Source organism: Thamnophis elegans, chromosome 10, assembly GCF_009769535.1.
Source record: "Thamnophis elegans isolate rThaEle1 chromosome 10, rThaEle1.pri, whole genome shotgun sequence".
In the NCBI taxonomy this organism is placed as follows: domain Eukaryota; kingdom Metazoa; phylum Chordata; class Lepidosauria; order Squamata; family Colubridae; genus Thamnophis; species Thamnophis elegans.
Window position 1 is genome coordinate 65,940,971 of NC_045550.1, and position 114,834 is coordinate 66,055,804.

Sequence of the window (114,834 nt, forward strand, 5' to 3'; positions counted from 1 at the left end):
CCGGTGGCGTCCTTGTGCATGCGCGCAGTTCACGCATGTGTCTTAGCGCCTGCGCGATGCTCCAGCTGCTTGCGGAGACTCGTGCAGGCGCTGTATGTGCCATCCAGCTGCTCGCGGAGACTCACGCAGGCGCTGTATGTGCCATGCACCTGCGTGGAAGCGCAGAAGCCTTCAAAAACCGGTAAGGAGCGCGGGCGGGCGGGTGGGCCGTTCGCTGTTCCCAGAAGTTACTTCCTTTCGGGTTCGCCGACCAACCGGTTTGCGGGGACCGCCGCGAACCGGTTGAAACCCACCCCTGATACATACATACATACATACATACATACACATATACATATACATATACATATACATACACACACACACACACACACACACACACACACACACACATATATATATATATATATATATATATATATATATATACACACACACACACACACACACACACATATACGTTATTATCATTATCAATCATTTATTTGATTATGGCCATTATCATAACATTTTTTTGACCTAATACTCAAAGTTTAACTATATATAATTTAATTTTTTATTATTAGCTTTTATGTGATAACAAAATTTCTAATCATCCTTTCATACTCACCATTTACCATTCATATCCAATTAATTCCTATCAAACCACTACATATGTAATTTATGATGAATTCTACGCAGCTTTTCTTTGGTTATTTTTGCTTCTGTGTCGCAAATCATGAGAATAAATATGTTCTTGGTAGTTGTATAGGAAAACCAATGTAAGAGAGTAATAATTATAGTGGTAGATTTATACTTAGTAAGACTCTGTGTTAAAGTAAGCCAGATCAAAGAGAGGTTTGGCTTTGGAAGCTAGGTGTGTCTTATACTTTGGAGCGTCTTACAGGTGAAACTCGGAAAATTAGAATATCATGCAAAAGTTCATTTATTTCAGTAATGCAACTTAAAAGGTGAAACTAATATGTGAGATAGACATATTGCATGCAAAGCAAGACAGTTCTAGCTGTGATTTGCCATAATTACATACTGAAATAAATGAATTTTTGCATGATATTCTAATTTTTTGAGTTTCATCTGTATGCTCCGAAAAATATGGTAGCTCTCTTGTTTTCTTGCCCATGTATTGAACTACAGTAAACCCCTACCTTCTCCATCTCAAGAAGATAGTAATCAATGAAATCTTGTGGTTCATGGGGTGAGCCGGATTCCTTGTGTTTCTGTATTTCTTGCTTTGCAAAGGAAAGGGTAAAGGCTGTAGCAGCAAGGGCTTTCTTGTGAGGCCCTGGGAGGTAGTTCATTAATGGGGTGAACAAATCATAGACCTACCAGAAAAAGAAGAGGAAAAGTTATTTATTTCCCACCACAATTACAGAAGACTCTCAGCAGCTGATAGAACAGAAGTAATCTAATCAAACAAAAATATATATTATAAACAGATTAAAACATGGTAAGCAATAAATAGTAGCGTCAAATCTTAAAAGCCCTCAAGACTTTCTTGAGGGCATTTACACATATTTGGGAGAAGAGTACGTTAGATGATTTGCAAGACTTCTTCCAAGTCTTATATGACCATGAAAATACTGATGGAAATATAGGTTTGGGGTGGGGTAGGGGGGAGTTTTGTCTCTCTTGTAGGGAAATGACTCACCATATGAAAAAAGCCGCCAGTGAATTGCACAATAATACCAAGGGATTGAATTAACTTCTGGAAGTTTTCATCATCAGGAGCAAACTGGCGTCCAAAACTCAATGCGCATATGACGTTAGAAACCGCATTTAGTACTGGAAATGAAGGGTCAAATGGCTCTCCTGCAAATGAAGACATTTTATACTGAATGTTTAGGGAACAGGACTTCTAAGGGGATGAAGGAAAAGAATTTGGAACTAATTGTTTGAAAAATAGAAAAATCAAATCAAATATACAGGTTTTTTTTAAATGCTCAGAATCAGAGGTAATGGTCAGCAGGTTCTTTTTAAAAAAAAGTTTTATTGTTTTAATTAAAGAAAAACACACAAAAAAAGAATAATCTTTCGTTACATCTTGTAGAAAGCGTGTGGATTGGTTACAAATACATTTCGTGCGTTTCTTCCACAATCCTTACATATACTTCATTCAAATTGAATTGTACATTTTTAATCAAAAAAGAAAATTTATGTATTTTACTATCACTGTACCACAATTCTCAGGTTCTGACCAGTTCTGGAGAACCGGTAGAGGAAATTTTGAGTAGTTCAGACAACCGGTAAATATTACCTCTGACTGGCCCCGCCCCCATCTATTTTCTGCCTCCTAAGTCCCAGCTGATCGGGAGGAAATGGGGATTTTGCAGTATCCTTCCCCTGCCACGCCCACCAAGCCACACCCACCAAGCCATGTCATTCCCACCAAACCACGCCCACAGAACTGGCAGTAAAAAAATTTGAATCCCACCACTGCTCAGAATGGAAATGATTTCTGAAGATAGGGGACTTGAGCCATTGTCATTACCCCAAATGACTTACCATTTGTTTCTCTAAAGACATCTACCAATGACTGAGCAACATCTTCTATTCTATGCTCAATGCTTTTCTTCCCCAGGCCCAGCTTCCGCAGAGAAGTGAGGCCAATGTGTCGCTGCTGTTTCCAGGTGTGGCCATTGGAGAGAATAATTCCTGTGAGCATCAGCAGACAGTTATAAGTTATTCCTGGTAATATTCATGTTAAAATATGCTTAGCTCTAGTTGTTGCCAAACCTCTCTCTGGATTTCAGGTGGAAATATCTAATCACAAGCAATGGTTATTTTCTCTAGTCAATAATAACTTTATTAGAATAGGTTCCGGGGGAGGTGCTTGCCACCGTCGGCAGCTTAATGAAGCTGCCCTCAGAGTTCTGGTTCGTATATCTATTTAAGATCTTAGATATCTCTTTTTCCAGTAAGGAAAAAGTAAGGAGGGACCCTCAGCCAGTTAGAATCCTCTTTGGAGTTCGCAGCCTTTTTTTCTTTTTGGCTGCGAACGAAAGAGAGTGAATCAACGAAAGCTGAGTCATTTACTCCGGCCAGATCTTCTCAGCTGTTTTTTTTTTCAGCTCTAGGCGAGTTACTTCCCCCCCCAGAACAAGCCTTTGTAATGAACCCATTTAAGATTAATCCGGGCAGTGACCATACCTGTGAATTTTTCCTTTTTCTCTATTTAAAATACCAGCTTCAATTTTATAAAAGACTCCTTTTGTTTAACCTTTTTTTTCTTAAACTTTTATAACTTCCGCATTTGCTATAACAATATATCTTCAACTTCCTGGACAGATTTAAGGGATTACAAACTAATTAGCCCTGTTCCCTCGAAGATTTCTTTTTATTAATTGCCAGGGGTTTGTTGAAACTACCTTATCTCAAATTAACGTGAGTAGAGACTCTGTTTGCTTCCCTTTTTATCATGGCACCGAAATCGAAACCCAGACGCTCTTCTACATCAGCATTTGTTACGAAGCCGCTGTCCTTGCCTTCTACGCCCTCTACTGGAGATTTGCTAACGAAAGAATTTCTTTTTGAAATCCTTAAAGAGTTCAGAGAGGAAATGCAAAAATTTATTTCAGACTTTTATGACAGACTTGATGCCAAGATTGCTCAAACAAAGGAGGATATGATCGAGGTTATAAATGTTATGACAGATTATATTGCTGGAATGGAGGATAAATTGGAACTTTTGGAAGAAGCTAATTCCAACCTGACATCTAAAATTGAAATATTACAACAGGAAATCCAAATTGCGCAAAAACAACTTGTCATGATAAATTATAAGAAGACTGAGTCTGCAATAAGAGTTAGGGGATTGCGTGAAAATGAGCAGGAGAATTTGAAACAGACCTTTTTTGAGGCTTTTAGTCGCTCGGTGGGAAGTCCGGGACTTAACTTTGATTGGCAGATCCAAAAAATCTATCGCCATAATTCGTACGTAGCAAAACAGCGACAACTTCCGAGGGACATAATTATATATTTCGCCACAAGAGAATCCAGAAACGCGATAATACAGGAGTTCTACAATAATAGGCTGCGAATTGATGGACAGGATTTGATTGTTTTCAAAGAAATACCACCTCAAATATTAAGAGCCAGAAGAGACTATGCCTTCTTAACTAAGGAACTCAGGAACTCTCAGATACAATACAGATGGGAAGTGCCGTTTGGTATTACAGTTACATTTGATAACCAAAAATATTGTCTTAACTCTGTTTGGGAAGCCCGAGATTTCTATTACAAGATTCTGAAGGCGGGACTTCCTGAATCACCCGGACATGGAGAAAGACAAGGAGAAGGAGAAGAGAAACAGCGGAACACGTGGCTACAAGGCGAGAGGCATTGCTTTCCCCCTCCGAAAGGGCAGAAGAGTAGAGAATAAAGACTTAGTTATGCTTCTAAAACATTTGCTTAATTTTTAATCTGAATAATACTTTGTGATTTCTGTCTTGGGTAAAACGGTATAGCTGCATACTGACAAAGAGACATTGAGACTGAAAGAGACTGAAAGAAGTGGCGATGATTTTGGAATATATATTGTATGGGATTTAAACAGGATTCGATGGATAACTTTGAATTTCTACTTTAATTGTTCATGATTTATTCTTTAGGGTGAGGAGAGCGGAGATCGTGATCTTCTTGGATTGTGGTTTGGGTTGAATGGAGCTGGGAAGTGTGGGGTAGATGGGAGGGTAGTGAAGGTTTAAGTAGAGTTTATTTTGAGCCAGAAAGTAAGCTGATCTTTGTATAAATTGTTATTTGAATATAATGTTTGGAAAGATATACCCATAGAGTCAGCAGGAAGGTGAAGCAAATATAAGAGGAGTACGGATGAAAATAAAATATATATATGGACACGGGTAAAGGCAGGATAGGAGGAGTTGGAAAAGGAAACCGAGAGAAGTATTTGAATGTTTAAATGGTTTAATAGAGAAGGAGGTAAAAGAGATAAATCAAAGGTTTGGATATTTAGATAAAGAGATAAGGCCCTTAGCTGGAATTCCATTTAATTAACTTACTTGGTTTCAATATAGTTTGAAATCCTGCAAGTAATAAAATAACTGAAATTAGGAATGAGGTACATTGTTTAAGATTTAAAAATGATGGGAAGCTGAGTTTAATGTAGAGAATTTGTTGATTTTCCCCGTTTTTCCTTTTGTGTGTGTGTGTGTGGTTTTTTTTCTTTTTTTACTATTTCCTTTTTTTTTGTTTTTCCTTTATCTTTTATCTTTTATTTCTAAAGTTATTTGATTTTAATATACTCCAGACTGTGCTTGATAAAGAGTTATGCCGGGTATGGGACCTGGGAAGTCGAAAGGGGGTTAGGGAGGGGGGTTTATGGGGGGGAGGGGGGAGGGTGGAAATACAGTCTCAATTTTCAGAACAATAAGAATGCACTTGTATACTGTTGCTCTCTTTTATTTTTTTTATTTTTTTCTTTTATTTTCTCTTTTTTTTCATTTTTCTTAATTTTAGAGTAAAATATAAACTGAATAGATTAATGAATTGTAGAGATACACCAAAGTGAGGAGTAGAGGGAAAGAAGAGGGAGAAGTAAAGAGGGAGTGAGAGGGGAATGTAAGGAGGGTGAGATGGAGGGAAGGGGAGAAAGGAATGTTTGAGGGGGAAGGGAAGTAGAAGAGGGGAATGTTGGAGGGGAGAAATGAAAGTTGGAGGGGGAGAAGAAAGGGTGTATGGGGGATTGAAGTGCTATGTTGGTTTTCTATGGTGGAAGATGAGTTGTGTTCATTGATTTTCCCTTTTTCTTTTTAAATGCACAGTATATAAGTGATTGTATAAAATGAAAATGAAAATGAAATAAACAGTTTTAAAAGATAAAAAAAAATATAAAAGAAAGAGAAAAAAAAGACAAGAAAATAATAACTTTATTAGAATAGACTAGAATAACAGAGTTGGAAGGGACCTTGGAGGTATTCTAGTCCAACCCCCTGTTTAGGCAGGAAACCCTATATCACTTCAAACAAATGGTTATCCAACATCATCTTAATAGCTTCCAATGTTGGAGCATTCACAATTTCTGGAGGCAAGATATTCAACAGCTGTTAATTGTTCTAACTGTCAGGAAACTTCTCCTTAGATCTAAGTTGCTTCTCTCCTTGATTAGTTTCCGCCCATTGCTTCTTGTTCTTCCCTCAGGTGCTTTGGAGAATAGCATGACTCCCTCTTCTTTCTGGCAGCCCCTGAGAAATGGAAACACTGCTATCATGTCTCCCCTAGTCCTGTCTTTCATTTCGTGGATTTACTTTTCATAAAGCAAATGAAATAAGAGATTATTTTCCCCCTTAAAATATTTTTTTGAATGTTTAGTTGTGTGGGATTATTTCAAGCCATACACATATGAGTGAATTTGTAAAACAAATGGAGGTAATCTTCAGGATGGATAGGTCAGAGGTGGGTTGCTCCCGGTTTGGCCCAGTTTGCTGAATTGATAGTGGTGATCTGGCCTGGGTCACAGAACATGCAGCGACACAGGCTGGCCACGCCCCTGAATCAGTTCCTCAGTCTCTTCTGCCATTGCTGGTATGTTTCTGTGCATGTGTTTGTTATGTCTTACTCTTTTTTCCCTCTGTTATGAATAATATTATCACAAATTATAATAGTGTGATGGTTTTTGAGATACAATTCCTTGGAATTTGCACCTACCCTTTCCTTTTCCTAAAGCAGTCAGGAAAGGATCATCTGGCCGATCAGAGAATTCTTCAGAGAACTTGGTCATTTCTTCTTTTACAGCTTTGAATCCAGACAGCACTACCACAAGGTAAGGTCCGAGCCACATGGAATATATATTTCCATATCGTTTTACATGCTGCCAAGTGAATCAAAGATGAGAAATATTCCAATCAAACAAAACTGGGCATGTGCAACTGATATGCTACTAAAGTTTTCTTAAACCCTGAATTATGCAATTCTCTGCTCTTCAGAATTCTTCTCTCTCTCCCTCCCTCTCTCTCTCTCTCCTGCCAAGCCCTTCTCTATCTACTTTTAATACACACCATCTCCTATCTCTTGGCTCCATATATATATATATATATATATATATATATATATATATATATATATATATATAATTTATACATACATACATACATACATACATACATACATACATACATACATCTCTCTCCCTCTCCCTCTCCCTCTCCCTCTCCCTCCCCCCCCCCCTCTCTCTCTCTCTCTCTCTCTCTCTCTCTCTCTATATATATATATATATATATATATATATATATATATATGTATATATATATATATATATATATATTATATATATATTTAGTATTACAACCCCTGGTAAGCCCCAATTATGGGAGGAAGCTAACTGCTTCCATCATCTGTCAATTGGCTCGTCACAAGAGTCCATCACGACAGAAACCCAATATTTTTACTGTTGCCTTTGTTATATTTGTGTTTTTTATTTGTGCTGATAAATAAATAAAGGGAGACTAGTATAGATCTATTTCAAGCTATTTTAGCTCTCATCAGCTAGCTCATCAGCTATATATATATGCTGGTCTTGTATTCGGGTCTTTTCCCATGTAAGATTGAGATTGTATTGGCAACGTTTCTTGTCTTGGCAATGTTTCGGCGAGGTCTCACTCACCATCCTCAGGGTGGTGTTTTTGGCTTAAAGCTCCAACCACCAGCCTGAGGATGTTGAGTGAGACCTTGCCGAAATGTTGCCAAGACAATCTCAATCTAGCGAAATTGGATACATTATCAATTTTTTATTGGTAAGTTTGAACCAGAATCTGCCTGCCAAAAATTCACCTCCTGCCCTGTGAAACGATGGAAAGCAGGTCGCCGCTTGAATATTCTGGCATGATGAGGAAAACAATCAAGTATCATCACTATCACTTCATTAAATTCCTCATCATGCAAGAATATTGCCTTAAGATAATATAAATGAGGTTAATAAAACCCATAATTATAGTACAAAGAAAATAATTAAAATTATGGTTGATTATTTAGAATGAAATACCTTGAGCAGAACATCTTCTTGAAGCCCAATCCCGTTGGCCAACAAGGTCCCAATGAAAGGTAGAGCCAAAGGACCAGGAGGCAAATGTCTTCGGGTCCAAAATTGTCTCAGGAAGAAGAGAATCAGCAGAGCAAGCAGCAAAACGAACAAAATTATCCCTACTGTCACCATTGTCCTTCTAGAACTTTCTCTCTGATGCTTCCAAGTTGATCCTGAGGTGATTGTTTCCTTTTATCTAACACTTTTTGCTTTTCTTCCTGGTTTCTGTACTTCATTGATTGGAAAATAATAGCAACGTGTCTTTCTTTCGATGACCTGTGTAATTAGCGATGGAATTTGATCAACAAGAGATTGCCACATTCATTCTCATGCTTCTGACCATGTGCCACTTAAATAGCAGAGGAAGAGAGGTGGTTTTTTTTAAAAAAAATCAAGGACCTGGAGGGAGTGTGAGAGTAAAAGCAGTTAGGGAAACAAAGCCATGTATTGTATACCAGTGGTCTCCAACCTTGGCAACTTTAAGACCTCTGGACGTCAACTCCCAGAGTTGAACTCTGGGAGTTGAAGTCCACAAGACTTAAAGTTACCAAGGTTGGAGACCACTGTTGTATACCACCTACAATCACTTTGGTGAATGAGAAAATTTCTACATGAAGTAAACGATTACATTAATAAGAAGCAAGAGGGTGATTCAAGGGGAGAATTGGGGAAATTCCTATCCTGCGGGCATGGGCCTGGCACCCAGTGAGACATATCAAGGCAATCAGTAGTTTGGTGATAAGGAATAAAAAATAAAAAAATAAAAGTATTGGGCCATAAGGCAAAGCAAAATATCACAAAGGGTGGGGCTTGGTGCTACTCAACCACCTGACCTCTCTTGGGTTTAATGATGCTTCAGAGTTGGGAAATTATTCCTAATAGAGCTTTAGCATAGATCATTTCCAGATGTGGTCATGGGTTAGGCAGCTGGATTGGTGATGTAATTCTTAAATAGGTATTTCTAAACACCCACACCTCTCTACCTATAATTTACTGCTTGGATTCAGGACACCATTCTATTGAGAACAGCTGATGAGGAATCTGTTACAACAGCCCTTCCTTATAGTAGTTACACTTGCTTTAGTTGCAAAAGACTGCACAGCAGCAGAGACGGGGCTCACCAGTATGAGACCTTCATGAAGATATTCCCTTATTAGTCAGTAAAGTTGAGAGAGTATTTTTAAAAAATCATGATAATGTCCTGATGCTGGGCTTGCAAGGGTAATTATGAGACATTATCTTGGACTAGATCAGTGTTTCTCAACCTTGGCAACTTGAAGACGTCTGGACTTCAACTCCCAGAATTCCCCAGCCAGCGCTGGCTGGGGAATTCTGGGAGTTGAAGTCCAGACGTCTTCAAGTTGCCAAGGTTGAGAAACACTGGACTAGATAATATCTTGTGGCCAGGGGTGGGTTTCTCGCCCCGTTCCAACTGGTTCGGTTGGAACGGGGCTGGCGGCATCCTCGTGCACGCGCGCAGTGCACGCATCCGTACTAGCGTCTGCGCGATGCTCCAGCTGCTCCTGGAGGATCGTGCAGGTGCTGTATGCATCCTGCGCATGCGTGGAAGCGCAGAACTCGTCAAAACCAGGTAAGGACCGCGGGCGGGTGGGCGGGCCCTTCGCCGTTCCCGGAAGTTACTTACTTCCGGGTTCGCTGACCAACCGGTTCGCAGGGACCGCCGCGAACCGGTTGAAACCCACCCCTGCTTGTGGCCCAACAAGATTTTTCTGTATATTTCATCGATATATGAAACACCATGATTTCATCATGATTTTCAAATGATGCTGGCATAGTATCATATTAAGGATATTTTGGGTTATATAGTCCTAGTTTTCTTAAAGAAATCTCTATTATTTGAGTGATGCAGATCAGAGGGAACCTCATTCATGTGGATTAATATAATAACTTGTTGACAAAATACCAATGGTAATTAGAGAGCTAATCTAAAGATGTCTTGCTATTCGATGAATGCGTAAAACAGCCGGAAGGGCAAAAAGCATCAGACAAAAGGATAAAACCACCTCCAGATCAGTGGAGGGTTTCAAAATTTTTGGATACATCCATCTCCAAATCTACTAGTGATCATCAAAGAAAAGGAACTAGCAGGACAATGATGATAATAGGGACAATGTTGGGTTTTTTTCTGCTTGCTCTGTTGCTTATCTTCTTCCTGAAACAACTTTGGATCCGAAGACATTTGCCTCCTGGTCCTTTGGCTCTGCCACTCATTGGGACCTTCTTGTCAGTTGGACTTTGGCTCCGTGAAGATTACTTCAGTAAGGTATTTAATTCTAACCAGTCTAACTGATCATGATAATTCTCAATTCTCAAGCTTCTAACTGCTTCACTGAGAAAAATGTGAAATAATGGGACTGAATTTTTAGAAGGCAGTTTCCATCTTACCCATAGTTGTTTGATAATGGAACCAATTCTTCAGCGAGAGGTTGGATTCCCCTTCATTTTGTTCCAATGATACTAGATGTTCTTCTATTGAAGATGCTTTATTCTATGTTCCTATGGTTGACAATAAGTAGAACATTATAATCTAAATGGCCCCTCTAATTCTGCAATTGTGAAATAATTTTAAAAATGTTTTGCATTTGAGTTCCAAAGAGTAATTTCTATTTTAGATAATGACTCAAGTAGCTGATTGGAGAAGACAGGAATAGAACAGTTTTCTCCTAAGAGACACTTATATCTGCTTTGTATGTGGTAGAGTATGGCCTAGATATCAGTACTTATAAAGTCTAATTTATAAGTTCTCCAGTTCCATGTTCTCTTAGCAATGTAACATACGTTTGCCAAGGGAAGAAAGTTATATAGTGGGTTCCACTATTTTGTTGGAGCACCCACAAACTCTGGAGGCAAATTGTTCCACTGGTTGATTGTTCTCATTGTTAGGAAGTTTGTCTTTAGTTCTTGTTGTTTCTCTCCTTGGTTAAAAAAAATAAAAAAAAAATAAAAGGCTTTGATTTTTTTTAGAAAAATAATTCAGAAAATCAGAAAGAAATTCTTGGCAAGAATCTTAGAGAGAGAGAGAAAAGAATTCTAAAGAGGGAGAATTGCATATGGTGACAATCTTAGAATTCAGGATCTAAGAACACCTGTAGATGGTGTATATATTAAATAGGAATTATCAATAGTCAACACTTCTCATCTTTGATTCAACTGACAGCCTGCAAAACGATATGGAAATATTTACTCCTTATGGTATGGGCAACAACTTGCGATAATGCTGTTTGGGTTCAAAGCTGTGAAGGAAGGAATGACCAACTTTCCAGAAGAATTTTCAGTTCGGGCAGAGACTGCGTTCTTGAATGATTTTGGAAAAGGAAGGGGTAAGTGCAAATTGTAAGAAATTGTACCTTATTAACCACCAAACTCTTCCCATTTTTGGTAACAATATGCATAGCACAGTAAAAAAAAAGATTAAGTCAAAGTAAATCAAATGATTTACCGGCACGAGACAAGCAAAAGAAAAAATGCTTAATCCACTTTGTACCAAAATATTGTACACATCCATAATTTTCTATCCGAGCTATTACATTCAGATATCGATTTAGACATTGCCATTTTCAGATACAGATATAGGTGTAGATTAATAAAGTTGGAAGGGACCGTTTAGGTCTTCTAGTCTAATCCTGCCAAGCAGACCCTACACCGTTTCCCACAGATGGCAGCCCACTCTCTTCTTTTTTTTTAATAAAGTAATCTTTATTAGTTATACATTTTTTTAAGGGTAAAACATACAAATACAAATACAATTTTAAACATACAACTCCCCCCCCCCCCCGCGGTGACAGTCATTCACAGCCCAACTTTTCTTTCCTTCCTCATTGTTAGGTCTCTAAGCCACATCTTCTCATTACAAAATTCAGGGATCTATTACAATACCCATGTTCACTTTTAACTTTCCCCGTTTTAAGTCCCTGCTGTTCTCCTTGTCGCCCACATATACCATAAGTTCCAGCTAAGGTAATGTTCCGTTTCTCCTTTGTCCCTCAGCCAACCCGTCATTCTGTCCATTTCTGCACATTCATAAATCTTTTTAATTATAGCATCTTCCGACGGTATGGTAGTGGATTTCCAAAATTGTGCATAAGTTATTCTTGCGGCCACAATTATATGTAGGCTCAAATGCCATATTGAATTGCTCATGTTTTCTGGTTTAATGCTTAGTAGAAGGTTCTCGGGTCTCCATTCCATGCTTGCCCCGGTAACCTCTTTTAGCCATTTTTTAATCCTTTTCCAGTATTTCGTGGCCTCAGTACAGGACCACCAAATATGGTAGAATGTGCCATCCTTTCTTCCACATTTCCAACACAGTGGAGATAACCCAGGAAACATTTTGGCTAACCTCGTTGGGGGGAAGTGCCACCTATAAACCATCTTGTATATGTTTTATTTGAATGCTGTAGATATTGTAAGTTTAATGGTCTTACTCCATAGATCCCACCATTTGCCCATTTCAATCTCATAGCCAAAGTTTCTCTCCCATGCTATTAGAAGGCTTTTATCCATCTCTTCATTAGCATCTTGGCAGGTCAAAAATTGATAAATCTTCGATAACATTTTCTTGTCTCCGCCAAACAAAATCTTATCTAGCCCCTGAGCCCACTCTCTTCTTGAACGCTTCCAGTGTTGAAGCTCCCACAACTTCTGAAGACAAGCTGTTGGTTGATTGCTCTCACTGTTGGAGAATTGCTCCTTATTTCTAGGTTGAATCTCTCCTTGATCAGTTTCCATCCAATATTCCTTGTCTGGCCTACTGATCCTTTGGAAAATAGCATGACTCCCTCCTCTCTGTGGCAGCCCCTCAAATATTGGGGAACTGTGATCATGTCTTCTCTGGTCCTTGTCTTTTTTTTTTTGTTGTTGTTTTTTTTGTTCTGCTGATGCCCTCAGGAATTATATTCTGCAATGGCCACACCTGGAAACAGCAGCGCCGCATTGCCATCACTTCTCTGAGGAAGCTGGGCCTGGGGAAGAAAAGCATTGAGCATCAGATAGAAGATGCGGCTCAGACTTTGGTGGAGATCTTTAGACAAACAAAAGGTATGTCCTTAGGGTAATGACTCAAATCCCCATCTGCCAAAAATGTTTTCCATTCTGAGAATTTTAAATAAAAATAGTTGTATTTGATTTGTTTTTTTTTTGGGGGGGGGGGGGGACAGTTCCAAAAATGGACAGTTCCAATTTCTCTCCTTCACCCTCTGCCAGTCTCCCAAATTGATTAGGCAAGGATATGACAAGGAGAACTAATTTCACTTTATTGTAAGGCTACATTAACAGAGTCTTGCAAATTTGAAAGTACGAGCCTCTTGCAGTTTGTTTTTGCTTACTGATAATTTAGCTGAGGTCTTCATGGTATTGGATCTGGGTACTTGAGAGACCGCCTACTGCCAATTACCTCCACTAGACCAATTAGATCCCACAGACTAGGCCTCCTCCGAATTCCATCAACCGGCCAGTGTCGACTGGCGACTACCCGGAGGAGAGCCTTCTCTGTGGCTGCTCCGACCCTCTGGAACGAACTCCCCGTGGAGATTCGTACCCTCACCACCCTCCAGGCCTTCCGCATAGCCCTTAAAACCTGGCTGTTCCGACAGGCCTGGGGCTAAAGACTCGCTGCCCCACTTCGAATGGTATGATTGTTATGCTTTTTAACTATGTATGGTTTTTTATGTTTTTGTTACTCTGTTTGTATTTCCCCTCCCTTTTGAGTTGTGAGCCACCCTGAGTCCCTTCAGGGAAAAGGGCGGCATACAAATAAAATTAAACCTTAAACCTTAAACCTTTGGAAGTTTATTTTGTTGTTCTTTACAGATTACTCCGTTTGGGCTCCTCTCTATCTAATTTATTATGAAATGTTTTCATTTGCAGGGCAGCCATTTGACCCTTCATTTTCGGTACTAAATGCAATTTCTAATGTCATATGTGTTTTGAGCTTTGGACATCAGTTTGATCTTGAAGATGAAAACTTCCAGAAGCTGGTTCAAGCCCTTAAAATTTTTCTGAATTTCATTGGTGACAGTTTTCAGGTGGTGAGTCATGTTTTCTACTATGGAAACAAAGTCTCCTCCCCAAACAAACTACATTACCACCAGAATGTGCTACCACTAGAATGGGAATCACGGAGGAAGTTTTGGAAATCCTCTAATCTATTCTTCTTTCTGATGTATTTGTGTGTGTTTGTGTTTGCGTGTGTGTGTGTGTGTGTGTGTGTGTGTGTGTTTGTGTGTGTTGACTCTTGGTGAGAACCTGGACTCATATATGTGATAAGTCATGTTTTCCACTAAGGCAGGGGTGTCAAACTCAATTTGATTGAGGGCCACATCAGGATTGACCTTGGAGGGCTGGGGTGGGCATGGCCATGGTGGGTGTGGCTGGAGTGGGTGTGACCATGGTTGGCATAGCTGGGATGGGCATGGCCATGGTGGGCATTTGACACAGGCTCAAGATGCTTTTTTCCCTTTTGCATTCAAAACAGCCATTTCAGACAAAGGCAGATTTACTTTCTGGCACAAATATGAATATGTGCATAATATTGTCAGAATAGTAGCAGTTAGACTTATATACCGCTTCATAGGGCTTTCAGCCCTCTCTAAGCGGTTTACAGAGTCAGCATATTGCCCCCAACAACAATCTGGGTCCTCATTTCACCCACCTCAGAAGGATGGAAGGCTGAGTCAACCCTGAGCCGGTGAGATTTGAACCACCGAACTGCAGATAACAGTCAGCTGAAGTGGCCTGCAGTACTGCACCCTAACCACTGTGCCACCTCGGCGCAGAATAGAGATGTTCAAAAGCCTAATGTGAGTTAAGACAACTGTTCTGTCCCCACTGCATGTTAGACTGTGTGCAGCTCGACAGGCAGCTAAACCCACCTATTCTCCAATGAAACAGACCGTGTGTATGAATCTGAAAGCTTTATTGGGAGAACAGGGTATGGTGAAACTAGGAAGATAAGGATGCACACAGTGAGATATAAGATACAAATACAAGATAGACAGCATTACAATTCAATTCAAACTTCAATTCAATTCAATCCAATCCTTTATTGTCAGAGTACAACATGTGTACAATGGGTTTGGCTGAGCTTCCCTTCATGCACTCTCGCAACACAATACAGACAAAAAAATCCCTAGCCCATCAAATCTGGAAGAGCCAAGGTGGCGCAGTGGTTAGAGTGCAGTACTGCAGCCACTTCAGCTGACTGTTAGCTGCAGTTCAGTGGTTCAAATCTCACCGGCTCAGGGTTGACTCAGCCTTCCATCCTTCCGAGGTGGGTTAAATGAGGACCCGGATTGTTGTTGGGGGCGATATGCTGACTCTGTAAACGGCTTAGAGAGGGCTGAAAGCCCTATGAAGCGGTATATAAGTTTAACTGCTATTGCTATTGCTATTGCTATTGCTAAATCCTACTAACAAACACCCGGTCCTATTGCACCATGTGAACTTATTGCAAATCACGCCACAAGTCAATCGTAGTATGTTGTTGCAGGGTTATTTTTCATTCAGGAGTCTGACAGCCCACAGATAAAAACTGTTCTTCAGACTGTTTGTCCGGTTGACTTTTCTCCTATATCTCCTTCCAGATGGTAGGACAATAAAGAAGGGCTGACTAGGGTGTGAGTTGTCCCTGAGGATTTTCCTCACTTCTCCTAAGGCAGCGAGCCCTAGCGATGTCATCTAGTGGTGTCAGGGGACAGCCCACAATGTTTGGGGCTGCGCTCACCATCCTCTGTGTTAGGAATATAATTCTAACGGTTGGGTTGGCAATATATAAATCATGTAACAATGCTGTACCTGTTTCTTTAAATCATACTGTAAAATGTGATTGGTTGCTGTTTTCTTCAATCGGCCACAAGAGGGAGCCAGAATGATCTGATCTGCGTGCTGTGAGCTATGGTAAGTTTTACAACTGCTAGCAAATGGAGAGCTAACAGTCATTCTGTTACATTCACATAATATCTATCTGCAGCTGTCAAGCCAGGATACCACACTGTAATGCAATGAGTGAGGACGCTTTCTATTGTGGACTGGTAAAAGGAAGTCATCAGTTGTTGTTCAACTTTATTTTTTCGCAAAACCCTGAGGAAGTGGCGTCTCTGTTGGGCCTTTCTGGCCACTTGTTTAGCAGTAGTTAAGCGACTGCTAAACATAACAACCAACAAACACAAGTAGCTTAAACCTCACCAGTGATGCTCTGTGTGAGGGATGTAGGCCCGTCTCCAGATGACTATGTGCCACAGATCAAAATGGCTGTATCTGTCTTCTCCAAATGCTGAAGGAAAATGGGAGTCCGACTTTCCAGCATACACCCAGCCTGAGTGTGAGTTGATGGGCAGAACCAACTTCAGACAATGTAGTTGGGCCTATCTGTCTCTCCTATCACTAAGTGGGGGTAGAGAGCAACAACAGCACGATAGTTACTGTATTTTTCGGAATATAAGACGCTCTGAAGTATAAGATGCACCTAGCTTTTGGGAAAGAAAAGAAGAAAAAAAAATCTTCCTCTGCCTCCCAGCAATTTGCCTCCTTGCAGCAAACAGCGTGCTTCAGCTGCGAGCAGGTGCCTGAAGCTGCTGCTTGCAGGCGTTCGTGGCTGCCAGGTAGACAGCACCTGTAGCGGGAAGCTCTTTGCCCCATGACAGCTCTTTTATGTCTCAAAGTTACAAACAACAAAATGTTTCACTTCTCATCGAAGAAGCTTCATCAGTTGTGATGGCTCTGTGTGTGTGTGTGTGTGCGTGATGGGGAGAAAGGATATGTACTGGTTGAGGCTGGTTGGTAGGGGGAAGATAGGTTCTGACCAGATTTTGGGGGGAAGGGGAGAATGGAAGGATTGTATTTTTTGCAGCTATCTGGTCATTCACTAACTGTCTCTGAGAGCTATTGAAGCCACTTGGGGGTTGATCTGTGCCCTCAGGATCTCCTGAATCAAATTGTGGGATCTTCTTGGAACTGCTACAAGGGGTACATTGTAAACTAGACATAGGTAGTGTCTTATTCCTCCCCCTCTGTTGAGAGAGGGCTGGAGAGACCTGGTCTTTCCCGAACTTTTGAAGCTGGTGGGGTGGGCTCTGGATAAAAGTCAAAAACTGAGTTTGATGCTGACCAAGAGTTTTTGTTGGAATCCTGGTTTAAGTTTTGGAGAAAGACTTAATTCACCCTAAACGTGACTGCTTTCATCAAACCTTAGAGTGAGTGAGTGAGTGAGTGAGTGAGAGAGAGAGAGAGAGAGAGAGAGAGAGAGAGAGAGAGAGAGAGAGAAAGAAACAGAGAAAGAGAGAAAGAAAAGGAAAGAAAGAAGGAAGGAAGGAAGGAAGGAAAGAGGGAAGTGAGAAAGAAAGTGGGAAGGATATACACAAGAAAGAAAGGAAGGAATGGAGGGAGAGTAAGAGAAAAAAAGAGAGACAAAGATAGAAAGGAAAAGAGAGAGAAAGGAAGAAAGAAAGAAAGAAAGAAAGAAAGAGAACTTATGGTACTGGTACACACACACAGAGTTGTTTTTTCTCATGAATCTATAATTTAACTATTTCAGTCTAATAGCTTGGACTGTCCCTCTCAAGCTTCCAACAGCTTGAGCCCATAAGTCATTGCTACCCTGCTGTCAAGTGTCAAGGAAGTCAGGAGATTCAGGCAGTTCAAATGAGTGTACAGTTTTATTGCAAGCTTAAGCCCTCTACAAGAATCTGAGCTACTAACAGTCTTGGGAAATTTGTGGGAGTTAAGAAAGGCATTCAAGGCATTCTCTTGTGGCATGCAGTGATTCAAGACTTACGATGTATTTGACCCTTCCCTGCTTTACTTATGGTGGGAAATCAATAACCTTTCCTCTTCTTTTTCTGTTAGATGTATGATTTGTTCCCACAATTAATGAAGTTCCTCCCAGGCCCTCACAAGAAAGCCCTGGCTTCTGTGGACATTGTCCTTGCATTTGCAAAGCAGGAAATAGAGAAACACAAGGAATCTCATTCTCTGCATGAACCGCAAGATTTCATTGATTACTATCTTCTTCAGATGGAGAAGGTTTGGGTTTATTGTGGTTGTATTGACACAGGCAAAGGATTACTCATTTTTTAGAAGTAACTTGTCGATTATTGCACATGGTCTTAGTTTCTCTACAGCTTTGCCCAGCATAGAGCTGCAGGATGGTGTCCATCCTGTCTCTCCCCACTCCAGCCAGGCCGTGGAGGACAACTACAGTGCTGATCTATCCAGTGGTGGGATTCAAATAATTTAAGAACCGGTTCTCTGCTCTAATGATTTCTTCCAACAATTAGTTCACCAAATTGCTCAGAAACATAACAAGCAGTTCTCCCGACGTGGTGTGAACTCGCTCAACCCCACCACTAGATCTGGCCCGCCAAGAAATCCAGTTTGATACCTCTGCCCCAGGCCAACCAACAAAGCCACATTTTTTCTTAAGAAATCAGGAGACTGACCTCACCTCCAGGGGGAAAATATTTGATAGGTCAGGGACCACAGTAGGAAAAGCTCTTCCTCTGAAACTTGTCAGCTGAACTTCTTTGGTAGATGAGATCTGAAGTGGGCTTCTTCTGCTGGATTGAGTGGGATAGGGAAATCCCATTGGGGTGAGTTGTCTCCTTAGATACCTTGAACCCATACCATAAAGGGCTTTATAGAAAAATAACCAACACCTTGAATTGAACCTGGAATCAAACTGGCAATCAGTGCAGCTCATACAATGGTGGTGTTATATGGGCCACCATGAACTGTCTACACTGCTGCATTCTACAACAGTTATCACTTCCAAATACTCTTCAAGGGTAGCCCCATGTAGAGCATGTTCCAATAGGCCAACAAAGAGATGATGAGGCCACGAGTGACTGCATTGGCCTCATGAGCCACGAAAAGGCACCATGAGAAGTTGCACAAAGATTTTTTTCAGCCATGGCTTCAAGCAGGAGTTGTGAGTCTAGGAGAACCCTGTCAGCTTTTTGGCAGCGTGACTAATATTTTGTGATACACCCAGGAGCTATAACACAGCACACAGAGCTTTAAGACAATTAAGTGGTTTATTTACAAATACATGCAGGCAAACACATGCAGAAAATAAAGTCCCTTACCATTCACTACAGACACAAGGAGAGAACTGAATACACACTGAGAAGAAGAAAAAACACCCTCTGATAGCCACCTATATATAGACATGTGGACTTCCCATCAGAGTCTTAAAAGGGCTATACCATAGCTACAGTGAATCAACCTTGTTTCATCAGCCTAGCCTTCAGCTTACAAATTACATCTTACAATCTTACATCAGCTGGCAGCTATTAAATCGGTTCCACCACAAAACCGCGTTCGACTAAAGCGCGCTCGACGAAACCGCGTAGCTGACGTCATCACAGCGCAACAACAGCGCGGAGAAAAAAGCACGCTGTAAACGCTAAAGCTAAAATTAACCCCTAAACCTAACCCCCCTAAACCTTATCCTAAACCTAACCCTAAACCTAACCCTTAACTTAACCCTAAACCTAACCCTAAACCTAACCCTTAACCTAACGCTAAACCTAATCCTAACCCTTAACCTAACCCTAAACCTAACCCTAACCCTTAACCTAACCCTAACCCTAACCCTTAACCTAACCCTAAACCTAACCCTAAACCTAACCCTAAACCTAACCCTTACCTTAACTTGAATCGGCTTGCTTTCAAAGCGCTATTTAAAGCACCCTTTTTTCTCTGCGGTCGCTGTTGTCGCCCTGCTGATGATGTCAGCGACGCGGTTTAATCAGGTGCGCTTTAGTGGAGCGCAGTTTTGTCGTGCCATGATTAAATCATCAGGGCCTTGACAAACCCCCAGAAACAAAAGTAACCACAGGAAACTTGCATAGAATTCATTGTAATTTCCATTTTCCATTTTGACATCAGAGCAGGAATGACCCCAACTCTACCTACAATGAAGAGAACCTGGCTCAGTGTATTTTTGATTTTTTTGGTGCTGGAACAGATACAACCTTCGCTACTCTGAAGTGGGCACTGCTCCTCTTGACCAATCATCCAGACATTCAAGGTGAGCGAAAACTGGGCTGTGGGAACAAGGGCTAGTCTCAGGTTCTAAATTATTATGTACCACTGAGTATTACCATTAGAAAATGAATACATTAATGAAAAACAATATTGAAAACTAAGTTTATAGCAGGATTCAATCTGGGGTGATCAACAGGACCACTTTCCGTCAGAGTTTGTTGCATAAATTCAGTCAAACACAAGCAGTTAGCTTCATTTCAGCAGACAAGCCCAGATAGACTGTTAGTTTACCTCTCAGAGCAGCAGACTGCTTTCTTCTTAAGTTTCTGTTTCAATTCTCTGCACAAGGACTCAGATCTGTTTAAGCTCCCATTGGCTGACTGTCTCTCCCAGTCATGAATATTTTCATACTTTCATTGCCCAGCTAGGACCTTATTGCTCCTTGACCTCTCTCGAATGGCTTCAGTTCAAATTTCTAAGGCATATGTTTCAGGTAGCCCTTTGTGTTTCAACCACTGAACTAAGGAGGGATAAAGGACTGTCTAAAGTTGAAACCGATGCATGGACTGACATCATTGCACACTGGCTGAATTTACTGTTCTTTCCCACAGCGTTGAGCTCTTTTCTTACAGAGGATAACAATAAACCAATAAGGGTTAGAACTATTTAATAAAAACTCCCTCATCTTGGCCTCTCCAAGGAGTTGTTTCAACTGATGGGCTACCAGCATGCATTCAGTACATTTGAACAATGTATTAAGGACAGTAAGTGGAATAAGACCTGTCTGCTCTATCCCAGAACATTTTCTTAAGCAGATAGTCTGCCCTTTGTAAACCAACAAGATACCTATTTTATAGAACGGTTTCCTAATGTCTAACGGCACTAAATCTAGCATGCTGTAGGGCTCCCCCTCAAAGTAGTTCTGGAGGGCTGATATAAAATAATCCCCTGTGAGCTGACACGGTCATGAAGGCTCAGAGGTTAAAGATGCTCAACTTATCAGCTGGAAAGTGAACAACCTAGGTTCGAGACCCGAGCCCTCCACGACAAGGTGAGATCCCATTTACCTGCTCCAGCTCCTTCCCACCTAGAAGTTTGAAAGCAAGCAAAGGAGAGTAGATAAATAGGTACCACTTCGGTGGGAATATAATAGGATTCTGTGAGCCTCAGTGTAGAGTCATGCTGGCGACATAACCATGGAAATGCCTTCAGAAAATATTGGGTACCTTGACTAAGAAACGGAGATGAGCACTGCCCCCTAGAGTGAGACATGACTGGAGTGGAGAATACTTGATCTTTATATCCAGACATTCAAGGGCTGTGGGAATAAGGCAGTGGTGGGTTTCAAAATTTTTTGGAACCTCTTCTGTAGGTGTGGCCTACTTTCCGGGTCCACTGGTAGAACCTCTTCTAACCTGTTCGGTAGATTTGACGAACCGGTTCTACCAAATAGGTGTGAACTAGTAGGAACCCACCTCTGGAATAAGGCCAGTCTCAGGTTCTAGAACACTGAAGAATTATTTGAAGGTATTTGAAATATTAAGGCCTGTTGAATGATGAACTGAATCTACATAGTAATTTTCCAACATGAAATGTCTTAAACAACACTGGCTCCCTTGACTAAGAAACAGAGATGAGCACTGCCCCCTAGAGGCAGACATGACTGGAGAGGAGAAACCTTGATCTTTAGACTTTATGAGCTGATGGTGTACCCCTATGGACAAGGGGCCACTGAAACTACAGTTCAGGTCCTGTTAGATTATTCCCTGTAGTCTGCAAGGATTCTGCACTCCTTTTTTAACCCCTTACATGGAAATATATACTGGGAAATGCTCATCTCTATTACTATTGGATCAGTATGACAGAGTTTATTTGGATGTAGCTGTATTATTCTATAAACAGGTAAAATCAGGCCACCTCTTGATGATCTCACCATAAGCTGTCATGTGATATTATGTCTTGTTCTGTTTTAATTGTTTTAAAAAATTTAATTTTTAACTCTGGTCTATAATCATAATAAAGAATTGATTTGTATTTCTGAGGATTAAAATTGGAAAATGGATAAATAAATGAACAAAAGAATTAAAAAAAAACACACAATACGGAACGTGAAATTTCTGCTTCTATCATTGTTTTCTAGAGAAAGTCCAGAAGGAGATTGAACACGTGTTCAGCTTCTCGGGGTCGATTTCCTATCAGGATCGGAAGAAGCTGCCCTACACCAATGCTGTGATTCATGAAATGCAACGTGTAAAGTATGCCTTGCTATATGGAGTTCCCAGGAAAAGCACAAAGGATGTGAAGATGAGGGGCTACCACATCCCAAAGGTGAGGAACATGTTCAGAATGCATTACAGTAGCCCCACATGGATGGAAAAAGAGAATAGGGCCCTTGGGCAGAAGTTGCTTGTTTAGGAAGTGCCAATTAGTCATGCGAAATTAAATAAGCAAGAATAGCAAACATTTTGAGGGATGAATTATGGGTTTAAAACAAAACACCTCTCATATTTTAAAGCTATAACCTTAAATGTTTAATATTCTAGGATCCTAGGAAGTTGAAAAGAGTTAAGAGCTGAACTTGAGATCAAAACTGTAGTCATCTATAGCCATGTTCCTTCTTCAAGAGACAGGGTGACTTTAGTTAAGAGAAAGGAAGCTAAGCTGTTGAGCAGCCCCTGCTCTCAGAAACAGAGAAGGAAGGAGAGAAGGAGAGAAGAAAGGAGGGAAGGAAGGAGGGGAGGAAGGAGAGAAGAAAGGGGGGAAGGAAGGAGGGAAGGAAGGAGGAAAGGAGAGGAGAGAAGAAAGGAGGGAAGGAAGGAGGGAAGGAAGGAGGGAAGGAGAGAAGGAGAGAAGAAAGGAGGGAGTGAAGGGGGAAGGAGGGAGGGAAGGAAGGAGGGAAGGAAGAAGAGAAGGAGAGAAGAAAGGAGGGAAGGAAGGAAGAAGAAGGAGGATTGTTGTAAAATAAGATGGGTTTATGGGATGGTAAGAAAGCAATTTCAATTATATTGTCAACTGTAGGGGAGAAAAATTGTTACAAATACATATTAATAACAGTTATGAGATCATATAATTGTGAATGAGCAATACAATTTAATAAATCTTAAAAAAAAAGAAACAGAGAAATGAACAAACAGATCCATCAAGGCAATTGTATTTATACAATACTATATATATTTGTAGATATTATTATAATCCAAATGACTGTATAATATAAAAGTAAAAAGTATAGAGATAGAGCTTATGTAAATACGAATGATATTAATGATACTGATACAGACATGCTGTAATGAGTAGAATTTTTGGGTTTTTTTTTTAATGTTTAAATATGTTTAATAAAAATTATTTTTTTAAAAAAAAAGAGTTTAGGGGCTGAACTTGAGATCAGAATTGTAGTCATCTATAGCCATGTTTTTTTGTCCCCTTCTTCAAGAGACAAGGTGACTTTAATTAAGAGAAAGGAAGTTAAGCTGTTGAGCAGCTTTCGGAAACTGCTCTGAGAAACGAACAAACATGGATCGGTAGAGACAAGCTGTGTGCAAAGCTTTCATCAATATTGTTTGAACTTCTTTGCCTGTTTCCTTTATGAAAGTGTTCTGTTTAATTATCTTTTTTTTAAAAAAAAAAAAACCAGGGGTCCGTTATTGTCCCAGACCTGCGTTCTGTTCTTCTTGATCCTGAGCAATGGGAGACGCCTGAAAAATTCAATCCTGATCATTTTTTAGATAAGGATGGGAAATTCATTGATCGAGAAGAGTTTCTGCCCTTCGGAATGGGTAAATCCAGGAGACAAAAGCAGCTCACTTATTTCTTATTTCATTTATAGTTTGGAGAGTGTCTGCTTCATCCATGCTTTGTCTCATTTACAGGTGAACGAACCTGCGTGGGACAACAGCTGGCAAGAATTGAGATTTTCATCTTTCTGACCAGCCTGTTGAGGGCCTTCAGCTTCCGGTTGCCTGAAGGAGTGAAAGAACTCAATGAAGCACCTGTTGCAAAGATGACAATGCACCCACACCCTTACAAACTGTGTGCTTTTCCCACACAGGCATAAACTTTTAAAAACACCATAAAAAGCATGAAACTGTTTCCTATACGCGTCTTCACTTAATGTAATCGTTTTCTTTCATTTATTGTACTTTAAAACTTTTTCAGTCTATTGCTGGGTTCACAAACACACTGCACCAGTTCAACTAGTGGTTGTGTGTGAACAATATGCTAAATAAGTTTGTTACATTTTACCTTGCTTTTTTTGGGTGCCAATAAAGATGTTACTTTCCATTTACTCCCAGAATCTTACTTTTTTTTTTCCAATTTTAAAATGTTTTTATTTTCCATTTTTCATTTTCATACAGTCACATATATACTGTGCATAACCGGGACCATACAACATTAAACAATAATCACAGCAGTTCCTCTTGTCAACAATACCCCCAGAAATATAAATAAAATAAAACTCAAACTCAAATAGGAACCAAATATACCTCTTCCGCTCTCCATACACCTCTTTCTTCTGCCCCCCTCCAACTTACTATCTTCCCTCCATCATTCCGCTCTACCCTACTTCCCCTCCTCCTCTACCACTCCTCTCTCCCAGTCCACTCCCTCCCTTCCTTCTCACCCTCCCTCCCATCCTCTCTCCCCCCCTCTCTCCCCCTCTTCCTTCTATCCCACTCCTCCTCCCCTTGGTGTATTTTTACTATATGTCAATGTATTCAGCTTGTCCTATTTTTACGGAGAAATTAAAGAGAGACAGTATACATGTGAAATCGCATTACGTTGAATCCCAGAATCTTACTTTTTGCACAGCCTTATTAAGGCTTTTATGGCATTTAAAAGCAGTTGTGGTTTTTATGGGCCGTGGTGGCTAAGATGCTGAGCTTGTTGATCAGAAGGTTGGCAGTTCAGTGGTTCGAATCCCTAGAGCTTCCATTACTTGTCCCAGCTTCTGCCAACCTAGCAGTTCGAAAGAACATAAAAAATGCAAGTAGAAAAATAGGGACCACTTTGGTGGGAAAGTAATAGCACTTTGGCATTGGGTCATGCTAGCCACATGAAGAAGGAGACGTCTTTGGACAGCGCTGGCTCTTCAACTTAGAAACGGAGATGAGCACTGCCCGTAGAGCAGGAAATGACTAGCAGACATGTGCGGGGGAACCGTTACCTTTTGTTAAGGCTGTTATGGTGGCGTTCCTTTCTGTGTGGCACTCTCCCTTCAATGCTAGAAGCCACTGCTGATGCCTGAATCAAGCTAGACTGGGGAGGGAGTGAGCCAGCGGTGCTTCCCTCCAGCCTTCGCCCAAACCCCGCACTGCGCCACCCAGCATTGCGCCGCACCACACCAGGAAGCTGAAGTTGAATTTCTGCCCCCCTCCGACCTGTGCGTACCTTGGCAACAGTTCTGTTTCTCTCTGCCCCGTTTTACTATTTTGTCTGCTGGATCAGCACAGGGGGGGATGCACCTAGTTTTGCTGTTCATTGCAGCTAGGAATCTCAATGCCGAGAATGAACGTTTGTAGCCAGCCCGGGTGATAGATCCAACTTCATGAGATCTTTTTATTTCACAAGAGGTTGGAATTGATTGAGTGAAATGCAATAGAGAAACGTAATTGGAGCTGGGCTGGGGTGACCATGTGTGTGCCCACAGAGAGGGCCCTGTGTGCCATTTCTGGCATTCGTGCCACAGGTTCACCATCCTGGATCTAGAGCCACTTTAGTGAATGAGACAATTTATACATGAAGTAAATAATTAAACGAATAACAAGGTGATTGAAGGAGACAACAGGGGGATTTCTATCCTTGAGGCATGAGCCTGGCACCCAATTACCATAAAGGAAATTCTGTGAATGGATAATTGTGGAATGACCCCGGGAACCAAGTGAAACCTGAGTCATTCCTAGAGTTCTGCAATTACCCAAGGAGAAAATGAAAACATCTGGAGTCCAGGAACAAGAGTAGACGTGAGCTTAAAAAGTCTTTCAAAGATACAGCTTTAAGACTGCTCAGAATGAGATATATCAAAGCACTCAATACTTGGGTGGTAGGGAATAAAAAGAATAATAAAAGCATTGGAGCCGTGGTGGTTAGAATGCAGGCTACTTTTGCTGCCTGCTGGCTACCTGCAATTTGGCAGTTCAAACCTCACCAGGCTCAAGGTTGACTCAGCCTTCCATCCTTCCCAGGTAGGTAAAATGAGGACTGAATATACTAATTCAGTAAAAACCACTTACAGAGAGCTGTAAAGCATTGTGAAGCGCAGGGGTGGGTTCCTGCCAGTTCTAACCTCTTCTATAGAAGAGGTTCCACAAATCTACAGTGCCGTTTAGAACTGGTTCCAGCTCCCTCCCCATCCCCCCCATCCGCACATCATCAAGATGAAGAGCGAGAGGAGGAATTCTGGGAGTTGAAATCCACAAGTCTTAAAGCTGTCAAGTTTGAACACCCCTGGTTTTTTTTTTTTCTAAAGGGTTAGGGGTGCAATGGTCTTGTAACTCGACAGCTTTAAGACTTGCGTGCTTCAAATGCCAGAGTTCCTGAGCCAACATTTTGGTTGCTAAGCAAGAACGTTGTTAAGTGAGTTTCACCATATTTTACAAGTTGGTCATGCCCACCCAGTCACATGGCCAGCAAGCCACTCCCACCCGATCATATGGCTGGCAAGCCACTCCCACAAAGCAGGCCACACCTACAGAAGAGGTTCTAAAAATTCTTGAAACCCAGCACTGGTGAAGTGGTGTATACGTCTAAGTGCTATTCCTATTGGAACATAAAGCAAAACACACTATCATAAAGGATAACTCAAGCTTCTTGTGCTGTCCCAACAGTATACAGCTAATTTAAAAATTAGAAGCTGTCTCCTTTAAGCAACTATCTCATGGGAAATGCAACTACCTTGTGGGAAATGTAGTCCCATAACATGTGACCACATCTGTGCTCCCTGATTGGGCAGTGGGGTATTTTACCCGGGGAAATTGTTTTATTACTGCGCACTCACTGAATCCCTGTCAGCACTACCAGAAGCAGCTTTGCACCAGCGGCATGGGTTAGAGGAATTAATGTCTTTTTACACTACGTCAAGGGAAAGATCAGGGAAAGTCAGAAGAACCTCATTACTGAACTGTAAGTTTTGCTTTTAAGGATTCCTGATAATAAACTTGATCTGAAAAATATTCCCAAGCGTGGAGTTAACTGGCTGCCCGAGCACAACCTCATTGCCCCGGGGCAGAACACTTCTGCTAAAGCTTTATTTCATCATTTCCAAGTGGGGTCATAGGTTAGGGTAGCTGGCTTGTTGACATAATTGTTAAATATTTATTTGTAAACGCCCACAGCTCTCTACCTATAATTTTCTGCTTGGATTTAGGAGGCTTTTCAATCAATAACAGCTGCTGCAGAATCTATTAGCAATAGCAATAGCAGTTAGACTTATATACCGCTTCATAGGGCTTTCAGCCCTCTCTAAGCGGTTTACAGAGTCAGCATATTGCCCCCAACAACAATCCGGGTCCTCATTTTACCCACCTCATTTTACCCACCTGTATTACAACAGCCCTTCCTTATTAGCATAGTGGTTACACTTGTTTTAGGTGCAGAAGGCTGCACAGGACCAGAGACAGTTCTCACCAGTTTGAGGGTTCCATGAAGACCTTCTTGTATTTGTAAGCAAAGTTGAGTGAGGTTCTTCAGTGATAAAGTCCCGCTGCTTATTATTTGAGTGACGCATGGTCAGAGGTAATCTTAATCATGTGGATTAATGTAACTTGTTGACAAAATACCAGTGGTAATCAAAGAGTTAAGCAAAAGATATCTTGCTTTTCATTCCCTTCCATGAAATCACTTCTGTATGGAGTGAAGCAGGGTCAGAGGGAGCCTCATTCATGTGGATTACTACAATAACTTGTTGAGTACTATGAGATTTGGGATAGATTTTATCAGTGGTTAGATTTAAGGAAGGGAAGTCGGAATGGATAAGCACAAAGATGCATAGATTGAAACATAAGGCAATACAGGTAGCATAAAACATCAAAAGATGTTTTGCTATTTGTTATAACCCAGCAACAACCTGTGTTGCATTCTAATTGGTTGGTCAAGGCACAGCATCTGATTGGCTGGCCTCGTGACAGTTGGGCTTTGACAGTTGCTTCTGGCTAGTATAAATACCCTGACAGTTGCAGGGAGAATCTTTGAATCGCTTGTCATCTGGTACTAATAAAGATCTGTCTTGCATACATGGCTCCTGCGTGTCAATCCCTCACAACAACAACCCACACACTCACACACGAGTTTACAATACTATTCATTCCCTTCGATGAAATGCATAAAACAGGAGGAAGAGGAAAAGGCATCCGACGAGAAGGATACAACTGTCTCCAGTTCTACTAGTGAGCATCAAAGAAAAAGAAGTAACAGAACAATGATAGTGATAGGGATAATTTTGGTTATTTGCTACTTGTTCTGTTGACTCTCTTCTTCCTGAAACAATGTTGGACCCAATGACATTTGCCTCCTGGTCCTTTGGCTCTGCCAGTCCTTGGAATCTTCTTGGCAGGTGGTCTTTGGCTCTGTGAAGATTCCTTCCTTAAGGTATTTAATTTTAACCAGTAGTATGCAAGTTAATTCTCATTTGTTTTCTTTATACCGAAATTATGGTATAATTCATCCTGCCACAATATTCAAATAATGCGGAACATTTTTTTTTCAAGGGCCAACTGGACTTTCTGGCTTTTTTTTTTGAAGGTGTTTCACGCCTTATCCAAGCTCAGCTTCTTGGATGAGAAACAAAATGTCTGTCAGCCTCCCAAATTGATTAGACATGGGACATGACAAACGAATTCTCTTCATTGTAAAGCTACACTAACTCAGTCTTGCAAATTTGAAAGTACAGATCTGCTGCAGTTTCTTTTTATTGCCTGATAAGTTAGATGGGAACCCTTTGAAGTTTCTTTTTCTACTCATTACTCAGTTTGGGCTCTTCCCCCTTTTTATATAATCATTTCCTCTGTAGCATCTATTCATCCACCTGTTTTCCATGGTCATTCTCACATTCCATTACATCAATTTAGAAGCCCTGTTCTTTAGTATCTAGAAGTAGATTTAGCTGTCCTAAATCTTATGTTTGAGCCAGCAGTGTACTGCAGCTACCAAAAAGGCCAATACACTCCTAGGCTGCATCAACAGAGGGATAAGATCAAGACAACAAGAAGTGATAATATTGCTTTATGCCATGCTGGTGAGATTACAAGATGACAACACATCTGGAGGTTTAATCATATGATAAATGGTTGAGTGACTTAGGTCATCTATAGAAGAGAAGGATCAGCAGGGAGATAATAACTGTCTTCCAGTAGGTTTTTTTTGTTGTAAAAAGTTTTTTATTTTTCCTTTCAAATTCATTCTTAGATATACATTCTTATAATTGTTATTTAACATATGTCAATTCACATCATTTTTCCGCCTCTATATTTACATTTTGATATTTTCTTATTTCCCCTCTCCCTATTGTAATCATGTATCATCTGATATATTTATTTCATGTTTTGTTCCTTTTTCTTTCTATTTATATCTTTTTTCCTACTTCAATGAATGGAAACTAATAACAGTGTTTCTTTCTATGATCGGTGTAATTAGCACTGGAATTTTGTGAACAAGAGATTACCACATTCATTCTCATACTTCTGAGCATGTGCCCCTTAAGTAGCAGAGGAAGATAATTCTTTTAAATCAGGGACATGGGGTGGGGTAGGAGCAAAAGCAGTAAGGGGAAACAAGTCATGTAATAGGAACAAGAAGGTGATTTCAAGGGGAGAATTATGCTCAGAATGAGACATATCAAAGCAATCAGTAGTTTGATGGAAAGGAATAAAAAGAATAAATAAATATTGGGTCATAAGGCAAAGCAGAATATCACAAAGGGTGGGGCTTGCTGCTACTCACAGCTCTCTACCTATAATTTTCTGCTTTGATTTATGACTCATTTCTATCAGGAACATCTGTTGCGGAATCTATTACAACAGCCCTTCCTTATTAGCACAGTGGTTACAATTGTTTTAGCTGCAAAAGGTTGCACAGCACCAGAGATGGTGCTCACCAGTATGAGGCCTTCATGAAGATGTTCCGATGTTTGTAAGTGAAGTTGAGTGAGGTTCTTCATGATAAAGTCCTGATGCTGGGCTTCCAAGGGTAAGTATGAGAGATAATCTTGGACTAGATAATATCTCTGTGGCCCAACAAGATTTTTCTGTATATTTTGGTAGATTTCATGGACGTATGGGACACTATGATTCTCATCATGATTTCATCATGATTTTCAAGTAATGCTGGCACAGTATCAGTTTAGAAACCTATTGGATTATACAGTCCTAGTTTTTTAAAATGAAATCTCTTTATTATTTGAGTGATGCATATCAGAGGGAACCTCATTCAAGTGGATTAATATAATAACTTGTTGACAAAATACCAGTGGTAATCAAAGAGTTAATCAAAAGATGTCTTGCTATTCATTTCCATCAATGAAATACAGGAGGAAGAGCAAAAAGCATCAGACTAAAGGATACAACTATCTCCAAATCTACTAGTGGGCATCAAAAAAAAAAAAAGAACTAGCAGAACAATGATGATAATAGTGATAATGTTGGTTTTTTTGCTGCTTGCTCTGTTGCTTATCTTCTTCCTGAAACAACTTTGGACCCGAAGACATTTGCCTCCTGGTCCTTTGGCTCTGCCATTCGTTGGGACCTTCTTGTCAGTTGGACTTTGGCTCCGTGAAGATTACTTCACTAAGGTATTTAATTCTAACCAGTCTAACTGATCATGATAATTCTCAATTCTCAAGCTTCTAACTGCTTCACTGAGAAACATGTGAAATAATGGGACTGAATTTTTAGAAGGCAGTTTCCATCTTGCCCATAATTGTTTGATAATGGAACCAATTCTTCAGCGAGAGGTTGGATTCCCCTTCATTTTGTTCCAATTATACTAGATGTTCTTCTATTGAAGATGCTTTATTCTATGTTCCTATGGTTGACAATAAGAAGAACATTGTAACCTAAAGGGCCCCTTTAATTCTGCAATTGTAAAATAATTTTTAAAATGTTTTGCATTTGAGTTCCGAAAAGTAATTTCTATTTTAGATAATGACTCAAGTAGCTGATTGGAGAAGACAGGAATAGAACAGTTTTCTCCTAAGAGACACTTATATCTGCTTTGTATGTGGTAGAGCAATGTAACATACTTTTTGCCTAGGAAAGAAAGTTGTATTGTGGCTTCCACTAAAGAGTTGGAGCACCCACAACCTCTGGAGGTAAATTGTTGCAATGGTTGATTTGAATTTGTCCTTAATTCTAGTTGTTTCTCTCCTTGGTTAAAAAAATAATAATAAAAGGATGTGATCTTAAAAAAATAATTCAGAAAATCAGAAAGAAATTCTTGGCAAGAATCTTAGAGAGAGAGAGAGAAAAGAATTCTAAAGAGGGAGAATTGCATACGGTGAAAAAATCTTAGAATTCAGGATGTAGGTAAACTTGTAGATGGTGTATAGTATTAAATGGGAATTATCAATAGTCAACACTTCTCATCTTTGATTCAACTGACAGCCTGCAAAACGATATGGAAATATTTACTCCTTGTTCTACGGGCAACAACTTATGGTAGTGCTCTCTGGGTTCAAAGCTGTGAAAGAAGGAATGACTAACTTCCCAGGAGAATTCTCAGATCGAGCAATGAGCCCTTTTCTGAATGATTTAGGAAAAGGAGGGGGTAAGTGCAAATTGTAAGAAATTCTTCCTTAATAACCATCAAACTCTTCCAATTTGTAGTAATATTACTGATGTTCGTCAATCATGTTCCAAGAGGACCTTGACATCTAACAGGTTGCGGGCCTGTCCACAATGTGATATTATGTGATAGTAATATTATGCATAAGGGATGCGGTGGCTCAGTGGCTAAGACACTGAGCTTGTTGATCAGAAAGGTCAGCTGTTCAGCGGTTCGAATCCCTAGCACCGTGTAATGGAGTGAGCTCTCGTTACTTGTCCCAGCTTATGCCAACCTAGCAGTTCAAAAGCACATAAAAAAGCAAGTAAAAAAATAGGAACCACCTTTTGTGGGAAGGTAACAGCGTTCTGTGTACCTTTGGCATTTAGTCATACCAGCCACATGACCACGGAGACGTCTTCGGACAGCACTGGCTCTTAGGCTTTGAAACAGAGATGGGCACCACCCCCTAGAGTCGGGAACGACTAGCATATATGTGTGAGGGGAACATTTACCTTTAATATTATGCATAGCAAAGAAAAAGAAGAGTAAGATGTAGTAATTAAATTGATTTACAGGCATGAGATCAACAAAATTTTTTTTTACTTAATCCATTTTGTACCAAAATATTATACTTAACTTTCCATGTGGAAAGTTTCCTTTCATTCATATACTGATTTGAACATTGCCTTTTTTCATTAAACTTCTACCTTATTTCTCAGGATCTCATCAACTTCATCTACACGTTTCCCATCTTCCCTTTCCTCTGGATCTCTTTCCTCCTCTTTAATATTTCTGTTTTATTTCTGTTTTCTGTTTAAATGCTCTTAAAGGAAAACGTAACATCTCCAGAATTATACAAAAATGGCAATGTGTCACAAGAGTTTGGTAGTCCCACCTGAAATTCAGAGAGATGTTTGCCAAGAACTTGACCTTTTTTTGAAGACAAAGGTAATGAGGAGTCATTTATCGTTGTCTGCTGATACCTTCAGGAATCATTTTCTCCAATGGTAATAACTGGAAACAGCAGCGACATATTGGCGTCACTTCTCTGCGGAAGCTGGGCCTGGGGAAGAAAAGCATTGAGCATCAGATAGAAGATGTGGCTCAGACATTGGTGGGGATCTTTAGACAAACAAAAGGTATGTCATTTAGGATAACACCCCAAATCCCCATCTGCCAAAATCTTTTCCATTCTGACTATTCTAAATAAAAATTGTTAGAAATTCTGTTTATATAAAGCATCACATAGAGCAAACAAACAGGACAGAAAACAGAAAACTCTCCTCAGAACATAAAGAAACCATAGACTATAATCATAAATGCACACTAAACGCTGCCATCTATTGGTTAAATAATTTTGTAGCTGTTGCAATACAAAATATGTATTCCAACAAAAATAGATGTATTTGATTTTTTTTTAAAAAAAACGGTCAGTTCCCATTTCTTTTCTTTCACTCCCTCTCAGTCTCCGAAATTGATTAGTCATGGGATATGATAAGACGAACTAATTCTATTCATTGTAAGGTTACATTAACTGAATCTTGCAAGATTGAAAATACGGATCTGGTGCAGTTTCTTTTCATAGCCTGATAAGTTAGATGGGAACTCTTTGAAGTTTCTTTTTCTACTCATTACTGATTACTCAGTTTGGGCTCTTCCCCCTTTTTATATAATCATTTCCTCTGTAGCTCCTCTTCATCCACCTGTTTTCCATGGTCATTCTCACATTCCATTACATCAATTTAGGAGCCCTGTTCTTTAGTATTTAGAAGTAGATTTAGCTGTCCTAAATCTTATGTTTGAGCCAGCTGTGTACTGCAGCTACCAAAAAGGCCAATACACTCCTAGGCTGCATCAACAGAGGGATAGGGGTCAAAACAACAAGAAGTGATAATGTTGCTTTATGCCATGCTGGTGAGATCACACTTGGAATACTCTATCCAATTTTAGTCACCATGATACAAAAAAGATGTTGAGACTCTGAAATGTGTGCAGAGGACAACAACAAAGAGGACAACACATCTGGAGGTTAAATCATATGAACAATGCCTTAGGTAAGTCTATAGAAGAGAAGGATCAGCAGGGAGATGATAACTGTCTTCCAGTAGTTGAAGGGCTGTCACAAAGAAGAGGTATTTGACATATTCTTTAGGGCATCAGAGGGAAGGACAAAAAGTAATGTGTAGAAGGTTGTCAAAGAGAGAACCAAGCTAGAAGTAAGGAGAAATTTTCTGACAATTAATCAGAAGAATTCGCCTCCATGGTTGTGGGTGCTCTATCACTGGAAGTTTTCAAAATAGACTGAATGACTATTTGGCTGCGATGGTATATAACTCTTGCCTTGAGAAGGGGATTCAACTAGAAGACATCTGAAATCCTTCCAGCTGTATGATTCTGATTCTAGTAAAAATCGGTTAGGAGGAGAGGCTGGATTCATGATAAAATATCTTCCTTTTCAGGGCAACCATTTGACCCTTCACTTTCAGTCCTAAATGCGGTTTCTAATGTCATATGTGCTTTGAGTTTTGGACATCAGTTTTCTGAAGAAGATGAAGACTTCCAGAAGCTGGTTCACGCTCTTAAAATTATTTTTAAATTCTTTGGTGACTCTTTTCATGCGGTGAGTCATTTTTTTCTACTAAGGAGGCAAAGCCCTCCAAACTAACTATGTTTCCACCAGTATTTTCATGGAATCCAAGAATGTGTGGCATGCAGTAAGTTTTGAAAATCCTCTCCTTTTCTCTTCTTTCGTATGTGTGTGTGTGTGTGTGTGTGTGTGTGTGTGTGTGTGTATTCCTTAAGGGAGTCTTGATTCCTGGTGAGAGCCTGGACAAGTATATATTATTTTATTTTTAGATATACATCAACATCAATACATCAACAGTATGGCATCTCCATGTCATTCATTTTGATACAAATAACAATGATATTAATAATATTTGTTATGTTACTCAAGCTTTTATCATCTTAGTGTTGATACACATATTTGTATTAAGATATAATCCTTCATTATTTAATTGTTCAGTGTTTCAGTATGCCACTCTAATGCCAATCACAATATTAGTTGAACATGTATAGTAATACCATCTTTCAACCTCTAATTTTTCCATCTGGCTTTTCTTCTATTGTATAAAAATGTGTACACTAATATCCCCCCTATTTTTTGTTTATAAGACATTTCCTTTCTATCCGTCATCTTTTGCCTGTTTTAATACTTCAATTCTTAATTATTTTTTGGCTTGCCTTCCTTACTCATCTCTTGGCTCTTATCTCTATCTAGTCAAAATATTTTATGTTTTATCTTTTCCTCTGCCACTGTGTCTTGCTTGTATAATTCCTTATAATATTTTTCTAGTATTTTTTCCTTTTCTTCCTTTTGATAACAAATATTCCCTTCTTGGTCTAATAATTGATTTATAAATTTCCTTCCAGGACCCCTATCATGTCAGCTATTCTCTCCTAAAATACACTTCAATTTGTAAAACTGTTTCTAAAGTAAAATGTAGAAATCTAGAAGCAATATTCTAGTAGCGTCTGAATAGTGAGGAAGAAAGAGGAAGAATGATTTCTCTGGATCTGTTGAAACTATACGCATAGTCTTTGGCTTACAAACACAATTGAGCCTGGATTTTTGATCATAATTCATTGTGGTTGCAAGTTGAGCCAGCATGTGACTGGACTTGATATTACAACCATTTTTACAATGGCTGTTAAGCAAATTAGCATAGTTATTAGCATAAGTTATTAATAGTTATTAAGTGAATCACATGTTTATAAGTTTGAATCCAGCTTATCTGATTGATGTTTTGTCAGAGCTCGCACAGTGTGACTATGTGAGAAACCAGGAGCAAATACAGAAAGCAGAGGTTTGTACTTTAAATACAAACAGGGCCTCTTCTTATTACAGACTCTTAAAGTGATATCAGCCCCCAAACTTGCTGACTCATTCCCAGTATTACATCATCATAGCAGCTGGTCAGCTCTTAAATTATTGCCCTGACATGTTTTTTTTTGCTGAAAAACAGAAAAGTTGTAAAGTTTGTTTGTGTCAACTCATAAAGTTGCCATGGTGAGGAAAGGGGGGGGGGAGTGCATTCCACGCATACCTTCGGCCAGAGTCAGATCTCAGATTACTACAGCAGGTTTGTGAGGAGTGCGCCTCATTGGTGAATGTGATTTATGACACAGACTGAGGAGAGGGAAGGAACGGGGGTAAAGTCCAGCTATAATTCAAATGAGGATCAGATCTGACTGCAAAAAAGGTATTGACAAAATGCTCCTCATAAATGACTGGTTTTCTTTTGAAACTTCACTCGAGGCTCATGAATCAATTAGGGCATCTTTTGGAAACCTGACAGTTTGTTTATTTAGCATGTGGCAAGTTGTAAAGTGCAAAGTGAAATCAGGAGGCTGCAATCAGTCATGAATGGAAGCCAATTTCCAAGCATCCAAAATGTAATAATGTGACCATAGAATGGTGCAGCAGTCATATCTTTGAGGAAGAGTCATGAATATATTTGTTCAAGCCATTGTTGAGCTCCATCACATTGCAGGCAGCTAATGATCCAACAAGACAGCTAGATCATTTTCACATGTACCATCTCCCATAATGCATTTATATCCCTTTGATTTTTCCTACCTATATGTAAGATTTTGCATGTGTTCCTTTCAAGACTCTCCTGTTCTCTAAGATATTTTCTTATCCTTATGGCCACCATGTTTTTTTTGTCCTTTCAGAAAGAGAGAGAATAATGCAAGGCTTCGAATGTAGCCTTGTGATATACTTGTCAGCATCTCAAGCAAGTAACAGGTTCTCATTGGATACTATTGTGGACACGCAGGGACTCATGACTTATGATGCATTGGACCCTTCCCTGTTTTGCTTGTGGCAGGAAATAAATAACCTTTCCTCTTCTTTTTCTCTTAGGTGTATGATTTGTTCCCACAATTAATGAAGTATCTCCCAGGCCCTCACAAGAAAGCCCTGGCTTCTCTGGATATTATCCTTGAATTTGCAAAGCAGGAAATAGAGAAACACAAGGAATCTCACTGTCTGCATGAACCACAAGATTTCATTGATTACTATCTTCTTCAGATGGAGAAGGTTGGGTTTATTGTGGTTGTATTGACACAGGCAAGGGATTATTCGTTTTTTAGAAGTAACTTATCGATTTGAAGTGCCTTAGCACCATTATTGCACATGGTCAGTGGTGGGTTTCAAAAATTTTTGGAACCTCTTCTGTAGGTGTGGCCTGCTTTCCGGGTCCACTGGTGGAACCTCTTCTAACCGGTTGGTAGATTTGACGAACCGGTTCTACCGAATAGGTGCGAACTGGTAGGAACACACTTCTGCACATGGTCTTAGTTTCTCTACAGTCACAAGGCATGGTAATTCAGCGATGCATCACAATCAGAAGTAAGAGCCCAGTATCTGAACTGAGTCCCTTTATTTAATTTGATACCATCAGTCATGAGTTTACCATTGGTCTGGTCATCACACTCAAGATATACAGTCTTCTTAATACTGCTCCCCATTCCTAAATATATGAAGATGTATTTTCCACCTTTATATTAATGGTTCAATGCTGCTTCCTATTTTACTTTCTATCTTGGTCTCATCAGCATAACATTTATTTATTAAAGTTATATGCCTCCCATCTCACGGTTAGAGAGATTCTGGGCAATTTACTGCCCAGTAATAAAGAGGAGACAGGTGACATAGAGGGATGGGAATTTTTTTTCTACACCATCAGTCACTCCCAAAGTAGCGCACTCCAGTTGTGGCTCCAGGCCAGCCAACAGAGCCACATTTTTAGCCTTACCAGGAGATCAGGTGACTGGAGACCGGCCTCCCTTCCAGTGGGAAAATAATCCATAGGGCAGGGACCACAGCAGGAAAGGCTCTTCTCCTGGGAATTTTTTGGCAGCTGAGATCTGAAGTGGGCTTCTTCTGTTGGATTGAGGGGGATATGGCACTTCCAGTGGGTTGAGGCGGTTCCTTAGATACCTTGGACCCATGCCATAAAGGGCTTTATAGGAAATATTCAACACTTTGAATTGGACCTAGGAACCACCTAATCAGTGTAGCTCATACAACAGAGATGTTACATGGGCCATCTGAATGGCCTCAGGAACTGTCTACATCACTGAATTCTACACCAGTTATTGCTTCCAAATGCTCTTCAAGGGTAGCCTCACGTAGAGCATGTTCCAATAATCCAACCAAGACATTGACCAGGGCATGAGTGACTACACGGGCCTCACAATCAAATGAAAAGGTACTGTGTGAAGTTGCACAAATACTCTTTTAGCCATGGCTGCCACCTGCAGTTCGAGCAGGAGTTGTGAGTCTAGGAGAACCTCCAGAAACCCAGAAATAAAAACAACCACAGGAAAGCTACATAGAATTCAATGTAATTTTCGTTTTCCATTTTAAACATCAGAGCAGGAATGACCCTGACACTACCTACAGTGAAGAGAATCTGGCTCAGTGTATTTTTGATTTTTTTGGTGCTGGAACAGAGACAACCTTCGGTTCTCTGATGTGGGCACTGCTCCTCTTGACAAACCACCCTGACATCCAAGGTGAGTGAAATCTGTGGGAACAAGGCCCAGCCTCAGGTTCTATAACACAGACCAATTATTTGAAGGTATTTGAAATATTAAGTCCTATTGAATGATGAACTGAATCTACATAGTTATTTTCTACATAAAATGTCTTTTGGCAAAACTGGCTCTCTTGAATAAGAAACGGAGAAGAGGCAGACATGACTGGAGAGGAGAAACCTTGATCTTTAGCCTTTACGGGCTGATGTTTTGCCCCTGTGGACCAGGGGCCATTGAAATTACAGTTCAGGTCCTATTAGATTATTCCCTGTAGTCTGCAAGGATTCTGCACTTCATTTATAACTCCTTACCTGGTAATATATTATGGGAAACACTCATCTCTTTTATAAACAGGTGTTCCTATTGGCTCAGTGTGACACAGTTTCATTCAATGTAGCTAAATTATTCTGTAAAAAGATAAAGTTAGGCCACCTCTGTAATATTATGTCTTGTTTATTGTTGTAAAAGTTTTAATTTTTAACTCTGGTCTGTGATCGTAACAAAGGATTGATTGATACTTCTGAGAATTAAAATTGGGAAATGAATAAATAAATGAACAAAGGAATAAAAAAAACCCACAATATTGATTGATTGATTTTGATTTGATTTTATTATATTTATATGCCGTCCTTTTCCCCTGAAGGGGACTCGGGGTGGCTCACAATTCAAATCAGGGAAGGGGGGTACAGACAAAAAATAAAAGATGAAACATAACAATACATAATTTAAAAACACACAACAGTCATACCATTCGAGACGGGGGCAACAGTTCTTTAGCCCCAGGCCTGTCGGAACAGCCAGGTTTTAAGGGCTTTGCGGAAGGCCTGGAGGGTGGTGAGGGTTCGAATCTCCACGGGGAGTTCGTTCCAGAGGGTCGGAGCAGCCACAGAGAAGGCTCTCCTCCGGGTAGTTGCCAGTCGGCATTGGCCGGCGGATGGAATTCGGAGGAGGCTTAATCTATGCGATCTTATTGGTCTAGTGGAGGTGATTGGCAGCAGGCGGTCTCTCAAGTACCCAGGTCCAATACCATGAAGGGCTGAACATGAAGTTTCCATTTCCATTCTTGTTTTCTTGTTTTCTAGAGAAAGTTCAGAAAGAGATTGAGGATGTGTTTGGCTGTTCGGGGTCAATTTCCTATCAGGATAAGAAGAAGCTGCCCTATACCAATGCCGTGATTCATGAAATGCAGCGTTTCAAATTTGTCTTACTATATGGGGTTCCAAGGCAAAGCACAAAGGATGTGGAGATGAGGGGTTACCACATTCCAAAGGTGAGAAACGTGTTTGGGCTGCATTGCAGTAGCCCAACATGGAAGGAAAACGAGAATAAGACACTTGGACAGAAGGTGTCTCTGTTCAGGAAGTGCCAATTAGTCATGCAAAACTGAATAAGCCAGTATAATAAAAACTTTTGAGGGTTGAATTATGGGTTTAACTTCAAACACTTCTCAGATTTTAAAGCTAGAATCTTAAATGTTTTATATTTATCCTAGGAAGATGGTAAGAGTTTAGGGGCTGAAGTTCAGCAGCCTACAAGGAAAACCTGTACAAAATGTTTTAGCATTGGCATTTACCTCCAGCTAGTTTGGCCAAAATGTTTCCAAACTGCTCCCTTGAATGCTGGAGATGTAGCTATAAACAGGGAACCTTCTACCATATGTGGTGGACCTGCACCAAAGACAGGAAGTATTGGCTTAAAATAAAGGAATGGTTGGAACAAATTACGGAACAAATTACAGAACAAAAGACCCGATCTATTTTTTTTACAAAGTTTTTATTGTTTTTATTAAAGAAAAACACAAAAGAAAAAGATCATCTTTCAGTACATCTTGTAAAAAGTGTATCCATTGGTTACAGGTACATTTCGTGCATTTCTTCGACAATCATTACATATATTTCATTCAGTTTGAGTTTTACATTATATAATTTATATATTTTACTATCACTATACCACAATTTTCATTTAATTAGGGTTTTCAGGACACAACCACCTACTGGCATTTTTCCCCCCAGTCTCAATGAATCTGCCATAACTTTACATCTTTATACCATATACGACAATACTGTATATATTTGTAGATATTATAATCTAAATGACTATATAATATAAAAGTAAAAAGTCTAGAAATAGAGCTTATGTAAATATGAATGATAACGATACTGATACAGAAATGCTGTAATGAGTAGAAATTTGTTTTTTTTAATCTTTATGTTTAATAAAAATTATTTTAAAAAAGGAGTTTAGGGGCTGAACTTGAGATCAGAATTGTAGTCAAGTATAGCCATGTTTCTTTGTCCCCTTCTTCAAGAGACAAGGTGACTTTAATTAAGAGAAAGGAAGCTAAGCTGTTGAGCAACCACTGCTCTCAGAAACAGAGAAATGAACAAACATGGATCCGTCAAGGCAAGCTATGAGCAAAGGTTTCATCAATATTGTTTGACCTTCTTTGCCTGTTGCCTTTATGAAACTGTTCTGTTTAATTGTTTTTTAAAAAACAGGGGGCCTTTATCATCCCAGACCTGCGTTCTGTTCTTCTTGATCCTGAGCAATGGGAGACGCCTGAAAAATTCAATCCAGATCATTTTTTAGATAAGGATGGGAAATTCATTGATCGAGAAGAGTTTCTGCCCTTCGGAATGGGTAAATCCAGGAGCCCAAAGCAGCTCACTCATTTATTATTTCATTTATGGTCTGGAGAACAGATTATTATCTGCTTCATCCATGCTTTGTCTCATCCACAGGTCTACGTGCCTGTGTGGGACAACAGCTGGCAAGAATTGAGACCTTCATCTTTCTGACAAGCCTGTTGAGGGCCTTCAGCTTCCGGTTGCCTGAAGGAGTGAAAGTACTCAATGAAGAACCTGTTGCAAAGATGTCAATGCACTCACACCCTTACAAATTGTGTGCTATTCCCACACAGGATTAAATTTTAAAAAACACCTAAAAAGGATAAAACTCTTTCCTGTATGCCTGTTCACTGAATTTGATCTTTTGCCTTCATTTGTTGTCAATTAAAACTTTTTCAGCCTATTGCTGGGTTCACAAACACACTTCACCAGTTCAACCAGTGATGTATGAACAATATTCTAAGTAAATTTGTTAGGTTTGGTGCCAATAAACCTATTATTTTCCATATAGTTCTAGAATCTTTCTTTTCACACAGCCTTAGAGGGAATCAAGCAGGGGTGGGTTTCAGGCGGTTCGCGGCGGTCCCCGCGAACCGGTTGGTCGGCGAACCCGGAAGTAACTAACTTCCGGGAACGCTGAAGGGTCCACCCGCCCGCCCGCATTTCTTACCTGGTTTTGATGAGTTCTGCGCTTCCATGCATGCACAGGACGCATACAGCGCCTGCGCGATCATCCAGGAGCAGCTGGAGCATCGCACAGGCGCTAGTACGCATGCGTGCACTGCGTGCGTGCATGAGGATGCCGCCGGCCCCGTTCCAACTGAACCGGTTGGAACGGGGCGAGAAACCCACCCCTGGAATCAAGCTATTCTCTAAAACCCCTGAGGGTGGAACAAGAAGCAATGGGTTGAAACTAATCAAGGAGAAATTGAACCTGGAACTAAGGAGATATTTCCTGACAGTGAGAACAATTAATCAATGGAACAATTTGCCTCCAGAAGTTGTAGCTGCTCCATCACTGGAAGTTTTTAAGAAAAGATTGGACTTGAAATGGTATAGGGTTTCCTGCCTGAGCAGGAGCAATAGATATAGATCAGTAGGGTGTTGCCAATTTTGTTACTACCGGTTTGGACGCATGTGCAGAAGTGACGGGCAGGTGGGTAGAGCCTCCCACTACTGCTATTACTGGTTCCACCAATCTGATCTGAACTGGCAGCAACCCACCTCTGATATAGATATATCATATTTTTCGGAGTATAACATGCACACCAGAGTATAAGATGCACCAAAGTTTTGAAGAGGCAAATTAAAAAAAAGTTTTTGCACTCTGCAAACCTCCCCAAAACAGTCCATTTTTCGTGAAAATGGGCCCATTTTTTTTTAAAAAGGGCATTAATAGCCCTTAGGAGGCTTGTAGAGTGTTCGGGGGAGGGGAAGCAAGCAAAAAATGCCCCGTTTTGGTGAAACCAGGCCCATTTTTTGTCAAAAAAGGGCATTAGGAAGCTTATAGAGTGCTCCTGTGGGCTGGGGGGGGGCAAAATTGAGCAAAAAATGGCCCATTTTTTGTTCATTTCTGCCCTCCCCAACACCCAGGAGTTCTCTAAATCTCTCCTACAAGCTATGCATGGCCATTTTGGTGAAGGGGGCGGGGTTTCAGGAGGCAAAAAATGCGGTAGGTGTATTAGACGCAGCCAGATTTTCAGCTTCATTTTTGAGGGAAAAAGGTGTGTCTTATACTCTGAAAAATATGGTAGTCACCAAATAAAACTATTGCCATAGAGAGCATAATGTAGCCAAGAAATGGAGCCCTTAACATACTCAGGGCCCCAGACCTGGGGATATAACCATTGTCCTCATGAATTTATGAAAGCCGAGCAAGGTTAGGACATTCTAATCTCTGGAGAAAGAGACTAGGGGCTACCACAGAAGAGGGGCATCTTTCAACTTCCCTTGGCTGACAGGAGCTATAAAAAGCCAAATCTGCTGGATGGAATTGGATGGGGAGAAACAGCTGGGAGAAAAAACTCCCTCAGGAATCTAGTTTCAAGCCATGAAGGGCTGACAGGTGAGAAACAACACCTTGAATTACACCTGAAAATATTCTGCCAACATGCCCTTACCTCTAGTACTTTTAGTTCTATGAATGTAATCCAGCTGTGTCCTGTGGAATTCACATTTAAGCAATTTGATGTATAAATTTGCATCGAGCAGCTTTACTTGACGTACAAGAATTACAGGTTCCTCCATGGTCTTGGTATATATAAGGATATCGTCTAAATAGACAAGTATCCCTTTATATTGATGTTCATGCAGCACTTTCTTAATTAGCTGCATGAACACCACTATCTATCACGTTCCAGCATTCACGTTGAATGCAAACAGAGGGTCAGTTTGTTTGGTAAAAAACTTTATCTCTATCTATTATTACGTGATAACCAGCACTAAATGACCATGATACAAATATAAGCAAATCCAAGTCAGTTCTAACCAAGTTAACACCATCACTCATATATATACCATTACCCCACCCAGCTCCACCCACAACTCCACCCAGATGACACCCAACCACCATCACCAATCACCATGACCCACACCCTCAGCCACACCACCACTCAGTGCCATCATAGCCTCCTTCCTGGTTACCCACATCCAAGCAGAAGAGTTACGTCAGAGTAGGCAGTTGAACCCGAGCAGAAGAATTACTTCTGAGGAGGCAGCTGCACCCAAGTAGAAGAGTTACTCTGCAGAGTGGTGAGGGAAGCCTTACAGAGCCACATGCAGCTACAGACTCCGCCAACATCAGAGAGTCAACATCAATATGGCAGTGTTGGTGGTGTGTAAGCATGGCTGAGTGGGCATAGTGATGGATGGGCTCCCCCTGAATGGCAGCCTGAGGGCTGACATGCCGCCCCCTACCACTGGATAGGACTCTGGAAGACAAAAAGCGCTATTAGCAGTATCCTCTATAGGTTTATCAGGGTATCGATGGTGGAATCGGACTCGCTTGGAGTGGCTTAGGTCGTGCGGCTGGGGTCATCATGTTGCAGTCTGCTGCTCTGTGTCTGGGTTTTCCACACCGGAAACATATAATGGGAGGTCTGTTTTTTATTGTCTTTTCTGTTAACCTTGCTGCCGATGTCAAGGATCCCAAAGGACGGCTCACGGTATGGTCGGGAAATGGCGTTGTCTAGCATTTCCCTCATCTCTGGGTCTAAGGTCCCTCAACTCCACTTCTAGCTCCATAGCAGCTTGATACCACGACCACAGGCGGGGTTGTAGGCATCAATATACAGATGCCTGCCACATTGATCTATCTAAGCTGGTCTTAAACTGATATACTAAGTCTCTCTGGCCAGTCTCTTAGTTTTCCCGACAACCACTGGAAATTCCATATATAATCAGCAACCAGCCATCCCTTCTGATGTAATGCCATCAACTCCCCTTCAACCCTTTGTACCCATGTTGGATCCTCAAACCATTCTCGGGCATCCAAAAAGAGACCACAATGACGCAACTCTGGACTGTGTTCACTGTAGAGGTCTGCGGCCCAATCTGCGGCCTCTCCCTCCAAGACCCCCACAATGGCCATCACTATGGCCCATTGTGAACTGTACAAATGGCCAAATTGGTCCATATGCTCTATTCCGTGACCCAAGAAAATGGCTACTTTGTCTGGGTTACCGTCGAAAGAGACCTTTAAGGAGGGAGGCTCCCAAGGACCACCCACTGTAGCCTGGCCTTGTCCACTTCCAGTTGGCCAAGTATAGACTGGATGGGCACTAGATACCACCTGTGGCAGCCAACATTGACTTATGTCGCCACTTAGCGGATCCCTTTTCTGTTGGGCTGGAAGCCTCGAAGGCAACTGTGGGTCCAGCTCCTCGTCACTGGCCTGTGTATGTTTCTGGGATGCACCCAACCTCAACTTTGGACTGGCTAGATGGAAGCGAGGGATAGGCTGGGAAGGGGGCCGTGATGTATTCCTGCTACCTGACTGGCTATCCCCTCTGTTCTCTTGATAACAAGACCCACTGTCACGGAAGCTGGCCTCCCCAAACCACTCCCTCAGACAATCCATAGTGTGGCTACTCAAGGCAGTGGAGTAGCTCCAATCCTCCTCTTCATCTTCAGTCACCCTCCTTTCTCTCCACCATGAGGTAACCTCCCTTGGGAGAAGGCACAGGTAGTTTTGAGCTGGTTGTTAACCCTGCACACTTCCACCATTAGCACCAGTCACTGGTATTTGTAATGCATTTTTGAATATTCAGTTGGCTGAGTTTCATGTTTAATGAATGAAGTATATAATAACAGTATTATTCATAACATTAATGATCACATAATAATAATATTTGCATACCATTTTAATAAATCTTCAGTGTTATTAATCTTTTCCCTATGCTTTTTGGTTTCTAACTTCTGTTTCTACTAATTAGAATTGATAGAACAAATCCCATTTTCAAAAGTACTCAGTTTCTTCTTTCTCCTTAATTTTAAGTGTTAATCTATCCATTTCTACACATTCTAATATTTTAATAACATTTTCATATGTAAAGATCTCTTAATTTTTCCATTGTTGTTCAAACAGAATTCTAGCTGCAGTTAACCCATGTAAAATTAAATATGTATTCATTTTATTATATTTTTCTGGTAGAATACCCAACAAAAAATATTTCTGGCTTAAGATTTATGTGTTGTGCCACTACTTTTTCCAACCAGGTATATATTTTTGTCCAATATTTTTTTTTCTCCCTTTGGGCATGTCCACCACATGTGATAGTATGAACCTGGTATCTGATTACATGTAATACTTAGCAGACAAATCCTTAAACATCTTTGCAAAGTCCCTCCAGTGTTAATAATCGTCTATGCCTCAAATTTATCCATTCTTCCACACATGTAAGTACCACAGCCTGATAATGCAACTCAACATGTCTTTTAATGATCTGTGTAATTAGCACTGGCATATTGTCAACAAGAGATTACCACATTCTTTCTCATACTTCCGACCATGTGCTCCTTAAGTAGCAGAGGAAGTCATTAAAAAAAAAATCAAGGACATGGGGTGGGGTGGGAGCAAAAGCAGATTCTTATCCTGGAGGCATGGGCCTGGCACCCAATTACCATAAAGGAAGTCCTATGAAGGCGTAATTGTGGAATGGCCCTGGTAACCAAGTGAAACCTGAGTCATTCTTAGAGTTCTGCTGTAGACCCAAGGGAAAAAAAATGAAAAGATCTGGAGGCCAGGAACAGCAGAGGTGAGCTTAAAAAAGTCTTTCAAAGATGCAGCTTTCAGGCTATGCTCAGAAGGAGACACAGCAAGGCAACCAGTAGTTTGGTGATAAGGAATAAAAGAATAATAGAACTATTGGGCCATAAGGCAAAACACAATATCAACAAAGGGTGGTTAGGTGCTACTCAAGCCCCCTGATCTTATTGGGTTTCATGATGTTTCAGAGTTGGGCTATTAAGGTAAAGGTAAAGCTTTACCATGGATCATTTTCAGATTTGATGGGTTAATCAGTTGGATTGTTGACATCATTTTTAAATAGGTTTTTCTAAACACACACAGCTCTCTACCTATAATTAACTGCTTGGATTTAGGTCATCATTAAAAGCTGCTGCAGAATCTATTACAACAAGTCTCCTTATTAGCATTAAGATTATACTTATTTTAGTTGTAAAAGGCTGCACAGCACCAGAGACATACTCACCAGTATGAGGCCTTCATGAAGACGTTCCCATATTTGTAAGCGAAGTTGAGTGAGGTTCTTCATGCCAAAGTCCCGATGCTGGGCTTCCAAGGCTAAGTATGACACATAATCTTGGACGAGATAATATCTCTGTGACCCAACAAGATTCTTCTGTATATTAGGTTAGATTTCATGGACATATGGGACACCATGATTTTCATCATGATTTCATCATGATTTTCAAATAATGCTGGCATAGTATCTTTTTAGGAACCTATTGGATTATTCAGTCCTAGTTTTTTTTAATAGAAATATCTTTATTATTTGAGTGACGCATGCTCAGAGATAATCTTAGTCAAGTGGATTAATGTAATAACTTGTTGACAAAATACCAAGTGGTAATCGCTGATGTAGTCAAAGGATATAATCAAAAGATGTCTTGCTATTCATTTGCTATTCACTGAATATGTAAATAGGAGGAAGAGCAAAAAGCATCATCAGACAAAAGGATGCAACCATCTCCGGATCTACTAGTGAGCATCAAAGAAAAAGAACTAGCAGAACAATGACGGTGTTAGGGATAATTTTGGTTTTTTTGCTGCTTGTTTTGTTGATTTTCTTCTTCCTGAAACAACATTGGTCCCGAAGAAATTTGCCTCCTGGGCCTTTGCCTCTGCCACTCATTGGGACCTTATTGGCAGGTGGGCTTTCACTCCGTGAAGATTACTTCCGTAAGGTATTTAATTCTGTATTTGTATTTATTAGTTTGTCAAACATGTACAAGATAGCAGGTATCAATATAAACATAGACATGAACGGAAGATATGAATACAAATAAATGGGGAGAGTAGGACAGGGATGGTGGGCATCCTGGTGTGCTGATGCAAACCCCCTCTGCAGACCTCTTAGGAATGGGGTGAGGTCCACGGTAGACAGTTTAAGGTTGAAGCTGTGAGGGTTTGAGGTTGTAACTACGGAGTCAGGGAGAGCATTCCAGGCGTTGATCACTCTGTTGCTGAAGTCGTATTTTCTGCAATCGAGTTTGGATTCTATTCTAACCAGTAATAATCATGATAATTCTCAATTGTTTCTATATACCAAAATTATGGCATAATTCATCATGCCACGATATTCAGCTAAGTCTTGTTTATAGTTGCTTCACAGAGAACAAATGTAAAATAATGGGGCTGAATTTTTAAGAAGGCAGATTCTAGTTCAATCTTACCAATAAATGTTTGATCATGGAACCAATTCTTCAGAGAGAGGGTGGGGGGAGTGGTGGGATTCAGCCAGTTTGGGAGAACCGGTTGTTAACTTTCTGAGCAGTTTGGTGAACTGGTTGTTGGAAGAAAGCATTAGGGCAGAGAACCGGTTGCTAAATTATTTGAATCCCACCACTGGGTGGGGGTATAGATATTCAGTAAGTGAATAAAATAGGCAAAACAAAAATAATTTTAAAAAGGATGTCCATTTTTAGGAAAATAATTCTTAAAATCAGAAAGACACTCTTGGCAAGAATCTTAGAGAGGGAAAAAAGAATTCTAAAGAGAGAGAATTGCATATAGAGAAAAGTCTTAGAATTCAGGATTTAGGAACACCTGTGGATGGCATACTGGATTAAATGGGAATAATCCGTGTATTTGATTGTAACATTTCTCATCTTTGATTCACTTGACAGCCGGTAAAACGATATGGAAATATATACAGCTTGTGGTTTGGGCAACAACTTATGATAGTGCTGTCTGGATTCAAAGCTGTGAAAGAAGGACTGACCGACTTCCCAGATGAATTCTCATATCGACCAGAGGATCCTTTCTTGAAGGATTTTGGGAAAGGAAGAGGTAAGTGCAAATTATAAGAAATTCTATCTTAATAACCATCAAACTCTTCCAATTTGTGGTAATTTTGTGTATAGCACAGGAAAAAAAGAATAAGATGTAGCAAACAAAATCATTTATAGGAGTGAGATCAGGAAAGGAAATTTTGCTTAATCCAATTTACACCAAAATATTATACATTTCCATAACTTCCCATCTGGACTATTACGTTCATATATTGATTTAGATATTGCCTTTTTCATTAAACTTCTATCTCTTTTTTTTTTGTGGATCTCATTAACTTCATACGTGTTTCAACATCTTCCCCTTCTTCTGGATCTCTGTCCTCTTCTTTCATATTTCTGTTTTTACGAATTTGATTTTTACTCATTCTCTCCATTTAAGGAGCATGTCCAATTGCAACAGTTTCATAGCAGCTGGCCACACAAACATGTATATTCAACATGTATACCATATATACTTATTAATTACCTATCCCTTAAATAATTTGAAAAGTGCTCTGATGCAGAATGGAAAATATTTATTTTTATTGCATAGGATACTGCATCTCTCTCTCTCTCTTTCTCTTTCTCTCTCTCCCTCTCTCTGTGTGTGCGTGTGTGTGCGTGTGTGTGTGTATATGGTATAAGCTTTCAGTATTTTCCATATACAAGAACTAGGTGTGTTTGGGATCTTTTCCAAGGTGCTAAAAGATCTAAAATTTAAATAATATCGGCAACTCTAATCATGTTACCCAAAACCGAAGTTAAATGTTATTCACAACATCTTTGTAATATTAAATGCATAGTAAAATCATAATATTCAATTGGATTTATTAAAATACATAAACCCCAATATTTTTAAAGCACTTATTTCTTATTCCACCGCAAATATCTAGCGCTGGCAATCAAAACTATGGTAGTATTTCTCTATAAAATTTGAATTTCCGGTTTTCTATATTTTCATAAGAAAAAAAGCTCTTTTTATGGGGTTGTGGCTGTTAAACATTCTTATAATCTGCTATCGTGTTGGAGCATAGCATAGTATTTGATTGAAATTGGTGATGTGAGGTGTATGTAAGATAGAATGAAAAGGGGTGGGGAAAACCAGGTAAAATTATCTGGGGGTTATGAAGTATGGGCCAGGTTTCTATGGCAATCAAATGATGATTAGAGCTGGCCTGGATAGAATACCTTATCCACAGTTGGTGCAGTTCCCCATTACCTGATAAGTATTTCTTGGGTAAAAGAAGTTGGATTGCTAGTAGGCATGGTCTCAGGCTGTTGGCAACAATAATTGGTGGCAGATATTAGGTCCATCTGGAAAAAGATGTCATCCAGACATGATATAATACCACTCTAAAAAGGCTTAGTAAGACCACACCTAAAATACTGCATCCAATTTTGGTTACTACACTATTCAAAAGATGTTGAGACTCTAGAAAAAGTGCAGAGAAGAGGAACCAGGATGATTAGGGGACTGGAGTCTAAAACATATAAAGAATAGTTACAGGAACGGAGCATGGATAGTCTAGTGAAGATAAGAGCCAGGGGAGACATGATAGCAGTGTTCCAATATTTGAGGGGTTGTCACAGAGAGGAGAAGGTCAAGCTATGTTCCAAGGCATCCAAAGGCCAGACAAGGAATAATGGATGGAAACTGACCAGTGGTTGGTTTCAAAAATTGTTCGAACCTACTCTGTGGGTGTGACAGAGATCTTCACATCTCTGTGAAGATGCCGACGACACTTGTCATAACCACCTTAAATTACCTCACACACAGCACTGGCCTGCGTAAGAATATGATGTAAACTTGTTTTTTAAAAGGCATCTTTGGTTTGCGTTAAAACAACTTCAACACACGCAATGTTCTGATTGCACCACAAACGCAGTCGTCACCTTTCACAGAGGCACTGAGTTTTATAAATATGAGCATGATAGTGTAGAATAATCATATCCAACGACCAGTGGTGGGTTTCAAAAAATTTTGGAACCTCTTCTGTAGGTGTGGCTTGCTTTCTGGGTCCACTCGTGCAACCTCTTCTAACCGGTTCAGTAGATTTGATGAACTGGTTCTACCGAATAGGTGCAAACTGGTAGGAACCCACCACTGAAACTGATCAAGGAGAGATCCAGAACCCACCACTGAATTAGATCATCTTCGAAGGTTTTGATATCCATCATATATGACAGAAGTTGGCAAGCCCTGCACCTGTGGTCATTACAGCATGTATGTTCCATTGTGGATCCCAAAATGAATAGATATTTTTAAAAGGAAACATAACATGTCCAGAATTTTACAAAAATGGCAACAAGGGTTTGACCTGAAATTCAGAGAGATGTTTGGCAAAAACTGGACTTGTTTTTTTAACACAAAGGTAATCAGGAATCATTTATCATTGTCTGCTATGCCCTCAGGAATTGCTTTCTCCAATGGCCACACCTGGAAAGAGCAGCGACGTATTGGCATCACTTCTCTGCGGAAGCTGGGCCTGGGGAAGAAAAGCATTGAGCATCAGATAGAAGACGCGGCTCAGACTTTGGTGGAGATCTTTAAACAAACAAAAGGTATGCCATTTGGGGTAACAATTCAAATCCCCGTCTGCCAAAATCTTTTCCATTTTGAGTATTTTAAATAAAAATTATTAGAAATTCTATTTATATAAAGTATCACATAGAGCAAACAAAGAGTACAATCATCATGTGTTTTACTGCTCAACTATATTACTGTAACAGGAAACAGAAAAATTATTGAGTAGTTTGAGCTCTTCCCACTTTTATATAATCATAACCTATGTTCTTCCCCCACCTGTTTTCCAAGGTCATTCTCACATTTCATTACATCACCTTAGAAGTCGTGATCTTTAGTACATAGGTATAGATTAAGCTGTCCTAAAAGCTTACATATGAGCCAGTGATATGCTCTATCACTGGAAGTTTTCAAAATAGACAGAATAACCATTTGGCTGGGATGGTATAAAACTCCTGCCTTGAGAGGGGATTCAACGAGAAAACGTCTGAAACCATTCCAGCTCTATGATTCTGATTCTAGTACAAATCGGTTAACAGGTGAGGCTGGATTCATGATAAAATATCTTCCTTTTCAGGGCAACCATTTGACCCTTCACTTTCAGTCCTAAATGCGGTTGCTAATGTCATATGTGCTTTGAGTTTTGGACATCAGTTTTCTACAGAAGATGAAGATTTCCAGAAGCTGGTTCACGGTCTTAAAATTATTTTTAAATTCTTTGGTGACTTTTTTCATGCGGTGAGTCATTTTTTTCTACTAAGGAGGCAAAGCCCTCCAAACTAACTATGTTTCCACCAGTATTTTCATGGCATCCAAGAATGGGTGGCATGCAGTAAGTTTTGGAAATCCTTTCATCTACTCTTCTTCCCACTATATGTGTGTATGTTCCTTGAGTGAGTCTTGATTCCTGGAAAGGGCCTGGACAGGTTTGTGCAGATTTCTTGTCATGATTTTGGAAGTGGTTTAGCGTTGGCCACTTCCTAAAGACTGACTCAAGGTCATTTGACTTTCTAGGGCCTGATTAGGACTAGAACTTACTGCCTCCTAGTTTCTAGGTTGGTGTCTTTACCACTACACATGTGGTACATATGTTGTATTTGATCTATACTAGTCTCCCTTTATTTATTGATCAGCACAAATACAACACAAATGTAACAAAGGCAACAGTAAAAATATTGGCTTTCCGTCTGGATGGTCTCTTGTGATGAGCCGATAGACAGAGAAAGGAAGCAGTATGCAGTATACATATACATATATACTTGTATACATGTATACATGTATGCATGTATGCATATATGCATATATGCATATATGCATATATGCATATATACATATGTACATATATGCATGTATGCATATATGCATATATGCATATATGCATATATGCATATATGCATATATACATATGTACATATGTACATATATACATATATACATATATACATATATATTTCCTTTCCACACAATTGTATGGGTCTACATTGGGACTATTCTCCAATGCAGTATCTTGGAATAGTATTACAGTCTTTTTTTCCATGAATCTATAACTTGACTATTTCAGTCCATTTAAGAGCTTGAGCCTATAAGTCATTCCTACTCTCCTGTCATGTGCCAGAGAAATCAGGAGATTCAGGCAGTTCAAATGAGTGTAAAGATTTATTGCAAGCTTAAGCTCGCTACAGGAATCTGAGCTACTAAAGGTCTAGGGAAATTTGTGGGAGTAAAGAAAGGCATTTAAGGCATTCTCTTGTGGGCACACAGTGACTCTTGACTGATGATGTGTTTGACCCTTCCCTGCTTTACTTATGGCGGGGAATAACTAACTGTTCTGTTTCTTTTTCTGTTAGGTGTATGATTTGTTCCCAAAATTAATGAAGTACCTACCAGGCCCTCACAAGGAAGCCCTGGGTTCTCTGGATTTTATCCTTGCATTTATAAAGCAGGAAATAGAGAAACACAAGGAATCTCACTCTCTGCACGAGCCGCAAGATTTTATTGATTACTATCTTCTTCAGATGGAGAAGGTTTGGGTTTATTGTGGTTCAATACACGGGCAAAGAATTATTATATTCCTTTCTGTAAATAAACGAGCAGAGCTATTGATCATGTGTTCCTCCTGCTTGGGTTTTTCTTTCTTTCTTATTCAGCTCCCATTGTGAATATATCCCACACTTTGCAATGGGAACTGCATTATACCTCTGCTCCTGTTAGACGTGAAGGTGGGGGGAAACAGAAATCAATGGCTTCTGTTTGTTAGCCTCTCATGTTCCCCTGCCACTCCTTTTTCTAAAGAAGTTCCATTATGAAGGAAAGAGAATTAACAGGGTAGGGATTTTGATTCATTCCCACTCAGTTCCTGAAATGATTGGAAAAGGACAGATACTTTCATAGCATTGACCTGAAATAAAAATGTTTACAATGTTTTGGGGGAAAGACCCAGAATGATTTTTGTATGTATCAATTTGAAGTGCTTTAGCAATAGTACTGAGACTTATATACCACTTCACAGTGATTTACAGCCCTCTCTAAGCAGTTTACAGAGTCAGCCTATTTGCTCCTAACAATGTAGGTCATTTTACCAGCCTTGGGAGGATGGAAGGATGCGTCAACCTTGAGCCTGGTGAGATTCGAACTGCCAAATTGCAGGTCTTTATAGGAAATAGCCAACAACCTTGAATTGGACCTAGGAGGCACCTAGCAATCAGTGTAACTCATACAACGGTGATGTTACATGGTCATCTGAAGGGCCTCAGGAACTGTCCACACCACTGCATTCGACACCAGTTATTTCTCCCAAATGCTCTTCAAGGGTAGCCCCATGTAGAGCATGTTGCAATAATCCAACCAAGAGATGACTAGGGCATGAGTGACTGCACGGGCCTCACGATCCAGGAAAAGGAACCATGTGAAGCTCCACAAAGATTCTCTTAGCCATGGCTGCCATCTGGTGTTCAAGCAGGAGTTGTAAGTCTAGGACAGTGTTTCTCAACCTTGGTCACTTGAAGATTTCTGGACTTCAACTCCCAGAATTCTGGGAGTTGAAGTCCAGACATCTTCAAGTTGCCGAGGTTGAGAAACACTGGTCTAGGAGAACCTCCAGAAACAAAAATAACCAGAGGAAAGCTACAGAGAATTCATTTTAATTTCCATTTTCTATTTTGAATCACCAGAGCAGGAATGACCCTGACTCTACCTATGATGAAGAGAACCTGGCTCAGTGTATTGTTGATTTTTGTGGTGCTGGAACAGAGACAACCTTTGGTACGCTGATGTGGGCACTGCTTCTCTTGACAAATCACCCTGACATTCAAGGTGAGCAAATCTGGGCTGTGAGAACAAGAGTCAGTCTCAGGTTCTAGAACGCAGAAGAATTATTTGAAGGTATTTGAAGTGTTAAGGGCAATTGAATGATGAACTGAATCTATTCTTTATAATATTTTTCCTATGTGGATTCCTGAATTTATCTAAATTGGAACTTAGCAGGATTAAAAGAAAGTATAGCTTGTTCATACTGAGAACCTTCTCTGATATCAATAAAATATTGTGTGAGGCAGGGGTGGTATTTATTTACCTTCCCTACCAGTTTGCAACTATGAGCATGTGCACCAGGGGTGGGTTCCTACCGGTTCGGACCGGTTTGGCCGAACCCGGTAGTGGTTTGGCAGCCTGGGTAGCTGGAACCAGCAGTGAGACAGGCCTGCCACGCCCCGGAACTGGTTTTCTCTTCTAATGTTTTTTTTGCTTCTGTGCATGGACAGAACAATTTTTATTGCAGTGTGCATGCATGCAGCACGCCCACGAGCATGCTGCGTGCAGGAATCCACCTCTGGTGTGCACATCCGCGCATGTGCTCCGCCTTACGCACATGCGCTTTGCCTTTAAAAAAGGGCCTAAATAGGATGCCGTACTGCCGGGGTGGTGGGCGGGGCCACCCGCCATTTCCACTACCACTTCAGGTGAACCGGTCAGAAGTGGAAGAATATCACCTCTGATGTGAGGAAATAAAAACTAGAAATCAGTACTCTACAAAAGTTTTCAGATTTTTTTCCCCAGCCTAAATTGTGTGTAGGAGACCAAATTAGGATATGATAATGAACATACCTGGGTTTTGGGAAAAATGATTGAGATTATTTGCAAAACAATTATTGCAATTTCAAAAATTTAATCAGATTTCTGAACTGGTTGAAATTGAAATCTGGAGGTTGACTAGTCTGATGAGTCATTGGAATCTTTGAATTAAATCCCCAATTTACATCAATGTTCTGAATCAATTTAGACTGTGTCTAGTCATATCCCAGGAATTTTAAATTTGCACTCCTTCAAAGGATGACGGGGTTATGCCTACTTCTCTGAATGTTAGTCTAAAACTCAAACTATGACAGAATTAATTACTGGAAATAAATAAGGGAAAAACAATATTGAAAACTAAGTTTGTACCAGAAAGAGAGCTTTAGCCTTCTCAGTTTCTGGACTCATACTGGAGTTCATATTCAGGGAGCTTCTTCCTACCCAAATGGATTGTCTACATTCCAGTAGAGAGAAGATCCTTGAGGATGGGCTCCAGCACGAAATTCTGAAAGCCCGGAAGATTAAGTCTTTGGTCCCGGTGACCGACCCAGATGGGATCCTGCAACATTATCCTGGGACATTTATATTTGCCTTCATTCACTAAGTTTACATTTCCATCATTCTTTTCCTAGAGAAAGTGCAGAAGGAGATTGGAGATGTTTTTCGGTTTGTCATCTAGCGCCTTAAAAGGGCTTTGCTACAACCTAAGAAATAGGTAGTCCTTGATGTACAACAGTTCATTTAGTGACCTGTTGTGGCCCAGCAGGAGCTGCCACCAGACTCTGACAGCGAGGGGCCCTATGAGTCGGCTCTGGAGGATGTGGAGGACCCTGGATAGGGTTCCAACTCCGAGAAGGGCGCAGAGAGACTGGTTGGCCACCAGGTGGCGCCTGAGCCTTGGACCAGTGGGGAAGAGACACGGGAGAGTGATCCAGAAGCCAGCAGTGAGTTGTTCCTGGATGCCCGGAATCGAAGAGCTAATAGGCATCAGGAACAGTTACGCAAGTACAGGAGGTAATTGTGCTCAGCTGGTGGTCATTAGGCTCCTCTCCAGACTATAAAAAAGACTGCTTGTGCACACGCCTGTCTTGCAGAAGTCAACGCATTGACTAAAGAGAACTGTTGTAACTAACTTGGCAGGCTGGATTGCTGCCAAGGTTTGTCTGAGTTGCTGCCAAGGTCCTTATCTGTTTGTTATGAATGGCTTTCAGCCACCGAGTTTTTGGTTTCTTGATATTAAAGTACATTCCAGTTAAGCTTGTCTCGGCTTTCGTTACTGGACGGAGGAAGGGTCAGAACAGTGACCATTCAAAGATACAATGGCATTGATTAAAGTGACATGGCCGTTTTTCACACCGCCGTTGCAGCATCCCCATGGTCACACAATCAAAATTCAGACGCTTGGCAACTGGTTCAAAATTATGATGGTTGCTGTGTCTTGGGGGTGTGTGTGTGTGTCATGCAATCTCCTTTTGTGAGCTTCCAACAGGCACAGTCAATGGAGAATCCAGACTCACTGAACAACTGTGGCAAGAAAAGTCATAAAATGGGGCCAAAGTCACTTAACAAATGTTGAACCCAAATTTTGGGCTCAATTATGGTGGTAACTCAAGGACTGCTGTAATACTGAGGACACCATTAAGAGATGGTTAATACTGCTAATGCATAATCTTTGCAAGAACGCTAGATTCAGTGTTCCCTTCAGGATACAAGGCCACCATGTCAACAGGATACCAACTCACAAAGAATGAGGCAGGGAGATTTTTAGTCCCCTGTTCTTTAATGCATAGTATATATTAACCCAATTGTGGCCAGAATGAATTGGTTATCAACCACTCTCCAAAACAGGCACATTACAAGTATGTTGTATGCAGACAACGCAGTACTTTCCCCAAAACATTAAAAGGTAACAGTAAAGATTCCCCTCACACATATGTGCTAGTCGTTCCTGACTATAGGGGGCGGTGCTCATCTCCATTTCAAAGCTGAAGAGCCGGAAGAAGGCGGGGCTTAGCAGTGAGGAGTTTCAGGCTACTCCTGAAATTCCTCTATACCAAAGGATTTTTGGACGGGTTCTTTGAACTCTAGCTGTCCCGGAGACGACAGTGAAGGTGAGGAGAGACCCAGGACCTCAGAGACACCTGCAAATCTCTGGGGGGGGGTATTAACTCCTCGTGCCAATTCCTTTCTGGATTAGCTGCGTGCTAACTGAAACTGCAGGTTGCCCCTAAGAATGGTAGAAGTGATGTCATCTGGTAAGCTGATTTTATTACTCAAGAGAGACTGTTCGCGTTAAAAACTTAAGCTAACTGAAACCAAAGAATAGGAAAACTTAGCGGCGAATTGGCTTTTTTTAATGGATTTATGGCTGGTGGCTACTTTACTTCTTAAATGCTTCAAGAAACTCCTCGACATCCTCCCCCCTCTGACTCTCCCTAAGTGGATCGTAAAATTTATTTTCTACTAATTAGCCCGTCACGATTCGACATTTTTATTACTTTATTACTTGGCTCTGTTTACGATCAGATAAGATTGCACAGCCTGCAAGAGACTAAGAAAAGTGCTTCGAAGTCTGTGGAAAAAAAAAAGAGCTTGCAATTTTTAACTGCGACACATCATGGCGTCTCAAAATACCTCTAAGATTTCATTTCAGATTCTTTTTTCCGCATGTAGAGGGATTTTTGACTCTTATCAAAGGCTGGAAAGAAAATTGGATCATCTGATTTTAAAATATGAAGTAAAAACTGAGATCGTTGAATGTTTAAATGTTCCTGAAATACAAATGGAAAATGTGAGAAATGGTGTCTGGTCTATCTCAGAGGAAGAAAGGAGGGGGGGAGCTATAAAGAAGACTCATTTAAAGAGACAGAGTGCAGGAGGAATGGAAAATCCACCCTTGAGAATTAAAGTTAATTTGGAAAATTTTACAAGCCCAGGACAACATTATTATTTCATCACTGACATTCAGAGTCCAAAGGTGCGAAAATATCTTTGTCTGGATTTGCTTATGAAAACATTTGGTAAATTTATCCAACGCGTGGCAATTGGTTTGAGAAGATTTTGCTATTGGAGAGACACTGGCTGACAGATGGAAGAACGTAATTTAAAATTAGCTAAATCTGATTACCTTAATGTGTAATAGATATAGCTGAATAATGACTGATATGGATAGTAATATATATAATTTGGAACTGGCTGATAGATTGAAGAATACAATTGAAAACTAGCTAAACCTAATTGCTTTTTTTTGTAACAGATATAGTTGAATAATAATTGATATTGATAGTAATGTATATAATGTGGAGTTGATATGATAACTAACAATTGGATATGAGAAAATATCTTTAGATTATACATAAAGAGTATTAACTACAATAATTATCACTATTAAAAAAACTAAATAAAATACATACAATCAAATGTTAATCAATACTGGGAAAATGTTATGATATATGATATAATTAAATATTATGGATGTCCAGCTAAAATAGGACATGAGGATTTGATGATAATAGAGGATTTTACAAATAAGTAAATGAATTGTCAGCATGTGTTATGGATTAATTCTTTAGCATAGCTAAGGATGAAGGATGTTTAAATAACCATAGGTAATTAAAACTGGAGGTATAATGATGTTGATATGGTAAATATCCGAGTTAAGATATTTGAATTAATATGAGTTAATGGAAGAGAAGCACCAAAGCATGTTGTAACCAGTTGATATACTTCTTTTTTTTTTCATAATAGACACCTGTGTTCTGTTTTGTTTTCCTGCCTTGTCTCTTGTCGTTTTTGTCTTTTTTTGTATTATTTTTATTTTTTATTTTTTATTTTAATTTTTATTTTTTATTTGCCCTTTTTTTTTTGATTTTTTCTTTTCCCACCGGTGTGGGCAGGTATTGTTCAAGATTATTACTTTTATTAATATTTCTAAATAATAATTACAGTTAAATGAAAATGGATATACAATAATGCTTGAGTTAATATGAGTTATGTTGGTTGACTGTGGAGGAGATGTACCAAAACTTATCTGTAATTGATTGATACATTTTCTACAGATGTAAAGAAAGATGCTGTACCTGTTTTAAATTAAAATTAAAAAAAAAAAAAAGCTGAAGAGCCAGCGCTGTCCGAAGATGTGTCCATGATCATGTAGACAGCATAAATAAATGCCAAAGGTGCACGGAAGACTGTTACCTTCCCCCCAAAGGTGGTTCCTATTTTGCTACTTGCATTTTTACATGGTTTCAAACTGCTAGGTTGGCAGAAGCTGGGACAAGTCACGGGAGCTCACCCCATTACAGAAACGTTAATTGGACTCAAATGAGCCCTAAGCAGTTATTGCTCCAAGGTAGCATTTGAAATTCACAATAACAAAACTAAAATCTTGATTTTTGCAAAAAGACCTAACAGCATGGCTGGAGGATAAACATCCTGAATATTGAAGAAATAAAAATCTTTAAATATTTAGACATGATTTTCCACAACACCATTAAACATGCTGTATGGTCAAACTATACTATATAAAATAGGTTCCACTTTGATGGGAATGCAACAGTGTTCTGCGTGCCTTGGTGTATGGTCATGCTGGCCACATGGCCATGGAAATGTCTTCAGACATCCTGGATCTCTTAAGTAAGAAACAGGGTTGAGCATTGCTGCCCCCTAGAGTCAGACACAACTGGACAGGAGAAATCTTGACCTTTCCACTTTATGAACCATTGTCCCCTGGTGGAAAAGGGGCCACTAAAACTGCAGTCCAGGTCCTATTATATTATTCCCTCTATAAAGATTCTGCCCTCCTTTTTAAACTCCTTACCTGGTAAAATATTCTGGGAAATTCTTATCTTTTTTTATGAACAGGTGTTACTATTGGATCAGTATAACACAGTTTCTTTGAATGTAGCTAAATTCTTCTTTAAAAAGGTCAAATTAGGCCACTTCTTGATGATCTCACCATAAGCCGTAATGTGATATTATGTTTTGTTCAGTGGTGGGATTCAGCCGGTTCGCACCGACCCGAGAGAACCGGTTGTTAACTTTCTAAGCAGTTCGGAGAACCGTTTGTTGGAAGAAATCTCCTTTTGTTTTTTCCACTTTACAGGGCTAATCCTGTAAGGAAGGCAGGGCGGAAATATTCTGGTGTTGTTTCTAGCCTCATCTCTATTGCCCTGCTTACAGAAACTGCCTCTCCGGTTAACCATGCCATTGAAAATTACATTGTAACAGCTAAGGTGAAGCGCACATTGACCTGAGTGATGTTGAGTTGGCCACGCCCACCCTGTCACTTGACCACTGACCCAAGCCTACCCAGCAGGTCATTAGGGCAGAGAACCAGTTGTTAAATTATTGGAATCCCACCACTGGTCTTGTTCTAATTGTTTTAAAAGTTTTAATTTTTTAACTCTGGTCTGTCATCATAATAAAGGATTGATTTGTATTTCTGAGGATTGAAATTGGAAAACGAATAAATAAATGAACAAACTAAAGGAATTAAAAAACACACAATATTGAACGTGAAATTTCTGCTTCTATCATTGTTTTCTAGAGAAAGTCCAGAAAGAGATTGAAGATGCGTTTGGCTCATCAGGGTCAATTTCCTATCAGGATCGGAAGAAGCTGCCCTACACCAATGCCGTGATTCATGAAATGCAGCGTGTAAAATATATATTAATGTATGGGATTCCAAGGCAGAGTACAAAGGATGTGAAGATGAGGGGATATCACATTCCGAAGGTGAGATACGTGTTCAGGCTGAATTGCAGTAGCCCAACATGGATGGAAAAAGAGAATAGGGAACTTGGACAGAAGTGCCAATCAGTTGTGCAAAACTGAATAAGCAAGAATAGCAAACATTTTTGAGAGATGAATTATGGGTTTAAACCCAAACACCACTCCGATTTTAAAATTACAACCTTAAGCATTTTATTTTTAATCATAGGAAGATGAGAGTATAGGAGCTGAACTTGAGATCAGAATTGTAGTCAAGTATAGCCGTGTTTCTTTTTCTCATTCTTCAAGAGACAAGGTGACTTTAGTTAAGAGAAAGGAAGCTAAGCTGTCTCATTGCCTCATTCCACATTCCAGTAGGAAGAGCAGCCAGACCTTGTCAATTTATTCCATTGATTGGAAACTGAAGAAGTATAAAATCAGTGATCTGGTTTCTGTGTGGGAGTTACAACCACAACCACGTATCCTCTGCTCTCAGAAACTGCTCCAAGAAACAAACAAACATGGATCTGTAAATAGCAGCAATAGCAATAGCAGTGGACTTATATACCGCTTCATAGGCCTTTCAGGCCTCTCTAAGCGGTTTACAGAGAGTCAGCATATTGCCCCCAACAATCTGGGTCCTCATTTTACCCACCTCGGAAGGATGGAAGGCTGAGTCAACCCTGAGCCGGTGAGATTTGAACCACTGACCTGCTGATCTAGCAGTAGCCTGCAGTGCTGCATTTAACCACTGCGCCACCAAGGCTGTGGCTTTCCGCCAAGGGAAGCTGTGCTCAAAGGTTTCGTTAATATTGTTTAAACTTATTTGCTTGTTTACTTTATGAAACTGCTGTGTTTAACCATCTCTTTCTTTCTTTCTTTTTTTTTTAAACAGGGGACCTTTATCATCCCAGACTTTCGCTCTGTTCTTCTTGATCCTGAGCAATGGGAGATGCCTGAAAAATTCAATCCAAATCATTTTTTAGATAAGGATGGGAAGTTCATTGACCGAGAAGAGTTTCTGCCCTTCGGAATGGGTAAATCCGTGAGCTCAAAGCAGCTTACTCATTTCTTATTTCATTAATTTTTTTAAATTACATTTATATTCCACCTCATCTCATTAGTGATTCTGGGCAGCTTACAACTTACGGATTCCCACCACCACATCGCCTGAGTTGTTCTGAGGCCATCATGCTCTGAATAGGAAATCAAGGCACCTTAATTTCTTCCAGCAGTTGGGGCAGATCCATAGCAAACGTGACATTCAGGACCATTCCTGACAATATGAGCATGAATATTTAAGTCCCTGGCCAAAAAGAAAAAAAAGTCAAATGTGGTCGAATTACTTACTGATGCACCGTAAAATAAGTTGCTGGACAGAAGGTGAGAAAGTGACTTCCCTCTTGTCAGCCAATCACTGGAAAAATATATGAGATCAGGTTTTTCATGGGTGCATAGCTTTGCCTTTGAAATGGTACACCATCTAGTACAACCTGAGTTAAAGTCATCTCCCTGATAGGTGTCAACAGAGTTAAATAGCAATAGCAATAGCACTTAGACTTATATACCACTTCACAGTGCTTTACAGCCCTTTCTAAGCGGTTTACAGAGTCAGCATATTTGCCTTCAACAATCTGGGTCCGCATTTTACCCACCTCAGGAGGGTGGAAGGCTGAGTCAACCTTGAGGCTGGTGAGATTTGAACCGCCAAATTGCAGGCAGCTGGCAGCCAGCAGTCACCAGAAGCAACCTATAACCACTGTGCCAGCACGGCTCATAAATGGGAGGAAACACCCCTAAGAATTGAATCTGCTGGAAGAGAGTCGGATTAAGCATGGAAATCTATTTTGGCTGTTACCAAATGTTTCAGATTTCGTGGAATGGAATGGAATAGAATAGAGTGTCAAACTTGATTTTATTGAGGGCTGCATCAGGGTTGTGTTTGATCTTGTGGGTGTTGGGGTGAGTGTGGCCAGCGTGGGTGTGGCCAGAGCCAGCTCAACATCACTCATGCTGCGGGCACTTGTGGTGGCCAAGTGCTAAGGCAGGACTTCCCTCAGATCCTCCCTCTTTCTCATAATCTCCTTCCTTCCTTCCTTCCGCCCTCCCTCCGTCCCTCCCTCTTCATTCTCCTTTCTTGTTCCCTCCTCTCTTTCCTTCTTTTTCCCTCCTTGATCTCTTCCCATCTTTCCTTCTTTGTCTTTCCTCTTTCCCTTTCTTCTTTCCTGTCCCTTCTTGGATGCTGAAATATGAAAGGGGAAACATTTCTCCTTTGTTTTTACTTTGTTTTGCTAGCCCTCAGCCAGCAAAAACAGAGCTGGGGGGAGGTGGTATTTTCAGCCACGGCAGCTCTCAGCGGCAGCCCTCAGCAGATTATGGTTTAATCTAGAGGTGGGCTTCAAAATTTTTAGCAATGGGTTCTCTGCCTGGTTGCTGGGTGGCCGTGACCATGATGAGGGTGGCCTAGTCGGCTTCCTGCACCATGACAGGGGGGGGGGGAGAGCATTTTCGACCTCCCTGAGCTTTGGAAGCGTTCCTCCGTGAGGGTGAAAACAGCTTCTCCTGGGCTTCAGCTTCTCATTTCCAGCTTTACAGAACTTCCGGGAGGCCCATTTCTTGTCCTCCCCAAGCCTCCACACAGGCCCTGTACTTACCTGGCATCCCAAACGGGCTGCATAGGGATTCCTGGGAGAGGCGGGGTAGGTTGGGTGGGACCAGCTAAGGTTGGGATTTGTGGGTTCTCCAAACTGGGCAGATTCTTAGCTAGAGGTTCTCCCGAACCCGTGCGAACCTGCAGCAGCCCACCCCTCCAGGCCTTTGATCGTTTTAGTTGCCCTTCTTTGAACTTTTTCCAAAATCTCAATATCTTTTTTTTATAATGTGGTGACCAAAATTGGTTGCAGTATTCTAGGTGTGGTCTTACTAGGTTTTTTTTAAGGTTTTATCATGATGGGGTATACTCTGTAGAAGAGATTATTATCACCTTTATGCATGCTTTGTCTCATTTACAGGTGAACGTGTATGTGTGGGAGAACAGCTAGCAAGAATTGAGACCTTTGTCTTTCTGACCAGCCTGTTGAGGGCCTTCAGCTTCCGGTTGCCTGAAGGAGTGAAAGAACTCAATGAAGCACCTATTGCAAAGATGACAATGCACCCACACCCTTACAAACTGTGTGCTTTTCCCACACAGGCATAAACTTTTAGAAACAGAATAAAAAGCATGAAACTGTTTCCTATATGCTTCTTCACTTAATTTAATCATTTTCTTTCATTTGTTGTACTTTAAAACTTTTTCAGTCTATTGCTGGGCTCACAAACACACTTCACCAGTTCAACTAGTGGTTGTGTGTGAACGATATGCTAAGTAAGTTTGTTACATTTTAGCTTAGTTTCCTTTTGGCTGCCAATAAACATATTTTTTGTCAAAAAAAGGGCATTAGGAAGCTTATAGAGTGCTCCAGTTTCAAGCCATGAAGGGCTGACAGGTGAGAAACAACACCTTGAACTACACCTGAAAACATTCTGCCAACATGCCCTTACCTCTAGTACTTTTAGTTCTATGAATGTAATCCAGCTGTGTCCTGTGGAATTCACATTTAGACAATTTGATGTATAAATTTGCATCGAGCAGTTTTTTAAACACTTGACGTACAAGAGTTACAGGTTCCTCCATGGTCTTGGCATACATAAGGATATCGTCTAAATAGACAAGTACCCCTTTAAATTGATGTTCATGCAGCACTTTCTTAATTAGCTGCATGAACACCACTATCTATCACGTTCCAGCATTCACGTTGAATGCAAACAGAGGGTCAGTTTGTTTGGTGAAAATCTTTATCTCTATCTAATATTACATGATAACCAGCACTAAATGACCATGATACAAAGATAAGCAAATCCAAGTCAGTTCTAACCAAGTTAACACCATCACTCATATATATATATATATACCATTACCCCACCGAGCTCCACCCACAACTCCACCCAGATCACACCCAACCACCATCACCAATCACCATGACCCACACCCTCAGCCACACTCCCACTCAGTGTCATCATAGCCTCCTTCTTGGTTAGCCGCATCCAAGCAGAAGAGTTACGTCAGAGTAGGCAGTTGCACCCGAGAAGAAGAATTACTTCTGAGGAGGCAGTTGCATTGGACTCGCTTGGACTGGCTTAGGCCGTGTGGCTGGGGTCATCATGTTGCAGTCTGCTGCTCTGTGCCTGGGTTTTCCACACTGGAAACATATAATGGGAGGTTTGTTTTTTATTCTCTTTTCTGTTGACCTTGCTGCCGACGTCAAGAATCCTGGAGGATGGCTCACGGTACGGTCGGAAAATGGCGTTGCCAAGCATTTCCCTCATCTCTGGGTTTAAGGTCCCTCAACTCCACTTCTAGCTCCATAGCGGCTTGATACCATGATCACAGGCGGGGTTGTAGGGCTTGATATACAGATGCCTGCCGGATTGATCTATCTAAGTTGGTCTTAAACTGGTATACTAACAGTCTCTCTGGCCAGTCTCTTAGTTTTCCCAACAACCGCTGGAAATTCCATATATAACCAGCAACCAGCCGGCCTTTCTGATGTAATGCCATCAACTCCCCTTCAACCCTTTGTACCCAGATTGGATTGTCAAACTGTTCTCGGGCATCCAAAAAGAGACCACAATGCTGCAACTCTGGACTGTGTTCACTGTAGAGGTCTGCGGCCCAATCTGTGGCCTTTCCCTCCAAGACCCCCACAATGGCCATCACTATGGCCCATTGTGAACTCCACAAATGGCCAAATTGGTCCATATGCTCTATTCCGTGACCCAAGAAAATGGCTACTTTGTCTGGGTTACCGTCGAAAGAGACCTTCAAGGAGGGAGGCTCCCAAGGACCACCCACTGTAGCCTGGCCATGTCCACTTCCAGCTGGCCAAGTATAGATTGGATGGGCACTAGATACCACCTGTGGCAGCCAACATTGACTTCTGCCACCACTTAGCGGATCCCTTTGCTGTTGGGCTGGAAGCCTCGAAGGCAACTGTGGGTCCAGCTCCTCGTCACTGGCCTGTGTATGTTTCTGGGATGCACTCAATCTCAACTTTGGACTGGCTAGATGGAAGCAAGGGATAGGCTGGGAAGGGGGCCATGATGTATTCCTGCTACCTGACTGGCTATCTCCTCTGTTCTCTTGATAACAAGACCCACTGTCATGGAAGCTGGCCTCCCCAAACCACTCCCTCAGACAATTCATAGTGTGGCTACTCAAGGCAGTGGAGTAGCTCCAATCCTCCTCTTCATCTTCAGTCACCCTCCTTTCTCTCCACCGAGTGAGGTGACCCCCCCCTTGGGAGAAGGCACAGGTAGTTTTGAGCTGGTTATTAACCCTGCACACTTCCACCATTAGCACCGGTCACTGGTAAAATTAAATATGTATTCATTTTATTATATTTTTCTGGTAGAATACCCAACAAAAAAATTTCTGGTTTAAGATTTATGTGTTGTGCCACTAGTTTTTCCAACCATGTATGTATTTTTCTCCAATATTTTTTTCCCTTTGGGCATGTCCACCACATGTGATAGTATGAACCTGGTATCTGATTATACATAATAATTAGCAGACATATGCTTAAACACCTTTGTAAAGTCCCTCCAGTGTTAATTATCATCTATGCCTCAAATTTATTCATTCTTCCACACATGTAAGTACCTCAGCCTGATAATGCAACTCAACATGTCTTTTAATGATCTGTGTAATTAGCACTGGCATATTGTCAACAAGAGATTACCACATTCTTTCTCATACTTCCAACCATGTGCTCCTTAAGTAGCAGAGGAAGTCATTTTTTTAAAAATTCAAGGACATGGTGGGGTGGGAACAAAATCAGATTCTTATCCTTGAGGCATGGGCCTGGCACCCAATTACCATAAAGGAAGTCCTATGAAGGCGTAATTGTGGAATGGCCTTGGTAACCAAGTGAAACTTGAGTCATTCTTAGAGTTCTGCTATAGACCCAAGGGAAAAAAAATGAAAAGATCTGGAGGCCAGGAACAGCAGAGGTGAGCTTAAAAAAGTCTTTCAAAGATGCAGCTTTCAGGCTATGCTCAGAAGGAGACACAGCAAGGCAACCAGTAGTTTGGTGATAAGGAATAAAAGAATAATAGAACTATTGGGCCATAAGGCAAAACACAAAATCAAGAAAGGGTGGTTAGGTGCTACTCAAGCCCCCTGATCTTATTGGGTTTCATGATGTTTCAGAGTTGGGCTATTAAGGTAAAGGTAAAGCTTTACCATGGACCATTTTCAGATTTGATGGGTTAATCAGTTGGATTGTTGACATCATTTTTAAATAGGTTTTTCTAAACACATACAGTACACCTCTCTACCTATAATTAACTGCTTGGATTTAGGCCAACATTAAACGCTACTGCAGAATCTATTACAACAGATCTCCTTATTAGCATGAAGATTACATTTATTTTAGTTGTAAAAGGCTGCACAGCACCAGAGACATACTCACCAGTATGACGCCTTCATGAAGATGTTCCCAAAGATGCAGCTTTCAGGCTATGCTCAGAAGGAGACACAGCAAGGCAACCAGTAGTTTGGTAATAAGGAATAAAAGAATAATAGAACTATTGGGCCATAAGGCAAAACACAGTATCAACAAAGGTAAGGTGACCAGAAGTCCCGCATCTGGTGGGACAGGCACGCTTTCCCATAATTTTTCCCGCGTCCCGGACCGTTCCCAAAAAACTCCGCTTTATTTTGGCGCTCGCAGCTCGCTCGCTCCCGCGCCCATAGATTGCTAGCTCGCTCGCTCGTTCCGTTCTACACTAAAAATCTAAGCCAGCCCAGTTTGCCGCTCACTGATTGGTCTGGACTCCAGCCAATCAGTGAGCTGGCTGGGATGGAAAACTTTAAGCACACGGCATGCTTAAAATTTTCCATCCCAGCCAGCTCACTGATTGGCTGGAGTCCGCTTAGCTTAGCAGCTCCATTTCATTTCGTCTTTTGCTTGCTGCTTAACTGGTGAGTAACATTACCGGTGGGAATCGGGAGGCTCTGGGGGGAGGAGACGGCCCTCCTCTCCTTCTCCCCCTTTGCAGAGTTTCCCTGTGTCTCCCAGGTCGCGCCCATCCCATCTCAAAAGGATTCGTCCCGCTTCCTCCTCTTCTTCTTCCTCCACCACCTCCTCCCCCCCCCGTCCATGGTGGCAGTCACAGGATGGGGCGGCGGCGAGAGCAAGCAAGCGAGAGAGAGAGGGTTCCGTCCTGCGAGGAGATGCCCACCGAGCTGCGGGTCCCCCCGCTGCCTTCTTTCCCTCGTGGTCGCTTCCCTTCTTTCGACTCGTGGTCGCTTCCCACCGCTGGCGGCACCTCGCTCCCACCATCGCCCAGCTGCCGCTGCTGCATCCCCTTCCTTCCTCCCTCCCCCTCGGACTCCTCTTCCCGCCCCCGCTGCCTTGGCTTGGAAGGGCCGGGAGAGCGAGAGAGAGAGGGGCAGGAAGAGGAGTCTGAGGGGGAGGGAGGGAGAGGCTCGCCGGAGAGCTGCTCCTTTCCCAGAGCGAGGTCGGCGCGGGGAAGACGATCCGCCTTCCGAAGTGGCCCTTATTTCGCACTATTACATGCCCGGCATTGGGGCACCGAGACAAACGCCCGAGGAGAGAGAAGGAAAGAAGGGGGAAGAGAAAACTGGGCGCTCGAGCCCTTTTCCCACGTCCCTATGCAGCAGGGAACGAGAGGTCGCTGCCGGTGAAGCGTCGCCCCCACGCTCGCTGCTTCTGCCACAGCCACACCGAGGCCGAGACGGGATTCGGATCCCTTGTAGGGGGAGGGGAGGGAGGGGAGGGGAAGAGGCTCCACGGGTGGGGGAGGGGAGGAAAATGGGGGACGCTGCGGAGGTCAAGGAGATGAAGAAGACCTTCATTGTGTCAGCCATCAAACCCTTCGATCACTACGATTTCGCCGCCGCCAGTTGTAAGGAGTGGGAAGGAGAGGAAGGAAGGAGAGAGGGGGGAAGGAAAAGAAGAAGGGAGGGGGGAGAAGATGGAAGGAGAAAAGATGGATGGAAGGAGAAAGAATGGAAGGAGAAGGAGGAAGATGGAAGAAGAAAGGAAGAAAAAGAAGAAGGGAGGGAGAAAAGAGGGAAGGAGGTAGGAAGAAAAGGGGGAGAGAGGGAAGAGAGGGAAAGAGCAGAAAGACAAAGAGGATGAAGTTGATAGGCAAGAGGAAGGAGGAAGGAAGGAAGAAAGAAAAAGGGAGGGAGAGAGGAAAGAAGAAAAGATGGAACTAGAAAGGAAAGAAGGGAGGGAGGGAGGAAAGGGGAAGACAGGGAAAGAGCAGAAAGACAGAGAAGGTGAAGGTAGATAGGCAGAAGGAAGGAAGAAGGAAGAAATAGGAAGGAGGGAAGATGAAAGGATGGAAGGAGGAAGGAACAGAAGTGAAGAGGAAGAGAGAAATGGAAAGAGCAGAAAGACAGAGAAGGTAGATAGGCAAAAGAAATGAAGCTGAAAGAATGGAAGGAGGAAGGAAGAGAAAAGGAGGAAGGGAGTGAGTGAGGAAAGAAGAGAGGATGGAAGGAGAAAGGAAGGAAGAGAGGGAAAGAGCAGAAGACGGATAAGGTGAAGGTAGATAAGCAAGAGGAATGAAGGAAGAAGTGAGGTGTCTCGAGGAGGGGGAAAACATTTAGTGACCAAAGTTACAATGCCATTGAAAAAAGTGACTGATGACCATTTTTCACACTTAGCGACCATTGCGACCATTTTTCACACTTAGCGACCATTGCAGCATCCTCATGGTCATGTGATCAAAATTTTGTTTGGCAACAGATTCGTATTTATGCTGGTTTCAGTGTCCTGGGGTGACCTTTTGACAAAATATAAAATTTTTAATCAAGCTCCCCCCCCCGGTCAATGGTGTCCCTCTTTACCAATCTGAAAATCTGGTCACCTTAAACAAAGGGTGGCTAGGTGCTACTCAAGCCCCCTGATCTTATTGGGTTTCATGATGCTTCAGAGTTGGGCTATTAAGGTAAAGGTAAAGCTTTACTATGGGCCATTTTCAGATTTGATGGGTTAATCAGTTGGATTGTTGACATCATTTTTAAATAGGTTTTTCTAAACACATACAGTACACCTCTCTACCTATAATTAACTGCTTGGACTTAGGCCAACATTAAAAGCTGCTGCAGAATCTATTACAACAGGTCTCCTTATTAGCATTAAGATTACACTTTTTTTTAAATAATTTTTTTTAATTTTTTGTTACATAAACAACACATGCCCGCAACAGTGGGGGGAAAAAATCAAAACAAAAAAGAACAAAAAACAAGACAGAGAAAAAAAACCACAACAAGTATATGTTATAAAAAAGTATATCAGCTGGTTACAAGAAGTTTTTGTGCATCTCTTCCATTAATTCATATTAATTCAAATATCTTAACTCAAATGTTTACCATATTAACATTATCACACCTCCACTTTTAGTTGATTACAGTTGTTTAAACATCCTTCATCCTTAACTATACCAAAGATTTAATCCATAACCAAATGCTAGCATTTCATTTACTTGTTTATAAAATCCTTCATTAACATCAAATCCTCATATCCTGTTTTAGCTAAACATCCATAATATTTAATACCAAAAATTCCATCCTCCATGTATATAATTTATTATCATTCTCCTTTCTTTATTTAATTATATTGTATATCATAGAATTTCCCCATATTAGTTAAGATTTAGCTGTATATAGTTTTATTTTATTTTTATAGTAATAATATTGTGATTAATAACCTTTATATATAGTCCAAGGATATTTCTAACCTTCCCTTCTCATATCCAATTATTATTTATCATAGCAACTCAACATTATATACATTACTATCATTATCAATTATTATTCAACTATATCTATTACAAATGAATTTAACTAGGTTTAGCTAGTTTTAAATTGTACTCTTCCATCTATCAGCCTGTGTCTCTCCAGTAACAGAACCTCCTTAATCCTGTTGCCATTCGTGGGTCGAATTCTCCAAACATCTTTATGAGCAAGTCCATACAAAAAAATCTTTGCACCTTTTTGCTTATGGTGCCTCTCATATAATGCTGCCGTCCTCCGTTTATTTCCTTTATCAGCTTGTCTTTAATTCTCAGTGGTCGTATCAAACGTTTTGCAGATGGTACTTCATAAAGTATAAATTCTTTAATGCTTCTCACTCCTCCTGCGCCCTGTCTTTCGAAGTAAATCTTCTGTGTGGCTGCTCCCCCTTCAGACATTCCATCTTTTTCTCCCTCAGAGGTAAACCAGTTGCCCCGAATATCAGCAAATTGAAAATCTTTATCTCTGACATCGTTAGTTTGTATTTGAAGAACATTCAAACGTTCAACGTTCTCATTTTTCCCCTCATATTTTGTTGCTAGAAACAGCAGATAATCCAGTTTCCTCTCAATTCTATCATGTGTGGCAGATAATTTTTGTAGTGCCGAAGAAATCATTTGAATAGAGGCTTGAATAGACACCATATTTGTACGCAGTTAGTATTTTTTCTTTGGGAACTCTGAGGTATTTGCAAGTAAAAACAAGCTGGGAACTGTACAATCTTATCTGATCTTAGACCAATCCAGCCAAGCAATAAAAGTGTCAAGTTGTAAGGAGCCAAATTATAGTGAATTGGTTTACAGCCCACTTGCAGAGGATCAGAGGAGATGTTGGAGTAATCTATCCTTTGTCCGTGTAAACAGCATTTAAGACATTTAAAAAATAGGGTAACCACCATCCATAAACCAATAAAGAGATCGAAATCGCCGCTAGATTCTTCTGTTCTTTAATTTAAATTAGCTTGAATTTTTAGGCGGACTGTCTTTCTCTGAGTAATAAAATCACCTTACCAGCTGAAAACACTTTCGCCATTCTTTGGAGCTATCTGCAGTTTCAGTTAGCCTTATGGCTAATCCGGAAGTCACTGGCAAAGGAGGTTAAATTCCACTTTGTGAACATCTCTGGGGCCACTGGATCGCCTCCTACCTTTCACTGTCTCTCCGGGACAACTTGGGTCCAAAAAGGAACCGTCCAAGTGCTTCGGAATAGGGGAATTTCAGGAATAGCCTGAAAATCCGTCTTCTCACTGCTAAGCCCCGCCTTCTTCCCAGCATTAAGATTACACTTATTTTAGTTGTAAAAGGCTGCACAGCATCAGAGATGGTGCTCACCAGTATCTCTGTGACCCAACAAGATTCTTCTGTATATTAGGTTAGATTTCATGGACATATGGGATTTCATCATAATTTTCAAATAATGCTGGCATAGGAACCTATTGGATTATTCAGTCCTAGTTTTTTTTAATAGAAATATCTTTATCATTTGAGTGATGCATGCTCAGAGATAATCTTAGTCAAGTGGATTAATGTAATAACTTGTTGACAAAATGCCAAGTGGTAAATCGCTGATGTAGCCAAAAGATAAAATCCAAAGGTGTCTTGCTATTCATTTCCATCACTAAATATGTAAATAGCAGGAAGTGCAAAAAGCTTCAGATAAAAGGATGCAACCATCTCCAGATCTACTAGTGAGCATCAAAGTAAAAGAACTAGCAGAACAATGACGGTCATAGGGATAATTTTGGTTTTTTTGCTGCTTGTTTTGTTGATTCTCTTCTTCCTGAAACAACATTGGTCCCGAAGAAATTTGCCTCCTGGGCCTTTGCCTCTGCCATTCATTGGGACCTTATTGTCAGGTGGGCTTACACTCCGTGAAGATTACTTCCGTAAGGTATTTAATTCTGTATTTGTATTTATTAGTTTGTCAAACATGTACAAGATAGCAGGTATCAATATAAACATAGACATGAACGGAAGAAATGAATACAAATAAATGGGGAGAGTAGGACAGGAACGGTAGGCATGCTGGTGTGCTGATGCAAACCCCCTCTGCAGACCTCTTAGGAATGGGGTGAGGTCCACGGTAGACAGTTTAAGGTTGAAGCTGTGAGGGTTTGAGGATGTAACTACGGAGTCAGGGAGAGCATTCCAGGCGTTGACCACTCTGTTGCTGAATTCGTATTTTCTGCAATCGAGATTGGATTCTATTCTAACCAGTAATAATCATGATAATTCTCAATTGTTTCTATATACCAAAATTAAGGTATAATTCATCATGCCACGATATTCAGCTAAGTCTTGTTTATAGTTGCTTCACAGCGAACAAATGTAAAATAATGGGGCTGAATTTTTAAGATGGCAGATTCTAGTTCAATCTTACCAATAAATGTTTGATCATGGAACCAATTCTTAATAGAGGGGGTGGGGGATGTGGTGGGAGAACCAGTTGTTAACTTTCTGAGCAGTTTGGTGAACTGGTTGTTGGAAGAAAGCATTAGGGCAGAGAATCGGTTGCTAAATTATTTGAATCCCACCACTGGGTGGGGGTATAGAAATTCAATAAGTGAATAAAATAGGCAAAACAAAAATAATTTTAAAAACGATGTCCATTCTTAGGAAAATAATTCTTAAAATCAGAAAGAAACTCTTGGCAAGAATCTTAGAGAGGGAAAAAAGAATTCTAAAGAGAAAGAATTGCATATAGAGAAAAGTCTTAGAATTCAGGATTTAGGAACACCTGTGGATGGCATTCAGGATTAAATGGGAATAATCCGTGTATTTGATTGTAACGTTTCTCATCTTCGATTCACTTGACAGCCTGTAAAACGATATGGAACTATATACAGCTTATGGTTTGGGCACCAACTTACGGTAGTGCTGTCTGGATTCAAAACTGTGAAAGAAGGACTGACCGACTTCCCAGATGAATTCTCATATCGACCAGAGGATCCTTTCTTGGAGGCTTTTGGGAAAGGAATGGGTAAGTGCAAATTATAAGAAATTCTATCGTAATAACCATCAAACTCTTCCAATTGTGGTAATTTTGTATATAGCCCAGGAAAAAAAAATAAGATGTAGCAAACAAAAACATTTATAGGAGTTAGACCAGGAAAGGAAATGTTGCTTAATCCAATTTACACCAAAATAGTATTTATTTATTTATTTATTTATTTATTTATTTATTTATTTATTTATTTATTTATTTATTTATTTGGTGTTTTTATATGCCGCCCAATCCCAAAGGACTCCGGGCGGCTTACAAGAAATATAAAAAACTCATAACGACAAAACAATTTAAAACAACAGACACAGTAGTATTTCTCTATAAAATTTGAATTTCCGGTTTTCTATATTTTCATGAGAATAAAAGCTCTTTTTATGGGATTGTGGCTGTTAAACATTCTTATAATCTGCTATTGTGTTGGAGCATAGCATAATATTTGATTGAAATTGGTGATGTGAGGTGTATGTAAGATAGAATGAAAAGAGGTGGGGAAAACCAGGTAAAATGATCTGGGGGTTATGAAGTATGGGCCAGGTTTCTATGGCAATCAAATGATGATTAGAGCTGGCCAGGACAGAATATCTTATCCACAGTTGGTGCAGTTTCCCATTACCTGATAAGTATTTCTTGGGTAAAAAAAGTTGGATTGCTAGTAGCCATGGTCTCAGGCTATTGGCAACAATAATTGGTGGCAGATATTAGGTCCATCTGGAAAAAGATGTCATCCAGACATGATATAATACCACTTTATAAAGCATTATAAAGCATTACCACACCTAAAATACGGCTAGAGCGACGCTAGAGGGCTAGTAACTCTGAATCCAACCGAACACAATTAAAAGCCTTTATTAGGACCTATCCAGTGGCGATACAGGTGGCAAAATGTGCGCATTTTCCCGCTCTTATTGCATCCGCAGAATCGCGCCCAGCCGCCCTGTTTAGGGTAGCCCGCTCCCTCTTGAAAGGGAGGGATGCGGATGACCCTCTACGGGATAGAGCTGAGGAATTTGTTCAGTTTCTGTCGGATAAAATCGCTTGGATTCGGACGGACCTGGACTCCACTTGGACGGTACCAGCCGAGGCGCCGAGGGAAGGTCTTGATCGGATTTTATGGAGCAAGTTTGTCGCTCCTTAGGAAGTGGTTTAGGACCTGGCTACCTGAGAGACCGCCTCCTGCCATTTACCTCCCAACGACCAATAAGATCACACAGATTGGGCCTCCTCTGGGTGCCATCGGCCGGTCAATGTCGGTTGGCGGGTCCTTCTCTGTAGCTGCTCTGGCCTTATGGAACGATCTTCCCGTAGAGATCCGGACCCTCACCACTCTTCCGGCCTTCCGTAAAGCCACTAAGACCTGGCTGTTCCAGCAGGCCTGGGGCTGTTGATTAGTATCCAGCCCCACTCCAACTGTATGCATGTTGTTGAAATTTTAATACTTGTATCCTTATTTTAAATTTTTAAATATATGTTAATATATGTTTCTTGTCTTGTCTGTAAGCCACCCAGAGTCCCAAGGGAATGGGCGGCATACAAATGTTAATAAATCTAAATCTAAATACTGCATCCAATTTTGGTCACTACACTATTCAAAAGATGTTGAGACTCTAGAAAAAGTGCAGAGAAGAGGAACCAGGATGATTAGGGGACTGGAGTCTAAAACATATAAAGAATAATTACAGGAACTGGGCATGGCTAGTCTAGTGAAGTTAAGAGCCAGGGGAGACATAATAGCAGTGTTCCAATATTTGAGGGGTTGTCACAGAGAGGAGAGGATCAAGCTATGTTCCAAGGGACCCAAAGGCCAGACAAGGAATAATGGATGGAAACTGACCAAGGAGAGATTCAAGCTGGAAATAAGAAGAAATTTTCTGACAGGGAGAACAATCAACCAGTGGAATAGCTTGCCTTTGGAAGTTGTGGGAGCTGGGGTGTTAGGAGGGAGGGGGGAGGGGGGATATATAGTATGTGTTAGATTTTAAAGTAACGCGACTGCACTTGTATACTGTTGCTCTTTAATTTCACTGTAAAAATAGGACAAGCTGAATATATTAATAGATAGTAGAAATACACCGAAGGGAGGAGTAGAGGGTTAGAAGAAAGAGGGGTAGAGAGGGTGGGAGAGAGGACGGGAGGGAGGGTGAGAAGGAAGGGAGGGAGTGTACTGGGAGAGAGGAGTGGTAGAGGGGGAGGGGAAGTAGGGTAGAGGGGAATGTTGGAGGGAAGATGGAAATTTGGAGGGGGGCAAAAGAAAGGGTGTATGGAGGGTCAAAGAGGTACATTGGGTCTGTATTTTGGGGGGTATTGTTGACAAGAGGAATGGCTGTGTTTATTGTTTATTGTTATATGGCCCCGGTTATGCACAGTATATATGTGACTGTACGAAATGAAAATGGAAAATAAAAACACATTTACGGGGAAAAAAAAGTTGTGGGAGCTTCATCACTGGAAGCTTTCAAGGAGACATTGGACTGTCATTGGTCAGAAATGGTGCAGGGTCTTCTGCTTGAGCATGGGGTGGACTAGATGACCTACAAGGTACCAACTCTGTTAAACTGAAAAAATGTCATGAAAGATGAATAAAGCATTTGAGCACATTTTACTGGAGAACGTAAGGGTTAGATTTTCTGGTTTCAATTACGAAAATGGGTCCAATGTGGCTTAGGAATTATAATCCCTATGGCAACCATGAGCTTCCCCCTGGTTATCTCACCTCAATTCATATTGACACTGACTTAAGGTTTACCTCACAAGAAATGGCGCATGATCTGGAAATGGAGGGCATTGTCATCAGGATTTTTTCAGGTTTTTTTTTGCTAGTGTTGCCTGACTACTGAAACTCAGCCCCATAAAAGCAATTTAAATTATTTTAGTCAATCTTTGGCACATAAATGCAATAGGAACTTCAATTTGGTGATTAAAAAGGCGATTTGCCCATTTTGCTGGTTGGTTTCAGTGTGGTGGGAGGAAGGTGACAACGGACCTTCTGCAATCTCTGAGAAGATCCTGTCCAAGTACCTATAATAGAAGTTCTTGTATATGAGCAATTAGATCAGTGGTGGGTTGCAGGCGGTACGCCCCGGTACGGGCGTACCGGAGCCTGCCCGGAGCACTGGATACCATTCCGGTATGGTGCTCTGGAAGGCCCACCCGCCCGAGTTCCTTACTGCTCTTTTAAGTCGTACAGTGCCTGTGTGATGCTTTGCTGAGCAGCTGGAGCATCACAGAGGCTCATGCAGGCATGTTCATGCTGCCTGTGTGTGCATGCTGCCTGTGTATGCACACTGCGTGTGTGTGCGTGCACACTGTGCAAGTCCATGTGGATGCCGCCAGGCCCGTTGGATTGGATTTATTACATTTATATGCTGCCCTTTTCCCTGAAGGGGACTCAGGGCGGCTCACAATTCAGTCAGGGAAGGGGGTACAGACAGGGGATAAAAAGACGAACATAACAATGCACAATTTAAAACACACAACAACCATACCATTCGAGGAAGGGGGCAAACACTCTTTAGCCCCAGGCCTGTCGGAACAGCCAGGTTTTAAGGGCTTTGCGGAAGGCCTGGAGGGTGGTGAGTGTTCAAATCTCCACGGGGAGCTCATTCCAGAGGGTCGGAGCAGCCACAGAGAAGGCTCTCCTCTGGGTAGTCGCCAGTCGGCATTGGCCAGCGGATGGAATTCGGAGGAGGCCTAATCTGTGGGATCTAATTGGTCTATTGGAGGTAATTGGCAGCAGGCGGTCTCTCATACCAGTTGGAATGGGATCCAGAACCCACCACTGAATTAGATCATCTTAGAAGGTTTCCATCATATATGACAGAAGTTGGCAAGCACTGCACCTGTGGTCATCACAGCATGTATGTCTCATTGTCGATCCCAAAATGAATAGATATTTCTTAAAGGAAACATAACATGTCCAGAATTTTACAAAAATGGCAACAAGGGTTTGATATTCTGACCTGAAATTCAGAGAGGTGTTTGGCAAAAACTGGACTTGTTTTTTTTAACACAAAAGTAATCAGGAATCATTTATCATTGTCTGCTGATGCCCTCAGGAATCGTTTTCTCCAATGGCCACTCCTGGAAACAGCAACGACGTATTGGCATCACTTCTCTGCGGAAGCTGGGCCTGGGGAAGAAAAGCATTGAGCATCAGATAGAAGCCGGGGCTCAAACGTTGGTGGAGGTCTTTAGACAAACAAAAGGTATGTCATTTAGGGTAACAATTCAAATCCCCATCTGCCAAAATCTTTTCCATTTTGAGTATTTTAAATAAAAATTATTAGAAATTCTATATAAAGTATCACATAGAGCAAACAAAGAGTACAATCACCATGTGCTTTACTGCTCAACTATATTACTGTAACAGGAAACAGAAAACTCTCCTCAGAGCATGTAAGAAAGCATAGATTATAAGCATAAAAGCAGACTAAATACTGCCATCTATTGGCTAAATAATTCTGTAGTTGTTGCAATATAAATACATTTTAACATGTATTTTAACAAAAATAGATGCATTAATTTGGTTTTTTTTTAATGGACAGTTGTTATTTCTCTTTTTTCACCCCCTGTCAATCTCCCAAATTGATTAGACAGGGAAAATACAAGATGAATTACTACTACTTTATTGTAAGACTAAATTAGCACTCTTGCAAGTTTGAAAGTACAAATCTGCTGTAGTTTCTTTTTTACTGCCTGATAAGTTAGATAGAATCCTTTTGAAGTTTTATTTTCTACTCACATATGAGCCAGTAGTGTGCTGCAGCTGCTCAAAAGACTAATGCACTGAATCAACGGAGACAACAAGAACTAGAACAGAACAAAACAAAACAGAATACAAGAATTGGAAAGGAAATCAGGACATCCTTTACCATTTCAGAACAAATCGTTGTCCAATCTCTTCTTAAAAACTTCCAGTGTTGGAGAATTCACAACTTCTGGAGTAAAGTTGATTCACTGGTTAATTGTTCTAATTGCCAGGAAATTTCTTCTTAGTTCTAGCTTGCTTCTCTCCTTGATTAGTTTCCCATCTATTGCTTCTTGTCCTGTCCTCAGGTGCCTTGGAGAATAGCTTGAATCCCTCTTCTTTGTGGCAACCCCTGAGATATTGGGACACTGCTATCATGTCACCCATAGCCTTTCTTTTTATTAGAATAGACCAGTGGTGGGATTCAAATTCTTTTACTACTGATTCTGTGGGCATGGCTTGGTGGGTGTGGCTTGGTGGACATGACTTGATGGGCATGGCAGGGGAAGGATACTGTAAAATCACCATTCCCTTCCCACTCCAGGGGAAGGTTACTTCAAAATCCCCATTTCCTCCCGATCATCTGGAACTGAACAGGCGGAGAATAGATGGAGGTGGGTCCAGTCAGAGGTGGTATTTGCCGGTTCTCCGAACTACTCAAAATTTCTGCTACCAGTTCTCCAGAACTGGTCAGAACCTGCTGAATACCACCTCTGAACTACACATACTGTCAGCACTCCTTCATTGGATAATCAGGAAAGAAAACCACGAGACTCCATTGATAGAAATCAAGTGTACTTTTACTAATTATAAATGAACAGAAGCGTAGCAAAGCGAAGACTGATTATTTAGGCGTGAAAGCAAATGATATATTGAATAACCCATTCCTCACCCCTTGGCATCCCAGTCACAGTCCAATCATAATTCTCCCAAGTGTCAGGTGCAAGATAACTTCGAAAGGCATCACCAAGATGGAATGTCGGTGCTGTTGGCCTTGGCGGGAAACCTCCTCCGCATGCGCAATAAGACAGGCAGCAGAAACTCCAGAATCTTCCTCCAGCACAAATAGTAGTCCCCTCCCAAATAGCATGCCCCCCTCCCCATTTCAATGGCAGCCGAAGCAGCAGCAAAGCAGAGGCTGACACATACCCAATTCCAGCAATGGTTCTTTATAGCCTCCAGTCCCCTAATCATCTTTGTTGCTCTTCTCTGCACTCTTTCCAAAGTCTCCACATCTTTTTTATGTAGTGGCGACCAAAACTGGATGCAGGATTCCAAATGCGACCTTACCAAGGCATCATAAAATGGTATCAACACATAATGTGATCTTGATTCTATCCCTCTATTAATGCAGCCTAGAGTTGGCTTTTTTGGCAGCTACATGCTGGCTCATATTTAAGCGATTGTTCACCATGTTGGTGAGACCTGCATTCAGTTCTGGTTACCATGATACAAAAAACACATTGAGACCAGGGGTGTGTTGCTGACGGCATTACTTCCGGTACTGTGTGCGCGCAATTTTATGGGTGTTCACTTTGCTTGTGAACGTGCCTGACTCTGTGTGCGTGCACAGTTGCCCAATAATAGGTCTGCGCATGCGCAGAACATTTAAAAATGAAAAAAAAAAAGACATGTCGCCCCTGAACAGGGAACTGGTTCGGAGGCGTGGCAGGCCTGGGTTGCAGCCGGTTCCAGTGACCCAGGACAGCAAACAACTACCGGTTTGGCCGAACTGGTTCGAACCAGTAGAAACCCACCTCTGGTTGAGACCCTGGAAAATTTTCCACCAATAAGTCAATAATCAGACAAATTGACATCAACACAGTCTTCCAAGATTTGAGAATGAAAGAACTGCATCAACTATGATCCTGAAGGTAGCATTTAAAATGAACAACCGGCACCTTTGGAATGAACTCCCCGCGGAGATTCGGACCCTCACCCCTCTCCAGGCCTTCCGGAAAGCCGTCATAACCTGGCTGTGCCGGCAGGCCTGGGGTTGATGAGTTCCCCTCCCCTCTCGACTTGTATGGCTGTATGACTCTTGTGTATTTTAATTACGTGTATTGTGTTTGTATCCCTTTTCCCCTTTTGAGTTGTTCGCCACCCTGAGTCCCTCCCGGAGAAGGGCGGCATACAAATAAATTAAATCTACAATCTAATCTACAATCTACCCCACTATACAGAAACAAATATAATACCCCATCAATTCACAAGAAATCGGACCACATATCAGCAACAACAGACAGCCACTCAAGCTATCAAATAAGCCAAAACCAGATCATAACTCAGAAGTACCCAGATAACAACTCTAATCCTAATCTGTATCATACACACGGTACTTAAAACTCAAAGAGAACAGCAACAACAGCCAGCCAATCAAACAGTCCAAAATTAGACCATGACTCAGAAAAATCTGAATAAACAATATTTAGATTAATTTGCATCTCATAAAAAGGCATTTAAAGACTTGTGTTCTGACAGATTAGCACAATTCAAAACACACTGACGATGTCTCTTCAAATAGTGATGAAATGTTTGCAATCAAATTTCCAAGATCGGAGAGTATACTAACAGACTAATCCTGAAAATTGTACAAAGACAACAAAGATGAGAACGCATCTGGAGCAGGAGTGGGTTGCTGCCAGCATTACTGCTGGTTCGGTGCGCATGCATTTGGCAATAACTGCAATAAAAATTGCTCTGCGCGTGCGCAGAAGCAAAAACCAAGATGATGGTGCCTACGGTGCCACTGGGAAAACTAGTTCATGAGCGTGGCAAGCCAGGGTTACTACCTGTTCCAGTGACCCAGGCTGCCAAACTAACGCAGGTTCGGGTAGGAACCCACTACTGGTCTAGTTAAATCATATGATAAAAGATTGAGGGACTTACTATAGGTATGTCAAGTCTATAGAAGAGAAAGATCAGCAGGGAGATCATAACTGTCTTCCAGTATGACACATTATTCAATTAGGGGAGGGGAAATAAGAAAATATTAAAATGCAAATATACAAGCGGAAAAATGACATAAGTGGAACTAATATTAGAAATAAAATGTAAACCGATAAAATTATTTGTATGAAAATATAAAGTTGGGATTGCTGAAACACCACCCTGAGAACCCACCAGAGAAAATAAATAAGTAAGGGCAACAAAGGAAAGGAGGGGGGATGAGGAGGGAAAGGAAAAAAGGGTAAAGCAGAGAAAGTAAAGGTGGGGAATTAAAAGTAGAAGAGAGGGGAAGAAAGAGGAGGAGGGAGGAGGAGAGGGGAAAGAGAGGGGAAGAAGAAAGGAGGAAGGAGAGGAGGAAAGAAGAAGGCAGAGAAGGGAGGTTGAGAAGATGGAAGGAGTAAGGTTGTTGCAAAATAAGATGGAGGCACAGAGTGGCAAGAAAGCGCCCCAAACTGTATTATATACGTGTGTGTGTTTGTGTTTGTGTGTGTGTGTGTCTATGTGTGTGTAAAAATTATTATAGATACTAATGATGAACAAATGTTAAACAACAATTGTAAGAATGTATATCTGTGAATGAATTTGAAAGGGAATAATAAAAATAAACTTCATAAAAATAACTGTCTTCCAGTAGTTAAGGGGCCGTCACAAAAAAGAGGCATTTGACTTATTCTCTAAGGCAGGACAAAAAGTAATGTGTAGAAGATTGTTGAAGACAGAACCAACCTAGAAGTAAGGAGTACCATAATTTTCTGACGGAAGAGCTTGCCTCCTTGGCTGTGGGTGCTGTTATCACTGGAAGTTTTCAAAATAGACGGAATACCCATTTGGCTGGGATGGTATAAAACTCCTGCCTTGAGAAGGGGATTCAACGAGAAGACGTCTGAAACCCTTCCAGCTCTATGATTCTGATTCTAGTAAAAATCGGTTAGGAGGAGAGGCTGGATTCATGATAAAATATCTTCCTTTTCAGGGCAACCATTTGACCCTTCACTTTCAGTCCTAAATGCGGTTGCTAATGTCATATGTGCTTTGAGTTTTGGACATCAGTTTTCTACAGAAGATGAAGATTTCAAGCAGCTGGTTGTCGCTCTTAAAACTATTTTTAAATTCTTTTGCGGCTTTTTCCATGCGGTGAGTCATTTTTTCTACTAAGGAGGCAAAGCCCTCCAAACCAACTATGTTTCCACCAGTATTTTCATGGCATCCAAGAATGGGTGGCATGCAGTAAGTTTTGGAAATCCTCTCATCTACTCTTCTTCCCAGTATATGTGTGTATGTTCCTTGAGTGAGTCTTGATTCCTGGAAAGGGCCTGGACAGGTTTGTGCAGATTTCTTGTTATGATTTTGGAAGTGGTTTAGCATTGGCCACTTTCTAAAGACTGACTCAAGGTCATTTGACTTTCTAGGACCTGATTAGGACTAGAACTTACTGCCTCCTAGTTTCTAGGTTGGTGTCTTTACCACTACACATGTGGTACATATGTTGTATTTGATCTATACTAGTCCCCCTTTATTTATTGATCAGCACAAATACAACACAAATGTAACAAAGGCAACAGTAAAAATATTGGCTTTCTGTCTGGATGGTCTCTTGTGATGTGCTGATAGACAGAAAAGGGAAGCAGTATGCAGTATACATATATACATATATGCATATATGCATATATGCATTTATGCATTTATGCATATATGCATATATGCATATATGCATTTATGCATGTATGCATTTATGCATTTATGCATTTATGCATTTATGCATTTATGCATTTATGCATTTATGCATTTATTTATTAGACACATTTATATGCCGCCCAATTCCGAAGGACTCCAGGCAGCTTACAAAAATAAAGAGAAAAAACATAACGAAACACATAACGGAAGAAACAGTTTAAAAACAGCAACACCTCATACATTCATTCTAATTGGGGTTGGACCTCAACAGTGAGGTCAACAGCCCCAGGCCTGCCGGAACAGCCAAGTTTTTACAGCTTTCCTGAAGGCCATGTGAGTGGGTATGGTCTGGATCTCTGGGGGTAGCTGGTTCCAGAGAGTCGGAGCAGCCACAGATAAGGCTCTCCTCTGAGGGCCCGCCAGCCGACACTGTCTGGCTGACGGCATCTGAAGGAGGCCCAATGTGTGGGATCTTACTGGCCGCTGGGAGGTATGTGGCAGCAGGCGGTCTCGAAGGTACTCTGGCCATTTAAGAGCTTGAGCCTATAAGTCATCCCTACCCGCCTGTCAAGTGCCAGAGAAATCAGGAGATTCAGGCAGTTCAAATGAGTGTAAAGATTTATTGCAAGCTTAAGCTCACTACAAGAATCTGAGTTACTAAAGGTCTAGGGAAATTTGTGGGAGTAAAGAAAGGCATTTAAGGCATTCTCTTGTGGGCACACAGTGACTCTTGACTGATGATGTGTTTGACCCTTCCCTGCTTTACTTATGGCGGGGAATAACTAACTGTTCCGTTTCTTTTTCTGTTAGGTGTATGATTTGTTCCCACAAATAATGAATTACCTACCAGGCCCTCACAAGGATGCCCTGGGTGCTCTGGATTTTATCATTGAATTTATAAAGCATGAAATAGAGGAACACAAGGAATGTCACTCTCTGCACGAGCCGCAAGATTTCATTGATTACTATCTTCTTCAGATGGAAAAGGTTTGTATGTATTGTGGTTCAATACACGGGCAAGGAATTATTATATTCCTTTCTGTAAATAAACGAGCAGAGCTATTGATCATGTGTTCCTCCAGCTTGGATTTTTCTTTCTTTCTTATTCAGCTCCCATTGTGAATATATCCCACACTTTTAAATGGGAACTGCATTATACCTCTGCTCTTGTTAGACATGAAGGTGGGGGGAAACAGAAATCAATAGCTTCTGTTTGTTAGCCTCTCATGTTCCCCTGCCACTCCTTTTTCTAAAGAAGTTCCATTATGAAGGAAAGAGAATTAACAGGGTAGGGATTTTGATTCAGTCCCTGAAATGATTGGAAAAAGACAGATACTTTCAAAGCATTGACCTAAAATAAAAATGTTTACAATGTTCTGGGGGAAAGACCCAGAATGATTTTTGAATGTATCAATTTGAAGTGCTTTAGCAATAGTACTGAGACTTATATACCACTTCACAGTGATTTACAGCCCTCTCTGAGCAGTTTACAGAGTCAGCCTATTTGCTCCTAACAATCTAGGTCATTTTACCAGCCTTGGGAGGATGGAAGGATGCGTCAACCTTGAGCCTGGTGAGATTCGAACTGCCAAATTGCAGGTCTTTATAGGAAATAGCCAACAACCTTGAATTGGACCTAGGAGGCACCTAGCAATCAGTGTAACTCATACAACGGTGATGTTACATGGGCCACCTGAAGGGCCTCAGGAACTGTCCACACCACTGCATTCGACACCAGTTATTTCTCCCAAACGCTCTTCAAGGGTAGCCCCATGTAGAGCATGTTGCAATAATCCAACCAAGAGATGACTAGGGCATGAGTGACTGCACGGGCCTCACGATCCAGGAAAAGGCACCATGTGAAGCTGCACAAAGATTCTCTTAGCCATGGCTGCCACCTGGTGTTCAAGCAGGAGTTGTAAGTCTAGGACAGTGTTTCTCAACCTTGGTCACTTGAAGATGTCTGGACTTCAACTCCCAGAATTCTGGGAGTTGAAGTCCAGACATCTTCAAGTTGCCGAGGTTGAGAAACACTGGTCTACGAGAACCTCCAGAAACAAAAATAACCTCAGGAAAGCTACAGAGAATTCATTTTAATTTCCATTTTCCATTTTGAATCACCAGAGCAGGAATGACCCTGACTCTACCTATTATGAAGACAACCTGGCTCAGTGTATTGCTGATTTTTGTGGTGCTGGAACAGAGACAAGCTTTGGTACACTGATGTGGGCACTGCTTCTCTTGACAAATCATCCTGACATTCAAGGTAAGCAAATCTGGGCTGTGAGAGCAAAGGCTAGTCTCAGGTTGTTTGAAGGTATTTGAAGTGTTAAGGGCTATTGAATGATGAACTGAATCTATTCTTCATAATATTTTTCCTATGTGGATTCCTGAATTTATCTAAACTGGAACTTAACAGGATTAAAAGAAAGCATAGCTTGTTCATACGGAGAACCTTCTCTGATATCAATATAATATTGTGTGAGGCAGGTATTTACTTACCTTCCCTACCGGTTTGCAACTGTGAGCATGCGCACCAGTGGTGGGTTCCTACCGGTTTGGACTGGTTTGCCCGAACTGGTAGTGGTTTGGCAGCCTGGGTAGCTGGAACCAGCAGTGAGACAAGCCTGCCATGCCCCGGAACTGGTTTTCTCTTCTAATCTTTTTTTTGCTTCTGTGCATGCACAGGACCATTTTTATTGCAGTGCACATGTGCACAGCATGCTCACGAGCATGCTTCTTGCAGGAATCCACCCCTGGTGCGCACATACGTGCATGTGTTCCACCTTACGCACATGCGCTTTGCCTTTTAAAAAAGGGCCTAAATAGGATGCCGTACTGCCGGGGTGGTGGGCGGGGCCACCCGCCATTTCCGCTACCACTTCAGGTGAACCGGTCAGAAGTGGAAGAATATCACCTCTGATGTGAGGAAATAAAAACTAGAAATCAGTACTCTACAAAAGTTTTCAGATTTTTTTTCCCAGCCTAAATTGTGTGTAGGAGACCAAATTAGGATATGATAATGAACATACCTGGGTTTTGGGAAAAATGATTGAGATTATTTGTAAAACAATTATTGCAATTTCAAAAATTTAATCAGATTTCTGAACTGGTTGAAATTGAAATCTAGAGGTTGACCAGTCTGATGAGTCATTGGAATCTTTGAATTAAATCCCCAATTTACATCAATGTTCTGAATCAATTTAGACTGTATCTAGTCTGTTCTGACCCCCCTCGTTCCACACCAAAGCACACTCAGAGCCAGAGATAAATTACGGCATTTAATTAACAGACAAACAGGGCCTTGGCAGCAACACAGCACAGACAAACCTGGACAGCAATAAACACAGATAAGGCTTGGCAGCAATCCAGTCTGCCAAGCTCATACAAAGTTCTCCGACATTCGATTCTGTGTTGACTTCTGCAAAGAGGGGCGTGTGCACAAGTAGCCTCCTGGTGGCCAACCAGTCTCTTTGCGCCCTGCTCGGAGTCGGAACCCTGTCCAGGATCCTCCACATCATCCAGAGCCGACTCAGAGGGCCCCACACTGTCGGAGTCTGGTGGCAGCTCCAACAGGCCACAACACTAGTCATATCCCAGAAATTGGGAACTGCCCACCCAGTCACATGACCACTGAGCCATGCCTACCCAGCAGGTCATTAGGGCAGAGAACCGATTATTAAATAATTGGAATCCCACCACTGGTCTTGTTCTGTTTTAATTGTTTTAAAAGTTTTAATTTTTTAACTCTGGTCTGTCATCATAATAAAGGATTGATTTGTATTTCTGAGGATTGAAATGGGAAAATGAATAAATAAATGAACAAACTAAAGGAATTTTAAAAAAAACACAATATTGAACGTGAAATTTCTGCTTCTATCATTGTTTTCTAGAGAAAGTCCAGAAAGAGATTGAAGATGCGTTTGGCTCATCAGGGTCAATTTCCTATCAGGATCGGAGGAAGCTGCCCTACACCAATGCTGTGATTCATGAAATGCAACGTTTAAAATATGCATTAATGTATGGGATTCCAAGGCAATGCAACAAGGATGTGACGATGAGGGGATATCACATTCCGAAGGTGAGAAACGTGTTCAGGCTGAATTGCAGTAGCCCAACATGGAGCCAAGGTGGCGCAGTGGTTAAATGCAGCACTGCAGGCTACTGCTAGATCAGCAGTTCAGCGGTTCAAATCTCACCGGCTCAGGGTTGACTCAGCCTTCCATCCTTCCGAGGTGGGTAAAATGAGGACCCAGATTGTTGGGGGCAATATGCTGACTCTCTGTAAACCGCTTAGAGAGGGCTGAAAGCCCTATGAAGCGGTATATAAGTCTACTGCTATTGCTATATTGCTATAACATGGATGGAAAAAGAGAATAGGGAACTTGGACAGAAGTGCCAATCAGTTGTGCAAAACTGAATAAGCAAGAATAGCAAAAAATTTTGAGGGATGAATTATGGGTTTAAACCCAAACACCTCTCCGATTTTAAAATTACAACCTTAAGCGTTTTATTTTTTAATCATAGGAAGATGAGAGTTTAGGAGCTGAACTTGAGATCAGAATTGTAGTCAAGTATAGCCGTGTTTCTTTGTCCCCTTCTTCAAGAGACAAGGTGACTTTAGTTAAGAGAAAGGAAGCTAAGCTGTCTCATTGTCTCATTCCACATCCAGTAGGAAGAACAGCCAGACCTTGGAAACTGAGGAAGTACGTATAAAATCAGTGATCTGGTTTCTGTGTGGGAGTTACAACCACAACCACGTATCCTCTGCTCTCAGAAACTGCTCCGAGAAACAAACAAACATGGATCTGTAAAGGGAAGCTGTTGTGGCCCAGGAGGAGCCGTTGGAGCTGCCATCAGGCTCTGACAGTGAGGGGCCCTATGAGTCGGCTTTGGAGGATGTGGAGGACCCTGGACAAGGTTCCGACTTCGAGCAGGGCGCATGGAGGCTGGTTGGCCACCAGGAGGCATCTGAGCCTTGGACCAGTGGAGAGGAGACAAGGGAGTGTGATCCGGATGTCAGCAGTGGGGAGGAGCCAAGGGAGTTGTTCCTAGATGCCGGGCACCAGAGAGCTAATAGGTGTAAGGAACAATTACGCAATTACAGGAGATAATTGCACCCAGCTGGTGGTAACTAGGCTCCTCTCCAGACTATAAAAGGAATGCTTGTGCACACATGCCCCTTTTGCAGAAGTCAACACAGGAACGAATGTTGGAGAACATTATTGTGAGCTTGGCAGGCTGGATTGCTGCCACGGCTTATCTGTGCTGGATTGCTTCCCAAGCTTGTCTGTGCCGGTTTGCTGCCAAGGACCTGTCTGTCTGTTAATTAAATGCCGTAACTTATCTTTGGCTCGGAGTGTTTGTTGGTGTGGGACGAGGAGGGTCAGAACAGGAAGCTATATTCAAAGGTTTCATTAATATTGTTTAAAATTATTTGCTTGTTTTCTTTATGAAACTGTTCTGTTTAATCATCTCTTTCTTTTTTTTTAAACAGGGGACCTTTATCATCACAGACCTTCGCTCTGTCCTTCTTGATCCTGAACAATGGGAGACACCGGAAGAATTCAATCCAAATCACTTTTTAGATAAGGATGGGAAGTTCATTAACCGAGAAGAGTTCCTGTCCTTCGGAATGGGTAAATCCGTGAGCTCAAAGCAGCTTACTCATTTCTTATTTCATTTTTTTTTATTACATTTATATTCCACCTCATTTCATTAGCAAGTGATTCTGGGCAGCTTACAACTTACAGATTCCCACCACCACATTGCCCGAGTTGTTCTGAGGCCATCATGCTCTGAATAGGAAATCAAGGCACCTTAATTTCTTCCAGCAGTTGGGGCAGATCCATAGCAAACGTGACATTCTGGACCATTCCTGACAATATGAGCATGAATATTTAAGTCCCTGGCCAAAAAGAAAAAAAAGTCAAATGTGGTCGAATTACTTACTGATGCACTGTAAAATAAGTTGCTGGACAGAAGGTGAGAAAGTGACTTCCCTCTTGTCAGCCAATCACTGGAAAAATATATGAGATCAGGTTTTTCATGGGTGCATAGCTTTGCCTTTGAAATGGTACACCATCTAGTACAACCTTAGTTAAAAGTCATCTCCCTGATAGATGTCAACAGAGTTAAATAGCAATAGCAATAGCACTTAGACTTATATACCACTTCACAGTGCTTTAAAGTCCTTTCTAAGCGGTTTACAGAGTCAGCATATTTGCCCCCAACAATCTGGCTTTTCATTTTACCCACCTTGGAAGGATGGAAGGCTGAGTCAACCGGAAGGAAGGAAGGAAGGAAGAAGGGAGGGAAGGAAGGAAGGATGGAAGGAAGGGCAGTAGCAATAGCACTTACACTTATATACCACTTCACAATGCTTTATAGCCCTCTCGAAGCGGTTTACAGAGTCAGCATATTTGCCTTCAACGATCTGGGTCCTCATTTTACCCACCTCAGGAGGATGGAAGGCTGAGTCAACCTTGAGGCTGGTGAGATTTGAACTGCCAAATTGCAGGCAGCTGGCAACCAGCAGTCACCAGAAGCAACCTCTTCGACCTCCCTGAGCTCTGGAAGCTTTTCTCCGGGAGGGTGAAAACAGCTTCCCCTGGGCTTTGGCCTCTCATTTCCGGCTTTCCAGAACTTCCGGGAGGCCCGTTTCTCACCCTCCCAAAGCCTCCACACAGGCCCTGTACTCACCTGGCATCCCAAACGGGCTGCATGGGGACTCCTGGGAGAGGCGGGACAGGATGGGTGGGACCAGCTAAGGTTGGGGTTTCTGGGTTCTCCGAACTTGGCAGATTCTTAGCTAGAGGTTCTCCCGAACCCGTGTGAACCTGCAGCAGCCCACCCCTCCAGGCCTTTGATCATTTTAGTTGTCCTTCTTTGAGCTTTTTCCAAAATCTCAACATGTTTTTTTTATAATGTGGTGACCAAAATTGGTTACAGTATTCTAGGTGTGGTCTTACTAGGTTTTTTTTAAAGGTGGCGAGGTAAAGAGAGCCGAGGTGGCGCAGTGGTTAAATGCAGCACTGCAGGCTACTTCAGCTGACTGCAGTTCTGCAGTTCGGCTGTTCAAATCTCACCGGCTCAGGGTTGACTCAGCCTTCCATCCTTCCGAGGTGGGTAAAATGAGAACCTGGATTGTTGTTGGGGGCAATATGCTGACTCTCTAAACCGCTTAGAGAGGGCTGAAAGCCCTATGAAGCGGTATATAAGTCTAACTGCTATTGCTATTGTTATATGCTGATGGGGTATATTCTGTAGAAGAGATTATTATCTCCTTTATGCATGCTTTGTCTCATTTACAGGTGAACGTGTATGTGTGGGACAGCAGCTGGCAAGAATTGAGACCTTCGTCTTTCTGACCAGCCTGTTGAGGGCCTTCAGCTTCCGGTTGCCTGAAGGAGTGAAAGAACTCAATGAAGATCCTATTCCAAAGATGACAATGCACCCATACCCTTACAAACTGTGTGCTATTCCCATACAGGCATAAACTTTTAAAAACACCACAAAAAGCATGAAACTGTTTCCTATATGCTTCTTCGCTTAATTTAATCATTTTCTTTCGTTTGTTGTACTTTAAAACTTTTTCAGTCTATTGCTGGGCTCACAAACACACTTCACCAGTTCAACTAGTGGTTGTGTGTGAACGATATGCTAAGTAAGTTTGTTACATTTTAGCTTAGTTTGCTTTTGGCTGCCAATAAACATATTGCTTTCCATTCAGTCCTAGAATCTTTTTTCCATTGTTTAAAATAAATTTCTCCTATGGGCTTCATGGTCTCCAGCCATAGCAAACTTCACAGATAGTTCAAAATGATACCATGTTTGAAGCGATGAAATGCTTTTATAGCCTTGACCTGTGGAGAAAAGGTATGTCATCCCTCACATGCCAGTGTACAACATCCATAAGAGCAATCAGTGGATTTTTTAAATCCTATACTTAGTGCCGAACCTGGACTGGATCCAAATGCTTCATCTAGATCTCTCTCTGGTTACAATCTAATCACGTTCAACATTTCAACAACCGAATAATCAGAGAAGCCATTGAAATAGAAAAACGCCCACACAGCATGAACAGGCGGGACGATACCTCCCGCCTGCCAGCCTTTTGGAAGCCTGCCCTTATTGACAAACGAGTCCCGAACATGATGAATGACACCAGGCCCACACCCACAGTAGCCACACAGAATATCACCACCAAACATCCACAAAGAAAACAGACAAAAACACAAACTGATTAGGAGGCACGACCCAGAACCAGAAGCCAGACTGCAAAAGCACAATTAGCCTCTTTAAAACCCCTCCTACCCTTACATGAAACACAACCCCCCAAACAATCAGAACAAAACACACCTCCACCAAATAAGGACACACCTCCACCCAATCAAGACACAGCCAAGCCCCCACCCAATCAGTTCAAACCCCCACTGGCAGTTAACTTCATAATCAAATTCATAATTTGATTGTGAATTATGGTATGAAATGCAAATGTTCCCTCCATTGCAGCTAACTATTTTTCATCTTCAGAATAATTTGAAGTTTAAAAAAAAACTGTTACTTTATGACTGGAAGTTGATGCATCTAATGATTGCTTATGTTTGTTGGGCAAACAACAAAGGTCAAGTGTTTCCTTATAGCTGCTCTGCCCCCAACTGCAATACAAAATTCTCCTCTGCAAATATTGCAGAAAACAATGGCATCTTTCTTTGATCTGAGGAATGGAAATTCCTTTTCCAATTGATCTTTGAAATGGCATTTCCTCTTTTTTGATTTTTCCATCCCTTAAATGAAATTTAAAATTTAAAATAAAATATAAAGCTACACGAACGATGCAAGCACATTATGAATAAAGAAAAGTAATTATTACAACTAAAACTTTAATAACATAAGCGAATAAACTTCATTGAAATTTAAATTATTTTTCACTTCTGTTGACAACATGGTTGTATAAACTTGTAAATAAAATTATACATGTTTGGAAATTATTGAATAGATAATGAATTAATAAAAGGTGAATTGTACTTACCTCTGTATAATTGAATATTCACTGAGAAAGAAATAATTACCATGAATCATTCAATTGCCGACGTGCCATGAGTCTACCGCGTGCGTATCTGCTGTGTCGTGTTTCGATAAGAAGTAGACAAAGCCACATGTGTGAGGCACTCTCTCTCAAGGTCTCCCGTGCGGAGCGCATGCGTCTCATAATCGCGTCTTACACTGCACTATACCGAGCCTCCATAAATCATCATGTCAAATGCAAATACATCACATTACGAGTGACAAATATCGAAAAGGAGGACATGTAGGAGGACACTTTTCGAGGGAGGAGAGAACTTACAAAGGACTGTCCTCGCTAAAGGAGGACGATTGGTCACCTTATCATTACCTTAACAGGCTGAGTCAACCTGGATTGCACACAGGCTGTGGGCAGAGTTTGCCTGCAAAACTGCATTCTAAGCACTGCACTAATAGGGCTCATGATGCTTCAGAGTTGGGCAATTGTTCCTCCTAAGGTTGTAGTATGGATCATTTATTTTCAGTTGTGCACATGGATAAGGCAGCTTGTATGGTGAGATCCTTTTTAGACAGGTATTTCAAAACACTTAATCTCTCTACCTATCATTTGATCCTTCCTTGTCCTTTAAGCACTGCAACATATGGTATAATCATTATGTGAGCAAGATAACATCTTGCGCACAAAGTGTGAACGCTCATTAGACAGAGTATTAAAAGACATGTTGCCATTCTTTTCCCATCAGTGAAACATAGAAGCAGCAGGAGAATGATGGCGATGGGGACTTTTCTGTTCGTTTTGCTGCTTGCTCTGCTGATTCTCTTCTTCCTGAGGCACCTCTGGTCCCGAAGACATTTGCCTCCGGGTCCTTTGGCTCTACCTCTCATTGGGACCTTGTGGGCTTACGGGTTTTCGTTTCGCGAAGATTACTTCCGTAAGGTATTTCATTATAAACAATAATCTAGTCATATACAAAATAATAATCAATTGTTTTCTTTGCATCATACTATAAACAAATGTATTAAGCTAGTGAAATATTCCTTCATGATGAGGAATTTAAGTGCTAGTCATTACCCTTGATTGTTATGTTATGTTCCTCGTTGAGCCAGAATATTCAAGCTGAGACCTAGTCACCAACATTTCAAAGAGCAGAATGTGAAAGAAACTAATATTGGAAGAGCTGGGAGTGGAAATGTTTAATGAAGTTTTAGGAAAAGCCAAGATACCTGAATCATGGACAGAAGCAATAATATCGCTAATCCCAAAAAGAAGCAACCAATCTACAAGAAATTCAAAATTACAGGCCAATTTCATTGTTAAACTCTGATTATAAAATATTTGCAGCAATTATGGCAGGAAGAAATAAACAGGTTTTAAATGAACGAATACATCCGGACCAATATTCCCTCTAATTTTTTTTCAGTGTGAGCAGAAAAGTATAGTGTTTGAGCGGCATATTTTCATGCCTGAGCACCTGAATTTTTTTCACAGATGTCACCTAAGACAACAACGAAATCAGTGTTATTTGAAACTCAAAGTTATGTTTATTCAAGGTACCCGCTTAATTAAAAGTGTTATATAATATCAGTATCACTTAACAACGGTCCTGCTTAGCAACCAAAATGTTGGCTCAGAAACTCTGGCATTGAAGCATGCAAGTCTTAAAGCTGTCAAGTTACAAGACCTTTGCACCCCTAACCCTTTAGGAAAAAAAACCCCAGGAGTCTTCAAACCTGACAGCTTTAAGCCTTGTGGACTTCAACTCCCAGAATTCCTCCTCCAGTCATGTTGCAGCAACGTCATCTGCGTGGATCTGCTCCATCTTCGGGTTTTTTCACAGGAGGCAGGGCTGCTGCTGAAGATGCCAACGAGCCCCCACTGCCACTAGAATATGCATTTGTTTAGCATGACATAGAATAGTCTTTCAACCAGAAGTATGGAATAAAAGAGAGACTGATAAATATTAAAAAAAAAATAAAACCAAAAGCAGCTATTTATTTGAGTTCTAGATAAACATTTAGTTCAGATTTAATAGTGTTTCAGAGAAGTGGCTGTCAGCTATTTGTGTATGTATGTTATTATTATGGAAGGTTAGATGAGATTTCACCAACATTATTCACCCCTGATTAATGCATTCATTCTAATAATCGAGTCTGACTCTGAATTACAAATCTATGTCTGAAGAATCTGAGTTAAATTTTGGATTGGAAATTTGGGGAACATGAAAGTTTATGCATAATTTTTGTAATTTTTTCATTGGGTCTTAATAATGATTTTATTCATTTGGGATTTGGGGGTCTTTTTTCATAGGCTTAACAGAGCTCTAATTTTGTCATTAGGAGCAATGTAACATTGGCCACTAATGTATTGTATAGAGGTTGCCTTAGAAGGTTATACCTTTTGTATAGTAGGAACTTAAGATAGGCAGACTTTATACAGATAAACAATTGAGAAATATTGTTCTTTTTAAAAAGCAGTGTTAATTGCTGCACCTTCCTCATATTAAGTATATTTAACCCAAGTTCATGTTAGGAAAAACTTTCAGTCTTAAAGGTTTGGTGAGGAGAAAAATTCTTTTAATAAATTAAATTTGAGGCTGCCTCTGCTTTCGCTCTCCCTCCCTCAGCTGTGCAGCATCAGCAGTGGCAGCTCTCAGCCTACGGCGGCAGCGTCACGCAGGCTGTGGAAGGAGGAGGAGGAGGAGGAGGAGGAGGGAACCAAAGAGAGGCTTTTACCGGGCCTGCGCCCCACAACCCGAGAGTTCCGCCTGATGCCCGAAGGGCTTTGCAGGAAGAAACACGGCTTGAGGCGCAAGGACGGTCCTGGCTGTGGGGTGCAGGCCCGGTAAAAGCCTCTCTTTGGTTCCCTCCTCCTCCCCCTCCTTCCACAGCCTGCATGACGCTGCCGCCATAGGCTGAGAGCTGCCACTGCTGCTGCTGCACAGCTGAGGGAGGGAGAGCGAAAGCAGAGGCGGGGCGCCAAGCTTTGGTTAAGGCAGGCAAGGGAAACTGCGAAGTCTTGCTGGGAAGATGCAGCAGCAGGGCTTTAAAGGGCTCCCCCCTCCCCAGCCAGCCAGCCCACCCAGGCCATTCTTCCCCCGCCACCACTGTATCCAACAGGCCAAGTTGCTGGGAGGAGAAAGTTTGGGCTGCAGGACATGAGATTCCTCTGGGGAGGTCCTTTGCGGGCGGCCAATTCTAGCTGCCTGCAAAGGACTTCCCCACGTTTGCTTTGAAAGAAATCTCTGCGCGGCAGTTAGAAACTGCTGCGTGGGTTTTTCTTGCTATGTGCGTGGCCGCGCAGCCGCGCACCTTAGAGAGAACAGTGATCCGGACCAAAACAGACTTTTACCCCACAGACACATTAAAAATAACACGAGAGTCATACTAGGCATAATAGAGTATTACGAGGCGCATCCAGAAAAGCAAATGGTACTGGTTTTCCTTGATGCACAAAAAGCATTTGACAACGTAATCTGGAAATTTAAAACAACACTATTGGATGAGATGAAATTCAGAGAAAAATTTATAAAAATGTTAGAAGGATTTTATAACACTCAGACAGACAAAGTTCTCATGAATGGAGATCTAAGAGAAAAGATTGAAATAAAAAAGGAGCCAGACAGGGATGCCCCCTCTCTCCTTTGCTGTTTATATTAATTTTGGAAATTTTACTAAATGAAATTTGGAAAGGCCAGGGAATAAAAGGTTTAAGACTCAAAAATGAAGAATATAAGGCCCAAGCCTATACCGATGACTTAGTATTTGTTCTAGAGGACCCATTAGAATCCATCTTGAAATTAATTCAAGAATTAGAAGAATATGGCTAAGTGGCAGGACTAAAGATCAATAAAGACAAAACAAAAATGATAACCAAGAACATGACAAAAAGCAAGAAGAGGAACTGAAAATAGCAACCAAAATGCAAATAACTAAGAAAGTGAAATACTTGGGGATCTGGGTGTCGGCAAAATGTTCCACAATTAAAGACGATAATCATAATAAATTAGTGATACAACTAAAGAAAGATTTAGAAAATTGGAAAAATATTCAGTTATCACTCATGCGATGTATATCAATAAATAAAATGAATATCTTACCAAGAATCCTATTCCTGTTGCAAGCCGCAACTATTAATCCAGGTAAAAAATTCTTTCAAGAATTAAATAAAATAACTGCTAGGTTCATTTGGCAGGGACGAAAACCGAGGATTAAACTAAAGTCAATGCAAGACAGCAAGGAGAGGGGAGGCTTAGCATTACCAAATTGGGATTTATATGCATCAGCAGTAACAATAACATTGTGAAGGACTGGATAGAGCTAAAGAATAAAATAATTTTGTCCTTGACCTGCAAGCAGGCTGGCATACATTCCTATGGGATGATAAAAATAAAACGCACAAATACTTTCAAAATCATTTAATCAGAAGAGCGTTATTGCAAAAATGGCTCCAAATCAAAAAACCCACTATGTGAAAATCCCAAATTGGCTATCACCAAAAGAATGGATGACTCACCCAAATTTTACAGTTTTGAACAAAATCCTAAAATACAGAGACTTAATTGATAGACAGCGAAATTTAAAAACAATTGAAGAATTGGCAGATCAGAACATGAAAGTTGACTGGTTAACTTACCTCCAAATCAAAACTAAATACAATAAAGATACTAAATTACATGACATCGAAACAGAACCATACGAATTGGATAAAATTATTCAAAGCCCAGATAGAAAGATGATAGGGAGAATATATAAATTCCTCCTGAAGTATAAAATGGAAGAGGAAATTGTGAAAGAACAAATGATAAAATGGGCACAGAACTTTGGCTATAATATTTTTTTTAAGTAATCTTTATTAGTTATACATTTTTTAAGAGTAAAACATACAAATACAAATACAATTTTATACATACAACCCCCCCTCCCCTCCCACCCCCGCGGTGACAGTCATTCACAGCCCAACTTTTTTCTTTCCTTCCTCATTGTTAGGTCTCTAAGCCACATCTTCTCATTACAAAATTCAGGGATCTATTACAATACCCATGTTCACTTTTAACTTTCCCCGTTTTAAGTCCCTGCTGTTCTCCTTGTCGCCCACATATACCATAAGTTCCAGCTAAGGTAATGTTCCGTTTCTCCTTTGTCCCTCAGCCAACCCGTCATTCTGTCCATTTCTGCACATTCATAGATCTTTTTAATTATAGCATCTTCCGACGGTATGGTAGTGGATTTCCAAAACTGTGCATAAGTTATTCTTGCGGCCACAATTATATGTAGGCTCAAATGCCATATTGAACTGCTCATGTTTTCTGGTTTAATGCTTAGTAGAAGGTTCTCGGGTCTCCATTCCATCTTTGCCCCGGTAACCTCTTTTAGCCATTTTTTTTAATCCTTTTCCAATATTTCGTGGCCTCAGTACAGGACCACCAAATATGGTAGAATGTGCCATCCTTTCTTCCACATTTCCAACACAATGGAGATAACCCAGGGAACATCTTGGCTAACCTCGTTGGGGGGAAGTGCCACCTATAAACCATCTTGTATATGTTTTCTTTGAATGCTGTAGATATTGTAAGTTTAATGGTCTTACTCCATAGATCCCACCATTTGCCCATTTCAATCTCATAGCCAAAGTTTCTCTCCCATGCTATTAGAAGGCTTTTGTCCATCTCTTCATTAGCATCTTGGCAGGTCAAAAATTGATAAATCTTCAATAACATTTTCTTGTCTCCACCAAACAAAATCTTATCTAGCCCCTGAAGGTTTGGGTAGATCCCAAACCGTACCTTATCGCTTTTAAACCTGTTTCTAACCTGTAAATATTCCCACCATTCCAGATTCCTGCCCTGCTGCTCTAATTCCATCTTTGTTTTCATGTTGCCATCTTCTATCATGATGTCTTTATATGTTATGTTTCTTGTCCAATTAAATACACTGGGATGCGTTAAGGCCTCTAATGGTGCCAACCAGCACGGAACCCTAAGATAGTATTTTTTCCTCATCTTTTCCCAGACCCCCATCAAAATCTTCCAAATATAATGTCCCATGAAGTACCTATGGGGTGTGTCTCTTTCTTGCCAGAGGGAGGCATGCCATCCCTGAGGGAGGTCATGTCCCTCTATAGCCAATAGGCGCCTTCTACTCAACATCACCCAATCCTTCACCCATGTCATAATTGCTGCATTATAGTATGCTTCCCAGTTGGGTACTCCGAAGCCTCCCAGTTCTCTACGTTTTTGCAATATTTGGGCTTTAATTCATGCTTTCTTGCCTTGCCATATAAATCGAGCCACTATTGTCTCCAAAGATTTTAAAAAAAATTTGTCCAATTTAGTTGGTGCCGTTTGAAACAGAAACAAAAATTTTGGTAATACATATGTCTTGACTGTCGCAATCCTGCCCATCAAAGACAGTTGTTTACCACTCCAATTAGTCATATCTTTAGATACCTGCTGTAGCAATTTCATATAGTTATCTACCTTGATAGAGGAACATCTCTCCGTGAGCCAAATTCCCAAGTATTGTATTTTATGGGCCATGTTAATCCCTAACAGGCTTTGTACTTCCCTTTTCTGGTTCAGAGTCATATTCTTAATTAACAGTTTTGTCTTCTCTTTGTTTATACGTAGCCCCGCTATCCTACCGTACTGCTCTATTTTACGTAAAAGTTGTATCCCAGAAGCCATAGGATCCTCCAGGATAAAAACAAGGTCATCGGCGAAAGCCTGGACCTTAAATTCCTGAGCTTTAGCTCGTAACCCTTTAATTTGTGTGTCACTCCTCACTATTCTAAGAAGGGGTTCTAATGTGAGGATAAATAGTAGGAAGGATAACGGGCATCCTTGTCTTGTGCCTTTACCAATCTCAATATCACCCGCCTCTTCTCCATTTACCAATAATGTCGCGGTTTGTCATACATAAATTGCCCGAATTGCATTTAAGAAGTTTTCTCCAAACTTCATATTTTCTAATTGTGACAACATAAAGTTCCAATTTACCCGATCAAAAGCCTTTTGTGCATCAAGAAACATAAAGGCCACTTGTTTATCCGGCCAAGCTTCATAATATTCTAAGGCATCCAAAATAATTCTAACATTATCTTTCAAATGCCTTGACGGCAGGAAGAACTTTGGCTATAATAATGAATTAGACAAATGGGAAAAATTTTGGGGAATAAATTTAAAAATGACACTATCAGTTGCATACAAGGAAAACCAGTAGAAAATGTTTTACAGATGGCACCTGGCACCAAAAAGGTTAGCTAAAATCTTAACAAATACCTCCCCAAAATGCTGGAAATGCGAATCAATACATGGAACATATTACCATTTATTTTACATGTTTGTTAATAAAAAAATAATTATATATAAAAAAGAGGGCAGACTCTAGTTCAATCTTACTAAGAAATGTTTGCTAATGGAACAAATTCAAAGATAATGATTATATGCAGCTGGTTGGAGAAGGAAGCAATAGAAAGATATTTCAGGTTCAGACAGGAAATATGTGCTTGGTATCTGGTATAGTATAACCTAGATATTGGCAGTTATGCAATTTAATTGAAGCACCTCTCTACTTCTGGCAGGTTTTCCTACACCAACGCTCTTAGGAATGCAAGATACCTAACGTTTTAATATTCAGAAGTAGTTTTCAAGAAACTGTGTGTAATGGGGAGAATCGTTTAGTTCGGCAACACTATTGGTGGAATTACCATACTCTAGTAATATTCCTCAAGCAGTCACTATAATTAATCATTCTAGATAATGAAAGATACATTCTTCTTCCAGGTTCCACTCTTTCATCAAAAAAAGCAGGGGGGGGGGGCAATTTATGAACTGGGAATGTTGTTTATGACTGTCTTCCAACCAACACATGCATTCTTGGAGAAATGTTTCAGTTGGAGAGAGAAAAGCTCATTCTCTTTCTCTTCTTGGTCTGAGAGAAGACAGTTAACAGCTTACCAGATTAGTGATTTGAAAAATATTTGCAGAATCATGCTGAAAACCTCACTATCTGCTTCTAGACTTGCTCCTTTCTCAGAGGCTGATTTAACCATGTATTTTTCTTCATGTCTAAGAGTGTGATCATCCAGGGGGAACTGAAGAAGCTTCTCAAATGAGAAGCAAAATGTCTTCCAAGAAAAAACAGTTGCCTTTTGAAAAAGCATCTCCAGGACATCCGTAACCTGGATGACTGAGAATATCTGCATGCCACCTCTGGCACACATGCCATAGATTCCCCATCACTGGCGTAGACTGTCCTGTCAACATAACTATCAGATGGATGGTTCAGGAATTGATGGCTGAAAAAAGCAGGGGGGGGGGAGGCAAAGGAAGGTGCTGAAAAACGAAATGGACTGCTGTTTTTGCAGGAATCTTAGGGAGAGAAAATAAGTTTCTAAAGAGCAGACAATTGAATATGGTGAAAGGTCTTAGAATTGAGGATTTACAGAAGACACTGGTGGCATCTTAGCTGTAAATAATCTATTTTATGTGATCGTAACATTTCACAACTTTGATTCACTTGACAGCATGTAAAAGAATATGGAAATATATACTCCATGTGGGCTGGACATTACCTTATTGTAGTGCTATCTGGGTTCAAAACTGTGAAAGAAGGAATGGACCGTTTCCCAGAAGAATTCTCTTATCGACCGGAGGATGCTTTCCTGACAGCTGTAGGGCAGAGAAGAGGTAAGTAGAAATAATAAGGAATTGTATCTAAATAACTATCACACTGTTGCAATTTGTGGGGATAATATGTAGCTATACATATTGTATATGTTGAGTGTGCGGGATGTAAGGGATAATAAAATGATTTACAGTTATGAGATAAGCAATAGAACTATTGCTGTAATACGCTTTACCCTACATTATGTTGTATCTCCATTGTATTCAATCTTCTTTCGTTTCATTGATAAATTGATGTAGACATTGCATTTCCTTTTTGCAATTATTTGATGCTTCTTTATGTAATACACAAAACCACGTATGATTGTTTTTGATTAATTTTTTTCTTTAGATATTCTGCCATTGATGATGTTGACAAGTTAGGCTAATGAAATGTCTGCAAGAAAACAAGCAAGCTCAGACAGCACCAAGGGCCCCTCACACAATTATATATCGTGTTTCCCCCAAAATAAGACAGGGTCTTCTTTTCTTTTGACCCCCAAAATAAGCGCTTGGCCTTATTTTCAGGGTGGTCTTATTATTTTTGAGGTGTAGGAGGTGGCGAGTGTGGTCACCTCATGGGTGCTGCTGTGTTGCAAAATCTTGGGGAGGGCTTATTTTTAGGGGAGGGCTTATTTTAGCACATGCACTCAAAAGCCTGATTGGGCTTGTTATCCAGGGAGGTCTTATTTTCAGGGAAACGGGGTAGTTAGTATTTCTCATATTATAATTATGCAAATTCAATCTATTTTTATTCCTAGTCACGATTGCTCTTTTGGCTTGTTCCTCTCGCCATCTTGCAGCCAAAGCCTGATCCAGGGTGATGCCTGTTTTTGAATTGCAGGGAGACAATTTGCATTTATGGATGTGTTGAAATCTCTCCCCCATTTTCTGATCAATATATGATTAAGAAGAAACCAAAATTTTAGTGAATTCTACATTTAAGCAGTTTCTCCCTCAGAAATTAGGATCCTTTATAAATAATATAACTTACATATATTTTAATTGAAAAGGCACTTTTTTATGGTCCTGATTTATCTCTTCCATGAAGATTTCTAAGAATATTTTCCCTCAAATTGGCATCAACAAACTTAGAGGCCTCTCCTCTCCTCTCCTATCCCGCTTCTCTTCCTCAGACTTCCCCCATAGAGACCTCTCTTCTCCTATCCCATTCTCTCCCTCAGGCTGGCCCCATTGATCCTCTTCTATCTCCTTCTCTCCCTCAGGCTTGTCCCACAGATGTCTCTCCTCTCCTATTCCATTCTCTCCCTTAGGCTTGTCCCACAGATGTCTCTCCTCTCCTATTCCCTTCTCTCCCTTAGGCTTGTCCCTCAGAGGCATCTCCTATCTAATCCCCTTCTCTCCCTCAGGCTGTCCCCATTGATCGTCTCCAAACTCCCAGCCCTCAGGCCGGTTGAGTCACACACTGGCCACATCCAAGTGGCAATTGTAAAAGAGGTATTTTAAGGTTGTGAGGGGGAGCAGAACGTTTATTATTATTGTGTTAATAATAATAATTATCTAAGAAATACTAATGATCTGGTGGTCATTTTGAAAAATCCTTTCTTAGCAAGCACCTAGAAGGCAAGAGGAACATACATGCCAAATTTCAGTTTTGTAGGCTTTAAGTTTCTGGAGATTTCATGATGTTTTTTGAGTGAAATTATATATATAATTTAGTGACACATACTAATGTAACACAGTGTTATTTCATTTCTTTCATTGTTTTGTATCCCTCCAACTTGCACTTTTCTTTCAAATATATTATTTTCCAGCTCCTTAATTTGAAGTCATTGTTTTTAATAAAATATTGGTCATTTTTTTCTACTATATGCTTTAATAGGTCAGATAAAGACTATCACACTCTGGCTCAGAAGATACTAACCTTCATTACTTTAAACTTAGCTTTTCTTACCACTGTGTGTTCATTTATTGATGGCTTTCATAAAAGGAATTTAAACTATCATAATTATTGTCAGAAAAACGCAATATTAATTTGATTAAGAGGTCCTTGGTACTCTATGGGCTTAATATTTTTTTTTGCAGACATTTCATGACCCAAGCTAGGTAACATCATCACTTCATTAAACTTGATGAATGAAAAATCCATTTGTCTATTTTATTGGTTAGTTTCAATCGTGTAGGAGGAAGTTGCAAATGGATTCTGAGATCACTGGGAAGATCCTGTCTCTTGTGCCTATTACATATGTTTGTACACATGAACGTTTACATCAAGTTAGAAGGTCTTGATGTCTATTGTATAAGGTTGAAAAGCAATGCATCTGTGGTCACCGTGCCACATGCACTTCCCAGTGTCCATGTGACTTCCAAAAGGAATAAATATTGTTGTAAGAAAAAAATAGCACAGTCAGAATCTTACAAAATGGCAACATGTCATAATGGTTTGGTATTCCCATCTGAAATCCAAAGAGATATTTGGCAAGTACTGGACTAGTTTTTTTTTTAAAAAAAACATGAATGTTGTCAGGAATAATTTATCATTGTCTGCTGATGCCTTCAGGAATTATTTTCTCCAATGGCCACATCTGGAAACAGCAGCGTCACATTGGTGTCACGTCTCTGCGGAAGCTGGGCCTGGGGAAGAAAAGCATTGAGCATCAGATAGAAGACGGAGCTCAGAGACTGGTGGAGATGTTCAGACAAACAAAAGGTCTCTTTGGGGTAATGGGTAATTTGGGAAATTTGAGGTAATGGCAAAATCTTTTCTATTCTGAGTATTTTAAAGAAAAAGAGATTATTTGATTTGATTCTTTTTAGTTTTGAAACAATTGACAGAGTTCCCAATTTCCTTCCTTCCTTCCTTTTTTCTGTTCTTTAAAAATTCATTATGAAATATCTTTGTTTAAATATCTTTGTTTGCAGGAGAGCCTTTTGACCCTTCATTTCCAGTAGTAAATGCAGTTTCTAATGTCATATGCGCTTTGAGTTTTGGCCATCAATTTGCTCCTGAAGATGAGAACTTCCAGAAGTTAATTAAAGCTCTTGAAAATATTGTGAATTTCTCTGGTGGCTTTTTTCATGTGGTGAGTCATGTTCTATATTAAATCTCTGCCAAAACCTATTTTCCATCAGTAATTTCATGGAATCATGAAGGGAATGAAGGGAGGAAGTCTTGGAAATTGTCCTGTAGGTATGTCTGTCCTTGAATCAGTCTTGACTCTAGGTGAGAGCCTGGACAAGTCTTTGCAGTTTCCTTGAAAAGATTTCAGTTGTGGTTTGCCATTGCTCACTTCCCAGGGCTGAGAGACAAGAACTCTTCCAGTGTCATACAGTTGAGTTAGTGCTTGAGTTGGGACTAGAACTCAGAGTATCTCAGTTTCTAGGCTGGTGAATTAAAAGCTAACCCAAAGTGATTTTGCCTATGGCTGAATCCCACATTTCAGTTATCACCCGCATCTGGCTTTCCATCCCATGTTTCAACAGCTTTAGCAAAAGATCTTCCATCATTGTTTGCCATATTTTAATATCCTTGCAATGGCTTTATTTGGTTATTAAGTGTTGTCTATTACTGTGAGCTGCTGAGAACAATGGGAGATGCCTGTCGTGCTGCTTTTTTAAAATTGTGGTGGGTTATAAATAAATAACTTTTCCAATTTCCATTTCAATTAGATGTTTTTTGTGTTCCCACGATTAATGAGCTACCTCCCAGGCCCTCACAGAGAGGCCTTGGCTTCTGTAGAGGTGATCACATCCTTTGCAAAGCAAGAAATAGAGAAACACAAGGACTCCAGATCTCTCCATGAGCCACAAGATTTCATTGATTACTATCTTCTACAGATGGAGAAGGTATGAGTTTACTGTATTTCAATACATGGGCAAGAAATCTTACCAGTTAAAGGAAAAAGGAGGAGTTACTGAAATTGTCTTTATTGGATTTTCTTTCTTTTCATTTATCTTCTCTTCTGAATTTAGAACCTTTGCAATCGTGAATTCTCCTTAGACAAGGGAGATTCTCTGGGGGAAGTTGGTATTATTTTCCTTTGTCATCCTCTCATGTCCGCCTATCATTTCTTTCCCCCTCTTTTTCCTGAAGACTCCATTCCCTCCATTATGAAGGAAAAGAATTAAGGGGGATTTTTGATTAATTCATACTTAAATGAATACTGTACAATAATACACTAGCAGAGTTGGAAGGGACCTTGGAGGTCTTCTAGTCCAATCCTCTGTCTACGCAGGAGGCCCTATACAGTTTCAGACAAATGACTATCCAACATCTTAAAAACTTCCAGAAGCAAAATACAATATTGTATTTTTGCTGGCAAAGGGCTGCAGGAGGCTGTCGCAGCCAAAAATTGAGCTCAGGAGCCTGTTTCCTCTGGCAGAGCATTCAGGCCACCATAGGTGCCCCCAGCATGTGACATCAAGCTAGCCATGCCCACCCAGGCCACACCCACCTTGGCCCCCCTAAATCAAACACAACCCTGATGTGGCCCTCAATGAAATCGAGTTTGACACCCCTGCCCTACAGCGTCATCTAGAGGTAAGAAGATGAAACAGTTTAGGTCCAGGATGTGACAGGTCTGGAGATATTTTCAGAGGCCGTTTTTCTGGCTTGTGCAGTATTCAGTTTCTCAAGATAATATCTTACTGTGAATCTACCACTTTAATTATTGCTCTCCTGCATCGACTTGTGACACAGAAACAAAAATAATTACAAAAAAGCTGCCTAGAATTCATTGTAAATTTCATTTTTCATTTTAAACAGACCAGGAATGACCCTGACTCTACCTATGATGAAGAGAACCTGGCTCAGTGTATTTTGGATTTTTTTGGTGCTGGGACAGATACAACCTTTGGTACTCTGAAGTGGGCACTTCTTCTCTTGACCAATCATCCTGACATCCAAGGTGAGACAGACATGGCTAATGGAACAAGAGTCACTCTCAGGTTTTAAAATACCCAGGAATTATTTGAAATCTATTCCTCATAATAATTTTCCTATGTAGATTCTTGATTCTATAAGCAAGAGAATGAACTTAGCAGGACTAAAGGAAAGCAAAGAATGTACATGTGGAAATCTGGCCATATGCTAAGTAAGGAAACAGAGAGCCTTGTTTGAATCCTCAGTAAAATATTCATCGAGGAACTAAAAACTAGAAATCAGTACAAATCTGAAACATTTAACAATTTCAATGTAGTAGTCTCCCATGGCTTTCAGATTTCTTATTTGTTTCAGACGTAAACTTAAATTGCCTGAACATAGAATATAACCAAAATGGCAGGCGCAAGCACAGATTTGGGTTGGGGGGGGGCACAGCCAACCTTGAATCATTGTCTGCAGCATTGAGGGACATGACAGGAGACTGAGGGGAGGTGGAGATCTAGCCATGAGTCTGACAGAAGAGTGGAAGGCTACTGGAGGCATAATGAAGATCCAACTTTGAGTCAGAGCTGGAGGCAGCCAAGAAGAATGACAAGCTGGTGAGAGCTGGAAGCAAAAATCAACCCAGAGAGTCAACAGGGGGCCTTGGTAATGACATATATGGCCCAGATCAGAGACCAGTGACTGGAGGTAGATTTGGAGCCCTTTGGTAACATATGATGGGGGACAGTTTTTACAGATTACAGATTAACAGAGTTGGAAGGGACCTTGTAGATCATCTAGTCCACCTCGATAGCTACAGATAGCTTCTCACCTTAGAAAGAGGTGTATTACAATTAAAACCCTTGAATGTACTAAAAGAGGAAAAGGCAATTCAAACATGGTTTCAGTATGGGCAGTTACAGGCCAGATGGAAAAAAGATCAAAAAACCGGCTTTATGCAAAATGAGGATAATTTACTAAAACAAATTAGGGATCAAAGTCCAATGCATATAAAGAGACTATATAATGCATTAATAGAAATGGATTCTGAAACAGAATTAGTTAAAGACTGTATGATAAAGTAGGCACAAAATTTTGAAGAACCGATAATGTTGGACACACGGGAAAAGATTTGAGTAAGAAATGTAATATTTACACAAGCCCAAAACTTGAGATAAAACTTTTATGTTTTATAGATGGCATTTAGATCCTAAAAAGTTGGCTTCTATGTATCCGAACTTACAACCCAAATGCTGGAGATGTGATTCTCTTGACGCTACATATTTTCATATATGGTGAACTTGCAAAAAGGTTAAGGCATTTTGGATAAAAATAAGGTGGATTATGCAAAATGTTCTTAAGAAAAGGATAAAGTTTACTCCTCAGTTATTTTTGTTAGGTATAATTACTGATTGTAAAGCTGTAGAGATTAATCTGATTTTGCACTTAATAACTGCAGCTAAATTGGTGGTGGCACAATACTGGAAGAAGGAAGATTTGCCTACAATTCAAGAATGGACATTGAAAGTCACAAACTTAGCCGAGATGGCTAAAATATCTGCATGTCTTAAGGACCACTCAAACGAGAGATATAAACGAGACTGGAAAAAATGGATTGATTATATACAAAATAAATATGGGACTAAGAAATTCCAGATAGCTTATGATTAAGATCAGGAATGATATAAATTGTTTAAAGTTAGCCTAGCAAGGAGGAGCTAAATTCATTGTAAAGATGTTATCAATTTTCTATTCTTTTTTTCCAATATATTTTATATATTTTGTTAAAGATTTATACCGTGTATGGGTTCTGGGAAGTAGGGGGAGGGAAGGCTGGGGGGGGGGGTTGGGGGGGAGGGTGGGAGGGAGGGATGTATATTAGGCTTGACGAGGGGTGTTCGATTTTAATGTAATATGATTGCACATGTATACTGTCTTCTCTTATTTTTTCTTTAAAACTAAGATATGTTAAGTATATTGATATGGAAGCATAAATAGCATCAGCATAGACTGGAGTTTGCTCAGAAGCAGAAATACACCAATGAGAGGAAGAGTGGGAAGCAGAAGAGAGAAGAAAAGTGGGAAGAGAGGGATAGGAGAGAAGGTAAGGGGGGAAGATGAGGAGGATAAGTAGGAGTGGAATGTAGAGAGAGGAGAAGGAGAAAGGAAGGGGAAGTAGAGTAGGAAAGGATGATGGAGGGAAGAAAGGAGGTAGGAGAGAGGTAGAAGAAAGAGGTGTATGGAGAGCAGAAGAGCTAATAATGGGTTTTTTATCTTTCTGGGTGTTGATGACAAGAGGAACTGATGTAATTACTACTTAATAATATAGGATATTGGCTATGTAATAGTATACATGTGATTGTATGTTATGAAAATGGAAAATCATTTCTTTTCTAGAGAAAGTCCAGAGAGAAATTGAAGATGTGTTTGGCTCCTCGGCGTTGATTTCCTATCAGGATCGCAAGAAGCTGCCCTACACCAATGCCGTGATTCATGAAATGCAGCGTTTAAAAAGTGTCCTGTTAGTTGGGCTTCCCAGAGAAAGTACAAAGGATGTGAAGTTGAGGGGCTACCATATTCCTAAGGTAAAAAGCATGTTCATTGCACACCAGTACCCCAACATGGAAGGAAAACCAGAATATGACACTGGGATAGAAGCTCTCTGTTCAGGAATTGCCAATGCAATCATGCAAAATTGAATAAAGAAGAATAACAAACTCTTGCGAGGGATTCATAATGTGTTTAATACAAATGGATGGACTTGCTTGGGCCGGTGATCCAGGCCAAATTTCCACCACTGCTTCACGCGAACCAGTGCGAACTGGCTAAATATCACCTCTGTGATAATAGATTAAAGGGTTGAACTTAAGTTCCGAATTGTAGTCATATGTGGACATGTTTCTTGTCCATTTCTCGGGGCAATCTCATGTGATAAATATGCACCCAGCTCTCAGTTTTAATGGACAGGATGGAAGGAAGGAAGCTAAAGAGTTGAGGACTACTGCTATCTGAAACCGTTCTGGAAATGAACAAATATGGCTCCATAAAGGCAAGCTAAAGCCAAAAGCTTCATCAATATTGTTTATACTTTTTTCCCTGTTGAAACTATGAAACTGCTCTGTTTAATCATCTCTTTGTTTACAGGGGACCATGATTATGCCAGACCTGCGCTCTGTCCTTCTTGATCCTGAGCAATGGGAGACACCTGAAGAATTCAACCCAAGTCACTTTTTAGATAAGGATGGGAAGTTCATTGAACGGGAAGAGTTTCTGTCCTTTGGAATAGGTACTACATCCATGATTCCAAAGCGGGTTCTAACTTGCAGATTCCCAGCACTACCACCCCTGAGGTCATCGTAGTTTGAGTAGTTTGAACCCTTCTTCCTTCTGGTTTCAAAACTAGAGAGCCTGAAGTTCCCCCTAGGCTATAAACTTTGATGTGGAAAAGAATAGTAATGTTACCCAGAGGTAAATCCCTGAGCAAAAGAAATCAAATGCAGTCCAATGCTACAGCAGCAATTACTCTCAGGAGGACATAAAGGAAGGCTGTTTTGCAGACTGTTAGCCCAACTTTTGCCCAGACAGACAGATGTAGCAAACAAATAACAACAAGAATAGGTATTTGGTTTGTGAAAAGGAATTCCCCCGGCCTTGTCCATACCTCTTCCCTCTACTCCATCTATATTACTGTGGAATAAGTAATATAGTTGCTAGATTACTTTTTTCATGCATGTATAACTTTGCCTTTGAAAGTTTCTTCCATCTAGTACAATCTGAATTAAGGGCATCTCTCTGACAAACTAAAAGGGAGAAAAAAAGCTCTAGGAATTCAATCTGCTAGAAGATACCAGGGTTATCATGGAAATCTCTTTCATCTCTTATGAATCTTTTCAGATTTCCTTGGTGATGGTGTACACCATGGCAAACAGATTACTATCCACAAATCCATGCTTTGTCTCATCCACAGGTCTACGTTCCTGTGTGGGAGAACAGCTAGCAAGAATTGAGATCTTCATCTTTCTGACCAGCCTGTTGAGGGTCTTCAGCTTCCGGTTGCCTGAAGGAGTGAAAAAGCTCAATGAAGAACCTGTCGCAAAAGTGGTGATACATCCACACCCTTACAAACTGTGTGCTATTCCCTTACAATCTTAAGATTAAACATCATAAAAGGCATAACATCAGTTACAGAGTAGCAATTCAATACGATAAATGTTTCTGATATAACTATTGACTTAATATTGCATTTTGCTTCTGTTTACTCAATACTGAAACTTCTTCAACCTATAGCTGGGCTCACACAACATCCCCAACAAGGTCAACCAAAACCTAGGTGGGCGTGGGTGAAAAATGTATCGACTAAGCTTATCATACTGTATCATTGTTTCCTTTTGGGTGCCAATAAAACATATTACTTTCCAATTATTTTATTTTTAATTTTTTTTATTAAACAAAAACACAAGAAGAAAAAGAATCATCTTTCGTTACATCTTGTAGAAAGCGTGTCAATTGGTTAAAGATACATTTTGTGTGTTTCTTTCACAATCATTACATATACTTCATTCAAATTGAATTGTACATTTTACAATTTATGTATTTTACTTTCACTGTACCACAATTTCCATTTGATTACAGTTACTTAAACATGTTTTTATCTAAAATCATTTATATTTGAAGACACAATCACCTACTGGCATACTTTCGCAATCTCAATAAGTCTGCCATAACTTTACATCTTTATAACATATTCTAAAAGAAACTCAGTTAGTAGGATATCTAACATTCCCTCTCCTCCCCCCCCCAACTCACAAATTAACGCTTCTGTCCAATTTGCTTTTATTAGTACAACACACCTGTATATATCATTAAATATTATCCTTTAACATTTCCTTGTTATTATTGTAGTTAACTAAAAATTATTTACTATTTATCTCACTTCTCCTCTCCTCAGGCCCAAAAAAGATTATACCTTTATAACCATCTCTAAACAGAAATTTATTAATAAGATTTATAGGTCTTTTCCCTAAGTCCCAGATTACAATTTATATCCAGTTTATTTTACTAATTACGGTTATTATTTCATTATTATTATTATCATAGTTAATTACATGTTAACAAAATAAACATTTAAAATCTAAGACAATCTAAGAGATGTTAACATTTCTACTTAAAAATCACCAAAAGTATGCATTAACATTTCCTTAGTATTATTATAGTTAAAAAAGGGAATTGTTTGCTATTTGTCTCACATCTCCTCTCTTCTGAACCAAATTAATTATACCTTCATAACAAGATCTAAAGAAAAATTTGTTAATAAGATATATAAGTCTTTTCGCCAAATCCCAATTTACAATTTATGGCCTGATTATTTATCCTAGTTAAGATTATCATTTCATTATTAATATCATAGTAAATTATATGTTAACGAATAAACATTCAATGATAATCTAAAACAGTCTATAAAATACTAAAATCCCTACTTATTAATCATCAAAAATTAGCTAACGTTTTATCATCAACTAGCATTATCAACCAGTATCTTTCCAGTAGCAAAATTGTCTTATCTCTCTCTCCAGCTGTTGTGTCAATTCTCTTTTCAGCTCCTTTCCAGAGTTTTGAACTCCTCTCCACACTTTGTAGCTTAGAAGATCTCTCATTTAGATTCTTTGCCCTTGAATTGTTATTAACATAAGCTTAACTTTGGTTATCAAACTTATTTCTGGATAGATTTGTCTTCTGAACTCCATCCTTTTTGCTCTTTTTTTTCCTCCTGCATGTTTTCTCTGCAAGTTCTTTTGTGGTTTTTTTTTAAAATAGAAGGGTTCTTGTCTTTTTCTAGCCCTTTCCTTCTCTTGCCAAAATATTTTCCAAGAGCACCTTTGCTGTTCATGCCTTTGAGTCTTTATCAGGTTTTATAAGCAAGTTCCAAACCCTTCCGTTACAAAGTCAGTGAAGTCAAATAGGAATGAACAAAGGATACATTGTTTCAAGAAAAAACCTCAGACTCAGGTTTCCGAATGGCAGATTCAACTTTCTAAATACTTTTTCTTTAAGTATCTTTAATATAATTTTATAACAAATAGAAGGAGGAATTTGTTAAAATAAAAAAAGTTTTAGTTTAAGTCAAAAAAAAAGTTGGTAGTAGAAAAAAAAGAGGAAAAAAACCAGTCCATTCACTTCAAGCGGAGAAACAGGAACTGTTACAAGCAAGAGCAAAAAACTTTCTAAGGCAGTCCAATAAGGATTAAATTCACCACTTTATTCTTACTTAGAGGACTAATTTATCATTTTAAAAACAGTTTTCTTACGGCAATCTTTTGAAAGTAAAAAAAAAAACCTCACAAGAGGTTTTTCACTTCCTCTTTTCTTTCCGGAGCTGTCTCCGACCTTGTCAGCCTGGGGGCTGCCTGTTTGCCGCTGGTTGGAAGCGATTTACTTGGGTCAATCAGGGACTTTGCTGTGTCCCTGTGACTAGCAAGTTTTTGTGTTCCTAGTCACCATCTCTTCGGGATGGTTTAGGTCCTACCAGACCGTCCAGGGGCAAAAGTGTCATCGGCGGACTTGGACTGTCGAGTCCGCAAGATGTATCATCGTGACGTTGGCTCCTCCTCTCCTATTTTTAGCATCTTATTCATTTTAACTAAATTTTCCCTAAAGACTTCATGTTCCCCAGCCATTTGCAGACTTCAACATGATAGCATGCTTGAAGGATTGGAATGATGTTGAGAGAATTAACAGAAGAAGAAAAGGTTTGCCATCAATCCATGTCTTAGCGCAGAACATCCACAAGAGCAACCAATGCAGTTTTCATCCTATACTTAGGCTTGGAACTAGATTTGATCTAATTATCTAACCCCTCTGTGGTTACAGTCTAATCACTTTCTCTACAACCTTCCACAAATATTTTTTGCCAATATTGTTCCAGTTGTCTTTTCTGGCAAATCCTCTCACAGAATTTTTTGATGATTCAAGGCCGGTTAGGACTGGTTCAGGTGAACCAGTAGCGGAAATTTTAACTGGTTTGCCAAACTGGCAAATACCACCTCTGGTTGGCCCCACCTCTGCCTACCTGCTTTCCCCACCTGCCCAGTCACCCTGCCTGCCCTGTCTCCCCGCCCACCTTGCAATCCAACCACCACACACTCTGCCTGCCCCAACCACCCCGCCCACCCCCATCCTATATATTTTGCCTTAGTCACAGGGCCCAACTAATCACCTTGCCTCAACTCCATGCCTCACCCGCTCTGCTCACTAAAGGTAAGCATGCCGCCCACTTACCCTTCCCCTTGGATCGGACTTGGCACCCAGGGACATGCCATTCCCTGAGGCCCTGAAGCCTCTGCCACTTGCTGTTCACCTTGGCCAGGTATGGGAATGTGCCATATCCCGGCTCTGGTCTTCCTTGGGGCCTCCATCCACATGCCGCCTGCTCAGTTTCCATCATATTGAATTTTACGGCAAGGGCTGCAGCTAGAGTATCAACATTCACATACACACACAAACACACACACACACGCATGCAAAACCAGGCAATCACTCAATCTTCAACTAGAACACAGAAGCACACACGGAGAGAGAAACCACCCTCACAGGGCCTCTCTTATATAAACGGGCTCTTAAAGTGCTGACTCATTCTCAATGCATCATCTCGGTTAACCGCCTTACAACAGTTGATCAGCTAATAAAACATCATTACTAAGGAGACCAAGTTTTTTACAATGAAAAGGAGGACAAACAAATTGAAAAAAAATATCATAAATAAAAGAAATATTTTATTCATTGCAATAATAACACACTATAATATGATATATGCATAATAAAAACATTTGTAACATTTTATCTTGTAATTATGCTTACATGCCTGTTAATTATTATTTAAATGAGTACTGTTCCATTGAATTAATATTTTTTTGTCAACGTATCATCTTCTAACAATATATTGGAAATATCTGAACAAGAAATATCCTTCATATTGAATTTTACGGCAAGTGCTGCAGCTAGAGTATCAACATTCAATCTCGATTTCTCACTTCTCCAAAAATCATTGGCAATTGAAAAAACTCTTTCAACTGCTGCATTAATTCCCGGGCAGCACAATGTAAATTGAACAAGTATAAATAAATTTTCACATGAAATATGTTCATTTTGAAATGGCTGAAAATATCCACCCATCTTCAACATGTTGATTTTCCCATTGTATTAATTTTTCAGAATTTAACATTCAGTCTTCTAATTTCTTCAAAGAGACAATTGTCATCTATTTTAATGTCTGGCACTTCTTTAGATAAAAACACAAGATTCAATATCAGTCCAATATACTTGCGATGAAGTCAACAAACACCATTGAAAACTGTTATTTCCGGTGATGCTTGTTTCAGACCCTTCTTCGATATATTGAAAACATGTTTGGTAAAAATTCTGCACTTCTTTGATAAACTTTTCCATTATGCCCGGATTTGATTCCTCTAAGTCTGACAATTTTCTTTTTATAATTAAAGGAAGAAAATTTATCTTTTATCTAACAAAATTGTTTTAAAGTAGCCACACAAACGGTAAAATGACTAAAATACAAATAAATTGTAGTTATTATTACTTCTACACCAATTGGCATGGCGAAAGATGCCGTGTTGATTGCATTTGACAAAATATGTGCATTACAACCTATTCCTAGTATTTTCTTTTGGAGTAAATCTTGTAATTTTACATACACATTATTCACCCCTTTGCGTCTTCACCCACCAAAATTTGTGTTTGTATTATCAGCTGTTAGTGCAACAACTTTGGATTTCATTTATTACTCTGTATAGATGGTTTGACAAAATTTTAGCAGTTTCACCCTCAATGGATTCTAAATTTAATATTTTTACTTGAATCCCCTTGGTAACATTAAAATATCTTAATAGCATTGAATACAATTTGGTTTCATTATGATTTGAGGCATCAGATAAAACTGTTACAAATGCTACTATTTTCAAGTCTGCTGTAAGTATTTTATCACAGTAATTTTTAAATACTGATTTAATAATAACCTCACCTTTTGTCCTGGCGCATGAAAACTTAGCTTTTTGAAACTTTTTCAATAATTCAGTTGTACAATTTAGTTGTACAATCAATAATTTAGTTGTACAATTAGTTGGATGGTAGAACTTCATAATCAAATTCATAATTTGATTGTGACTTATGGTATGAAATGCAAATGTTCCCTCCATTGCAGCTAATTATTTTTCATCTTCAGAATAATTTGAAGTT

General features: G+C 40.5%; 6 protein-coding genes across 7 annotated transcripts in view; 5 read left to right on the top strand and 1 right to left on the bottom strand.

The window, feature by feature from the left end:
• LOC116514256 (cytochrome P450 2J5-like) overlaps positions 1-8,164 on the bottom strand; it is a 15,153-nt gene extending 6,989 nt beyond the window's left edge. The window contains exons 1-5 of the mRNA XM_032225760.1: positions 7,994-8,164; positions 6,661-6,823; positions 2,503-2,652; positions 1,649-1,809; positions 1,146-1,322 (exon numbers count right to left, since the gene is read on the bottom strand). Coding sequence (XP_032081651.1) covers positions 1,146-1,322; positions 1,649-1,809; positions 2,503-2,652; positions 6,661-6,823; positions 7,994-8,164 — 822 coding nt within the window. The remainder of the gene's footprint in view (positions 1-1,145; positions 1,323-1,648; positions 1,810-2,502; positions 2,653-6,660; positions 6,824-7,993) is intronic.
• A 4,766-nt stretch (positions 8,165-12,930) lies between these two features.
• Positions 12,931-24,086, top strand: LOC116514275 (cytochrome P450 2J5-like). The gene is made up of 7 exons (XM_032225791.1): positions 12,931-13,090; positions 13,919-14,079; positions 17,894-18,070; positions 19,937-20,078; positions 22,176-22,363; positions 23,667-23,808; positions 23,902-24,086. Exons 1-7 carry the CDS (start codon positions 12,931-12,933, stop codon positions 24,084-24,086), a joined length of 1,155 nt encoding a protein of 384 aa, XP_032081682.1.
• A 3,025-nt stretch (positions 24,087-27,111) lies between these two features.
• LOC116513923 (cytochrome P450 2J5-like) lies at positions 27,112-41,529 on the top strand. Of its 2 annotated transcripts, none has more exons than XM_032225251.1 (10): positions 27,112-27,151; positions 30,552-30,812; positions 31,624-31,786; positions 32,776-32,925; positions 34,246-34,406; positions 36,714-36,920; positions 38,230-38,371; positions 39,475-39,662; positions 40,891-41,032; positions 41,134-41,529. In XM_032225251.1, the coding sequence occupies exons 2-10, from the start codon at positions 30,642-30,644 to the stop codon at positions 41,316-41,318; spliced, it is 1,509 nt and encodes a 502-aa protein (XP_032081142.1). In that variant the 5' UTR covers positions 27,112-27,151; positions 30,552-30,641; the 3' UTR covers positions 41,319-41,529. The 2 variants fall into 2 exon arrangements, with proteins under 2 accessions (XP_032081142.1, XP_032081143.1); XM_032225252.1 differs by having other exon boundaries at positions 36,714-36,890.
• A 9,404-nt stretch (positions 41,530-50,933) lies between these two features.
• On the top strand, positions 50,934-64,031 carry LOC116513924 (cytochrome P450 2J5-like). The gene is made up of 7 exons (XM_032225253.1): positions 50,934-51,093; positions 51,633-51,793; positions 52,903-53,079; positions 54,226-54,367; positions 60,672-60,859; positions 61,731-61,872; positions 63,847-64,031. Exons 1-7 carry the CDS (start codon positions 50,934-50,936, stop codon positions 64,029-64,031), a joined length of 1,155 nt encoding a protein of 384 aa, XP_032081144.1.
• An 8,391-nt stretch (positions 64,032-72,422) lies between these two features.
• LOC116514097 (cytochrome P450 2C25-like) lies at positions 72,423-90,571 on the top strand. Its single transcript, XM_032225548.1, has 9 exons — positions 72,423-72,593; positions 73,520-73,682; positions 77,759-77,908; positions 82,373-82,533; positions 83,884-84,060; positions 85,198-85,339; positions 86,967-87,154; positions 88,571-88,712; positions 90,387-90,571. Exons 1-9 carry the CDS (start codon positions 72,423-72,425, stop codon positions 90,569-90,571), a joined length of 1,479 nt encoding a protein of 492 aa, XP_032081439.1.
• A 2,295-nt stretch (positions 90,572-92,866) lies between these two features.
• Positions 92,867-109,740, top strand: LOC116514099 (cytochrome P450 2J2-like). Its single transcript, XM_032225549.1, has 9 exons — positions 92,867-93,037; positions 100,625-100,787; positions 103,285-103,434; positions 103,647-103,807; positions 104,394-104,570; positions 105,490-105,631; positions 107,986-108,173; positions 108,733-108,874; positions 109,556-109,740. Exons 1-9 carry the CDS (start codon positions 92,867-92,869, stop codon positions 109,738-109,740), a joined length of 1,479 nt encoding a protein of 492 aa, XP_032081440.1.
• The last annotated feature ends 5,094 nt before the right edge of the window (positions 109,741-114,834 follow it).

Coding starts and splice junctions, on each gene's coding strand:
- LOC116513923 (XM_032225251.1), top strand. CDS start 30,642: ATGATGATAATAGTGATAATGTTGGTTTTTTTGCTGCTTGCTCTGTTG. Junction 30,813..31,623: donor GTGAAGATTACTTCACTAAG/GTATTTAATTCT, acceptor TTCAACTGACAG/CCTGCAAAACGATATGGAAA. Junction 39,663..40,890: donor GGGGTTACCACATTCCAAAG/GTGAGAAACGTG, acceptor TTTAAAAAACAG/GGGGCCTTTATCATCCCAGA.
- LOC116514275 (XM_032225791.1), top strand. CDS start 12,931: ATGCCCTCAGGAATTATATTCTGCAATGGCCACACCTGGAAACAGCAG. Junction 18,071..19,936: donor ATCTTCTTCAGATGGAGAAG/GTTTGGGTTTAT, acceptor TTTTGACATCAG/AGCAGGAATGACCCCAACTC. Junction 23,809..23,901: donor GTTTCTGCCCTTCGGAATGG/GTAAATCCAGGA, acceptor TCTCATTTACAG/GTGAACGAACCTGCGTGGGA.
- LOC116514097 (XM_032225548.1), top strand. CDS start 72,423: ATGACGGTCATAGGGATAATTTTGGTTTTTTTGCTGCTTGTTTTGTTG. Junction 73,683..77,758: donor GGCTTTTGGGAAAGGAATGG/GTAAGTGCAAAT, acceptor TGATGCCCTCAG/GAATCGTTTTCTCCAATGGC. Junction 87,155..88,570: donor GGGGATATCACATTCCGAAG/GTGAGAAACGTG, acceptor TTTTTTAAACAG/GGGACCTTTATCATCACAGA.
- LOC116514099 (XM_032225549.1), top strand. CDS start 92,867: ATGATGGCGATGGGGACTTTTCTGTTCGTTTTGCTGCTTGCTCTGCTG. Junction 100,788..103,284: donor AGCTGTAGGGCAGAGAAGAG/GTAAGTAGAAAT, acceptor TGATGCCTTCAG/GAATTATTTTCTCCAATGGC. Junction 103,808..104,393: donor CTGGTGGCTTTTTTCATGTG/GTGAGTCATGTT, acceptor CATTTCAATTAG/ATGTTTTTTGTGTTCCCACG.
- LOC116513924 (XM_032225253.1), top strand. CDS start 50,934: ATGCCCTCAGGAATTGCTTTCTCCAATGGCCACACCTGGAAAGAGCAG. Junction 51,794..52,902: donor TTGGTGACTTTTTTCATGCG/GTGAGTCATTTT, acceptor TTTTTCTGTTAG/GTGTATGATTTGTTCCCAAA. Junction 61,873..63,846: donor GTTTCTGCCCTTCGGAATGG/GTAAATCCGTGA, acceptor TCTCATTTACAG/GTGAACGTGTATGTGTGGGA.